Source organism: Pan troglodytes, chromosome 3, assembly GCF_028858775.2.
Source record: "Pan troglodytes isolate AG18354 chromosome 3, NHGRI_mPanTro3-v2.0_pri, whole genome shotgun sequence".
Classification (NCBI taxonomy): Eukaryota; Metazoa; Chordata; class Mammalia; order Primates; family Hominidae; genus Pan; species Pan troglodytes.
The window spans coordinates 47,133,982-47,255,713 of NC_072401.2; the positions used below are offsets into that span (position 1 = coordinate 47,133,982).

At 39.0% G+C, this 121,732-nt stretch overlaps 2 protein-coding genes and 1 long non-coding RNA gene across 19 annotated transcripts; 2 read left to right on the top strand and 1 right to left on the bottom strand.

The window, feature by feature from the left end:
* Positions 1-322: 322 nt before the first annotated feature.
* LIN54 (lin-54 DREAM MuvB core complex component) lies at positions 323-87,527 on the top strand. 11 transcript variants are annotated; one of them, XM_016951524.4, is made up of 13 exons: positions 323-530; positions 28,369-28,421; positions 34,230-34,353; positions 42,778-42,920; positions 66,766-66,982; positions 73,264-73,337; positions 73,490-73,687; positions 74,722-74,813; positions 75,929-76,000; positions 76,845-76,947; positions 77,108-77,245; positions 82,100-82,302; positions 84,947-87,527. In XM_016951524.4, exons 2-13 carry the CDS (start codon positions 28,401-28,403, stop codon positions 85,146-85,148), a joined length of 1,587 nt encoding a protein of 528 aa, XP_016807013.1. In that variant the 5' UTR covers positions 323-530; positions 28,369-28,400; the 3' UTR covers positions 85,149-87,527. The 11 variants fall into 11 exon arrangements, with proteins under 11 accessions (XP_016807013.1, XP_009445906.1, XP_063664911.1 ...); XM_009447631.5 differs by having other exon boundaries at positions 339-530; positions 28,369-29,084; XM_009447634.5 differs by lacking the exon at positions 323-530 and adding an exon at positions 689-1,303.
* A 5,199-nt stretch (positions 87,528-92,726) lies between these two features.
* THAP9 (THAP domain containing 9) lies at positions 92,727-112,531 on the bottom strand. 6 transcript variants are annotated; one of them, XM_063808839.1, is made up of 6 exons: positions 112,349-112,471; positions 108,303-108,498; positions 107,304-107,369; positions 106,598-106,901; positions 105,297-105,447; positions 92,727-96,304 (listed from the first exon to the last, which is right to left on the bottom strand). In XM_063808839.1, the coding sequence occupies exons 4-6, from the start codon at positions 106,743-106,745 to the stop codon at positions 94,324-94,326; spliced, it is 2,280 nt and encodes a 759-aa protein (XP_063664909.1). In that variant the 5' UTR covers positions 106,746-106,901; positions 107,304-107,369; positions 108,303-108,498; positions 112,349-112,471; the 3' UTR covers positions 92,727-94,323. The 6 variants fall into 6 exon arrangements, with proteins under 6 accessions (XP_063664909.1, XP_517186.3, XP_009445910.2 ...); XM_517186.6 differs by lacking the exon at positions 107,304-107,369 and having other exon boundaries at positions 112,349-112,531; XM_009447635.4 differs by lacking the exon at positions 107,304-107,369 and having other exon boundaries at positions 108,293-108,498.
* A 41-nt stretch (positions 112,532-112,572) lies between these two features.
* On the top strand, positions 112,573-119,685 carry LOC104006051 (uncharacterized). Of its 2 annotated transcripts, XR_002943526.3 has the most exons (6): positions 112,573-112,897; positions 113,008-113,154; positions 113,494-113,518; positions 115,172-115,245; positions 117,455-117,537; positions 118,383-119,685. It is a non-coding gene; the product is annotated as an uncharacterized LOC104006051 (long non-coding RNA). The 2 variants fall into 2 exon arrangements; XR_008547502.2 differs by lacking the exon at positions 113,494-113,518.
* The last annotated feature ends 2,047 nt before the right edge of the window (positions 119,686-121,732 follow it).

Here is a 121,732-nt window from a genome sequence, read left to right on the forward strand (position 1 = left end):
TGGCATTTGTGACTACTGATCACCTCCTCACTCAAGCACATCAAACAGCGGGATATCCTGGAAGTCGCACCTACAACCCGGACTTCCTAACAAGGAAAGCTAGACGAAGGGACGGTCTCTCCCAACCGCAGCGCGATGCGAGTCCTCCCCCCATCAGCTTCAGTCCGATGGAACATTCCGTGCGATCGCTTTGACCGGGCGCCACTCGACGTCACGTGGAACTGGAGCGCCCTGGCGGAGCCCGGCGGAATGACGCGGGCTTGGGTTGCCAAGGGGAGGGACGAGGCGCCGCGGAAGAGGCGGAGCGAAGGAAGCCGGCCGCGGGGCGGGGTGCGGAGCGCAGGGGCGGGCAGAGAGGGGCGCGCGGGCGGGGAGGGCCCAGCGTATTATGGGATGCGGCGGTGGAATGGCGCTGGGCGCGTGATTTTGAACAAACCCTGGTCTGTGTCTCGGAGGCGCCGCCGCCGCCGCCGCTGCTGGGAGCCCAGGGAGCGCCGCGCGACCAGGAGGCGGCGGCGCCGCCGGCTTTGGTGAGTGTCAGCCCCCGGGATGGGGGCTCCTGGGCGGGCTGGCGGGAAGGGGGAACCGGCCCCCGCTGCGAGTGCCTGCGCGGGCGGAGAGCGCTGGACCGCTCCCTCCGGGAGCCCGGGCCGGTGGGCCTTGGCGGGGAGCGGGAACCCGCCAGCGGGGTCCGCCGCGCCCCTTCCCTGAAGCTGGGCTGCGGGGGGCGAAGGATCCTTGGGGCTCGGTCTCTTCCCGTCGGCTCCCGGGAGGGTGGCTGTCACCCGGCAGGGCCAGCGCTCGGCCAGCCGCCTGCCCGGCGGTCTGGAGGAAGGGCTCCTGCGGCTGTTGACACGCACACTGCGCGACCCAACAAGCCGGCCGTGGCGGCCCCAGGTTTCTGGGAACCGGTTTTGCTGCTGTGTCATTTTGTGCCAGTCCCTCCTCTCCCTACTGCCCGCCGCCGCGTTCTTCCTATGCCCCTTTGTACAGGCTCTTGTTCGTGCGTGTCCGTTTTCCTCGCGAAGCCCACCAGCCAAATGTCATAATGTTCCCGAGGTGCACGGGGGAAGGGAGCGGGCCGGGACTTAGCTTGGCCAGCAACGGTAAACAACCAAGCAGAGTGCGGATGGACGGGGCCGTCAGTGGGGAAATGAAGTTTAAAGATGAAGTAATTGAGAACACTTTATACTCTCAGCATCTGGTAGTCTGCATATAAAAACAGCAATTGGGTTGGGTGGTGGACAGCCCTTGTTGAAGGCTGAATCTACCGACTTTTATATGGAGTTGCCATTGAAACAAGGTAGGGAAATGAAATGACTTTTTCAACTTCAACTTCAACCTTACTCTTCCTACACTAACTTAGACAGTAGAGTGGCCCTGTTCGCAGCCTTGAAATTCAGTTTGCCCAGAGCTTATGTTGTAGTTGAATGATACAGAATTCAGCTTTTGGATGGTTAACTCTTTCTGAAATTGACAAAGGCAGCCAGTTTCCTTTTTTTTTTTTTTTTAATGCTGATCTCTTCAGAAGCCTTGCAGCTTATGTTTTGTTATTTTTTAAATGATTAAGAATTACCTCTGTTCTCTTTTGGTTACTTATTCAACTGACTGATGACAAGAGCTGGTAACTCTTACCTACCTAGTAGGTAGCTCTAGGGTCTTGTTCTGAAGCAAGCTGTTTATTTTTACTGTACAGAACAAATATATCAGCAGCAGATGGTTTTTTTTTTTAATTTGATGACTTAGATCCTAAAAAAAATTTGGCAAATAATTTTAGCTAAGAGTTATATTTTCAATATTTTAGAAATCGATCATTCATGAATGTTTCTACAATTAGTTCAATCATTTTAAATCTAGTTGCGCTTTGACGTCTTAAACCGATGACAGATTGGAAGTCGCAGTGTTCATGGACAGAAATGACCAGATAAAATTAAGTTGGAGAGGAAGATAGCTCAGAACTTTATTTTTTTAATTAGATATTTTGACCACTTCATCTGCATGAGGATTGCTGCCTGTAATTGACAAAGGTGTCAAAGGTCGAACATGCATATGGAAATAGCTCATCCTGTCAAAGTAGTTCTGCGGGTGGGGTAAAATGTCAAAGTTGGTGAATGACATTAAAGGTCTTTCACAGTGTTTTTAGTGCCTGAGATAGCCACAGTGAATGAAACGCATTCCACCATCTCTCTCAAGTTGCTGCTCTGAAAATGAAAGAGTTTGGGTTCTTTATTGTCCTTATGCCACCCTCCGCATGGCTTTTGGTCTTGCAAACAAAAATATGCCGGACTTGGGACCCCGCAGGTGGCGCGACTTCCTTTGGCGTCCCTGCGGGGGCCCGTGCTCCGCCCGGGGGTGAAAGGTCTCGGCGTAGCCCGTGTGCACTTGCACGGCCCTTGTGCGTTTGAAGGTTGGCGGGGCGGCGGGAGGCTTCCCCGGATATGTGGGTGTGCGCCTCCCGGGAGGGGCGGGCGGGGAGGGGAGGAGGAGGAAGGGGGAGGTTACTGGTGGTGGCGGCGGCGGCGGCGGCCCGGGCTCCGGCTGTCGGGGAAGCTGCTGAGCTGTGATGGTGATGACGAGGTGAAAATGGCGGATCTTTCGAAATACAATCCCGGCCCCTGACATACCAGAGGCGGCGGCGACGGCGACGTCGCCACCCCGGCTCCCTTCTCGGTCCCCGGGTACCCTGGAGCGCTCCAGTTTGGACAAACTGGGAAAGGAAGCTGCTGGCCAGAGCTATCGTGCACGGGCAAAACAAGCCCCGCCGGGGCTCGGGATTGCCCAGGACCTTCTGGAGCCCCTACCTCGGAGCCCGAGGGAGGAGAAAGCGGCAGCCGCTGGAGGTAGAGGAGGAGGGGGTACCCGAGGGCTTCTCTGTCCGGAGATCTCTTTATTTGGGGGGATGGGGGTGGGTGGGGAAAGAATTGCGCGGTGGATCAAGGAATGACTTGTCCGGAGTGCGAAGAATCAGTAGCCTCGTCATGACATCAACATTATTCTTTGAGTGTTAAGAGGGCTCCAGTTTGCTCTTATACCTAAGGCTGCTGCTGAGGCCTAGAGGAACCGCTAGCACTTATCATGATTTCCTGATATAATTTTTAAAACAGCCACTCTGGCGGGTGTTGCTTTGATGGTGTTCAGCAGTTCTTGGGGTTGTACGTTTCTTTAGGGAGGCAGAGCATTGGCATTTTATCTGTATTTAAGATCTGTGTCTTAGATCCTAGTCTGTAACTTGTTGGGTTGTGAATGTTCACATTTTATAGAATAGGGACCAGTTTTGTAAGAATTAGAAAAAAAATTTTTAATGCTCTGTTATCCTTAGAGTAACTAACCTCTTTGCCCCTGCCATTTGGCATATAACAATTGAGATACTCTCAGTTATATTTTATACTCATGCTTTTCAGGGAAGTTCTTCTCTATACTCACCCTCCTGCCCCCGCCAACCTAGTTCATGAATTCAGAGAGTAAAGTTATGAAAAATTTTGCTGTAGATTTTATAATGCAAATGAAATACAGCTCTAGGAGCTCTCTTTTGGTCCTGAGTTTTACCTTCATTGTTAAGAAGGAGAGTTGCGATGGGGTGATGCAAGCATTTGTTGTGAGTACATTAAGTTGGGAAAGATAAATTGAGACCTCTGTTATTTCTAAATGCTGGAGTGATTAGCCTAGCCCTTTGTTTAGAGAGCTGGATTGATTGACTATAACAGCCACTGTTTTATTAGGTTATCTGAAGACCCATGTTAAGTTTTAGGTTATGCTGAAAGATCCGTAAGGAGTCTGTCTCCTTGCACACAACACTAGTGTTACAGAAAAGTTACATGTGAATCAAATTTTTAGGCTGGGCAAAAAAATTTTTATACATTAATTTGGACCCTATGCTTTTCCCCCAGCTTTTTTGGGTCAATGACATTGAGTGTATAATGAACAGAAGGATTAGTATTGAGGAATGCCCATGGGTAATGTTTATGATTAGCCCTAAATTTCCGTATTCAAATTGTCTACAGAGAGTATATGTGATATTATTTCCTTATTCAAATTGTCTACAAAGAGTATATGTAACACACTGTGCCATAGTGTGTCATATATCACAAATTTTGTACTTTACTTAGAGGGGAAATATTTTGTGTGAATAGGTGTGTATAGTTTGTAGGTCTGGCTTTCACTTACTAGAAGAATAAGAGACCCAAAAAATTTTTTAGGAGAAATACCTTAGAGGTACTCAGAAGGTTTAATGATGACGATAATGATTATTTTTTAAAAATAATTTGTCTGATGCTGTATTATTCAGTAGGTATTTGGTTTTGTGTTTTTAAAATTACAGTTTTTATGTTGCAGTTATTTGACCCATGCCTTATAGCTGCTGACTCAGTAGTAAGACTAAGAATTTTAAAAATAATTAAAATAGGGAGATTAAAAACCTTTTTCATTGGCTTTCTTTTAATCACAGAGGGCTATTGTCTCTTTGTGATTCTTTGTGATTGTCTTTAAAGACCAGTTTTCAGATTGTCCTGGTTAGAACAATTGTGTATTAATAATTAAAAGTGTGTTAGAAATGAAGCAAGAATTATACCACCAGAGATAGTCCAGTGTTCATTTTTTGGGGGAAGAGTATTATAGATTTTCACTACTTTTTCTTTTTTTTTTTCCAAGGCAGAGTTTCACTCTGTCGCCCAGGCTAGAGTGCAGTGGCGCAGGCTAGAGTGCAGTGGCGCGATCTTGGCTCCCTGCAAGCTCCGCGTCCTGGGTTCACGCCATTCTCCTGCCTCAGCCCCCTGAGTAGCTGGGACTACAGGCGCCCGCCACCACGCCGGGCTAATTTTATTTGTATTTTTAGTAGAGACGGGGTTTCACCATGTTAGCCAGGAAGGTCTCGATCTCCTGACCTTGTGATCCACCCACCTCGGCCTCCCAAAGTGCTGGGATTACAGGCGTGAGCCACTGCGCCCGGCCGATTTTCACTACTTTTTCAAACATTATTATTGGGTGTCTATTAGGTGTCATATAGTATGCTAGGGATAGTGGATAAAATAACCTCAATATCATTACTTCAGGGAACTTTCAATTTAAGAATCACTGGAGGTGAAGTTGGAAGGATCAATTCAGTGGGGTCTTGCTGCAGAAGGCCTTAAGAGTTACAGAAAATGTAACTTAGTGTAGGATAATGACAATCTCAGAGATATACTTCAGAAGATAAATCCTGTACATGTAGCTTTTATGTAGAATGCATCATAGGTGAGGGGAGATGGAGGTAAAAACACCATAGTAGGCTTCAGGAGTTGGAGATTTAGACACAATTGGTTACAGGAGGATAGAGTCATGGTGAAGGTGTAATCTGCATGATATATGACAGATTAATATTTCTATGGAAAGAGAGATGTCAACGATAATACAATTGTAAGCCCTGGTGTTTGATAGAATTTTTTTTTTTTTAAATGAGATGGGTTCTCACTCTGTCACCCAGGTTAGGGTGCAGTGGATCTCAGCTCACTGCAACCTCCGCCTCCCAGGCTCAAGTGATAATCCCACCTTAGCCTGGTGAGTAGCTGGGACCACAGGCTTGGGCCCCCACGCTCGGTTAATTTTTTGTATTTTTGGTAGAGACAGGGTTTCACCATGTTGGCCAGGCTGGTCTCAAACTCCTGAGCTCAGGCAATCTACCTGCCTCACCCTCCCAAAGTGTTGAGGTTACAGGCGTTAGCCACCACGCCTGGCCATTTAGTAGACTATCGAATGCCGTAAAACCACAGAGAAATCAGGAGGAGAAGCTAATTTAGATAAACAGGAAAATAACTTTGAGTTACAGCATACCTCATAACTATCTTCACAGTAACCCTATAAGTAAATGAAGCTCAGAGATGTTATTATTGACTTGGATTACATGATAAGCAACTAGGAGAGCCATGATTTGGAAACAGGTCTTTTCTGATTTGAATCTCCATGTTTTTTCCATCATGTTAATCATAAGCATGAATAATATAAAGTTCCCTTTTTTATTTTTGTATATTTGTTCAGTTTTATAGGCTGGTTTATTCTCATTCTCGGGTACAATGCCTATCCCTTGGTACATAACCCTATTCATTGAGTATGTGAATAAATGAATAGCATTTATTTGTTATTTCACTCAGTTATATAATTTCTTTTTATTTATTTATTTATTTTTATGTATTTATTTGTTTTTTGAGACGGAGTTTCACTCTGTTGCCCAGGCTGGAGTGTAGTGGTGTGATCTCCGCTCACTGCAGCCTCCACCTCCCGGGTTCAAGCGATTCTCTTGCCTCGGCCTCTCGAGTAGCTGGGATTACAGGTGCCCGCCACCATGCCTGGCTACTTTTTGTATTTTTAGTAGAGACGGGGTTTGACCATGTTGGCCAGGCTGGTCTCGAACTCCTGACCTCAGGTTATCCACCAACCTCAGCCTCCCAAAGTGCTAGGATTACCGATGTGAGCCATCACGCCTGGCCCATTTCTTTTTATTATGTTGTTAATTCACACCCTTTGAAATACATTGTGAAATTCATGTAATTATCATGTAGCAAAGACTTTATGGAAAGTAAGTTACAAAGTTAAGGAAGCTCACCTAAATAGAATGGGAGTAGTGCAGCAGATCTTCATAATACATTTAAATATAAGTGGTAGAAGCTCAAATTTAAATACTATATACTTGAACATAGACTTTAAAGGTATGTGACTAATTTGGAATTCACCTTTTTTTTTTTCAGCTTTTATTTTAGATTCAAGGCGTACATGTGCAGGTTTGTTACCTGGGTATTATTGCATGATGCTGAGGTTTGGAGTATGAATGGTCCTGTCACCCAGGCACCGAGCATAGTATCCAATAGTTTTTCTTTTTTTTTTCTTTTTTTCTTTTTTTTTTTTGAGACGGAGTCTCGCTCTGTCGCTCAGGCTGAAGTGCAGTGGTGCAATCTTGGCTCACTGCAACTTCTGCCTGCCAGGTCCAAGCGATTCTCCTGCCTCAGCCTCCCGAGTAGCTGGGACTACAGGCGCATGCCACCATGTCCGGCTAATTTTTTGTATTTTTAGTTCAGATGGAGTTTCACCGTGTTAGCCAGGATGATACTGCTCTCCTGACCTCATGGTCCGCCCGCCTCAGCCTCCCAAAGTCCTGGGATTACAGGCGTGAGCCACTGCACCCAGCCAATAGTTTTTCAACCATTGATCCCCTCCCTACGTCCCCAGTAGTCCCCAGTTTCCATTGTTGCCATCTTTATGTTCATAAGTACCCAGTGTTTAGCTCCCACTTATAAGTGAGAATATGCGGTATTTAGTTTTCTGTTTCTGTGTTAATTTGCTTAGGATAATGGCCTCCAGCTGCATCCATGTTGCTTCAAAGGACACGGTTTCTTTCTTTTTTATCGCTACGTAGTATTTCATAGTGTATATGTACCACATTTTCCTTATCCAATCACCATTGATGGGCACCCAGCTTGTTTCCATGTCTTTGCTCTTGTGAGTAGTGCTGCGATGACCATGTGGGTGCATGTGTCTTTCTGGCATAAACATTTGTTTTCTTTTAGATATGTACCCAGTAATGTGATTGCTGGGTCAAATGGTCAAATTCTTTTAGAAATCACTAAGATGCTTTCTACAGCTGAACTAATTTACATTTTCACCAACAGTGTATAAGTGTTTCCACGGCCTCGCCAGCATCTATTTTTTGACTTTTTTTTTTTTTTTTTTTTGTCTGAGATGGAGTCTTGCTCTGTCGCCGAGGCTGGAGTGCAGTGGCATGATCTTGGCTCACTGCAACCTCTGCCTCCCGTGTTCAAGTGATTCTCATAGCTAAGCCTCCGAACTGGGACTACATGTGCACTCCACCATGCCCAGCTAATTTTTGTAGAGATGGGCTTTCCCCATGTTGGCCAGGCTGTTCTGGAACTCCTGGCCTCAAGTGATCCGCCTGCCTTAGTTCTCCAAAGTGTTGGGATTACAGGTGTGAGCCACCGTGCCCGGCCCCTGTTTTTTGATTTTTTAATAATAGCAATTTACAGTTCCCTTTTAAAGGAAAAAAAAATTGTGAATCTCCAGTATTGTCCTAACTTATTTTATTAAGATATTTACTTTCTAAGATAGATATAAATATAAAACCAAGTATAAATCAAAAGTAAATTTATAGGCCAGGTGCGGTGGCTCATGCCTGTAATCCTAGCACTTCAGGAGGCCGAGGTGGGTGGATCACCTGAGGTCAGGAGTTGGAGACCAGCCTGCCCAACATGGCAAAACCTCGTCTCTACTAAAAAATACAAACATGAACCGGGCATGGTGGTGGGTGCCTGTAATGCCAGCTACTTGGGAGGCTGAGGCAGGAGAATCGTTTGAACCTGGGAGGCAGAGGTTGCAGAGAGCTGAGATCGCGCCACTGCACTCCAGCCTGGGCGACAGAGCCAGACTCTGTCTCAAAAACAAACAAAAAGTAAATTTATAAATCTAATGTAAACAAAACTGTAAAACCAATGTAAAAAAATTAAACTTAGGGTGATGGATGATGTTGTTTTGCTTAAACAATCTTTGGGTCAGGCACAGTGGCTCACACCTGTAATCCCAGCACCTTGGGAGGCCAAGGTGGCAGGATAGCTTGAGTCCACGAGTGCAAGACCAGCCTGGGCAACGTAGCAAGACCTTGTCTCTACAACAAATACAAAGAAAATTGGCCAGAGTGTGATGGCTTGTGCTCGTTCTGTAGTCCCCGCTACTCGGGAGGCTGAGGTGGGAGGATCACTTGAGCCCAGGTGTCCAAGGCTGCAGTGAGCCATGATCTTGGCATTGCACTCTAGCCTGACGACAGAGCAAGACACTATCTCAAAACAAAACAAAAATGTATTTCTTTCCATAGTGAATATACTAGGGTCTGTCCTAGCGCAGATGTGCAGTTTTCTTTTTCTTTCTTTCTTTCTTTTTTTGCAATGGAGTCTCACTCTGTCACCCAGGCTGGAGTACAGTGGCGCGATCTTGGCTCACTGCAACCTCCGCCTCCTAGGTTCAAGCGATTTTCCTGCCTCAGCCTCCCAGGTAGCTGGGACTACAGGTGCCCACCACCACTCCCAGCTAATTTTTTTGGTATTTTTAGTAGAGACGGGGTGTCACTGTATTGGCCAGGCTGGTCTCAAACTCCTGACCTCGCAATCTGTCCACCTCAGCCTCTGAAAATGCTGGGATTACAGGCATGAGCCACCGCACCCAGCCTGTTTTCTACATACTCTATATCCTATGATGACTCAATTTCTCCACCACTCTTCTGTGTTTGAATGCTGCAAGTCTGTCTTTCTTAAATCTCAGGTTAAGTGGTTTGGCTTTTATTTGGCATAAATATGTCATTTATTTTATAAGTCCATTTTGTGCCTTTTTCTTTAGCTCATCTGAATTCTTGTACATTGATTTTGGATGTGATGTGGTTATTCAGATGATCCAGAATGTACTTTATAAAAATACTATTGAAATGAAAATACAAACCTTTCTTTTTTTAAAAAAAATTAGGTCAGGTGCAGTAGCTCATGCCTGTAATTCCAGCACTCTGTGAGGCCGAGGTGGGTGGATGGCTTGAGCTCAGGTGTTTGAGACTAGCCTGGGCAACATGGTGAGACCCCGTCTCTAGAAAAACTAGACAAATTAGCTAGTCATGGTGGTGCACACCTGTAGTCCCAGCTACTTCAGAGGCTGAGGTGAGAGGATCACTTGAGCCCCCAGGTGGAGGTTGCTATGAACCAAGATTGCACCACTGCATTCCAGCCTGGGCAACAGAGTGAGACTCTGTCTCAAAAAAAATTTATTGTTTTAATTTGTTTTTTTCATGGAACACTTCACAAATCTGCATGTCGTCCTTGTGCAGGGGCCATACCAGTCTTCTCTGGGAAATACAAACCTTTCAAAACTTCATCAGAACTCATGGCTTATAGTCTACTGCTCCCAGTTTAGTTTGAGAAATATAGTTCTATAACTGGTTTTTTAGTTGTTGATGTTTTATTTTAGAAATAAAAGCTAAAATCTGGCCAGGCGAGGTGGCTTACACCTGTAATCCCAGCACTTTGGGAGACCGAGCTGGGCGGATCAATTGAGGTCAGGAGTTCAAGGCCAGCCTGGCCAACATGGTGAAACCCTGTGTCTACTAAAAATACAAAAAATAAGCCAAGCGTGGTGGCACACGTCTGTAATCCCAGCTACTCAGGAGGCTGAGGCGGGAGAATCACTTGAACTTGGGAGGCGGAGGTTGCAGTGAGTGGAGATCACGCCACTGCACTCCAACCTGGGTGACAGAGCAAGACTCCATCTCACACTCACAAAAAAAAGCTAAAATCTAAGTGGTATAGTTAACCAGTTAATGCTGGTAGTAAGCTCTAGGTACAAAAAATACAGTTGACCCTTGAACAATGTGGGGATTAGGGACATCAACCCCAAGCAGTCATATCCACATATGCATATAATGTTTGAATCCCCAAAAACTTAACTACTAATAGCCTATTGTTGACCAGAAGCCTTACGGATAACATACATAGTTGATTAACACATATTTTGTATATTTATTACATATCATATTCTTACAATAAAGTATGCTAGAGAAAAAATGTTATTACGAAAACCGTAAGGAAGAGAAAATATAGTTACTGTTCATGAACTGAAGTGGATCATCATAAAGGTCCTCATCCTTGTCTTCATGTTGAGTAGGCTGAGGAAGAGCAGCGGTAGGTCTTGCTGTCTGGAGTGGCAGAGGCAGAAGAGGTGGAGGAGGTAGATGAGGAGACAGGAGAGGTGGGCACACTTGATGTAACTTTATGGAAATACATTGTAATTTCTGTCTAACTTTTTTCCCCTCCCTCCCTCCCTCCTTCCCTCCTCCCTCCTTCCTCCTTCCCTCCCCTCCTCCCTCCCTCCCTCCTTTCTATCCCTCCTTCCTTCCCTCCTTCCTTCCTTCCTCCCTCACCCTCGCTTTTTTTTTAGAGGTGAGGTCTCGCTATGTTGCTGGTCTTGAACTCCACCTGGGCTTAGGCGATCCTCATGCCTCAGTCTCCCAAGTAGCTGGGATTAAAGGCATGCACCACTATGCTTGATTTCTCTAAAAATATTTCTCTGTGGTAGCAAGCTTTTTTTCACTGTTTGCTTTAGCTTCATTGTGTGTATCGTAGAAGGGTCCATGTCATAAAAAATTTCAAAAGCAGTCTTGAATAATGCCGATTGTCTACTGTCAATTCGTTTTCTGTGCTTCTTCTACATCTTCTTTCTCATTGTCTGGCACTAGTTCGGAAGCACTCATCTCCATCAAGTTGTCCCCTGTTAATTCCTCTGGTATGGTATCTGTTAGCTCTTGAATTTCTCCAAGATCCTTTTCTTTCTTTCTTTCTTTCTTTTTTTTTTTTTGAGACAGAGTCTTGCTCTGTCGCCCAGGCTGGAGTGCAGTGGTGCGATCTTCGCTCACTGCAAGCTCTGCCTCCCGGGTTCATGCCATTCTCCTGCCTCAGCCTCCCTGGTAGCTGGGACAACAGGCGCCCGCCACCACGCCCAGCTAATTTTTTTTGTATTTTTAGTAGAGACGGGGTTTCACCATGTTTGCCAGGATGCTCTTGATCTCCTGACCTCGTGATCCGCCTGCCTCGGCCTCCCAAGGTGCTGGGATTACAGGCGTGAGCCACTGTGCCCGGCTTCTTTTTCTTTTCTTTTTGACAGGATTTCACTCCTGCTCAGGCTGGAGTGCGGTGGTGTGATCATAGCTCACCGCATCCTTGACCTCCTGGGCTCAAGTGATCCTTCCACCTGAGCCTCCTGAGTAGCTGGGACTACAGGTGCACACCACCACACCTGGCTAACTTTTAAATTTTTTGTAGAGATGGGATCTCACTAGGTTGCCCAGGTTACTCTCAAACTGCGGGGCTCAAGTGATCCCCTCACCTTGGCCTCCCAAAGTGTTGGGATTACAGTCATGAGCCAGTGTGCCTTACCCAAGATGCATATCTTGAAACCCTTCACCTCCCACCATTTTTGTCATATCCACAATTTATTTCATGATTTTCTTCATTGGTTATGTCATAAATCCTATGAAATCATGCACAATGTCTAGACACAGTTTTCTCTGTAAGAATTTATTGCTTTTGGGCTGGGCTTGGTGGCTCATGCCTGTAATCCCAGCACTTTGGGTGGCCAAGGTGGGCAGATCACCTGAGGTTAGGAGTTTGAGACCAGCCTGGCCAACATGGCAGAACCCCATCTCTACTAAAAATACAAAAATTAGCTGGGCGTGGTGGCGCGTGCCTTTGATCCCAGCTATTTGGGAGGCTGAGGCAGGAGAATTGCTTGAACCTGGGAGGCAGAGGTTGCAGTGAGCCGAGATCAAGATTGCGCCACTGCACTTCACCCTGGGGGACAAAGTGAGACTCTATCTCCAAAAAAAAAAAAAAAAAAAAAAAAAGAATTTATTGCTTTGGGCTTGATGGCTTTCATGGCTTTGTCTATAACAATGATGGCATCTTCAGTGGTGTAATCCTTTCTGATTTTCATGATGTTCTCTCAACGGGGTTCTCTTCCATAGACTTGATGTTCATTCCATAGAGTACCATGTATAATGAGCCTTAAAGGGCTTTTAAAGGCCAAATTAAAGATGCTGTATTTGGGGGCAAGTAGACCATGTTGATGCCTTCAGTGTTGAAAACATGGGGTTCTGAGTGGCTGGGAGCATTGTCCAATATCAAAGGAATTTTAAAAGGCAGTTCCTTACTGTCAAGGTACTTCATGTCTTCAAGGACAAAACACTGATGGACCCAATCCAGAAAAAGAGTTCTCATTGTCCAGGCCTTCTTGTTATACGTTTGGAAGAGTGGCAGCTGGTGTTTATCCTTTCCCTTCAAGGCTCAGGGTTTAGCAGCTTTATAGATAAGGGCAGTTCTGATCATAAACCCAACTACATTTGCACAAAACAATAGAGTTGGCCTATCCCTTCATGCCTTAAAAATTCTGGTGCTCCCTTTTGTGCCTCACTAATAAATGTCTTTTATGGCATTCTTTTCCAGAATAAGGCACTTTCATCTGCATTGAAAGCCTGTTTGGGCTGGGCATGGTGGCTCATACCTGTAATCCCAGCACTTTGGAGAGCTGAGGCAGGAGGATCACTTGAGCCCAGGAGTTCGAGACCAGCCTGGGCAACGTAATGAGACCCTATCTCTATAAAAATTTTAAAAATTTAGCCAGGTGTGGTGGCATGCTCCTGTGGTCCCAGCTATTCAGGAGGCTAAGGTGTGAGGATCACTTGAGCCCAGGAGGTCGAGGCTGCAGTGAGCTCTGATTATGCTACTGTACTCCAGTCTGGGTGACAGAGTGAGACCCTGTCTCAAGAAACAACAAAACAAAAAACCTGTTTGGGCAGATATCCATTCTCCTCAATGATTTTCTTAATGGCACCTGGGAATTCCTGGTCACTGGAAGCTGCTTCTCCTGTTTTCTTGACTTTTTTTTTTTTTTTTTTTTTGAGACAGAGTCTCGCCCTGTCACCTAGGCTGGAGTGCAGTGGTGCAATCTCAGCTCACTGTAGCCTCTGCCTCCCGGGTTCAAGCTATTGTCCCACCTCTGCCTCCCAAGTAGCTGGGACCACAGGCGTGTACCACCGTGCACAGCTAATTTTTGTATTTTTTGGTGGAGACAGGGTTTCACCATATTGGCCAGGCTGGTCTTAAACTCCTGACCTCAAGTGATCTGCCTGCCTCAGCCTCCCAAAGTGCTGGGATTATAGGCATGAGCCACATCCCAGCACTTTGGCCACACCTGGCCAAAGGCTGCATTTTCAATATTAGACAAAAAAATATTTTGCTAAAAGTGCAAGGTTTTCGTATCTGCTGGTGTAACTGCAGTGATGGCTTAACAAATTTCTTTTTTTATAATGGTCTTTACGCTGGATTCATTTATCTTGAAATGTTGGGCAACTGCAGCTGTAGACCTCAATCTACAGTACTTATCAAGCTGTTAAACTTTTACTTGTAATGTCATACTTTTCTCTGCTTCTTGGGAGCACTTCTAGCATCACTAGTGGCACTTCATATAGGTCTCCTAGTGTTATTCAAGTTTTACAGTATTGCATTAAACATAATGAAAAATATGGGAGATCAGCTTTTACTGCAATACATAATTTACTGGAAGGAGGAACTGCTCATGTGGAAACAGACAATTAGTGGCAACACTTGAGCTCACAGCAGTAGCAACAGGAGGTGGCTACAATATTATTACAATAGTATAGTATGTACTACAGTTACTTTTTTGTGGTTTTGATTTAATAGTGCATCTTTGTTTACATTTCTCTCCACTGCAAATGATATAATTTGTTTGTGTGGATAAGTTTTTATACATTGTAACTTTTTATAATTTATATATTTTATGGTAGTAAATTATAAAACACAATGTTTACATATGTTTCATACATTCATGACATATCAAACTTTTTCTTAAATTTTTTTGATATTTCTAGGTTGTGACATGGTTCATCAGTGAGTTTTTTCAAATTGCCACAAATTTCCAAAAAATATTTAATATATTTATGGAAAAAAAATGCGTGTAAGTGGACCCTGTTCAAAGGTCAACTAAACACTCAGATTCTTTCTTTCTTTCTATTTCTTTTTCTTTCTCTGTTTCTTTCTCTTCTTTCTCTCTTCTCTTTCTCTCTTTTCTTTCTGTCTTTTCTTTCCCTCCCTCCCTTCCTTCCTTTCTTTCTTTCTTTTCTTTCTGTGACGGAGTCTCGCACTGTCGCCCGAGTTGGAGTGCAATGCTGCTATCTCGGCTTACTGCAACCTCCACCTCCTGGGTTCAAGCAATTCTTCTGCCTCAGCCTCCTGAGTAGCCAGGACTACAGGCATGTAGCACCATGCCCGGCTAATTTTTGTAGTTTTAGTAGAGACGGGGTTTCACTATGTTGACCAGGCCGTTCTTGAACTCCTGACCTCGTGATCTGTCCGCCTCAGCCTCCCAAAGTGCTGGGATTACAGGCATGAGCCACTGCACCTGTCCCAGATTATTTATTTTTAAATATCTCAAAAATTACTTGCTCATCTGTAATGTGGTGGTATGTCAGTACTTTATGTACAAGAATGAAAACAGCTGTTCACCTAGATTTTTCTCCTTCTGTAACTAGAAAAGAACAGTGTTTCTGCAATAGTAGTGTATAAAATGTAAAAGCAGAGTATTTGTCATTTAGTATATATATACGTGTATATATATACGTGTGTGTGTGTGTATATATATATATATATATATATATTTTTTTTTTTTTGAGATGGAGTTTCACTCTTCTTGCCCAGGCTGGAGTGCAGTGGCGCAATCTTGGTTCACTGCAACCTCTGCCTCCTGAGTTCAAGTGATTCTCCTGCCTCAGCCTCTCAAGTATCTGGGATTATAGGAGCGCACCACCATGCCCGGCTAATTTTTTTGTATTTTTGCAGAGACAGGGTTTCACCATGTTGGCCAGGCTGGTCTCAAACTCCTGACCTCAGGTGATCCGCCCTCCTTGGCCTCCCAAAGTGCTGGGATTACATTATTTTTTATTTTGTATTGAATTCACTTCTTTTTTATTGTCACCATCCTAAATCATATCTAGCATTTATCTGTATCTTGAACTAATTACTACAATAGCCTTCCAACTGGTCTCCCTGCCTCCAAAATCCTCAGATGAGGTTAATCCTCCCAAAATATAACTGTGATCATGTTAGTCATCTATTTATTTCTAGGCTCTTTGAGGGCAAGGTCTTTGATTAATTTCCCATAATCCCCTCCTCAAAGTTAGGAAGCAAGAAGTATTTTATTAATTAAATGACTGATAAAAAGTATAAGCTAGTTAGAAACTAATAGAACCTTGTAGATTTAAAGATGGAATGTAATTGCAGAGGATATTGGTTAAAAGTAAATTTGAGTATTAAAAACTTATTTGAAAGGAGTTTCTCAGCTTGTTAGTGTACCTTATGACGATATGGGTTTATTTTATTTAAAGTGTTGTGAAGTCCCAGAGCATTATATAAACCTATCCTACTCAACTTGACAAAAGTTATTTTCAAAGTCCAATGTAAATAATTCTACAGTTTAGGTGACAGTCCTTCTCTATGATTACTTTATTCATTGTTCAGATTTATACACAGTAAATATTATTTGCCAGCTCTGTTATAGGCACAGGGGATGGGGGTTCAGTAGTGATGAAGACAAATATGTTCCTGTCTTTGTGTGGCTTTGCATTCTAAAGAAGTTGAGGAGGGACAATAAAAGTATAAACAAATAAACAAGGTACTTCTGATTGTGATAGATGCTGTGATGGAAATGCCAGGGTAATGGGATAGAGTACCTGGGCCAGTGGAGATGAGGATGGCGGTCCTATTTTAGATACTTTTTTTTTTCCCCTAATACATTAAGACAAATGTACAAATCAGACTTTTCTAAATGGGTGACTGTTTAACTCTCACCGGACTTAAACCATTTAACCATTCAACTGTGTTGGGAGAAAGCTCATTTTATTGGCTTCTAGAACATACTTTGCCTTTAGAACTTTTATTTTATGAACCAAAAATATTGGAAGAGGCTGGGTGTGGTGGCTCAAGCCTGTAATTCCAGCACTTTGGGAGGCTGAGATGGGTGGATCATGAGGTCAAGAGTTCGAGACCAGCCTGGCCAACATGGTGAGACCCCATCTCCACTAAAAATACAAAAATTAGCCAGGCATGGTGGCACATGCTCGTAGTCCCAGATACTTGGGAGGCTGAGACAGGAGAATCTCTTGAACCCGGGAGGCAGAGGTTGCAGTGAGCTGAGATCATGCCACTGCATTCCAGCCTGGGCGACAGAGTGAGACTCTGTCTCAAAAAATAAATAAATAAATATTGGAAGCATAGGGGAATGCATTGTATGTTCTGGATTCTTTCTCTACCATACCTTCACAGGTAACGCCTTCTACAGGTGAGGTGAACTAAAGCTTCTCAACTCTTTTAGCCTATGAAGAGCCTCTCTTTTCTTGGAGTGGCCTTCAACATAGTGACGATGAGGTTGCATGTGCTAGTACATGGCTTCCATTCCTAAGAGATAAAATAGCATGATGGATCATGTAACTGTGTGGACAAACCCTTTCCTGCCATGCCCAGTCCTTCTGAAACTTACTTTCTTTTTTTTTTTTTGAGATGGAGTTTTGCTCATGATTTCGGCTCACCGCAACCTCTGCCTCCTGGGTTCAAGCGATTCTCCTGCCTCAGCCTCCCGAGTAGCTGGGATTACAGGCATGAGCCACCACGCCCAGCTAATTTTGTATTTTTAGTAGAGACGGGGTTTCTCCATGTTGCTCAGGCTGGTCTTGAACTCCTGACCTCAGGTGATCCACCCACCTGGCCTCCCAAAGTGCTGGGATTACAGGCGTGAGCCACCGTGCCTGGTCCTGAAACTTTCTTTTAGCATAGGCCACCATGCCCTGCATGTGACCCTGATTGAAACAAACAGGGAGGCCAGGAGTAGAGGCTGACGCCTGTAATCCCAGCACTTTGGGAGACCGAGGCGGGTGGGTGGATCACGAGGTCAGGACATGTAGACCAGCCTGGCTAACATGGTAAAACCCTGTATTTACTAAAAATACAAAAAATTAGCCAGGTGTGGTGGCACGCACCTGTAGTCCCAGCTACTTGGGAGGCAGAGGCAGGAGAATTGCTTGAACCCTGGAGGCAGAGGTTGCAGTGTACTGAGATTGTGCCACTACACTCCAGCCTGGGTGACAGAGCGAGACTCCGTCCCAAAAAAAAAAAAAAAAAAAGAGATAAGGATGTGTAATCATAAGACAGTCATCTATATTCTGTTCTGTGGTTTATGAGCTGTCCTGGCTCTGGAATAGTCTCTGTCTATTACATAGACTCTGGCCAAACCAATCAGACCTTTTAAAAAAAATTAAATTTAAATTAAAAATAAATTAAAATTAAATTAAATTAATTTTTTTCCCCCCAGAGACAGGATCTTACCCAGTCACCCAGGCCAGAATGCAGTGGCACTATCATACCTCACTGCAGCTTCAAACTTCTGAGATTACACTTTCCTCCTGTCTCAGCCTCCCGAGTAGCTAGGACTTTAGACATGCCCCACCACGCCTGGCTAATTTGTAAAAATTATTTTTTTATAGAGAAGAAGGTCTTACCATGTTGTGCCCAGGCTGGTCTCCAACTCCTGGACTTAAGCAGTCCTCTTGCCTTGGCCTCCCAGAGTGTTGGGATTACAGGTGTAAGCCACTGAACCTGGCCCAGACCTTTTCTTGTTAGAAGTTTGGACTTTGCTCCTAGTTCAAAGGGAGAGTCCCACTCCTATAATTCTCAGTCTCTTTTAACAGGACAGGTAAAAATGTATGTTCTTCTGGCAACAGAACTTCAAAATATATGAAGCAAAAATGTGCAGAAGGGGAGACGTAGACAAATCCACCACCATATTTGGGGATTTTAACACCCTAAAAATTTATTAAGGATATCAAAGATCTGAATAACTCTATCAACCAGCTTTTGCTAACTGACATAAATAGAATACTACCCTCAGCAACTATTTAAAAAAATGTTCTTGGCTGGGCAAGGTGGCTCATGCCTGTAATCCCAGCACTTCGGGAGGCCAAGGAGGGCGGATTGCCTAAGGTCAGGAGTTCGAGACCAGTCTGGCCAACATGGTGAAACCCTGTCTCTACTAAAAATACAAAAAAATTAACTGGGCATGGTGCCATGCACCTGTAATCCCAGCTACTTGGGAGGCTGAGGCAGGGGAATTGCTTGAACCGGGGAGGTGGAGGTTGCAGTGAGCCCAGATTGCGCCACTGCACTCCAGCATGGGTGACAGGGCAAGACTCTGTCTCAAAAAAAAAAAAATTCTTTTAAAATGCACAAGGAGGATTCACCAAGAGAGACCGTATACTGAGTCAAAAAATAAGTCTTTAATTTCAAATGATGAGAATGTTAGAGTATTATGTTCTCTGACAATACTATAATTAAATTAGTAATCAATAATAATAGCATAGCTAGAAAATCTCCAAGTGCTTGGGAATTAAATGGCACACTTCTTTATTATCCATGTGTCAGGTAAAATCACAAGCAATATTAGAAAACATTTGAAGTGAATGATAATAAAAACGTATTGAAATTAATGGAATACATCTAAAGAGCTTTGGGGAAAAGTTTTCATATTAAAGGCTTACTGTAAAAAAGAAGAAAGTTTTAAAATCAATCAATCATTTAAACCAGGAGTTGACAGATTTTTGTGTAAAGCTCCAGGTAGCAAATATTGGAGGCTTTGTAAGTCATGTAAGTCTGTCATATTCCCCCTTGCCCCAACCATTTAAAAATGTAAATATCAGGCCAGGCGCAGTGGCTCATGCCTGTAATCCCAGCACTTTGGGATGCTGAGGCAGGTGGATCAGTTGAGATCAGAAGTTCAAGACCAGCCTGACCAACATGGTGCAATCCCATCTCTGCTAAAAATACAAAAGTAGCCGGCATGGTGGCATGCGCCTCTAATCCCAGCTACTTGGGAGGCTGAGGCAGGAGAGTTGCTTGAACCCGGGAAGCAGAGGTTGAAGTGAGCCAAGATCACACCACTGCACTCCAGCCTGGGTGACAGAGTGAGGCTCTGTCTCAAAAACAAACAAAGAAACAAACAAAAAACCATTTTTAGGTAGGAAGCAATAATAAAGACCATGGGCATCATTTAGTATTTTGGTGAACCCTGATCTGTGTTTCCATCTTAAGATTCTAGCCGGGCGCGGTGGCTCACCGCTGTGATCCCAGCACTTTGGGAGGCCGAGGCAGGCGGATTACCTGAGGTCTGGAGTTTGAGACCAGCTTGACCAACATGGAGAAACCCTGTCTCTACTAAAAATACAAAAAATTAGCCAGGGGTGGTGGCGCATGCCTATAATCCCAGCTACTTGGGAGGCTGAGGCAGGAGAATCGCTTGAACCCAGGTGGCGGAGGTTGCGGTGAGCCAAGATTGCACCATTGCACTTCAGCCTGGGCATCATGAGTGTAACTCCATCTCAGAAAAAAAAAAAAGATTCTAGAAAAGAACAAATCAAACAGAAGCAAAGAGGTAAAGATAATAGTTAATTTAAATAAAAAATGGGCCAGGCACAGTGGTGCATGCTGAGAGGCCAAGCTGGGCAGATCACTTGAGCTCAGGAGTTTGAGACCAGCCTAGGCAACGTGGTAAAACCTCATTTCTTTTTTTTTTTTTTTTTTCCTGAGACAGAGTCTCGCTTTGTCACCCAGGCTGGAGTGCAGTGGCGTGATCTCAGCTCACTGCAAGCTCCGCCTCCTGGGTTCACGCCATTCTCCTGCCTCAGCCTCCCGAGTAGCTGGGACTACAGGCACCTGCTACCATGCCCGGCTAATTTTTTGTATTTTTAGTAGAGACGGGGTTTCACCGTGTTAACCAGGATGGTCTCAATCTCCTGACCTCGTGATCCACCCGCCTTGGCCTCCCAAAGTGCTGGGATTACAGGTGTGAGCCACCACGCCCGGCTGGGGACACCTCATTTTTACAAAACAAAAGCCAGGCATCGTGGTGCATGCCTCTAGTCCCAGCTACTTGCGGGGCTGAGGCAGGAGGATTGCTTGAGCCTGGGAATTCAACGCTTCAGTGAGTCGTGTTCACGCCACTGTGTCGTGGTTTGCTTGCTACAGCCTCCAAGTCAAGGGAGTGTGAGCTAGGACTACAAGCAGGCCCTACCACACCCAGCTAATTTTTATCTTTATTTTGTTGAGATGGGGTCTTGATATGTTGTCCAGACTGGTCTCAAACCCGTGGCCACAAGTGAGCCATCTTGACCTCTCAAAGTTCTGAGATTACAGGTGTGAGCCACCATGCCCGGTCCAAAAATGGTTCTTTGTAAAGGTCAATAAAATGGATAATCTCTAGCTAATCAAGAATAAAAGGAGAGAAGACAGTTTACCACTACGAGGAATGAAGAGAGGACATTTCTACAGATCCTGCAGATATTAAAAAGAATATTACATGTAACTTTGTGCTACTACATTTGGCAGCTTAGAGGAAATAGACAAATTCCTTCAAAGACACAAACTATCAAATATCCCAGGTTACTCGGGAAGAAAGATAATCTGAATAGCCCTACATCTGCTAAAGGAAATGAATTTATAGTTAAAAACCTTCCCACAAGGAAGCTTTATATCTAGATGGCTTTACTGGTGAATTTTAGCAAATATTTAAGGAGGAAATAGAGACGATTCTGTGCAAACTTTTCCTGAAAAATAAGAACACACTCCAATTCATTTTATTAGGCTAGCATTATCTCCAGGCAGACACTATAAAATGAAAAGAAAACTACAGATCAATATCCCTCATTAACATAACAAAAATGTTTAACAAAATATTAGCAAAATATAATTTAGCAATATATACAAATTATAAGACATGATCAAGTGGGGTTCATATCAGGAATGCAAAATTAATTTAATCAAATATTAATATAATTCACAGATTAAAAAAAGAAAAGCCATACGATTTTCTCACTAGTTGCAGAAAAAGCATATGATAGAATTAAACATCCTTTTATGATTTTTTAAAAAACCTCATCAAATTGGGAAAGACTAAACTTTCTCAACCTGGTAAAGAAAATCTATGGAAACCTATAACTAACAGATAAGATTAGGAACAGGGCAAGTATGTCTGCTGTCACCACTTTTAGTCAACATTTTCCTGGAGGTCCTAGCAAGTGTAGTAAGGGAAAAGAAATATAAAACATGCAGATTGGAAAGGAGGAAATACAGATGTTACAGACAACATGGACTGTATTTATAGAAAATCTTAAGTCATCTATACTGAAAAGCTATCAGAATTAATAAGTGAGTTTAGCTAGGTTGTAGGATACGTGGACAATATACAAAAATCAGTTTTTTTTGTACATACTCATAAACATACTCATAAACAATTGGAAAATGGAAAAAAGTGCCATTTATAACAGCATCAAAAAACATGAAATACTTAAGGATAAATTTAACAAAATATGTATAAGACCTATATACTTAAAGTGCACAACATTGCTAACATAAATAAGATATAGTTATTTGGGAGACAATTTTCCATGGGTCTTTTTTTTTTTTTTTCTTAAGAGACAGGCTGTCACTGTGTTGCCCAGGCTGGAGTACAGTGGTGCACTGCAGCCTTGAACTTCTGGCCTCAAGCGATCCTCCCATCTCATCCTCCTGAATAGCTGGGACTACAGGTGCACGCCATTGCACCTGACTTCTCCATGGGTCCTTGCATTTCTGTACCTCTTACCAGTGAGGCAGTGACAGCCCTTTTGTTTTAAATGCTCTTTTCAAGGATATCTGTATAGCAAACAGCCTGGGATGATACAGCATCTCCCTCTGTAGCAAAGGGCAGATTTGCTTATTGTCCAGTATAATAAAGATAATATCTCCCTCTGGGCAAAGAGCAGGTTTGCTTTGGCCCGTTATAAAAGATTTGGGTTCCCTGGCTGGGCGCGGTGGCTCACGCCTGTAATCCTAGCACTTTGGGAGGCCGAGGCGGGCGGATCACGAGGTCAGGAGGTCGAGACCATCCTGGCTAACATGGTGAAACCCTGTCTCTACTAAAAATACAAAAAATTAGTCGGGCGTGGTGGCGGGCGCCCGTAGTCCCAGCTACTCAGGAGGCTGAGGCAGGAGAATGGCATGAACCTGGGAGGCGGAGCTTGCAATGAGCCGAGATCGCGCCACTGCACTCCAACCTGGGCGACCGAGTGAGACTCTGTCTCAGAAAAAAAAAAAGATTTGTGTTCCCTAAGCTCAGGGTTCCTAAGTTATGATACAAACCTACTGCATATGTGGCATCTACCTGGACCCCCCTGTGTCTTCCCTGCGGGACTTGGGGGATATGGGGGAACTGATACACACATAATGCTCATGTTCCTTGCTGTACTGTGGGTCAAAAGTCCTTTTGTCTCTGACACATGACTACTGTGTCTTCTGCCGGTATCCATGGAAGGTTACTAGGCTACTTTGTTAGCTTTCAAAGAGAGTTGAAAGTCTCAGACCCTCACAGTTCTTGATAGTTTTGGCCATGAGGATGGGATGCTGACAGGCATGGCATTCTGAAGGAGGAAGGATGAGGGCCTCTTGGGCTAGGTTAGGAGATATGAAAATTCTCTCTGGCATCTGTTAGTGAATGGTCTCACCCAGGTGGTGGGCAAGGGCAGTGGGGATGGGGAGAATGAAAGTCCTCCACTGTTCTACCTGTTAATGAATAATTTAGAGGCTTAGTTGAGAGGTAGGATTGAAACATACCACCTGAGTGGTGCTTTGGTTGTTGTACACTCAACTTCATGGCCCCTGCTCTGCTGAAAGGCAATGTGGCTATAGCTGCTGAGTTAAGGAGCCCTCAAAGCAGAACATATGGTGTCCACAATAAGGATATAGAGCTTTAGGTGGATTCAAAACCTTAGAAGTTTGGTTGAGCTGCAGGGGTTAATGCTTGAAAATGAAAGTAAATGCAAGCTTTGCTTACTGCTCTAAAGCCACAGTCTCCCTCTGTGGCCTGACCTCTCCCTCCTCCTACTCTTTAATTTCAGGTGCTTTAAAGAGAAAGATTAATAGGGGTTGGGCTGATGTCTGTGTGTCCTTATGGGGACCAAAGGCCATACCCATATGTATAAATATGCTGGAAGAACTTCAGGGAGAGGAAGGAGTCAAACTTTTATGGTTCTGTTGGATATAGGAACTAAATCATCATTCGTTGGGGGTAGTATCCAGATTCAACTCTCGGGGTTTGGGGAAGAAAGCTAGTGTGACATTGTGAGTGGAGCCCTTTGTTGTATATTGTTGTTGTGATTGTCATTGCTGATGTATATTTGATGTTGATACTTTTACATTCTTGTGCTGTGAATTCCCATAAGTGCCAGAGGGGATTCTTTGATCAGGAAGAGCGACATAAAGAAGTGCTAGTACTTTGGTGTCCCAAAACCCTAGTGAGTCCTTTAAGATGTTATAAGTGACTGATAACTTCACAGTATACGTAATGAATTCATCCAATTCAATAAGACTGTAAACCTGGTATATTTTTTTTTTTTTCTTGAGACAGAGTCTGGCTCTGTTGCCCAGGCTGGAGTGCAGTGACGTGATCTTGGCTCACTGCAAGCTCCGCCTCCCGGGTTCACGCCATTTTCCTGCCTCAGCCTCCTGAGTAGCTGGGACTACAGGCACCCACCACTGCGCCTGGCTAATTTTTTGTATTTTTAATAGAGATGGGGTTTCACCATGTTAGACAGGATGGTCTCGATCTCCTGACCTTGTGGTCTGCCTGCTTCGGCCTCCCAAAGTGCTGGGATTACAGGCATAAGACACCGCGCCCGGCCAAACCCAGTATTTTTAAAAGAAAAAAAAATTTAACAGGAACTTGTCAAAGGAAGATATACAGACAGACAATATGCACATGAAAAGAGGCTAGAGTCATTAATCATCTGGGAATTGCAAATTAAAAACACAATGAGATATCACTTCACATAGGCTAGAATGGCTGGAGTTGAAAAGACCAACAGAAGACTGACAATACCAATTGTTGGTGAGGCTGTGGAGCAGCTGGAACTCTCATACATTGCTGGAGGGTATATAAAATGGTACAGCTAAGTTGGGAAATAGTTTAGCAGTTTCATGCAAAATTAAAAATAAACTTACCATGTGATTCACCTAGAAGGAATTGCCAGATCTCCTTCTAGATATTTACTCAAAAGAAATGAAAAACGTATTTTCTGAAAAAACTTGAACCTAAATATTTATAGCAGTTTATAGCAGAATTATTCATCATAGTTCCAAACTGGAAACAGTCCAAATGTCCATTAACAGATGAATGTGTATACAAATTGTGGTCAATTTGTACAATGGAATATTACTCAGCAGTAAAAAGGAATAGAACTACTAATAAGTAAAACGATAAAGATAAATCTCAAAAGCATGCTGAGAGAAAAAACTCATACCATATGATTGCTTTATGTCATAAGTACATAATATATTATTCAACTTAAATGAAGTTCTGGAATGAGCAAAAAGACAAATAATCTTTAGTGATAGAACAGACCCACTTCTCAAAAGAAACATGTGGCCAAAAAAACATGAAAAAAAGCTCAACATCATTGATCATCAGAGAAATGTAAATGAAAATCACAATGAGATACCATCTCATGCCAGTCAGAGTGGCGATTATTAAAAAGTCAGGAAACAATAGATGCTGGTAAGGCTGTGGAGAAATAGGAATGCTTTTACATTGTTCATGACAATGTGAATTAGTTCAACCACGGTGGAAGACAGTATGGTGATTCCTCAAGGATATAGAACCAGAAATACCATTTGGCCCATCAGTCCCATTACTGGGTATGTACCCAAAGGAATATAAATCATTCTACTATAAAGACACATGCACACATATGTTTATTGCAGCACTATTTACAATAGCAAAGACATGTAACCAACCCAAATGCCCATCAGTGATAGACTGGATAAATAAAATTTGGCACTTATACACCATGGAATACTATGCAGCCATAAAAAGGAATGAGATCATGTCCTCTGCAGAGACATGGATGAAACTGGAAGCCATCATTCTCAGCAAACTAACACAGGAACAGAAAACCAAACACTGTATGTTCTCACTCATAAGTGGGAGTTGAAGAATTGAGAACACATGGACACAGAGAGGGGAACAACACACATTATGTTCTGGTGGGGGGCTGGGGTCAAGGGGAGGGAACTTAGAGGTGGGGTCAACAGGTGTAGCAAACCACCATGGCACACGTATACCTGTGTAACAAACCTGCATGTTCTGCACATGTATCCCGTTTGTTTTTTGTTTTTTGTTTTTTTCTTAGAAAAGTAGACTTATTTTTTCCCTGTTTTAAAACACCAATGGCAAAATTTAAGGGAGTATAATTTTGGGATTAAGATTATTAACTGTGGCATCTTTTTAAAAAAATTTTTGAGACAAAGTCTCACTCTGTTGCCCAGGCTGGAGTGCAGTGGCACGATCTTGGCTCACTGCAACCTCCGCCTCCCGGCTTCAAGCGATTATTGTGCTTCAGCCTTCTGAGTAGCTGGAATTACAAGCACCCACCACCATGCCTAGCTAATTTTTATATTTTTAGTAGAGATGGGGTTTTGCCATGTTGGCCAGGCTGGTCTCGAACACCTGACCTCAGGTGATCTGCCCACCTCGGCCTCCCAAAGTGCTGGGATTACAGGTAAGAGCCAGTGTGCCCAGCCAAGATAATTAACTGTGGCATATTAAAAACCTGAGCTGGAGTCCTGGCTCTACCATTTACTAGCTATGTGACCTTAGGCAAATTAACCTTTCTAAATGGCCTCATCTATAAAACAGGGATAATGATGATTCCCATTTCTGAGTTGTTGTGAGGATAAATTAAATTACGTCATCAGTGTTGTATTGTAAGCACTCAATAATGATGGTTTATTTTGGTGGTAGTAGTATTTGCCAATGCTAATAGTTGTAATTTGCTACTTGTGTGTTAATTTTGGATGGGTGTTGTATTTTTTTTTTTTTTTTTTTTGAGATGGGGTCTCGCTCTGTCGCCCGGCTCAAGTGCAGTGGCACGATCTCGGCTCATTGCAACCTCTGCCTCCCAGGTTCAAGTGATTCTTCTGCCTCAGCCTCCTGAGTAGCTGGGACTATAGGTGCATGCCACCATGCCCAGCTAATTTTTGTATTTTTAGTTGAGACGGGGTTTCACCATGTTGGCCAGGATCGTCTCCATCTCTTGACCTTGTGATCTGCCTACCTCGTGATCTGCCAGAATGCCCAGCCGGCGTGGTGTATTTTTATATTTAAAAAAAGGGGGCCGGGCATGGTGGCTCACACCTATAATCCCAGCACTTTGGGAGGCCAGCGTGGGCAGATCACCTGAGGTTAGGAGTTTGAGACCAGCCTGACCAACATGGAGAAACCTCGTCTCTACTAAAAATACAAAAAAGTAGCTGGGCGTGGTGGCACATGCCTGTAATCCCAGCTACTTGGGAGGCTGAGGCAGGAGAATCGCTTGAACCTGGGAGGTGGAGGTTGCGGTGAGCCGAGATTGCGCCACTGCACTCCAGCCTGGGTAACAAGAGCGAGACTCTGTCTCAAAAACGAAAAGGAAGAGAAGAAAGTTGCTGATTTGGTTCCTATGGATCTTTGATGTTCTCTGGGCAAATAACTCACTGCTATTTAGTCTGTCATAAACATGATGTGCTGTCTTTTATACATGAAGATAATAAAATTGATTCCTTTATTGGAAGTTCTACAGACCTTTGGCTAAAAGTACCACAGCTCAAAGTTTTTCATAATCTGCTTTATGATTATTACTTTTTTTCTTCATGGGGATTGGCTGTACATCTCTTAAATGGTTCTTTTTGACACTTTAAATGGCTGAGGATGGCCAGGCACGGTGGCTCACGCCTGTAATCCCAGTACTTTGGGAGGCCGAGGCAGGTGGATCACCCGAGGTTAGGAGTTCGAGACCAGCCTGGCCAACATGGCAAAACCCTGTCTCTACTAAAAGTACAAAAATTAGCCCGGCATGGTGGCAGGCGCCTGTAATTCCAGCTACTCAGGAGGCTGAGGCAGGAGAATTGCTTGAACCCAGGAAGCGGAGGTTGCAGTGAGCTGAGATTGTGCCACTGCACTTCAGCCTTGGCAACAGAGTGAGACTCCGTCTCAATAATTAATTAATTAAGTAAGTAAGTAAGTAAATGGCCAAGGAGGGTTTGAGAATCTTCTTTCCAAATAAAAATTTCCCTGGTATAAAGCTAGTTGGTCAAAGTTGTACCACAAATGCTATTTGATCTGCAATTGCTGAGATGTATTACTCTAGAAACTCCTTTAACTTTAATTTGGGTATTTAATGGATTTTTAAAATGGGATAGTACACTCATATTAGGACCTAGCTCATTGGAGATTTGAATGTATTTTACAATATGTTAATATTTAAATCTTTATTTCCTTGTGTGAATCAGCAGTTTTCAAGTCTGTCAATGAGAGGAAAAAAATCTGGGTAGAAATAAGATCAGATACATCAAAGATTACAAATTTTATTAGAGGGCGTTGGAAAGGAGTTTCATGTGATTATGTGACTTAGTGTTGCCTGAGTGCAAGATACTTGTGGATTGAGACGAGAGTAAGAATGTTTGCTTCTAGTTTTGTGTTCCCATATGACTTATATTATAGATTCTTGCAGGTTGAGGATGTGTTAACATGATTTAACCCAGATAAGCTTCAGGAATATTCTTCATTCAATTATATATCAATTTAAAAATTGTCATTTTGCCGTTTGCATTTTTTTGAATTTTTTTCTTACATCTTTTGAAACCTAGTAACTTGTTCATTTTTCAACTTTTATTACAGTGCCTGATCAACTTTCTAGCGGGAGAACGATCATGGAGGTGGTGCCAGCTGAGGTGAATAGTTTGCTTCCAGAGGAAATAATGGACACTGGTATAACTTTAGTGGATGATGATAGTATTGAGGCTGTTATTGTTTCATCCCCAATTCCCATGGAGACAGAACTGGAAGAAATTGTCAACATAAATTCTACTGGTGACTCTACAGCCACGCCCATTTCCACGGAACCAATCACAGTGTACAGTAACCACACTAACCAAGTTGCAGTGAATACCACAATTACTAAAGCAGATTCTAATACCACAGTGAAACCAGCTTTTCCAAGTGGCCTTCAAAAACTTGGTGCTCAGACTCCTGTGACTATATCAGCCAATCAGATTATTTTAAACAAAGTATCACAGACATCTGATCTTAAACTTGGCAATCAGACCCTTAAACCAGATGGACAGAAGTTAATTTTAACAACTTTGGGCAAGTCTGGTTCACCAATTGTTTTAGCACTACCCCATAGCCAACTACCCCAGGCTCAGAAAGTTACAACTCAGGCCCAGTCAGGAGATGCTAAGTTACCACCGCAGCAAATTAAAGTAGTTACCATTGGAGGGAGGCCAGAGGTGAAACCTGTCATTGGTGTCTCAGCATTGACCCCAGGAAGTCAACTGATTAATACTACAACTCAGCCCTCTGTGTTACAGACCCAACAGTTAAAAACAGTACAGGTAAAAGAAAAAAGGGGGCTTACTAATTAAAATGCATGTTAAAAAAATTTAACTGATTCATAGTTGTGTTTATAGGGTTACTAAATACATAGTTGTTACTGAATTCTTTTGAATGTTGTTTTATGTAATTGTGTGTGTGTGTTTTTAAGTTTGATATGTCTAATGCTCATGAAAATTTTTACCAGATAACTTAGAAAGCAAACTTAATTTTGGTTAAATTCCAAATTAGTATATTTATAGCCTTTTACTAATTTTAAAATGCATTTTATTCTTAGTGGTAGTTTGATTACAAGGATGTTTTGCTGGTATAAACATGCCAGACTTGCTGCTGGGCTATCAAAAAAATCATGTAGACAACATTTTTTTTTTTCAGTTCACAGATGGCCAAAGGCTAGGAGAACTTTGTTGCTCTGAGAAACCCTCAGAGCCAGTATTAGTGCGTGTCAGCCAGTGTGTGCCTTTTATTTGGAGTTTACTGTTCATTGCCATTATTCATGTTTGTACTATGGAAAAGACAGTGACATGTGATGGAAGATAACATACAGGCTTTAGAGTTGTACCAACTGGGTTTGAGTTGCCTCTATCTTATTCTACCAGTTATGGAAAACTTTCGTAGGTTACTTATCTTCTCTGAGTTTTTGACTTTATCTTAAGAATACTTTTTGATCAAGATGAAATGTGTAGTATAATTCTCAAAATATTGAGGATGTTTCATAATGGTACCTATTATTAGTATGAATAGGACCCTAAGAAAGAAGGTTACTGGAATATATATTAAGTGATTTCCAGTTTATCATGCCCAAATAGGCTTTCTTAGGCCACCACTACTCTTGGAAATGCAGTGATTGGCGGGGCGTGGTGGTTCAAGCCTGTAATCCCACCCAGCACTTTGGCAGGCTGAGGTGGGCGGATCACCTGAGGTCAGGAGTTTGAGACTAGCCTGCCCAACATGGTGAAACCTCATCTCTACTAAAAATACAAAAAATTAGCCAGGCATGGTGGCGAGTGCCTATAATCCCAGCTACTCAGGAGGCTGAGACAGGAGAATCGGTTGAACCCGGGAGGCAGAGGTTGCAGTGAGCCGAGATCGCGCCATTGCACTCCAGCCTGGGTGACAAGAGCGAAACTCTATCTCAAAAAAAAAAAAAAAACAAGAAATGCAGTGATATACTTATGACCAGGAAACAAAAATGTATCCTCTGTTTGAAAGAGTTGTTTTTGAATGCATAGAAATAATAGGAAATGCATAAGAAGGAAGTAGGAAGGTTTTGGGAGACTACACTCAGCTGATATTAGAGTAATGTTTTGGTTACTGTTTTGACAGTAGAATTAGAAACCACTTTTCATGGGCTTTGCATTTAAGAACTTTGTAGAATTTCTTAAATCTTATAATTTGCCTCTGTCCCCTTTGCCATTATTAAACATTTAGTGCTCTTTCTTGTTCATTATTACTTCTCACTTATCTATGACTTCGTTTTACTTCTTATTTTTGCCAAGAATCTCTTGGATGAGATATCTTATCACCATCAAGCATCTTGTCCTCAGTTTTGAAGCTTGTTTTTATTGGTTTACCAAAGTTTATTTGGCTTTGGCAATATGGATCATAATTATGTTCAAAAGAAACTGATGCCAGGTGTGGTGGCTCACGAACCTGTAAGCCCAACACTTTGGGAGGCCAAGGTGGGCAGATTCTGTGAGGCCAGGAGTTCGAGACCAGTCTGGGCAACATAGTGAAACCCTGTTTCTACCAAAAATACAAAAAATTAGCCCAGCATGGTGGCGCACACTTGCGGTCCCAGGTACTCAGGAGGCTGAGGTGAGAGGGTCGCTTGAGCCGGGGAGGTCTAGGCTGCTGTGAGCTGTGGTCGCATCACTGCACCTCAGCCTGGGCTACAGGAAGACCCTGTCTCAAAAAAATAAAAATAAACTAAAAAAGGAAAAGATATCATAAATTAGAATGTCATTTTTTTCATTTATGAGAGCAAGGTATATGTGACATTTCAATGACCAGTGTTGCTTATATCTATTATTTCTCTACTTTAACTCCCTAAGTAATGACAATAAAAAAAAGACTGGGGTCTAATTCTTATAACTTGTTTTATTGTTACTTTTCTGTTTTGTTTTGTTTTGTTTTTGAGACAGGTCTCGCTGTCACCCAGTCTGGAGTGCAGGGGGTGCTCCACTGCAGCCTTGACCTCCCAAGCTCAAATGCTCCTCCCACGTCAGCCTCCCAAGTAGCTGGGACTACAGATGCACACCACCACACCTGGCCAATTTTTGTATTTTTTTTCTAGAGATGGGGCTTTGCCATGTAGCCCAGGCTGGTCTCAAACTCCTGGACACAAGCAATCCACCTGCCTTGGCCTCTCAAAAGTGCTGGGATTACAAGCATAAGCCACTGCACCTGGGCTATTGTTAGTTTTCTAAAGCCTGTTTCTATCTAATAAAAAAGAATTCTATTAAAAAAACAATAAAAAGGAATTAGATTTAGAATTTTTTTTACTTGTACAATCCATTATTTTTAGGCGACTTAAGTCTTTCCAACTCAGAAGTAACCTCAAAGCTCTGAAGCACAAAAGACAAATTAAAAACTATGCATCTATATTTTTTCCTTTTTTGACACCAGAATATTTGGTTTAGTATTACAAAGAGTATATGATTTTCTGGTTTTTTTCTCCCTAGGTAGTTGTCAGTGTTAAGTTTAGTCAGAGTATTGAGACTGTTAGGGTATAGATAGCAGGCAACGGTGGAAGATGGAGGCCATCTTGAAAAATGAAGAAAAGAGGTGACCTTTGAAGCCAGAGGCAGTAACAGAGGTATAATTATATGTAATAACAGATATATAAACACTTTCCCATGTTTCCTGTGCATAGTATATAAGAGTAGTACATAACTAGCAGTCTGGGACAATATAACTCCTTACTAGCTCCTGAATCTATCCAACACAGTGCCAAAAATTACTTGTATATATTATTTGATGACATATTTTACTACCTTATTTGTAAGTTTTTTTTCATGTTTATCTTAAGCTGCTGATTCTATAAACTTGTTAAAGTAATCTTTGATGCTTTGTTTTACTTAATAATTTTGTTCCAGGATACTTTAGAATTCATAGTGCAAAAAAATCATAGTTCCTTAATGGAACCAAAAGTTATTATTTTCAGCACCACTAAAGAAACATAACCACAAGGGCAAGATGAGATTGTTTATTTGAATAATTAATGTGCTTCTGGTTGTACTGTTTATATTTTTTCTTACTGATAAGTATTCATATACTCATGATTGTGAAAAATCAGTTTAAAATGGGGAAATACTTTAAGCCCATAATTGTTATAGCTAAGGTTATTTATTGCTAATATGGCTTTCTAAGAATATCAATACTTCTACCTCTAGAGATTGTTAATATTATAGATACAATAGATACAATTTTGACTGACTTTAGGGTTTTAAGTCTGTAAACATACTTGAGAAATTTGTATTTCTCTAAATTTCATTAGCTTTCTAGAGTATAATTATAGATTTATTTGAGTATGTTATAGTTTTGCAAGTCGGCCGTTTTTAAATACAACAATGGGTATGTTTTTTTTAAGTGATTTGTATTTTATATACAGTTGGTTTTTGTCAGTAATGTGCTCTGAGTATAAAAAAGTAATATATTGTAGGTGTAAGATGTGTTATTTAGTTTAATTTATAATTTGAGCACAAAGAGCTAATATTTGTCTAGTTCTGTGATCTATCATAGCTTCCGGTGTATTTCTATTATTCATGTTGGTCATATTTTTTCATTTGAGTCACTATTTCCTATAATAAATAGTTCTTTTACAGTCTCAATTTTCATTGCCAAAAGATATAATTGATATTTAATGTTCTTCACACTCTAAAATTCTTTGATTTTTATCCCAGGTAAATTTCTTCTTTTAACTTTTAGAAGAAGCTGTGTCTTTGTATATGGTGATAATTGCAATATAAAAAATTGGTAACTCTACACTCCTTGACTTGCGGAGAATTATAATTCAGGTCAACAGTGTGCCAATATGTAACTTCAAATTGGAGATGAATTAAATATAGATTCTCTCTTCAAGGAATTTAAAATATAATAAACAGTTGCTGTAGCCCAGGAGTTTGAGGCTGCAGTGAACTATGATTGCACCACTGCACTCCAGTCTGGGTGACGAGATGAGACCCAGTATTTTTTTTTTTTTTTTTTTTTTTGAGACAGAGTCTCACTCACCCTGTCACCCAGGCTGGAGTGCAGTGGTGCAATCTCGACTCCCTGCAACCTCTGCTCCCGGGTTCAAGCAATTCTCCTGCCTCAGCCTCCCGAGTAGCTAAGATTATAGGTGTGCGCCACCACACCCTGCTTATTTTTGTATTTTTGTAGAGACAGGGTTTCACCATGTTGGCCAGGCTGGTCTTGAACTCCTGACCTCAAGTGTCTGCCTGCCTCAGCCTCCCAGAGTGCTGGGATTACAGGCGTGAGCCACTGTGCCTGGCCAGGACCCCATCTTTAAAAGAAGAAAAGTGTAGTACATAATAGTTTAGTAAATAATATTTCAGAGCTGTTGCCCTTATAATAGTTTCTGTTCTACCAAATTTTTCTCTTTTGTACCCTAGGGCTTTAACTTATTTAGTTCTCCCTTAATCTACTCCTGATATTTAGATCTAAAGTTGAAAATCTAGTCATAAGCCTACCTTTAATGTGTATTTATTTATATTTTGCATCCAAGGGCCAATTACATTGTGTATATAGGTGGCTTTGTCATTCGCACTATACTTTCTTTACTTACTCTTTTTATTATTGAGTAATTTGTTATTTTGAACAAGAATATTACTGTGCCACAGTTTTATTTTTTCATTAAGCATTATTATTAATTTTGTTTTCATCATATGCATATATCCAAGACATGAAAATAAGGAATTGTAATAAAATGCAAAGGTATTATTATATATGGGATTAAGGATATAATCATATTAATATTTTGATGAATGTCTGCATTTTAAATGTTCTTAACATTAACACACAGATATATTCTGTTAAGTGAGCCGGTTTTACATGTGCTACTGTGTGTGAATCTTTGGTATAATTTTGATTTAATAGGCATTTTATAGAAACAGATGGTCTTCATAGATATTTATATGTTTCAGATTGCTAAGAAGCCTCGAACGCCAACCTCTGGTCCAGTAATCACGAAGCTGATCTTTGCAAAACCAATTAATAGTAAAGCAGTTACAGGACAGACAACTCAAGTTTCACCACCAGTCATTGCAGGTTATATTTCTTTATAGTTTATTAAGCTAAATATTTATCTTCCTTTTAGATTTAAAAAGGCTGTTCTGCCAACTTAAAATGTTTTAGTGTAACAAATATAGCTTATTATTATAAACCAGACTAGTTAATAAGAAGTGTTTGCTTCAAGCAAAATGCCTCATCTGAAAATCAGTTCATTACTTTAGTCTCCTTAGTTTTTGGTAGAAATTTACCATGATACTAGCAAAGTCTCAAACTCCAGTAATAGTAGCTAATATTTATACAGTGTTCACTGTGTGCTAGGCACCATTCTTAGCCCTTTACATATAGTGACTATATCATTCCCCAGCAATCCTATGAGGTAGGTACTAATAACATTCCCGTTTTGCCAGTGTGGAAGTGGAGGCATTCAGCTAGTAAATGGCTGAGCTGGAATTTGAACCCAGGCAATTTGTTTCTGGAGCACGTGCTAACTTTAATAAATTTAAATTAATATTCATAAGAGTATAGTATTTCATGGTTTCTGTTTGAATTTTTGGTTTCAGTATTTTAATATACTCTATATGGAGTTCTCTGTAAACAGAAAATTGTCACAATAATAGTAATTACTTAAGTGGTAACAGAATTTTAGCTGAATTACTTTTACTAGAATACTCCTTAGTGTGGCCCAGTTCTCTTTTATACTTTAAAATTTGTCATCACCAATTACTATATCACCTCAGAAATCTTGACTTCAAGTGTTCGTTCTCTGTATTCCTTTAGTTTACTTGCCTTTCTACTCCCAATCCAGCAATTGACTTTGAAATTTCTGGTCCATTGATTCTTCCACTTTCTCAGTAATCATTCCTTTCCTGTCCTCAAATTCTTCCTTCCTCAAGATGAAGTCCATGACCCATCCTATTGCTCTCTTGTAAACACCATTGATTGTCTTTTTCCAGTCTCTTTCTCTAATGGCTTGGCTAAGTCCAACCGTCCTATTCCTTGTTTGGCTAGCAGCTCAAGTTTTTTAGAGAAAAGCACACAGCCATAGTGATTGGTCTTTAATCCAGAGCCATACTAAATGACTCTTTCACTAGTTATAGGATCATTTCTAATTTCTACTGTGCTAAAGGCTTATATGAAAGCACCTCTGGATGGTAAACTTTTGACTAGAGACTTTCAAATCCTAATTACCCATCCCTAGACTGTGTATTCTTGATGAGGGTACTCAAATATTAACTGATCATTCCTAGCATGTATATTAAAACCATCTGTCTTTAATAAATTTACAACATAGCGGTAGGCAACTTGGAAATCAGTGGCAGTGACTTGTCATTTTCCTGAGGCTTTGATTTGTATGTAGGCTTGATTTGTATTTGTATGTAGAGAGGCTTCTCATTTTAGCTAATGAGAAGAGACGGAAAAATTTAATGTGAAAGCAGTGTTAGGTGAGTGACTATTCTCTTTCTCTGGTGCTCGGTAGAGATTTGTGACAGTATAGGAAGCTGATGTCTTGAGAGATGTCATGGGAGGCAGGGGGGCCCCAAAGAAAATACTGGAAAGGGTTTGGGTTTGGAGCTGATTTAGGAAGTGGGCTGCAGTTGGCTATAAGTAAACAAGGCTTGGAAGTATTTATGAAAAAGAAAACACCAGTCCCCTTGGAGATTTTTGTATAGGTAGAGGGGCTTAACCAGGAGTGTTTTAATGGGATGTTCTTTACTGTTTTGAGTCTCTGAAGAGACTCTGAGAGAGTCCCTGAAAAGTTTTAGTTAATGGGAAGGAGAAGGTATGGGTTGTATGGTAAACAATTGTGGTGTTTGCGGAAGTGTCTGAATGAATTTTTGGTTACTGTCAAGAGTTCACCGTGACTATCATAGACTTTGGTAAATGTCATTGCTTGGTCTTTGGGTTGTTTATGTGTTGCAGACCGATTGTAACTTTATTTTTTAATTGCTCATGGACTTAATAGCCCTACCAGAATACATAGAGATATACTTCTGTTAAATTTTACTAGCATTGTTGGCATTAAGTTCAGTTTGGAGGGATAATTTCTACTTTTAACTAGTTCTTTATAACCTTTAAAAATTCACATATGCTAAATTTTAAACCACCAAAGTGCCTTTCTGTTGAATTGTATCACAAGGAGATTCCATCATCTTTATGTATACATTGCAGCTAAGACTGCAGTCTTTTACCATGCAGCTAGTCTTTTTTTTTTTTTTTTTTAAGACGGAGTCTCGCCCTGTCACTGAGGCTGGAGTGCAGTGGTGCTATCTTGGCTCACTGCAACCTCCGCCTCCCGGGTTCAAGCGATTCTCCTGCTTCAGCCTCCCGAGTAGCTGGGATTACAGGCGCCCACGACCACAACCAGCTAATTTTTGTATTTTTAGTAGAGACGGGGTTTCACCATGTTGGCCAGGCTGGTCTCGAACTCCTGACCTTGTGATCCACCTGTCTTGGCCTCCCAAAGTGCTGGGACTACAGGCATGAGCCACTGCGCCCTGCTAGCTAATGCTCTTTCAAAGTACCTTGAGATTTTTTTTTTTGATGATTTTTGGGCTTCTCATTGAAGATGACTATCTTTTTCTATGTTTCAGTCAAGATGATTTTATATTTGTGTATAAGCGATTTTTCTAAAATGCAAATCTGAACTTGTCATACCCTTGCTTAAAATTTTCTTGGCCTTGTTCATTTCTTCACCTGGACCCATCAGGATTAAGTTCAAATGCCAGTGCTTTCTTAGCATTAAAGGCATTTAGGATCTAATGCATGCCTTTTGATTTTCACCTTCAAAATAGTAGCTCCAAACCTACCTGATTTAACTTATCGTAAGAGATCACCATATGGATCTAAACTAAGTTGTAGGACTAAGGGTCTTGGCAAGGTTCCTTTTACATGGAATGCCTTTCTTTGCCGTTCCTCGCGGCTGACTCATCCATTTTATCTCTTAGATTACCCATCTTGGAAGTTTTTGACTTCTAGGTTTAATCAGATACTCTTTCTCTGATCATTTCCTATTTATTTCCATAAAACTTGGTTATACTTACCAAGTACTTATCTTAAACTTCTGTTAAATTTCACACTGGCTTTGAGTTATCCATTAGTCATACTGTATTATAAATCTTGGTTTTCTTGTCTGTCTCCCCATACCCCTTATGATTTTTCATGATGGTAGTTTTTTTTGTTTTTTTGTTCATCTAGCTCTCTTTTTTTTTTTTAGACGGAGTTTTCGCTCTTTTTGCCCAGGCTGGAGTGCAATGGCGCAATCTCAGCTCACTGCAACATCCGCCTCCTGGGTTCAAGTGATTCTCCTGTCTCAGCCTCCTGAATAGCTGGGATTACAGATGCCTGCCACTATGCCCGGCTAATTTTTTGTATTTTTAGTGGAGACGGGGTTTCACCATGTTGGCCAGGCTGGTCTCGAACTCCTGACCTCAGGTAATCCGCCCACCTCAGCCTCCCAAAGTGCTAGGATTACAGGCATGAGCCACCGTGCCTGGCCTCATCATGTAGTTCTTTTAAAAAACTTATTTTTAAAAAATTGTGGTAAGATATACATAACACAAAATTTACCATCTTAACTTTTTTTTTTTTTTGAGATGCAGTTTCACTCTGTCACCCAGGCTGGAGTGCAGTGGTGTGATCTCAACTCACTAAGTGATTCTCCTGCCTCAGCTTCCCAAGGAGCTGAGACTACAGGCACACTCCACCACATCCGGCTAATTTTTGTATTTTTAGTAGAGAAGGGGTTTCACCATTTTGGCCAGGCTGGTCTTGAACTTATGACCTCAAGTGATCCACCTGCCTCAGCCTTCCAAAGTGCTGGGATTGCAGATGTGAGCCACTGCACCCAGCCTCATCTTAACTGTTTTAAGTGTATAGTTCATTGGCATTAAGTACATTCACATTGTTATACAACCATCACCACCATCCCATCTCTAAAACTTTTTCTTTTTGCAAAACTGAAATCTTGTGCCCATTAAACAAAAACTCCTTATTCTTCCTTCCCCAATCCAGCATCCGGCAACCACCATCCCACTTTTGTATCTACGTTTTTGCTTTTTTTTTTTTTTTTTTTGAGGCAGTCTGTCACTCTGTCACTCAGGCTGGAGTGCAGTGGTATGATCTTGGCTCACTGCAACCTGTGCCTCCCGGGTTCAAGTGATCCTCCTGCCTCAACCTCCCAAGTAGCTGGGATTTAAGATGGAGTCTCAGTCTGTCGCCCAGGTTGGAATGCAGTGGTGCGATCGTGGCTCACTGCAACCTCTGCCTTCTGGGTTCAAGTGATTCTCTTGCTTCAGCCTCCCAAGTAGCTGGGATTACAGGTGTGTGCCATCACGCCCAGCTAATTTTTGTATTTTTAGTAGAGATGGTGTTTCACCATGTTGGCCAGGCTGGTCTCGGACTCCTGACCTCAGGTGATCTGCCCACCTCGGCCTCCCAAAGTGCTGGGATTACAGGTGTGAGCCACCATGCCCAGCCATTGCCCTTTTTTTTTTTGATTGGCTTATTTCACTTAGCATAATGTCCTTAAGGTGCATTTGTGTTGTAGTATATATCAGAATTTTCTTTTTAAGGCAGAATTATGTTCCAATATATTTATGTATGTACTGTATTGATGGTTCTTTTATCTTGTTTCTCTCGCTCTTTCTCTTTCTCCTCTGTCCCCACCTTCCCAGAACCTAGCACAATTTTTGGCACCTTTTTTTTTTTGGTTTGTTTGTTTTTTTGAGAGGGGGTCTTGCTCTGTCACCCAGGCTGGAGTGCAGTGGTGCGATCTCGGCTCACTGCAAGCTCCGCCTCCTGGGTTCATGCCATTCTGTTGCCTCAGCCTCCCAAGTAGCTGGGACTACAGGTGCCTGCCACCACACCCAGCTAATTTTTTGTATTTTTAGTAGAGATGGGGTTTCACCGTGTTAGCCAGGATGGTCCCAATCTCCTGACCTCGTGATCCACCCTCCTTGTCCTCCCAAAGTGCTGGGATTACAGGCATGAGCCACTGTGCCCCGCTCCTATTTTTGGCACTTTGATGTAGTTCTGTGAATGCATATTGTTGCATGAATATGTATATCATGGAGGCACTATAGTGATACAGTAGGAGCTATTGGGAAACTTGGGTTTTCAGTCATGGGTCTTCTGTTGATTTTCTCTATGATCTTGGGTAAATACATTATTTTGTTCATCTTAGTTTAGTAAAATGTAGATACCAGCCACCTGACAAGACTTGAAGTGGTTACATGAGATAATAGAGGTTCTCATTATCACACCTCTCAAGGTAGAAGGTTGCTTCATGGGAGCAAGCTTCATCACAATGTAAAATTAATCTCTTAAAGAATTTGGCCTTACTCAAATATTCTAGCTTCCTGCCCCAGCCTATTCAATATGTGGCTTTATGGAGTGTGTCTCTTTTGATTCTTGGAGAATACCTGACAACAGAAATTAATTTCAAGGTCAAATTATGTAACTTGCATGCTTGCTTGAATCAGTGGAACTAAGGATAAATAGGGATTTGGAGGTTAGATTAGATAATCAGAAATGCTACCAGGATGAAAACCAAGCAGACCCTCAAAAAGAATAACTTGAATTTCAAAGGATATCAAGGTTCTTGGGAAAATTGATGAAATCTAGAAATATTTTGGTAGAAATGACCTGCTTTATGAGTATGTTGTGCCCATTTATCATTATCGACATAATTTATCATTTTGCTGTCGTCCAAATTTTCAGAAGCAATCTCTCTCCCCAAAACTCAACAGCTGATTTTTTTCTTTGTTCATCCTAAGAGTTAGTATAGTTGCAATTATAAACTGAATTTTTAAAAAACATAGGCCACAGAAAGATAGTAAAAGTTTTATTACTTTTAGTTTTGTAATTTATAATGAAACTTTTGTTCCTGTTTTAAGTGAATTAACATCAAGTTGCCTTTTTCTGATACCAGTTATCCTCAGGAATTGCGGATTTTCTGTATGAATTTTTTTTTTTTTTTTTTTTTTTAAGAGGGATTCTTGCTCTTGTTGCCCAGGCTGGAGTGCAATGGCGCAATCTCAGCTCACTGCAACCTCTGCCTCCCGAGTAGCTGGAATTACAGACGCATGCTACCACGCCTGGCTAATTTTTGTAGTTTTAGTAGAGACGGGGTTTCACCATGTTGGCCAGGCTGGTCTCGAATTCCTGACCTCGTGATCCACCTGCCTCAGCCTCCCAAAGTGCTGGGATTACAGGCGTGAGCCACTGTGTCCAGCTCTATATGAATATTATTTGAAAGATATGTAATTCCTAACAAATATGAAATTATAGCAGTGGCTATAAATAATGAACATTTTATGAAACTGTGTCTTTACTGGTAATTTCTTTTCTTAACAGAATGGTTGTTGGGGCTTCACACTTATCTCACAGGTATTAGCTTTGGAAACCAGAATAGACAAACATGTTACTTTAGGCAGGCTGAATACTTCAGGGCGGCTCTCTAAACCTATTTGATGTAGATTCGTTTGGTTTATTTAGAATTGACTTTATGTAGTTATGATGTATTCAGGTTTTTAAAAAACCTGGCAGAATGTCATTAAAATTAATCTATGTACTACAAAGAAATTTTGAAAATTGTATTGAAAATACTTAAAAAATTCATAGATGGGGATAAAACTTGATTCACTTTTTAAAAAAGAAACTGTGCCAGCCTGGGCAACATGACAAAACTCCATGTCTTAAAAAAATTAAAAAAAAATAGCTGAGCATGGTGGCACGTGCCTGTGGTCCCAGCTACTCAGGAGGCTGAGATGGGAGGATCATTTGAGCCCAGAAGTTCAAGGCTGCAGTGAGCTATGATCACGCCACTGCATTCTAGCCTGGGTGACTGAGGGAGACCCCTGTCTCAAAACAAAACAAAACAAAAGGCATACTTTGGCATTGTTATCAGGAAAAATGGCCCAGAAGCTGCTAAGCATTAGTTCTTTATTTTTGTCTAAAGTGAAAGTCCCTTCTTTCTCTCTTTCCCTTTCTCCTCACTGTCATGCTCTCTCCTTCATCTCTAGCTGGATCTATGAGTTTAATCATAGTATCTAAAGGTTAGAGCAGATTCTAGAGATAAGTTAGTTATCAATCTTCTCTACTTCTTAGATGCTTGACTTTCCTCTTTAGCCAGTATATTTGATTATCCAGCATCTGCCTGGGACACCTTTAGTGACTAGAAACTCACTTGTGTTGAAATAGTCATTTCAGTTGGAAATTTTTGTTAGAAGTTCTTTCTTAGTGCTGAGCTGAAATATTTTCTGTTTCTCTGCATTTGATGTGATACAGATTGGTTCTAATCCTTTAACCCGACAGCCTGGATTAGTTAGGATAATCTTGGTTTTTCTGCCAAAATAATCTCCAAACCTCAGAAGGGTAAAAAACCTGTTTTTTTTTTAATTCAATTTAAAGAAAATTTAAAAATTGATTATCTATATGACCATTGTGGGTTCAAAAAGGTATCTTCTCTTCATAGTAACTCAGGGACACAGGCTAACCAAGGAGCCGCCATCTCAGATGGCAGAGGAAAATAAACTTTGGAAGGTCTTGCATAGGCAGTAATAAATGCTGTGGCCCAAGAATGACACACGTCACTTCTACTCATAACTCGTCTGCCAGGAGTAGTGACATGACTCTAACTTAACTACAAGATGGGGTGGGAGTGGTAGGAAGTGCAAGTGTAGTTCTACCATGTGTCCAGAATGGAAGAAAGCTAGAATACTTGGTGAATGGGAATAATGGCTATCACACAGTCTTCAAGAATTTGAAGATCTGTTATGTCTTTGTAGTCTTTTCTTACCTAGGATAAAAATTCCTGATATTTCAACTCAATGTAATATGATTTTCAGTTCCCCAAGCATCCAGACACTAGAGTTTTTCATGGTTGTTCCTGAAGGGTCTTGTCCAGAAGGGAACACAATATGGAATCTGGCCGGGGTGGGTAGAAAAAACATTTTTTTATCCCCTTTGGCAGTCTAAAATCAGGTAGTATTAAACCTTTCAGTGTTTAAGTTAGTCCAATAACTATCTGTTTTATAAGTGTGGATTTCAATTGTACCTTCATGGTTTAAGTTCATATGGGAAGACAGCTATAGATAGTAGAATACAGAGATTGAAGTTTTAAGACTTGGGTTCATGTTCTGACTTTCAGGAGCTGTGTTACACAGGGCACATTACTTAGTTGCCCTGAGCTTTCTCTCTGATGGATATAACAACAGTATTGATGAACACATGAACTAAACTGTTTTTGTAGAGTTTAATGTAAGCTGATATTAAGTATTACTAAGAAGTAGTGTTTTGTTTAGTTCTGCCTAGGTTTACCATAGTTCATTAGTGCATTAAGTGTTGACATGAAATAACAAACATACATTCTGCAGTCCTTGTGAGTGTAGAGCATCATCACATAAATTTTTATACTATTATTGAAAAAAGTCAAACTGATGTGCTGCCTCTCATTTGCAGGTAGGGTTCTTTCACAGTCTACTCCCGGAACTCCATCAAAGACCATAACAATATCTGAAAGTGGTGTTATTGGATCAACTTTAAATTCTACAACACAGACACCAAATAAAATAGCCATCTCACCTTTGAAATCGCCAAATAAGGTAAAAAAATAAATTAGCCACAAATACCAAATATTGTGGTTGATGCCTTTATTTTCTTACTAGTCACTTCAGATACTTCAGTTTTAGTACATTCCCAAGCAAGTAATAGACATTCAATGAATACTGGATTAATTTAGTAATCAAGGATGTCTGACAGATTAAAAAGCTTACTTTAAACACATAGTAACATAGTAATCATTTTGCATGTGAATATGATTTCCATAGCCCATATGAATGTGGGTACAACAAAATCTTGAATAAATTCGATAATGTAGGTGTTTAGTTCTTTAGTTAATATTTTAGCAAAATTATTGTATTTGTGGAAGGTACATATAGACTTATGATATAAAATATTAAATGTAACTTTAAAAAAATGGAGATCTGAACTTTTGCTTGGTAACAGGACCCAGAGTAGTAGAAATTGCCATCAGATGCTGGTAGCCATATTATCAGTGTTGTTTAAGCTTGAATACATTTTATTGGAAGCATTCAAATGCTTTCTCATTTTATTGTGAGGCAAAGTAAGTCATCTAACTCACTTTCCTAAAACATACAGTTGTTATTATACCAGCATAACATTTTGAAAAAGATATGTTTTAAAGGACATATTATTCAGATAGAAAGCCAAGCATTATTATTCTGTCAGGTTTCACGCTTGTGACTCTGGAAACAATACTGCCCTTTGCACCTGCTTTCTTTGATTTGTTACTGTTCATAAATAGAACAAACGTTAAACATTTGCCTTACATTTTTTAAAGTCCAGGTGTTGGTTTCTTTAATGAGCCTTGACTATAATGTACAAATATGTTATCTCATACAGTTTATTAAGGTCAAATTCTACCTGCATAACTTTTTCCCTAAATTGAATGAATTTGACAGAAATTTGAGGGTAACTGTGCCATGCATAGTGATAGGCACTGAGGATAAAACATGAATAAGATAAGGTATTTCATTTCAAGGAATTCAATAAGGTAGTTAGACTGAAACATTAAAAATTGTCCTACAGAATTACAATGGTCATAGATGGATTAATGACTGCTGTGTATTTGGCAGGGAAGGTTTATACAAAGGAGCTTATTCTTGAAAGGTCTTAACCTTAAACATGGGTTGGACTTAGCTCCAGATGAGCAGAAGGGGCTTTCTGGATTGAGGTGATACTTTACATAAAGGTGTAAAAGTGTGGTCTTTCAGGAAGCCTCACTGATTTTTGCAGTGTGAGAGCCGAGGGTGCTAAGGTTAGATGGACGGTTTCATTATCTTCAGGGGAGTTTGGACTTCTGTGGCTTCTCATTGCTTCTAGGACAGTGATTCTCGCCCTTATCTGCTTATTGGGATCACCTGGAGAGTTTTAATAAATACCGACGCCTAGTTCTCATCCCCAGAGATTCTGTTTTCATCTCTCCAGACTTGACCTGGTATCAGGATTTTACAAAGCTCTTTAAGTGATTCTAGTGGGTAGCCTAGATTGGGAACCACTGCTATAAATAATATGAAATTTGCATTTTTAAAAATACGAATCTTGTGGCATTATGAGAGATAGTTTGGGGGAAGGTGAGCCTGTATTGTGGGAGAGACCAGTTAGGTTAGTGATTCTCAACCTTGGCTGCAGTTAATACTGGGGACCTCTTGAGAAAACTAATGGCAGGCCCCTACCTGACCCCATTTAAATCAGAATCTCTAGGCTGTGGCCTGTGTGTTAAATTTAATCTTTTAAAAGTGTAGGCCAGGGTAGAGAATCACTAAGAGATTATTGCAGTACTTCATGTTTGAACTACACTAGTAGCTCAGGGGCTAAAGAGGAAGAGAGATGTGTTGAAAGAGGTTCAGTATCTTAGGGGGAGAATCTAGGATGACTCCTGTATTTCTGACTTAGATAACGGGGTAGATGGTAGCCCTATGGACTAATTTGACTGGTATATGGTTTATACCTGATGACATACGAATAGGAACTGGCTTTATTTTTTTCCCATCCTTGACTTTAGCCCTGCCATATTGGATCTTCCTTTCTTGACTCTTGGCAAGATTTTACACTTAACTATAAGAACAAGCTTGTTTTAGTCTGAGACCAGCCTGACCAACATGGAGAAACCCTGTCTCTACAAAAAAAATACAAAATTAGCTGGGCGTGGTGGCGCATGCCTGTAATCCCAGCTACTCGGGAGGCTGAGGCAGGAGAATTGCTTGAACCCAGGAGGTAGAGGTCGCGGTGAGCTGAGATCCCGCCATTGCATTCCAGCCTGGGCAACAAAAGCGAAACTCTGTCTCCAGAAAAACAAGCTTGTTTTGGTGATTAAAATTCACAGGTGTGAAATGTACAGTCAAAAGCTTACATCTGGTTGAAAGCTTATCTATCGTTCAGGTGAGATCTAACCATGGCTCAGGGATCCGTGGTGGAGAAGAGGAGCATGATCTGTTTCTTCACTCTTCAACCTCCTCTCCCTTTCTGATTTTGTCTTCTGATCAGAAGGAAGATTAGAGGAGAAAGGACAAGGTTTTGTTTGACTGAGACTATTGTAATCCAGCTTCTGGTGCCCTCTGTGTGACAGGTGTCCAAATGTGGACTTATGGAGATATTCACTCAGGATGGTTTTTTTGGAGCCCTTCCTGTGGGTTATTGCCACATTGCCAAGTTCCCTGTCAGGGATATGGTGTACTCTCCAGCTGCCTTTTGCAGCCTCCCTTTAGCTCTTCATTCCTGTAGTCTACGTCTGGCACTCCTGAGTGCCTTTACTCCAGAAGGTACATGGCTTTGGCAGGGTCCCATCAAGATGTCTTAGCCCTTCTGCAGCATCTACATGGCCAGTGGGAAACTTCTAGAACCCAGTGGTAAAAGTGCAGCTTGCCTAACTGCTGTCCTCTAAATCTTTGCCCTACCATTGTGACAGCTGCAGCCATCTTCTTTCTTGCAGAATTTTCCAGGCTGGGACCAGTTTCTGTGTTCACATATTCTCTGAATAAACTCTTGAGGATATCTGTCAGGTTATCCCAGGAACTCTCGCTGCATTTAGTTCTGGTGGTTAAACCAAGATACAGCTAAGTTTCTTTTTTCCTTTTTTTTCTTTTTTCTTTTTTTTTTTTTTGAGATGGAGTCTTGCTCTGTCACCAGGCTGGAGTGCAGTGGCGCCATCTCAGCTCACTGCAACCTCCGCCTCCTGGGTTCAAACAATTCTCCTGCCTCAGCGTCCCGAGTAGCTGGGATTACAGGCATGCGCCACCACCCAGCTAATTTTTCTATTTTTAGTAGAGATGGGTTTTCACCATGTCGTCCAGGAGGGTCTCGATCTCCTGACCTCATGATCTGCCTGCCTCGGCCTCCCAAAGTGCTGGGATTACAGACGTAACGGCTAAGCTTATTTATCTTAATAAGTTGATAGCCAAAAAAGATTCAGTTGTCGGGGCTGGGTGTGGTGGCTCATGCCTGTAATCCCAGCACTTTGGTAGGTTGAGGTGGGCAGATCACCTGAGATAGGAGTTCGAGACCAGCCTGGCTAACATGGTGAAACCCTGTCTCTACTAAAAATACAAAAACTAGCTGGGCATGGTGGCACATCCTAGCCACTTGGAAGACTGAGGCAGGAAAATTGCTTGAACCGGGGAGGCGGAGGTTGCAATGAGCTGAGATTGTGCCACTGCACTCCAGCTTGGTTGACAGAATGAGACTCTGTCTCAAAAAGTAAACGAAACCAAAAAAACCTAAAGATTCAGATGTCAGTTTCTCCTTGCAGTTGTCACCTACTCTGTCTCAGAGGTGTTTTTTTTTTTGTTGGTTTTTTTTCCCCCCTCACTGAGATGTAAAGCCCTGGCATTCTCCATGTTTGCAAATTCTCTTCTATTTCTGTCTTTTTTTTTTTTTTTTTTTTTTAATAGGAGGTAGATGATAGGGATACCATCTTTTAGTAAGTCTGGCATGGATGTCCTTTTTAGAGTGTGCGGGAGTTTGTCATTTTTTGTTTAGCTTTGGGGCCTCACTTCAGCCAGATTCTGAGATAGCAAAAAATATCCCATCCTATCTCATACTAGAATATAGCAGTACTATAGGCTTGGGCAGAGAGATGTTTAGTTTTTGGACATTTTTGTCATTGAAGTACCCACAGATTATCTAGACAAGGATGTCCATTGTGAAACTGAATGTAGGCAGTCACTGAAACTATGGATATAGATGAAATCACCCAAGGAGCATCAGATTGTATGTAGAGTGAAAAGAAAAGCAGGACTGAACCATAAAATACTAAGTGTTAGTAGAAGAAAAGGAGCCAGTGGGAGAGAGTAAATGATAAGGGAGTTATTAGTAGAAACTAAACAAAATGTGAAGGGAAGATAGTTTCAAAAAGGATACTAGGCCACAATTTAAAATGTCATAGAAAAGTCAATTACGAAAATGACTAAAAAGTGAGGATTTGCTGAAGATCTCCTTGTTTCTATTGATAGAGGCCAAAAGGAAAGCTGAAGCACTCACCCTTCCCTACCCACCAGCACTCAGCAGTCTCACTGCTATCTGCCTTGAGTCTGCTGAGACTCCTCTCATTATTTATCTTTGTTGATACTGGGTAGCCTCAACCACCCCGACTCAGATCATCTTTCATCTCCCGCATCTAATCTCCTTAAAGCTCTTGCTATCTTCTGACCCCTTTTCCACCCATGCCTCTCTTGAAGTCCTTCCACTGTGCCTTCTCTGGAGTTCATAATCAAAATAATAATTCCCTAAATTCACAACCTTTTCATTGAATGTTCCTTTTATCTCCTTGCTGTAATGGATACCTGGGTCTCCCTGAGGACCCTGCTTCTCCTGCAGACCTATTAAGTGATAGCTCTTTTTCTCCTTCAGCTCTTATGCCTCCAGGCCTGGAAGCCTAGGTGTTTCCCGTGATTATTCTGATTACAATTTCAGACTGTTTTCACTCCCTCCTCCAGCTTTGAATCTAATGTTACTAGGTTTGTTGTTGGGAAATCAAGCATGGCTAGTGTTTTCTCAATTTACTTTATATTGTAATTGTCTCTTATTACAGGACAGATTTATTCTGTTTTATTTATTTTCTAAAGTAATCCTCGGTTTTCTTCAATATTTATTAGATATGCAACTAAGCATTAAACTAATAAAAATGTGATTCTGCTTGTTTTACTTTATTCTTGATTAGATTTTAGCAATGCTGTTATCTTTTACTTTAATGTGACTTTTGTAATCTTATTCTTAGACTCTTAGTATTATTTTTTACATGGCCCTTTTCAATTTCTCTCAGAAATACAAGAAATACAGCTTTCTTCAAAATTTTTCTTTAAAAAAAAAATTTATTTTTTCTTGAAGACGGAGTGTTTTTTCTTGAAGACGGACTCTCACCTCTGTTGCCCATGCTGGAGTGCAGTGGCGCGATCTTGGCTCACTGCAACCTCTGCCTCCTGGGTTCAAGTGATTCTCCTGCCTCAGCTTCCCCAGTAGCTATGCCACCATGCCTGGCTAATTTATATATTTTTAGTAGACATGTAGTTTCGCCATGTTGGCTAGGCTGACCTCAAGTGATCCACCCAACTCAGCCTCCCAAAGTGCTGGGATGACAGGCATGAGCCACTGCACCGGCCTTTTAAATTTTTTTCTTTTTTTTCTTTTTTTTTTTTGAGCAATAAAGCTTTTTAATCACCTGGGTTAAATTTTTTTCATTCACTTAACAGCAAGCTCATCCTTAACAAAGTAGCTTAATAGCCAAAAATCTATCCATCTAATTTACAATAATAGAAAAAGAATTTTATGACAGTCTTAATACCTGCAGAAGAATCCTGATATCCAATCTCCATTTTGGTTGAAATACTTGAACCCACAAAAATAGAAGGACACTTTCATAATTTGAAAAGGGAGAAAAATATATCAAACTTTATGTAATGGTACAGTGTTGAACAAGGATTCCCACTTTCAATACTTGTTTAATTCTACTGCAGGTCTGAGTTAATGCAATAAGGCAAGAAAAAAGAGTAAGTGGCTGGGGGGCGTGGTGGCTTACACCTGTAATCCCAACATTTTGGGTGGCCGAGGCAGGAAGATCATTTGAGGTTAGGAGTTTGAGACCAGCCTGGCCAACATGGTGAAACCCCATCTCTACTAAAAATACAAAAATTACCCAGGTGTGGTGGCACGCGCCTGTAGTCCCAGCTACTTGGGAGGCTGAGGCAGGAGAATTTCTTGAATCTGGGAGGTGGAGGTTGCAGTGAGCCAAGATTGTACCGCTGCACTTCAGCCTGGGCAACAGAGTGAGACTCCGTCTCAAAAAAAAAAAAAAAAAAAAAAGGGAGGGAGGAATAAGTGTATAGAGGTTCAAAAGAAAGTTAAAAAATGTCATAATTCACATATTACATTATTATATACATAAAAAATTAAGGCATTTACTATGGAACTATTAGAATTAATGTATAAATTATAAATTTAGCAAAGTGATTATATAACATGGTCAATATAAAAATATTTTAAACCCTTTATATTTAATGTAATTGTTGATATGATTGGATTTAAATCTTCCACCTTACTAGTTTTCTCTTTGTCTCATCTTTATGTTCTTTAACTGTTTTCCTGCCCTTTTTTGGTTAATTGAAGTTTTTCATGATTCTATTTTATCTCCACGATTGGCTTGTTATAAGTACAAAGATTTTTTTTTTTTAGTGGTTGCTCTACAATCAAATATACATTTTGACTTATCACAGTCTACTTTCCAATTTATATTACTTAATGTAGGGTAAGAAACTTACAATAGAGTGTTTCCAATTTCTCCCTCCTGTTCTGTATGCTATTGTTGTTAAACATTTTATGTTTACATGTTATAAATTCCATAACCCATTTTACTGTTTTAGCTTTAGACAAAATTACCTTGTGAAGCAATTGAAAATAAGAAAAACAAGTCCTTTATTTGCTTTCATTTTAACCATATCCTATATACTTCCTTGCTTTGGGTAGGTCCAAATCTCAGGCTGGTGTCGAATTCATCTCTAAAGAACTTTGTAAAATGTTTCTTTTAATGAAAGACTACTGACAATAGATTCTCTCAGCTTTTGCTTGTTTGAAAAATTTATATCTTGCCATTATTTTTAAAAGATATTTTCATTGGGTAAAGAATTGAGAGTTTTTCTGCGAGTACTTTAAAGATGTCATTTATTGCCTTCTGGATTGCGTTGTTTCTGGCAAGAAGTATACTGTAATTTTTAATACTTTTTTCTGTGTATATAATGTCTTTTTTTTTCCTGTTTTCAAGATTTTCTCTTTATATTTGGATTTCTGCGTTTGGACTATTGTGTGTCTAAATGTGCATTGTGTGTTTTGTTGTTGCTCATTTCTTTTTTAAATATATGTTCTGATTTGAAATCTTCTTGGATCTATGATTTGATATCTTTTACTTTCAGAAAACTTGGGTCACTTTTCTTCAAATAGTTCTTAAACTTAACTTTGATCTTCTCATTTTAAGACTTCAGTTTTAAAGATTTTAGTATATTTAATAGAGTTCCACAGCTCTTGGATGCTCAATTGTTTTTCTCCCTAGTTTTTTTTTTCTTTGTGTTTCAATTAAGATAATTTTGATTGACATATCTTTAAATTTATTGATTATTTTCTCAGTTGTTTGGAGTCTACAAATATGCTTATTAAAGACTTCTTCATTTGTGATTTTTTTTTAACTTCTAGCATTTTCATTTGGCCCTTTTTTTATTTATGCTATCTACTCATCTGTCAAGCTACCATTTGACTCTTAGAGTTCCCATCTCTCTGCTGAAATTCCTTTTATATTCATTATCTGTTGTCCGTCTTTTCTACTAGCTTGATTAATTAATCATAAAGTTCTTATATGATGGTTGTAACATCTGGATCATCTCTGAGTCTGGCTCTCATTTTATTACTAGAATGTCCGTCTGGATTTTAAGTTTAAAAATAAATTTTTTTAAGTTTATACCACTGCAGTAGAGAAACCATATTCTATTAAAAGTAGGTAACTTAGTGGAAAGAGTGAATCCAGGTCAGTGATTCATACCAAAACTGATTAGAAAAAGTTGAACTTTTAGAGCTGAAATTCAAGGGAATATAAAGGTCTGCTTTGGTTCTGTGGGATTGGGTCAAATAAATGAGGGTTAAGCCAGATGTAATGGCACACACTTGTAGTTCCAGCTACTTGGAAGGCTGGGGTGGGAAGATTGCTTGAGTCCAGGAGTTCAAGGCCAGCCTGGGCAACATAGCAAGACTCTATATCCAAAAAAGAAATGAGGGTTAGGTTCCTAGAGAGCTCTTTCTTTCCCATTCATAAAGGTCTTATGGTGGGTAAATACTCCTAAAATGTAAGGCCTGGTCATACTTTGTGTAATGTTGGATGAATAAATGTATTTTTTCTTTTTTTTTTTTTGAGACAGAGTCTCACTCTGTTGCCCAGACTGGAGTGCAGTGGTGCCATCTTGGCTCACTGCAACCTCCGCCTCCGGGGTTCAAGCGATCCTCCTGCCTCAGCCTCCCAAGTAGCAGGGACTACAGGAATGTGCCACTACAGCCTGGCTAATTTTTTTGTATTTTTAGTAGAGACGGGGTATCACCATGTTGACCAGGCTGGTCTCGAACTCCTGACCTCAGGTGATCCGCCCGCTTCAGCCTGTCAGTGCTGGGATTACAGGCGTGAGCCACCACGCCCAGCCTTCTTAATGTTTTCATGGTGAACAGAAATGCATCTTTAGAAAATCCTTCTTTTTACTTTTGAGAGTCTATGCAAATTATCCTGGACATCCTTACATATGCTTCATATTAGTTTTGCTCTCCTACCCAGTGGAGAACTCTTTTTTTTCAGCCTTTATTTTTGCAACAAATCTTTCCTGTTTGTCTGGCCTGTGGTAGGTAATGAACCGTCACATAGCCATTTTGAATGAAGAATGTACTTGACTGCCATGTGAAGAATTTCAGGGCATAAGCTGTGTACAGAAGGTTAAGTAAAAATTTTTTACTTCTCTGATTTCTGTGACCAATATATCTTCTTGAACTCCTCCTACTTCTAGGTCTTGTAGCTTGAGTAGAATTCTTTGAAGCTTCTGTAATTCTAGATTCAACATTGGGCTGTAGTTGCATTATCATATATGTCTATCCATACTTCCATCTATTAATCATCTTTTGTTAAAATGCACTTCAAAGTAAGTTGCACATATTTAATACACTTCTCTCCAAATAGCCCATCAAGTGTATCAACTAGACTTTACTATGTGTTTAAAGGGATTTTTTTTTTTTTTACGTTCAAAAGAAAATTTTTTAAAAAATTTATTTGAAACAGGATCTCACTCTGTCACCCAGGCTGGAGTGCAGTGGCGTGATCGTGGCTCACTGCAACCTTGACTTCCTGGTCTGAAGTGATCCTTCTGCCTCAGCCTCCTGAGTAGCTGGGAATACACGCGCATGCCTCACACCCAGCTAATATTTGTATTTTTTGTAGAGATGGGTTTTTACCATGTTCCCCACGCTGGTCTTAAACTCCTGGGTTCAAGCGACCTACCTGCCTCGGCCTCCCAAAAGTGCTGGGATTACATGTATGAGCTACCACGCCTGGCTGGTAAAATTTACTTATACTGAAATACACTAATCTTAAAGGTACCATGGGATGAATTCAGATAAAATGCATACATCTGTGTAAACCAAAACTTTATTAAGACATAGACTGGGCACCAGGAGTTTGAGACCAGCCTGGGAACATGACAAGACCCCACCCCTGTACAAAAATAAAAACTTAGCCAGGTGTGGTGGTGTGGGCCTATAGTCCTAGCTACTCGGGAGGCTGAAGCAGGAGGATGGTTTGAGCCCAGGAGGTTGAGGCTGCATTGAGCCACAATTGTACCACTTCACTCCAACCTGGGTGATGGAGTGAAACCTTGTCTCAAAAAAAAAAAGGACAATTGAGATGCAATGGCTCATACCTGTAGTCCCAACACTTTGGGAGGCTGAGGTGGCAGGATTGTGAGAGGCCGAGACCATCTTAAGCAACATAGTGAGATCCCAACTCTACAAAAAATTTAAAAATTAACCGCTGGTGTGTGTGCCAGTAGTGTCCTAGCTACTCGTGAGTTTGAGGCAGGAGGATGGCTTGATCCCAGCAGTTTGAGGTTACAGTGAGCTCTGATCATGCCACTGTACTCTAGTCTGGATGACAGAGCAAGACTGTCTCAAAAAAAAGAAAGTGATTTCACCCAGGTAGTGAACAATTAAAAAACATTTTTCCTAACCATTTATGAATGTATCAGGATAAAAAAGGCACCTATCATTTGATATGTTTTGGTAAAAAAGCTTTTTTGATAAATTTCCTAGAAATTGAGAAAATGAATGACTGCAGATTATTATAGTTCAGATAGGTTTCAATCTTTATCTTCTGCCAAGTTGAAGGAAGACTTAAGTGAGTTCTCACATAATTAAAAATAATGTTTTTCAACTTCTTAAAAATAATTTGTGATGGTAGAACATAATGTAATTTTTGGTATAAGACTCAGAAGGAATTAAAAATATTAATATATTATTACAATAAAAATCCTGTTCATACATACTTATCTGTGAGAACAATGTTTTTCAATGTTTATAATTGTGAAAAATAGGAATATAATTGTTGCTGAGTTCTTACTCTAGCTACATGTAATATCTATGGACACAAGAAGTAATTTTTGTGTCATCATCTATCTAGTAAGAGATGCGTTTCAATAAAATTTTTAATGTTGTAGTATATTTGTACAAATTGTTATTTCCATTGCTTTGGTTAATTGCATACAGTAATTGTATTGTTAACTCCATCAGATGAAATAATTTTGAGCAATGTTTTGTTTTTTGGTTTTGGGTTTTTTTTTGTTTTTGTTTTTATTTTTTTCCAAGATTGGGTCTTGCTTTGTCACCCAGGCTGGAGTGCAGTGGTGTGATCATAGCTAATTATAGCCTCAGACTCCTGGATTGAAGCAATCCTCTTGCCTCAGCCTCCTGAATAGCTAGGACTACAGGTGTGCACCACCATGCCCAGCTAATTTAAAAAAATTTTTTTGGAATCTCGGTCTTGTGATGTTGCCCAGGCTGGTCTCAAACTCTTGGCCTCTAGTATCCCTCCTCAACCTCCTGAGTTGCTGGGATTACAGACATGAGCCACCACCATCAGCTCTACAGCAATGTTTTAATGTTTTTAAATTTTCAATTTACGTCCTTTTTTTTGTTTCAGGGAAGTATGATAAAGGAATTTCAAGCATAAGAATGTTACATTAAGATAAAATTTTTAGATGAAATAGAATTCAAAGACAAGTTCACAGAAAAGGAAAAATACAAATTTCTTACTATTAGAGAATGGTTTATTTTATTTTTAAAAACATATTAAATAGGCTGGGCACAGTGGCTTACGCCTGTAATTCCAGCACTTTGGGAGGCTGAGGCAGAAGGATCACCTGAGGTCGGGAGTTTGCGACCAGCCTGCCCAACACGGTGAAACCCCGTCTCTACTAAAAATACAAAATTAGCCAGGTGTAGTGGCACACACTTGTTATCCCAGCTACTTGGGAGGCTGAGGCAGGAGAATCACTTGAACCCAGGAGGCGGAGTTTGCAGTGAGCCGAGATTGCGCCGCTGCCTTCCAGCACGGGCAGTGGAGCCAGAGCAAGACTCCATCTCAAAAATAATAGTAATAAAAAATAAATCAAAAATAAATTAAAAAAAATTAAAACCTAGTAAATAATAGTGGGCATCAAATCACTTATGTTGATTTGATTCTGTTGACTGCACTTTAAAAAGTAACGTAGCAGTTTTATTTTTAAATGCTAATATTTACAATAGGCCAGAAGTGACAATAGGCTGGAAATTACAGTTGGATAAGTGATATTTCCAGTCTCCCTGATGGTTATCGCCATTCCAGTGAGCTGGAAGGGGAAAAGACATGGAAAAGGAACAAACAGGAAGCTTTTATGAACCAGACCTGGAAGTATGCATATTGCATCCATTCATTTCACTAGCTAAAACTCAGTTGCATGGCCCTCCTTACTGTAAGGGAGACTAAGAAATATAATCTGGCTGTAACCCTAGGAAGCAGAAGAGAATATGGATTTTGGTTAGCAGCAAGCAGTCTGTAGAATAATCATCTGTATATATACATAATAATGCTACGTAAACACAGGTAAATTGGCATTAGTTGTACAGTGAACTGGAAGTCTGAACAATGATGAAGGCTTCTTGTTACAAAGAGACACTCTTCCATTTCGTAATTATCAGTGGCTATCAAGTATTTATTGAGGTCTCTGTGTGCCCTGTGCTTACGTTGAACAGCTTGCAATGGTTCAGCAGACAAAATAGAATGCAAGTAAAACAATGAGTGATGAGATAGGTGCTAAGTTGTGTAGTATAGACTAGGTGATATAAAAGTGCAGAGGAAAGAGGAAGAAAGAAGTCCTGGTATTCCTTCTTTAACCATACAACAAGTATTTACTGAGTGCTTACTATGTGGTAGGGGCATTTTCTGTGCTCTTTTTGGGGAATCAGTAGAGAGCAAAAATAGATACACAGAACCTAAAGTTTATAGGGGTGGGGGAAGGGAGTATGACAAATGAATCAAATAATTACACAAACATATAAACTTACAAAACCAAGAAAAGAAAGATAAATTATGTCATGAGATCCTACCTAAGGGGATTCAACTACAGTTGGGATGGTTAGAGAGGGCATCCTAAGCTAAGGTTTTCTATGGGTATGGTTTAGAATGATGTCAGCCACAAGAGTGAAGGACTGGAGCTGAAACAGATAAGTACACATGGGACAGGAAGATCACTACTCTGATTGGAAATATGAATCGGAAATATTGGAAATGCTTTGGAGGGAATGGAGAGAAAATAAACATAGGGTCAGATTAGGGCTAATCTTCAAAACGAAGAAAATTTAGGCTTAATTTTGTCATTAAATGGAGACTCTTGGGATGTTTCTGAGACAAGAGATTTAATAAAAACATGAAAGTAAATTTCGCAAAATATTAGTTAGGCAATGTCTGTGTGGTGGATTCAAGCTTTATGAATCAATGTCTGTCAGAAATTGTGTGGTGGGCAGGTAGAGACTGGAATCATAAAGCTTACTTTCAGTGTGTTTTGCAAATATCTCGGCAGGAAGTGATGTGACCAGTGACAGTATTGCCAAGTTGAAAATGAGAACAGACTTGGGGAAATGGTTTCAGAAGTTGATTGCTTTTGCTTTTATCTGTGAAGCTCTTACATAATTGAATTGTGGTGGTAATGAATACAATTTGAAAAGAATGGGATCCATTTTCCCAATATATTGACCAATTATTGTAAGATTAGTAAGTGTTGTGGAATTGAGGTGACTACAAGTCATAGGTTCTATTGATTGTGTTACCCAAATTTTTATCTTATATATAGATCTTTATACCAGTACCCATTAGCCAGGATAAAGAAGTAGAAATGGCTGGGCATGGTGGCTCACACCTGTAATCTCAGCACTTTTTGGGAGACTGAGGTGGGAGAATCACTTGAGCTCAAGAGTTCGAGACCAGCCTGGGCAACATAGTGAGACCCTGTCTCTATGTTTTTTTAAGAAAAAGAAGAAAGACTCCTCCCACCCCTCCACCCCAAAGAAAAAAGAGGCAGAAAGAATAAATGAATGAGAAATTCTTTTTACTGTGTTATATAGATTGGTTTTGTTTTATGCATTTATATATTATGTTGATTGAATACCTGTGGGGTCCTGTTGCCTTTTTAAAAATTGTTATTTAAATGAAACGGTCTTATTCTGTCACCCAGGCAGGAGTGCAGTGGTGCGATCACGGCTCACTGCAGCCTTAACTTCCCAGGCTCAGGTGATTCTCCCACCTCAGCCTCCCAGGTAGTTTTACTGTGTTGCCCCAGGCTGGTCTTGAACTCCTGGGCTCAAATGATTTGTCTGCCTTGGACTTCCAGAGTGCTGGGATTACAGACATGAACCACCATGGCCAGCCCTTATTGCCATATTTTAAAAAACAGTCTTTTTTTTTTTTTTAGTTGAGACGGGATTTCACCATGTTGGCCATGTTGGCCAGGCGAGACTAAGTCTCAAAAAATAAAAAATAAAAAACACTCTTACTATAGAAATTTAAAATATAGGTCGGGCATGGTGGCTTACGCCTGTAATCCCAGCACTTTGGGAGGCCAAGGCAGGTGGATCTCCTGAGATCAGGAGTTCAAGACCAGCCTGGCCAACATGGCAAAAACCCATTTCTACTAAAAATACTAAAAAATTTAGCCGCGCGTGGTAGCAGGTGCTACTTGGGAGGCAAGGCAGGAGAATCACTTGAACCCAGGAGGTGGAGGTTGCAGTGAGCTGAGATTGTGCCACTGCACTTCAGCCTGGGTGACGGAGCAAGACTCCGTCTCAAAAAAATTTCAAATATATTAAAAGGTTGAAATAGCAATTAACCCCCATGTACCTTTCATCCAACTTTGGAATTATCAACTTGCCTATTTTTTGTCACCCTGCTTCTCATTTTTTAGGTTAATCATGTCATTTCATCTGTAGATGTGTCTTTATGTATAGAAAAGATAGGGACACTTTTGGGAAAAAAACTTACCCACAGTCTTTTAATTTTTTTTTTTTTTTTTGTAATGAGATAGGGGTCTTGCTGTGTTGCCTAGGCTGGTCTTGAACTCCTGAGTTCAAGCGATCCTCCCACCTTGGCCTCCCAAAGTGCTGAGATTACAGGCATGAGCCACCATGCCTAGCCCCTTTAATGTTATTAAATACCTAGTTAGTGTTCACATTTCCCCAGTCATCATATTTTTTTCACTACGTTTGAATTGAGATCCAGTTCTATATGTCTGTCTTTATAAGTTTGGAAATGATTGATATTTCTCTTAGTTTTATGATCTCCTTTTTCTTGTTGCCTTTTACCATGTGTTTTGCAGATATTTTCTCTCAATCTATGGCTTGTCTGTTCGTGTTATGTTATGTTATGTTATGTTATGTTATGTTATGTTATGTTATGTTATGTTATTTTTTTGAGATGGAGTCTCGCTCTGTTGCCCAGGCTGGAGTGCAGTGGTGCAATCTCGACTCACTGCAACCTCCACCTCCCAGGTTCAAGTGATTCTCTTGCGTCAGCTTCCTGAGCTGCTGGGATTACAAGTGGATGCCACCAAGCCTGGTTAATTTTTGTATTTTTAGTACAGACGAGGTTTCAACATGTTGGCCAGGCTGGTCCTGACCTCAAGTGATCCGCCTCCTTCGGCCTCTCTAAGTGCTAGGATTACAGGCGTGAGCCACCGTACCCGGCCTATTCATTCTTTTAACAGTGTATTTTTAAAAAATCATGTTCTTGAATCATATTAATAGTGGTTTTTGCAGAGCAGTTTTTAACTTTAATGAAGTTTAACTTACCAGTTTTTTCTTTCATGGATTGTCCTTTTGGTAGTGTATCTAAAAAGATAGAGCTAAACTCAAGGTTACCAAATGTTATCTTCTAGGAGTTGTATAGTTTTGCACTTTATGTTTAGGTCTGTGAGCCCTATGTGAAAGGTGTAAGGTCTGTGTCTAGATTCCTTTTTTTGCATGTGGACCTTCTGTTATACCAGCACCATTTGTTGAAAAAGACTATCCATTCTTCATTAAATTGCTTCTGGTGCTTTGTTAGAGGTCAGTTGATTGTGTTGGGTGTGGTCTGTTTTTATGTTCTCCTGTTAATTAGTCATTTTCAGTCTTTGCCAATTTAACTGATTAAAAAATGTCATATACCAGCCTGGCCAACATGGTGAAACCCCGTCTCTGTTAAAAATACAAAAATTAGCCGGGCATGGTGGTACGCGCCTGTACTTCCTACTACTTGGCAGGCTGAAGTGGGAGAGTCACCTGAACTGGGGAGGCAGAGGTTGCAGTGAGCCAAGATCACACCACTGAACTCCAGCCTGGGAGACCCAGTGAGACTCCGTCTTAAAAATAAATAAATAAATAAATAAATAAATAATCTCATATAAATTTGTATTTTTAAAAATTATTCATATCTGTCTTCTGGACTTATTTTCTGTGAACTCCATGCCTATTGCATTGTCTTTTTTCCCTTGTGGTCTTAAAAATGTCTGTGGTACATTAAGGAACTTATTTCTTTATTATTAATGTGGTTACAAATATTTTTCTCTGTGGTTTGTTCTATATAATGTTTTTCCTTGCAGAAATTTCACATTAAATAAGTCAAAATTTAGTCTCTTCATGTGTGAATTTTTAGTTTTTGAGTCACACTTGGATAAGTCTTCCTTACTCCAATATTTATCTATTTTGAAAATCATTTAGTTTTATGTTATTTTTTTACATGTAACATTCCTTTAGTACAAATTAAGTACAGGAACAGATAGTTTTTTTTAACTTTATGAAATGGTTAAATTGGTATTTGATTCTATATCATTTTGATCCTGATTTTTTTGTTTTTGAGACGGGGTCTTGCTCTGTCACCCAGGCTGGAGTGCAGTGGTGCGATCGTGGCTCACTGCAGCCTTCACCTCCCAGGCTGAGACAATCCTCCCACCTCAGGGCTAGGACTGTAGGCACATGCCACCATGCCTGCATAATTTTTTCAGTTTTTGTAGAGATGGGGTTTTGCCATGTTGCCCATGCTGGTCTTGAACTGCCTGGCTCAAGTGATCTGCTCACCTCGGCCTCTCACATTGCTGGGATTACAGATGTGAGCCATTGCATGCCAGGGCGATACTGACTGATTTTCGTAACTTAGCTTGCAAAGTGGATATCTATTTTTCTTTATTTTTATTTTTTTAAAGACAGAGTCTTGCTATGTTGCCCAGGCTGGTCTTAAACACCTGGCCTTAAATGATCCTCCCATCTCAGCCTCCCAAGTAGCTGTGATTACAGGTGTGAGTCACTGTACCCAGCTATTTTTTCAATTTTTAAAAATTGTGGCAAAATATACGTAATATAGGATGTACCATCTTTTTAAATTATACAGTTCAGTGATATTAAGTACATTCATATTGTTCTGTAAGTATCACCACCATCCATCTCCAGAACTGTTTTCTTCTTGTGAAACTGAATTTCTATATCCTTTAAACAGTAATTCCCCGTTCCAGTCTTGCATGCTGGCACAAGCCTGTAATCCCCAGCACTTTGGGAAGCTGAGTTGGGAGGGTTGCTTGAGCCCAGGAGTTCAAGATCAGCCTGGGCAACATGGTGAGACCCCCATCTCTATAAAAATTAAAAAATTAGCTGGGCGTAGTGATGCATGCCTGTAGGCCCACCTACAGGAGGCTGAGATGGGAGGATCCCTTGAGCCCAGAAAGTTGAGGCAGCAATCGCTGCCTCGCGAGTGCCTAAGCTATTGCACCACTGCTGTCCAGGCTGGGCCACAAAGCGACATCTTGTCTCTAAAGAAATTAAAAATAACCCTTCATCTTTTCTCTCCTTAGTCCCTGGAAGTCACTATTCTACTAATGTCTCCATAATTTTGACTATAGTACTTCATATAAGTGTAAACATACAATATTTGTCTTTTTGTGATGGGCGTATTTTACTTAGCATAAGGTCCTGAAGGTCCATTGGTGTTATAGCATATACATCAGAATGCCCTTCCTTTTTAGGGCTGAATAATATTCCATTGGATATATATGCACTGTATTTTGATTAGGCATTCATCTGTCTGTGGACACTTAAGTTGTTTCCACCTTTTGGCTATTGTGAATAGTGCTGCTATGAATGTGAGTTTACAAATATCTCTTCAAGACCCTACTTTTAATTCTTTTGAATACAGTATGTACCCAAAAGTAGAATTGCTGGATCATATGGTAATTCTGTTTTTACTTTTTTGAGGACCTGTCATACTGTTTCCACAGTGTACTATTTTATATTCTCATCAACAGTGCATAAAGATTCCAGTTTCTCTACATCCTTACCAACAGTTGTTTTTGACAGTAGCCATCCTTATGGATGTGAGGTAGTATCTTATTGTAGTTTTGACTTGTATTTCCCTAATAATTAGTAATGCTGAGCACCATTTTATGTGCTTATTGGCCATTTCTATATCTTATTTGGAGAAAATTCTATCCAAGTTCTTTGGTCATTTTAAAATTGGATTGCTTATTTTTGTTATTACGTTTAGGAGTTCTCTGTATATTCTAAATGTTAATCACTTATCAATATACGATTTGCTAATGTTCTCTCCCATTCTATGGGTTGCCTTTTTACTCTGTTGATAGTGTTTTCTGATGCACAAAATTTAAAAATTTTTATGATATCCATTTATCTATTTTTCTTTGATTGTCTGCCCCTTTGGTGTTGTATCCAAGAAATCATTGCCAGACCCAGTGTTGTGAAGCTTTGCCCTGTGTTTTCTTCTAAGAGTTTTTTTTAGTTTTAGCTTTTACATTTTGGTCATGGATCTCTTTTGAGTTCATTTGTGTGTAATTTGTTAGGTAGGTGAGGGTCCAACTTCACTGTTTTGCACATGGATATTCAGTTTTCCCAGCACCATTTGTTGAAAAGTATGTATTTTCCCTGTTGAACTATCTCAGCACCCTTGTTGAAAATCGTTTGATCATAAATGGGATTTTTTTTCCCTTAGGGCTCTCTATTCTGTTCTATTGGTCTATATATTTTAATACCAGCTGTGGTTTTACTTTTTAGGTTAAATCTTAAATCCATTTGTAATTTGTTAAAAGGAATGAGGTATAGGGATCAGCTTTTTTCTTCAGATCATGTAGCTAATCCACATTATTATCATTCTCCATTGATTTGAGATGCCCACTTTTATAAACTTTTTTATATATGGATTTTAAAAAATGTATTCCTTTGATCTTTAGCACTCTGTTCCTAGGCTAATCCCATACTATTTTATTTTCTCTATCTTGATAAATATGTTTTAATCCTTAGTAGGGCTGGTTTCTGGTCCTGATACCTTATAGTTTGTCTAATTTTGCTTCATATCATCATTGGACTCCTTCTGTGGCTGCTACCATGGATACTAATACACCACATATAAATTACTCATCCATGTCGCTATAACTCATAGCTATGAATAAAACATAAGTTGGATTAATATCCATGGAAAAATAGCAAATGAATGGCTTATACCTCTTTTGTAATATTTCACCAGTCAATACATCAGTGCTGAATGTTCTCGTGCATCTCAAGATTCACTGTCATTGGTCATGTAATACATTTAATATTTATCTTTTCTTATCATTTGTCTCTTTTAGCTTGAAAGTATTTTAAAGCTTGCAAATTTGTTTCCTGCTAGGTTTATTTATTTTAATAACCTACAATTTGGGGATCAGGGTAACATAATCATAGCTTTTCCATGATGATAAGCTCTATAACCATTGTCACAAATTTTTAAAAACTATATTAGTATGTATTTATACAAATTCAGTGCTTTTGGATACTGGTTAAGCTATATCTCTGTATTTTCTTATCTACATATCTACAAATACGTATCAAAATCACCAAGTAAAAGAGAATATTCATTTGTGAGGACAAAAGAAGAATGTTTTATTCCTCTTTTTCTTTTAGGTAAGTCTGCAATTTTAAGTAAGGACTTTTGGCATTTAGTAACAGGAAACTAATGATCCAAGAAATTATCTTAAATATATAATTATATTAATCTCTAAAAAGAAATGGCATAGAAAATAGTACAAATAGAAATGTCTTGCAAGTCTGTCCGCGTTTTTGAGGGCAGTCACTTATATATGTTAAACATAGCTATTTTGAATCTAAATTAAGATGTTTGCTTTTTAGCCCAACTCTTAAAGATGTTATTCAGGAAATAGAGATAACTCCAAATGAAGATTTTTACTGAATGCACGTGAACTGTTTTATATAATGGGTGTATTTTCAGAGAGACGTTCACATGTTGTTCTTTGCAGGCCACTGTAATTGAAGAAAGGGGCCAATTTGTGAATTCTCTCAAGCAATGAAATGTGTAAAATCCTTCTGTCTTTTTCAGTTTTTAAGTAGTAACTTATATGTTACTTAGTTTTTTAGATGCTAAGAAATGTGGTTTAATAAGTGGTTGCTAAGGGTTAGGGCTGGGGAGAGAGTGTTACTATAAAGCATAGTGCAAGGGAGATTGGGGTGATGGAAGAATTTTATATATCTTCATGGTGGTGTTGATTACATGAATCTCTACAAGTGATAACATTACATGGACTAACACATCAAAAAAGTGTGCATGAAAACTGGTGAAATCGGAATATGATCTGTAGTTTAGTTAATAGTTTTGTGCTGGCTGGGCGCTGTGGCTCACACCTGTAATCCCAGCACTTTGGGAGCATACTTTACAACTTGTAAAATAGTTAAAGACCAGCCTGGCCAACATGGCGAAACCTCATCTCTACTAAAAATATAAAAATTAGCCAGTTGTGGTGGCACACTCCTGTAATCCCAGCTACTTGGGAGGCTGAGGTAGGAGAATCGCTTGAACCTGGGAGGCAGAGGTTGCAGCAAGCCAAGATCATGCCACTGCACTCCAGCCTGGGTGACAGAGTGAGACTCCATCTGGAAAAGAAAAAAAAAAGCAAAAATAAATGGACTGCATTAAACAAAAAATCTCCTGCACAGCAAAGGAAATGATAAAATGAAATGGCAGCCTATGGATTGAGGAAAAAACATTTGCAAACCATATATCTGATAAGAGGTTAAAATCTACAATTTATAAAAAACTCAGGCTGGGTGCAGTGGCTAATGCCTGTAATCCCAGCACTTTAGGAAGCTGAGGGAGGCCGATCACTTGGGGTCAGGAGTTCAAGACCAGCCTGGCCAACATGGTGAAACCCCGTCTCTATTCAAAATACAAAAATTAGCTGGGCATGGTGGCGTGTGCCTGTATTCTTGGGAGGCTGAGGCAGGAGAATCACATGAACTCAGGAGACAGAGGTCGCAATGAGTGGAGATGGCACCACTGCACTCTAGCTTGGGCGACCGAGTGAAACTCCATCTCAACAACAACAACAACAAAAGAACTCATACAGCTTAATAGTAGAAAAACAACCCAATTAAAAAATACGCAAAGTACCTGAATAGACATTTCTGCAAAGGTACAAAAATGGCCAACAGACATATGAAAATGTATTCAACATCATTAATCATCAGGGAAATGGAAAATGAGAGCCACTATGAGATGCCACTTCACACCCATTAGGATGGCTATTATCAAAAGTTAACATAATAAATGTTGGTGAGGATGTGCAGAAAACGGAACCCTTGTATATTGATTGTGGGAATGTAGATTGGTGCAGCCATTATGGAAAACAGTGTGGAGGTTTCTAAAGAAATTGAAAATAGAACTACCACATGACCCAGCAATCCCTCTTCTGGGAATATGTTCAGAAGAAATGAGATCACCACCTCCTGAGGATATCTGCACTTCCATGTTTATTATAGCACTATTCACAATAACCAGGATATGAAAACAACCTGTTGACAGATGAATGAGTAAAGAAACTGTAGTATATATATAAAATAAAATATTATTCAACCTTGAAAAATAAGATCCTGCCATTTGCCACAACATGGATGAATCTGGTGGGCATTATGCCAAGAGAAACAGAAAGAAAAATATTGTGTGATCTCACTTATATGTGGAATCTGGAAAAAAAAGGTCAAATATACAGAGATAGAAAATAAAACTGGTTACTGGGTGGGGGTAGCAGAGGAACTAGGTGAGAGGATGTAAAATAATATGTAGGATGAACAAGTGTAGAAATCTAATATACAGTGTGAGGACTATAAGTAACAAAATTGTACAGTATTTGGGATTCCTGCTAAATGAGTAGATTTTAACTGCCCTTGCCACAAAAACAAACAAAATGGACAACTATGCAAGATGATGGATATATTGATTTGCTTCATTATACTAACATTTATGTATATTGGCTATATGTATCCCATACATCATGTGATATACCTTAAATATACACAATCAAATGTACTTTTAGAAGAGCAATAGAAAAATGTATACTAAACAAACTTAATTAAACCAACCCCTGTACTATGCCATGCCATAACTACCTCATAGTGTGGTTGTTAGATCAGATAATCTTCTATAGAATTTTTAGTACTGTCCTCCATGCATATTAAGTACCCAATAAATGTAACTATTATGTTTCAAGCACCTTGTTTCCTAATGTACTTAGTGTTTTTCCCCCATTTTGAGCGGATATAGTAAGGACTATCTATGTCTTTTGCACCATTGTATGTACTTGTCTCGTAGGTTGCTTGATTTTTCAGTAGCTTCCATATTTATACATTTAATCATTTTTCTTATGCTTTCTGTTTTCATTTAATTCACTGGTATGGCTGCTGTTATCTCTTATTTTGAATCTGGTTTTTGCTTATGATAATATGTGAATTATTTTATGCGGAAGTAATGTCTTTTATAATGTTTCTGAACTAAATGGCATTATTTTTGTTTTCTCCTGGACTTTTATGATAAAAGTATTTAGAATTCTTGTTTCATAAATTATTATCCATATAGTGAATACATATTTCCTCCATCATACATCAGTTGTCTTTTAGCATGAGAGCTTTTTATAGAGTAGGTGAGGATGTAATTATTTATAAAATAATACTATATATCTGGTTAGAGAATCTTTGATCCTTTGCATTGTATGACAGTGTGTTGTACATTGGTTAAACAGCAGTTAGGGACTTCTCAAAAGACTATTGTGTTCTGCTCTGCCTAAGATGTTTCATTTAGCTTTTGGGGAATTCCCATTGCCTTTTGTCGGACCAAAGAAAAGGATTAATATCAGTCTTTAATTTTAAAAATAATTAAATCATTTTAATCAATTAAAATGATTGTGGCTCCCACCTGTAATCCCTACCCTTTGGGAAGCTGAGGTAGGAGGATTGCTTGAGCCCAGGAGTTCAAGACCAGCCTGGGCAGCAAAGTGAGACCCTGTGTCTACCCCCCCCCCACCACACACACAAATTAACTGGGCGTGGTACCTGTGGTCCTACCTGCTCAGGAGGCTGAGGCAGGAGGATGGCTTGAGCCCAGGAGGTCAAGGCTGCAGTGAGCCGTTATTGCACTACTGCACTCCAGCCTGGGTGACAGAATGAGACCCTGTCTTCAAAAAAAAAAAAAAAAAAAAAAAAAAAAAAAAAAAATATATATATATATATATATATATATATATATAAATTTTTTTTTGACTCAGGGAATACAAAACTAGTTTCCCTAGACAAACAAAATTGGTAATTTTGGACTGAATTTGGCCTCCTGCCCATATGCTAGTGGGTACTTTTATACCTAGGGAGTATTATGCCTTTCAGAATTTACTAAACTTAGTAAGGGTATCAGGTAGGCTTTTCTTTTGGGAAAAAGCACTTTGGGGGGCTGAGGCAGGTGGATCACCTGAGGTCAGGAGTTCAAGACCAGTCTGACCAATATGGTGAAACCCTATATCTACTAAAAATACGAAACATACAGAACATGGGAATATAAAATTTGTTGTAGTTATTTTGGTGGGTAGCAATAATGCCAGCCATCTATATCATCTTTTCTCTATATTGAATATGGGGCTTAATTCTGGGAATTTTAAAATAATTCTTTTCTTATAAATTTTACCTGATATTAACAAAGTTGTGTAAGTACTTGCAAATTAAGTAATAATTTCTTCATAGCAAGTCATCTGAAATGGACTACCAAGGAAGTTAACTACTAGAGATGGAAGGTAGAACTCATTAATTTTGGTTTTATTTCTGTATTTATTACCATTCTTTTCATTTCTCTTTGAACAGGTTGTTCCTTTCAGCAGCTTTTGATGTAATACAGGAGCATACTTTACAACTTGAGCAATGGTTATAAATTAAAAATAGTAGGAAAGTTACATCCCAGATTAATGACAGCCATGTTGTATTGTTTAATAGGCAGTGAAATCAACTGTGCAGACCATCACTGTTGGAGGAGTGAGCACATCACAGTTTAAGACAATTATTCCTCTGGCAACTGCTCCCAATGTCCAGCAGATTCAAGTGCCTGGAAGCAAGTTTCATTATGTCCGACTTGTTACTGCCACATCAGCCAGTAGCTCAACCCAGCCAGTTAGTCAGAATCCCAGTACAAACACTCAGCCTCTTCAGCAAGGTTAGTAACCATTTTTTAAAAACAGTAATTCATGCTTTTAACATGATTAAAGAACATTTGTCCATTTCTTGCTGAAATCCTGATGAAGAGTGGCATTTCAACTGAGTTTGAGCCAGTAACTGGTGCAGAAGGCAGTGAAATAGAATGATAGTTGCGCATAACTGTAGTATTCTTTCTGCTAGATGTTGGTACACAGTGTGGTATTATACCAGATAATAGTAATTATTTGTTAATTCGTGGTTAGCCATTTTATTGCTGGTTTTAAAACCTGCCATTTATGCCAGTGGGATACATTTAGATGGAACCGTATTATGTATTTTATTTGCTAAACTATAAAGCCCCTTGATAGGGTTTTGGTCAGTTGAAATGACAAATAGGCAAGGTATAAGTAAGAAAGAACTTAATGTCACTTTCAGCTTTTACTTATTTTGAATCTATAATTGCTACTAAAAAGGTGATTAAAAGGCCAGGCACGGTGGCTCACACCTGTAATCCCAGCACTTTGGGAGGCTGAGGCAGGTGGATCACCTGAGGTCAGGAGTTCAAGACCAGCCTGACCAATATGGTGAAACCCTGTCTCAACTAAAAATACAAAAATTAGCCGGGTGTGGTGGTGTGCGCCTGTAGTCCCAGCTACTTGGGAGGCTGAGACTGGAGAATTGCTCGAACCTGGGAGATGGAGGTTGCAGTGAGCTGAGATCATGCCACTGCACACCAGCCTGGGCGACAGAGCGAGATTCCATCTCAAAAAAAAAAAGTGATTAAAATGTTTTATTTTGCTTAGTTGTATTTTCCCTAAAGGATATTCCTGTTTGTTGTCCTTCTATTTTCTATGTTTGTGTTTAACCCTTCTTACCACCTGATATACATCCATAGACACATAAATGACCTTTTTCATATATAGCTACTTTTCTAAAAATTGAGGGATATGAAAGGATCAGGATAGTTTATAGTTTAGGGCTTACGTGTTTCCTTGTTTTATATTCTGACAATGTCAAGAAGCAGTTGATGGCAATTAAGTGATATATTGTTTATCGAAAGTAAATAGAAGAATTAAAGACTAGTTGGTTACTCTTTGATTTTTATTAAGAGATCAGAGGGTAGATCAGGCGCTGTGGCTCACTCCTGTAATCCCAGCACTTTGGGAGGCCAAGGATCATCTGAGGTCAGGAGTTCGTGACCAGTCTGGCCAACATGGCGAAACCCCGTCTCTACTAAAAATACAAAAATTAGCTGGGTGTGATGGCGCGTGCCTGTGATCCCAGCTACCTAGGAGGCTGAGGCAGGAGAATCGCTTGAACCTGGGCGGCGGAGGTTGCCGTGAACCAAGATTGCGCCACTGCACTCCAGCCTGGGCGACAGAGCGAGACTCCATCTCAAAAAAAACAAAACACAACAAAAAAGAGATCAGAGGGTAGTCTGAAGGTCGTGAATTAGCTTGATTGATTGTTCACAGTTACAGTTGGAACTCCTTGTTCTACCTTTTTCCTCTTCTTACTGCTATACTTGAATAGTCTAAAATTAAAAATTAAAAAAAAAAATCAGAGATTTGGAGCTACCTGTTGCTGATAGGTGGTTCACCTGAGGGAACCTATAGAAGAATAAAACCTATTTATTTCTCTTTCAAATTACTGAAGGGAGAAAACAGTAAGCAGTATTTTAGTATATATCTTATTAAATTAGACATAGCAAGCAGTTATATTTTCTAATTCTTTTTAGAAAAGATTTTGGAATAAAATCATTATCATAATCTTAATGAGGGGAAAAATGAAAAAACCATATTGTTGACTAAGGGAGTCAAATTTTATATTCTCTCAATACTTAAACTTAGCAGGGTACTGAGAGAAGTGCTATAAGTCCAATCTACTTAGGTAGTGTGATGATGATGATAGAAAGCAGTCATTACATATAATTGGTTGTATTTTATGTGTGTGTTTGTATGCGTATAATAGTATGCTGAGAATCCATATAATGGATTAAACCTAATTAATGTTAACATTAATTTATTCATTAGCAAGAGTATGCCTTTAGTATAAGGAAGATCCAGGGAGAGTGGAGGAATGGGATGGACATTTCAAAATAGAGTATTGGCTGGGCATGGTGGTGCACACCTGTAATCCCAGCACTTTGGGAGGCTGAGGTGGGCGGATCACTTGAGGTTGGGAGTTTGAGACCAGCCCTGCCAACATGGTGAAACCCTGTCTCTACTGAAAAAATACAATAATTAGTTGGGCGTGGTGGTGCACACCTGTAATCCCAGCTACTTGGGAGGCTGAGGCAGGAGAATCACTTGAACCCGGGAGGCAGAGGTTGCAGTGAGCTGAGATCGCACCACTACACTCCAGCCTGGGCAACAGAGTGAGACTCTGTCTCAAAAAAAAAAAAAAAAAAAAAAAAAATCAGTATTGACTGGTGCCTTCTTTTCCAGCTTTATGTCTGTCTTTCTGCCTGTCTCTACTTCTCTTTTTCTCCTTGCCACCTGGCAGTCCTTCACCACTCTTCTGCTTCCCTTCTGCTTCCTTTTTTGCTTTTCACCTTGAACACTGTCTCTCTGTTCTCCACTATATCTCTCTGCCTTATTCACCTCACTCTATACCCTCTTCCCACCCAGCCACATACATATACGCCCATGTTATTTCCCTTATATCCATCTATATTTTTCTCTTTTTGTCTCTCTCTCCTGTCCCATAAAAGATCTGGATATATATAATATATATTATTTCACAGGAATAACAAGTTAAATACCATTTTTATTAGAGTTACACTAAATAGTTGCTCTAGTTCATCAAATATTAATGTCTCTTTATGAGGAATTTACTTAAATGCCAAAGGGGCTTATCTTGTACATTTTCCCCCGAAAGTTGCACAAGAACTAATGTTCAAAGGCTCCACCATGTTAATCGTTGGTACAGTGGTAGGCAGAATAGTAGAAGGACTCAGGAAAGTGCTTGGTTAGCCTTTTCAGAATACAACCTGTCATCTCGGTGAGGGAGGAAACCAATTTAAGAAGTTAAAAAGCCTCAAACACTTGCAGGTATGGTTTCTGAAGTTTGGAAGGAGGCTATTCTAAAGGATTGTTCAGAGTTCCTGCCAAAGACTAAAAACTACACAATTATGCCAGCTTCTATGAAAACTGAAGTAGTAGTTAGTAATGTGCGCTAAGGTAAGGAGGACAAGAAATGCAGATGGTTGACCTAGTTACATAACATCCCCTTCCCTAGGTATTTTATAGTATTCTGTTTTATGACCACTTGGTTTTATATTTTCTTCATTCCCCAGGCTTCAGTGAAAACTCAGTATGCAAGTGTCAAACCTATGTAAATTTGAGTTTCTAAGTTTTCTTTACCGGGCCAGGGAGGGAGGGAGGGTGTGTGTGTGTGTGTGTGTGTGTGCGCGCACACACATTTGTGCATGTGTATGAGGAGAAGGCAGGGATAGTCCCCATTTAATGTGATGAAAGGCAGGTCACTCTCCTTCCCAGTTATTTCTCAGGACCACCAGGAAGTTTTTGGATTCCACTGGTCATTGCTCTCACTTCAGAATCACTGCACTGTGCTCATGGAACAGCGACTGTCATCTCTCCCAGGAGCAGGTGGTGGAGGGAGTCCACTCTCCTGTGTCCCAAGCAGGAATTCAGGCTCTCCTTTTAATTCCTTCTAGCATTGCTGAGACCAATCTACAATGGTTATTATAACCTTGCTAATGGTTCAGTATAATTGAGGAAAATTCAAACAGAACAGGAACAACTTCAAACTGGGTATCAGATGTCACACTGCTCCGGTATTTCATACAGGAAAAGAGTCTCACACTCTTTTTGTATAACAACCTTACTGAGATGTAATTCATGTATACCATAAAGTTCACCCTTTCAAAGCATACCATTCACTGGTTTTTAGTATATTCACAAAATTGTGCAACCATCACCACTAACCATATATTCTCTCTAGACGTCTCCTGCTCTCCCTCCTTCACCCTAGTTTGTCACCTTGCTGCAGTGGGCTGCTGCCTTTTAAATCAGAGTGCCTACTTTAAGATTCTCTTCTAGGACTCTCAGCTTTTTTGTCTTTAGCCATCATCCTTCCAGTCCCCACCAAAAGCAAAAACAAAAAAAACTGCTGATATCATAGTAGCCTTTCTATCTAAGGAAATTTATTCTTTTTCGTTTTGTTCAGAATTCTCTCAACCTCTCTTTCAGACCAGGCTCCAGGTTTTACTTTTACATCAGTGAAACCTGAAGAGATGTCATTTCTATCTTCTTAAATCTGCTTTTAACAGTGGAAATGGCAGTAGGCAGTTTTTAAAATTGCACTTCTTGTTGGTCCAAATGTATATGTCTAGTGCCAATGTCTTTCCTGAATTTCATCCCAGTATTTCTCCATGTCAAGTTTCATCCTCCCTTTAAAACAGCTCATCCTTGAGTTTTTAGTTCTAATAACTGTCATTTTCCTGGTCACTTGAAAGCTCTGCAGTGACTTACATTTTCTTCACTTATACCTACAGTTCCTACCATTCAGTGGTTGGTAAGTCATGGTCCTTTCACCTACACCAGGTCTCTTGCATCTGCTCTCTCTTTTTTATTCCCACTGCTGTCACTCCAGATCACTCCAGATCAGACCCTCATTTTTTTGCACTCTTCTGACTTGTCTCTTGCAACTCCATTCTGTTTTATGCACTGCTGCCAAATACAATTAATTTTTCTTTTATTTCAATATAATTTCTGTATTTAAAAATCCCTAGAAACTTCTCATTGCGTACTGAATTAAAAATACAGATTAAATATAGAGTCCTACCCTAACATTCAAGGTCCTCCATAAATGTCTGCAATCTGCCTTTTTGCCTGTATTTGTCTGCGTTAATCCCAGGTATTAGCCAGACTGGTTTGTTCACCAACATTTGTAAATATGCTTTGCAGCTTCCCAAGATTAAGCTTCCACTTCTCATGCTTCCATCTCTGCGTGAAATGCCCTTCTCCAGTCTATGTGCCCTCCATGCGGCCAGCCTATTGATTGGGGCCCATCTCAATACTGTGTCCTCCGTGTGCTTTTTCTATATTTCCATCCTCTGCCAACGATATATATATATATATATATATATCCTCTTAACTCCCACAGCTCTTCATGTATCTTCTTTAATAATATTTATCTTATTTGGACACGTGCCTAATCTGCTGAACTAGAATATAATCTCCCTGACAGCAGAGGTCTAGTGCTTTAGTTTTCCTGAAACAATGGCTACATTGCCATTTATATAGTAGCAGCAGTTGTAACAACGATGATGGCAGCTAACATTTAGTGAGCATTTACTATTTGTAGGGCAGTGTTCTGATCAATTTTCATGAATTAACATATACTTAACCCTTATATGCCATAAGGTAGATACTCCCCATATTGCAGATGAGGATACAGGCAAAGAGAGCTTAAGTGGTTAGAAAATGGCAGAACTGGGATTTAAATGCCCTGGGTCTTATGACTTTAGAGTCCATGTTCTTATCCTTTTTGCTGTGCTGCCTTTTAGTATGTATTCTGTAAATATTGAATTACACTGGCTGGGCACAGTGGCTTACGCCTATAATCCCAGCACTTTGGGTGGCCAAGGCGGGTGGATCACCTGAGGTCGGGAGTTCGAGACATTGGGTTCAGCCTGGCCAACATGGCAGAACCCAGTGTCTACTAAAAATACAAAAATTAGCTGGGCATGGTGGCACACACCTGTAACTTCGGGTACTTGGGAGGCTGAGGCACAAGAATCGCTTGAACCTGGGAGGCGGAGGTTGCAGTGAGCTGAGATTGCACCACTACACTCCAGCCTGGGTGACAGACAGAGTGAGTCTCCGTCTCAAAAAAAAACAAAAACCCAAGAATGATATATTCTCTGGTTTGAATAGAAAGAGCAATGAGAAATAGTAGTATAGAGTGCTGTTGTTACTCAAGCTTATGAATGACAGTTCTTTTATTTATACATTTCATTTGACTGGATTTAGTACTGAATGTATAAATCATCTGAATACAGATTGAAGTATTTTCATTTGAATGTCTTGAACCTACAAATATTCCCTCACAAAGTGGATAGACTGTAGCCACCTTAGATGTAAGTTCTCTGGTAGATGGGGTAAGCAATTTTGAAAGGTAACTATCCTGATTAAAGATTGCTCAAATTAGGAATCAAATGGAATTCTTTAAGCTCTTTTATGAGAATAACTTGGGAGAGCTAAGTATTCTTAAGTGTTTTAAATACTATTTTCTGTAAATAACTTGTTCATCCTTCTTTTGTTTTTTAAAAAGCAAAGCCAGTGGTTGTTAATACAACCCCAGTGCGGATGTCAGTTCCAATTGTCTCAGCTCAGGCTGTCAAACAAGTAAGTATCACATAACTTCTTTCTCAGTCTTTCCCAAATAGACGATTTACTTTTTAAATAGAAAGTTAAGATTTAGGTGCAAGAGATTTATACTGAATTGAACAGCTGTAAAATTTATTTTGTGGTCATTGATATATGTCCCTTCTTTTTAGGTTGTTCCAAAACCAATCAATCCAACTTCACAAATAGTAACTACTAGCCAGCCACAGCAACGGCTTATCATGCCTGCCACACCACTGCCACAGATCCAGCCCAACCTCACTAACCTGCCACCAGGCACTGTCCTGGCACCAGCTCCGGGAACAGGGAATGTGGGTTATGCAGTGCTTCCAGCTCAGTATGTTACTCAGGTATGTGGAAAAAATGAAGTCATTGTATTGCAAAAGTGATAATGGGATCCAAGATGTCTAGTGCTATCACAGAAGCTACTCAAACACATCTAACTCAGTATTGAAGTGGCACTTTCCAAAATCTTAAAATGTTAACCCAAACCTTTAAGTTTATTTCTATGTACCTTTAGCATTTAGAAATATATAACACAGGTCAGATATACAAATCAGACAATTTGGAGCTGAGAGCAGCTTGGCAGGAGCGCAAACCTGTGGCGATATGATAGAAAACAGACTGAAGTTAAAATCAGCAGAGTCCAAATGAATTTAGAAAAGACTGTGGCTGTTATAAAGCTCTTCCTCACACATAAATTTGATGCCACTGACTTGGAAAATAAGCCCAAGTTTATTTATTGGAAAATAAACTGTGAGATGCATTTCCAAGTGACATATCTTCAGCGATCTATCTACTCTTATTGGTCATCTTTAGAATGAAAGACGGGGAAACAAACCCACACGTGTACTTTTTAATGAAATACACTTTGGAACATGTTATGTGGCTATTGATAAAAAGAATAATGTTCAGTATTTTTGTCATAAGCATTTCTAATGTTTAGAAGTTGGTGTAAAATAGAAACTCAACTATTGTGCATGTAACTTCTCATTCTCTGTAATTTGTAGTGTGATAAATGATCAGTATAGTACCTATTTTATTTGTAAGTAGGCACATTGCATTTTTCTAGCCCAAACAAGTTATTACAGTACTTTGAGAGCATTCATCTAGCATTTCCTATCATTCCGACATACTTAACTCTTCTGTGAAATACTTTCTTTATATTTGTACTATGTAGTACTGTAAAATGTTCACATTATTTTCACCTATAGTATTGGTTTGAGTCTTTAAAAGAACTCTGTGAAGTATGTGTTTGTGTGATATTCTCCATTGTGTTTTTCTTATCTTAATGGATGAATTTGTATTTCTTACTGATCATCATACCTGACAGTATTGTCCATTTTTGGTAATATGATCTAAAATTAATTTTCTTTACATGTAGCTACAGCAATCTTCATATGTATCAATAGCAAGCAACTCTACCTTTACTGGAACATCTGGTATCCAGACCCAGGCACGGCTTCCATTCAATGGGTGAGTATTTTGAAAATAGGTACATAAGTTGTTAGATCAGCTTAAATGCAACAGTAAATATATATATTCCAAACTACCTCCTCTTTGATTTTTTTCCCCTTAAAGCCATGTGAGCATGCCTCTAAAATACTTGTTGAAATATTTCAAACAGAAAAATTACAGAAATAGTCAATTCCCAAATACTCTATTCAGATTCACCAATTTTGCTACACTAGTTTTATTATTCTCTTTCATTCTGAGTATGTTTCCAAAATGATGATGCTAACTATTTTTTATCTTTATTTTTCAAGACAAGGTCTTGCTCTGTTGCCCAGGCTGGAGTGCAGTGCTGTGATCTCAGCTCACTGCAACCTCCCAGGCTCAAGCAATCCTCCTGCCTCAGCCTCCTGAGTAGCTGGAACTCTATGCACATGCCACCATGCTCTCCTAATTTTTAAATTTTTTTGTAGAGATGTGGTCTCACTATATTGCCCAGGCTAATCTCCACCTCCTGGGCTCAAGTGATCCTCCTGGCTCAGTCTCCCAAAGTGCTGGGATTCCAGGCTTAAGCCACTGCACCTGCCCAACTATTTTTAAAATTATGTTAGGTCCTCATTTTTTGTTGATGTTTATTTGTTTATCTATTAATTACTGGCTTTTGCAATATCAGCTTAGAAGCCGTGCTTAATTACCCGGAATCAGTCCACATCCCACTTCCATTTCCTCCTCCATACACTCCTTTTCCTCACTGCTTTTTATAATTGAATCCCAAGAGTTTTGAGGCAATCTCAACTTTTGTTTTCTTAGAAGGGACAGTGTTTGTGGAGTGTTCTTTAGCAGCTATTGATAACTTCTTTTAAAAAAATTATTCCATACTTGTCTCTACCTCTTTTCATGTTACAACTTGCCTTTGAACCTAATGTAAATAGAACAACGTAGCAAACTTTTTATTTTAGATGGACACATTTAACATTGGTTAAAGCTTTATTTCTGGAGGGATTTATAGATTGGAGACTTCTCTAATTTTAAATTAGTTTTAGGTCTGATTTTTTAAATTTTAAATTAGTTGTAGCAACTAAATTAATTTTAGTTACTATTAATTGATTAAATGTATATCTTTTTTTCTATCTGTACAGCATAATCCCATCAGAGTCGGCCAGTCGGCCCCGAAAGCCCTGTAATTGTACAAAATCACTGTGTTTGAAATTGTAAGTGTTTTTGCAACTGTTTGCTCATTTAATGTAATTAGAAATGCACTTAAAAGTAAATGGAGTTAACTAAAAATTTTTAGCAGACCAAAGCTCATAAGTCTAAGTAATTTAAATAAACATACAAATGAATGTTTGAACATACATGGCAGTGTAAAAATATTATTTCATTCATCTAGAAAGAAATATTTAGAGTCCTTACCGTACATGAATCACTGGAGTAGGGGTTAGGGACATAGCAGCATGAGACAGACATAGCTTCTGCCCTTAATAATAATGTTTGATCTTATTTATGACTTTTGTATTTGGTCTCCTAAGTGAAGTGATGATACTCTAGGTAGTTTTAAAAGTCACTGAATGGTTAATTTGCTTATTAGCATTAAAAAGACTTGACATAGTTAAATGAAAAGCATTGGTCTTATTGGGGCATAGAATCCAAAGTACTACTACTATAACTCAGATGAGCCAGTTCAACTATTAGAGTATAGCTAGTGTTTTTCCTTTTTCAGAATTTTGAAATGCCTTACTTTGGGGGCACATAAAATTATATGTGTGACATATAATTTATGTAATTTATATGTGTGACAGCTCTTGTGTGACAGCTGTTATTGGTTGGACTAAGTTTTTAGGCCACATTTCTAGGACTTGGTGATTTAAACTTTGAGCCTTAGTATGTGGTTGACAATATGTGTTGTTAACTCTTTAACTGGGTAGCTGAGTAGATTTCTGAGATGCTTTACCGCATATGTAGTACGTGTACAATATATATACAATGTATGCATAATCAGATAATTAGTTTTCCTTAATAATGACTTTTTACCTTATACTGACTTTTACCTTTCAGGTATTGTGATTGCTTTGCAAATGGTGAATTTTGCAACAACTGCAATTGTACTAATTGTTACAACAATTTGGAACATGAAAATGAAAGGCAAAAGGCAATAAAGGTGATTATTTTTTATTTCATTTAACTGACAGAAATATCCAGTTTCATCAGTTTTATAAAACTCAATTGTCTTGCAAAGAAACGTTATCAATTCCTTTTGCAGTGTTTAAATTTCATCTACTGTGATTTAACTCTAACTGATATTTGATCTGTTTTGCTAGGCATGCCTTGACAGAAATCCAGAAGCCTTTAAGCCTAAGATAGGGAAAGGAAAGGAGGGAGAATCTGATCGACGTCATAGCAAAGGGTGTAATTGCAAACGATCAGGATGTCTTAAAAACTACTGTGAATGCTATGAGGTGAGATGCTGGGTGCGGAAAATAATATCTTTTAAAAACAGTTTTAGAAAGGACCTACTACAAAAATTTACTTGAAAATTGGGAAATCACCTTGCTATTGCAATTTGAAAATATGCACAGTTGGTGCAAAGGCCCTTGTTTGAGGAAGGCCTTCAAGCCTCTGTAGCAGGGCTTCGGAGGAATACCTTGGGTTTATTATTACAGCTTGGGGTCTTACTGGGTGATTTACTATAACTTCTTGGTCATTATGCTCAGAAGTATGCAGATCAGAACACCAATATATTGATTTTCAATAAAAATAATATCAAAGTGGATTGGAAACTCTCCAGCAGTGACTCTCACCTGAGGTGCAGTTCTACTTACTGTTCTTCACAGGCTTCTTAGAAATATATGGCCGGGTGCGGTGGCTCACACCTGTAATCCCAGCACTTTGGGAGGCAGAGGCGGGCAGATCACTTGAGGTCAGGAGTTCGAGACCTGCCTAGTCAACATGGTGAAACCCCGTCTGTACTAAAATACAAAAATTAGCCGGGTGTGGTGGCGGGTGCCTGTAATCCCAGCTACTCGGGAGGCTGAGGCACGAGAATCGCTTGAACCCAGGAGGTGGAGATTGCAGTGAGCCGAGATCATGGCACTGCACTCCAGCTTGGGCAACAGAGCAAGACTCTGTCTCAAATATATAAATATATATTATAAATATATATATAAAAAATATATATATATATTTATGGATACAAAATAGCCTGCATCCCAAGGTACAGTCTGGAAATTAAAGGATTATCTTGACCAAAATGCTGGTTATGCCCACTCAAAGAGCACACTGCTCTGTGGAAAACCAAAGTATGTTAAGTTTGCTTTGTGAGCATAAAAATAGGAAAGGGGGATCTGGCATTCTGCTGGATGAGGTTACTGGTCACGGTAGGCAATTGTCTCCATTTTCACTGTTTTGTTGTTCCACTGAGCTGGTTATTTTTACTTATGGGTCAGGCGTCTTCTCTGGAAGATGTAGTTGAAACTCTGCTCTGACAAATGCCATATAAATCTTCCCCTTCTTGCTTTAGACACAGTACTATATAGTTTTATTTTAGAAGCTTATGTGTAACAATCTAGTGATTGAGATTAACCCTAGATTACCGTAATTGGTTTCTTGGTATGCCTGAAACTCTTTACTGACAGTCTTTTGGGTGGTTGAGTTATTCCTGTTCTTGGCTCTTCTCATACTCTCATATATTTTCATTCTTTCTTATTCTCAGAGAATTAATTAATTAATTAGTTTATTTATTTATTGGCAGAAAGCCCAGCTTTGCACTTGCTGAAGGTTTGCCCTGCCACAGGAGCATGTCCTCCAGTTCAGTGCCCTCTCCCATACAGCATGTGTCACATGAAAGATTTTGTGTATTGCATTCTCTGTGTAATGAATTCTTTCCTAATCTACTTATTTACAAAGTCAAATACTCCTCTCAGGAAGTAAAGTAGAATAGGGAATAGGAGAGTAACATCTTGTGAGTTCTGCAGATGATATGAATGAAAATTGCATAAAGAGACAAGTTTTTTGTTGTTGTTGTTGTTGTTATTTTGTTTTTGAGACGGAGTCTCGCCCTGTCGCCCAGGCTGGAGTGCAGTGGTGCGATCTTGGCTCACTGTAATATCTGTCTCCTGGGTTCAAGCGATTCTCCTGCCTCAGCTTCCCAAGTAGGTGGGATTACAGGCACCTGCCACCATGCCCAGGTAATTTTTGTATTTTTTGTTTTTAGTAGAGACAGGGTTTCACCACGTTGGCCCGGTTGCTCTCAAACTCAAGTGATCCGCCCACCCATCAGCCTCCCAAAATGTTGGGATTACAGGCATGAGCCACCGTCGCAAGTTGATTTTTTAAACTGTCTTAACATCTCAAAATCCAACAAGCCAGTTTTCATCCAGTGTTGGAATCTTTTTTAGTCTTTCTTCTTTTGAATACCTGATGAAATAGCCGGCTTGCGTTTAGAAGCCATATCATACAAAAATTGTCATGAATATGTAAAAATTAACACTTCTTTTCAGAACATGGAAATTTATGTAAAGTCGGATCAGAAGGGCAAAGTGACCCTTTCATGTATATGGCATTGAAAAATCAATACATGCTGGGCATATGAAATTCAGACATATAGGAACTAACCATTTAATTGAACTGGTTAACAACCTGTGAATTAATAGAAGTAGAAAAGGTACTGGACTGGTTTAAAAGTGTTAGAAGAGACAGCCCTGCCCTACCTATTCTAATGAAATTTTGTCAGGACAGACACACTGTCTAGTAACAAATTCATCATTCTAAAAGTTATGTACCAAAAAATGGAGAAACTTAGAATATACTAAACTATGAATAGCAGCGGCTAGTTGGCTGTAAATTAGCTGTGGGCTTATCTGACATTTTGTGTTGAACTGTTCTTTTGACACCTTGTTCTTCAGCTGAATTGGCTTTTTAATCCTGTTGGTTTGCATCTGGACAACACATTCATGTGTCCTTTCGATGCCTATAGGCTTGTTGATTGGATGAATGACTACCCACCTTATTTCATGGCTGTGTCTTTTCTTGTGACCATTTTCCTCCCCTCCACATCTTTTTTTTTTTTGGTACAGGGGAAGTTAAATTCGCCAAGCTAAATGTCATTGTAATTTCTCCATCTGAGCTCCGGTTAGACACTATTAATGTCTTTCCTATGGTTCTTAAAATATAAAGATAATTTTTAAAAAACAAATATATATATATATATATATATAAAATCTAAATTACCATTATTGGTATGTTTTCCCCACTCTGAGGTCAGGAATTTTCTCTCGTCATCACTAGATGCTTATTAAGTATTGCTTTAGTTAGATTCCCATTCAGGCTCACAGTAACCCAGTTAACACAAACTTACATCCATTTTTTCCTTTGGTAAGTGGAGTTTATTGGTGTCTTATAAGAAAGGAGCAGAGTAAATGTGTTTATAATGCAGCCCGTTTATCTTGCTAGGTGCTATAGAGAGAAAGGACAGTTTTATTTATTTATATAGACATGGGTTCATTGAAGAAAACACAGCTAACAAAAACATATTCAAATTCGTTAGAAATCAGGGAAATATACATTAAAGAACAGTGAAATCTCATTTTATCATCCCCACCATCAGATTATATATATATATTTTTTTTTGAGATGGCGTTTCATTCTTATTGCCTAGGCTGGAGTGCAATGGCGTGATCGCGGCTCACTGCAACCTCCGCCTCCCGGGTTCAAGCGATTCTCCTGCCTCAGCCTCCCGAGTAGCTGAGATTTACAGGCATGTGCCACCATGCCTGGCTAATTTTTTTTTTTTTTTTTTTTTAAAGAGAGACGGGGTTTCTCCATGTTGGTCAGGCTGGTCTTGAACTCCGGACCTCAGGTGATCCTCCCACCTCGGCCTCCCAAAGTGCTGGGATTTCAGGCGTGAGCCACCGCGCCTGGCATAAAATGTTAAAAGGAATTATAATATTCATTGTTGGAGGGAATGTGGGAAAGCCTTCCTTTACACATTGCTGATGAGATGTGAGGTATTACAGCCTTTTGAAAAAGCAATCTGGCTACATCTCTTAAAATTCAAATACACAGGCCAGGCGCGGTGGCTCACATCTGTAATCCCAGCACTTTGGGAGGCCGAGGCGGGTGAATCACGAGGTCAGGAGGTTGGGACCATCCTGGCTAACATGGTGAAACCCCGTCTCTACTAAAAATACAAAAAAAATTAGCCGGGAGTGGTGGCGGGTGCCTGTAGTCCCAGCTACTCGGGAGGCTGAGGCAAGAGAATGGCGTGAACCTAGGAGGCGGAGCTTGCAGTGAGCTGAGATCGCGCCACTGCACTCCAGCCTGGGAGACAGAGCGAGACTCCGTCTCAAAAAAAAAAAAAAAAAAAAATTAAAATACACAGACCTGTTAACCAGTGAGCTCAATTCTAGAAATCTAACTCAGAGAAATAAAAAGGCATAATGTATAACAAAAAAGTCTTTTTATGCATCATTTGTGGTACCCAAGAACTGGAAACAAAAATAAACACCCATCAATAGGGAAATGAATGCCCAATAAAATTGACACATCATACCAGGGATTTACACCTAGCTGTTAAATAGAATGAATTCAAGCTATGCCAGATGACTTTGGAGGGATTCCATGAGTTGTAAGAAAAGCAAGATGCAGAAAAGCAGATAATATGATTTTGAAAAACTAAAAAATGAAAGTTCTATATTTGTATATACATAAGGTCTAGGATTTTATATATACTTACATTTGACATATTTTTACATGAAAATATATATTTATATGAAATGTAAAATACACACTAGTTTCATATGGGTTATTGAAGGGTTTGGGGAATCTGAAGTCCCTCCCGAACTCCCTCTTCAGATTAAAAATAGCATAATAGAATAATAAAAATGGCATCTATGAAATCCCTTTAATGTGAAATTGTATACATATGCATAAATGGGAGGTCATCTATATGTTAATGATGATTTGATTGAGGTGGCTGGATTCTGGATGACATTTATTTTTGATATTTTAGGATATCATTCATGTTTATGAAAAACATGTGTAACTCATATCTGAAGAAAATCTATATTCATAGTGGGGGAAAACTGACATGGAAGGACACAGCCACAAACGTTGTACAGCCACTGTCAGACTTAAGAATACCTAACCTAGCTAGCCACATGTGTAGTTACTGTTTGTCAGCCAGAGATACTTCCATCTAATCTTATTATCAGTTGACCAGGTAATGCTATTAGCTGTTGACTTGATTGTGGCATCTACTTATAGTAATGTATTTTGGTTTTGATTTGGAAACTTTTCTTACGTAAATCTTTTAGGCAAAAATAATGTGTTCCTCAATATGCAAATGTATTGGCTGTAAGAATTTTGAAGAAAGCCCGGAAAGGAAGACATTGATGCATTTGGCAGATGCAGCTGAAGTAAGGGTACAGCAACAAACAGCAGCCAAGACGAAGTTATCCTCTCAAATTTCAGACTTGCTTACTAGGCCAACACCAGCTTTAAATAGTGGAGGCGGAAAGTAAGTCAGTATTTTAATCTTTTTATAGTATTTCCCAAATACTCACTTTTGGTAAAGTTTCTTTTCAGGGGGCAAAGTTGAGTTTATATTTTTGGTTGTTGCAAACCTGATTTTTGTGTTTTCTTTCCATCTTTAGTTACTTGTAAAGGAATTTAAAGGTAACAGAAACCACTGTCAGATTATTGTGCAGTTCAAAAATGCACAGTAATGATTTAGTCCACTGTGCTTAATTTCTGTCTACTAAGATGAGGTAACTATGTAATTTGAGGAACCCCAAAGAAAACCAGATGTTCATATGTCTCGCTGAACGTGTAATTATGTTTTTGCATTTTCCTACCTTCTCTTGCCTTTTCCATTTCTTGGAGCACTTTTCCCATCCTACTGGACCACCCATCACACTGTAATAGTGCAGCTCCGTATTGTTATCTCTTTCATCTGCTGAGCTCTGGAGTAGAAAAGCTTGACCTCTAAAGTCAGGTAGACTTGAGTTTATACTATCTGTGCTACTTAGTAGTTTGTGAATCTCTTTGAGCCTCAGTTTTCTTATCCTTAAAATAGCCTATACCAGGTGGCTGTGAGGAATAAGGCATGTCTATAGTATCTCCAGTGTTTGTCAAGACCTGATAAAACATAGTTTGTGATTTGGACTGGACTGGACTGGTATTATAAAGTTTGTTAGAGGTTAATCTGAGGAATTATTAAATGGAATGAGCCTTGCAAATGGCATATTATTTAAAATGCCTAAGTAGGCCAGGCACAGTGGCTCACGCCTATAATCCCAGCACTTTGGGAGGCCAAGGTGGGCAGATCACCTGAGGTCAGGAGTTTGAGACTAGCCTGGCCAACATGGTGAAACCCCATCTCTACTAAAAATACAAAAAATTAGCCGGGCATGGTGGTGTGCGCCTGTAATCCCAGCTACTTGGGAGGCTGACGCAGGAGAATCGCTTGAGCCTGGGAGGCAGAGGTTGCAGTGAGCCGAGATCACACAATTGCACTCCAGCTTGGGCAACAAGAGCAAACTCCGTCTCAAAAATAAAATGCCTAAACTGAAAATGAGATCCAGTGCTTATAAAAATAAGGCTTTTTTGTACAAAATATTTAAGATATTAGTTTTGGTTTTTTGTTTTGTTTTCTTTTTGAGATAGAGTCTCACTCTGTTGCCCAGGCTGGTGTGCAGTGTCATGATCTCAGCTCACTGCAATCTCCGCCTCCTGGGTTTAAGCAATTCTCCTGCCTCAGCCTCCTAAGTAGCTGGGATTACAGGCATACACCACCACGCCCAGCTAAATTTATGTATTTTTAGTAGAGATGAGGTCTCACTATGTTGGCCAGCCTGGTCTTGAATGCCTGACCTCAGGTGATCTGCCCATCTCAGCCTCCCAAAGTGCTGGGATTACAGGCATGAGCTACCGTGCCTGGCCTTAAGATATTAGTTCTAAAGAACTCTTGACTGGAATGTAAACAGCAAATGGTTTTTGACTGAATAAAGTGGAAGTGGTCAGGCACCTTAATGAGACTTATAACCTGGGATTCTTTCTGGTCTTTAGAGTATTGAATCTAATCTCCACATGGAGATTAAAGATATTGCTACAGTAAAATATTTATAATTAATTTTTAAAATTGGGAAGATGTTAACGATAGGAAAACAAAATTATAAAATTATAATTATAATCAAAATTACATATTTAAAAACTTGTATAAAAAAAGTTATGCTAGCATGTTAACAAGCTTGTTTCAAGTGACCAAAACCTTAAATTAATATTTTCTAGTTTAAAGTGCTTGTTTGTATGTTAAAGATTCCTATACAGCTGCATGGCAGCCTGAATTCTCAATTACCCTCTCTTGCCATAGTGAGCTTTAATTTCAGACTTCATTATTTAGTATACTTCTGTTAGTGACCGCTTACTCACAGGTTGTTGAGTTAGTGGTTTAGATTATGTTGCTTGACTTAATCTGTCACAGGCTTTAAGACTTGAGTTGGCTGCAAATATAGCAAGCCTCACGATGGGTTGCTCCAATTTAATACTCAATAGCTCAGGTCTTTATGAATGCAACTCTGTGTACAGAACAACATTTGGTTTCGCCATTTTGTTTTGTTGTGCTAGAACGATGCAGAATTTTGGAATGTTCTACAAACAGTATCAGTGACTATGGTAAAGTGTTTTATTTTTCATTTTGCCCAAGAGATAGTGCTGTCAATTCCCAGTATTATTCATTCATTCAGCAACTATTCATGTAGCGTCTCTATGTCATGCACTATTCTAGGCACTGGAGCAACAGCAGTAAATAAAAATTGAACTTACGGAGCGTACATTCATGATTTAGGAGGATTTTAGTTAAAGAAATTCTAGTCTTCGTGTAGACTATTATCTTTTAGTTAACCACATAACCTTGCCTAGGTAATAAGTAACGTGTTTTATGTTAAATTTCCTGAACAATATTCTTACAATATGTGAATAAAACAAATTTAACTTTTTAAAGCCCTTTTTAGGATGTGCTTGTGCTCACTGTGTAAATTGTGATGCTCATCCTGCTGGTGAATTGTGAAAGTGTCAGTAGAGATTTCCAGATGAAAGAATGTTATCCACTTTTGTTGTTATTTAACACCACCATCATCTTTCTCTTTCAAAAATCATTTCAGATTGCCATTTACATTTGTAACTAAGGAAGTAGCTGAAGCCACATGTAATTGCCTCCTTGCCCAGGCAGAGCAGGCAGACAAGAAGGGAAAATCAAAGGCAGCAGCGGAACGGATGATACTTGAGGAATTCGGACGATGTTTGATGAGTGTCATCAACTCTGCAGGAAAGGCAAAAAGTGACCCTTGTGCCATGAATTGCTAACTCTTGCACAAAAGACTGATAAATGGAACTGTACAGAAAATTTAAGGTGCAGGGACACTTGATTTTCTGGAAGAAAAACAATTACTGTATTTTAATTCAGTCCTTGTTTTAAAAGACCTGAAATTATAATACTGAAGGAGAAGAAATTTTAAATGAGGAAATTAGTACATTTTAAATCTTAGTTAAATCTGCTTATGCCCCTTCTAAATTGAATTTTTCTTTATTATATAGATTTTTTAATTTGCTTGGGTTTCTTAAGAATTAGATGTTCTCTTTCTGATACCTTTGACAAAAAATGTTTATAAATTCATATAATTTATAATGTATGGTGTTGTATGACTTTGTTAATAGAAAAGCCAAAGCAGCAGTGGTTAGCACCCATTCTTTGGGACTTGATCTAGAATATCTGCAGACAGAATGTTACATAAACAAATTCTTATGAAACACATTCAAATGACATTTTGTATTTAGAAAAGGACTATCTTTTAAAGAAAAAGCAGCCTTTTAGGGCAGATTCTGGAATAATATCCTGTTGTCACTTTGGGAATGTCAGAAGGGGAAACAATCCCCAGGCACACTAAAAATTTTTTAAAGTTATTTAAAAAAACATAAAATATTAAAGGACAGTAAATCTCAGAGGATGGGCAATGTGTTTCTATAATAAGGAAAGGCTAACAGATGCTCTGGGCTGTCTCCATTTTCTTTCAAAGAGGTGGTATGTATTTGAAGTAATAAATTGTCAAAGTGATTACTGGGTACTATTAAAATGATAGGTGGATATAAATGGAAGTAAACATTATGTAGTGATAATATAGAACCTCACATAGTAATCAAGTTTAAAATTTGGCATGGGTGGAGAAACAAAGAATAGGGAAGCTGCAAAAGATGAATTTAGAGAAGTTTTCATCTATACAATCAATTATTTTTACAGACTTTTTTTTTTTTTGAGACGGAGTCTCGCTGTGTAGCCCAGGCTGGAGTGCAATGGTGAGATCTCAGCTCACTGCAACGCCTCTGCCTCCCAGGTTCAAGCGATTCTCCTGCCTCAGCCTCCCGTGTAGCTGGGACTACAGGTGCATGCCACCATGCCCAGCTCATTTTTTGTATTTTTAGTAGAGACGGGGTTTCACCGTGTTAGCCAGGATGGTCTCGATCTCCTGACCTCGTGATTCGCCCGCCTCGGCCTCCCAAAGTGCTGGGATTACAGGCGTAAGCCGCCGTGCCCGGCCCTTTTTATAGACTTTTGAACTAAGAGGTTTCAAACCAAATCGCAACTCTTACTTGATTTACAGAAATGGGCCTCCTAACAAAATTTTCAAAATTGTGGTGGGATTTCTTTTTATAAGGGAAGTTTAATATGGCATTATTTTCAGCCAGTGATTTGGAAGGTCTGTTTTCCTATAATTACTAAAATAACCTAAATCATTTTCAGTATTCAAAAACTCTATGAATTTAAGAGCCTGTTGTGACAGGACTCTTGATTTTATGACAAGAAAAAACCATGTTGGAATTCAGGCATTTTGTTAGGTACCTTAATCATCAGTAATTAGTATATGATTATTTCATTTCCTACAAGGACTCTATAGTTGTATGTATTAAGTGTGTATATATGTTCATATGAACACGCAAGATATAGGCAATAGAAATTAAGTAATCCAAAAGAGGATTCCGTTATTCACTAAAGTATCTTCCTTTTAAATTTGGATTTATAAAATCATAGTGCAGTAACTTTAAATGTAGATAGTTCAAACATTCTTAGCACCTCAATCTAGTATGTTTAATTAAAATTTGTATAAATGTAAATTAGTGTAAGAGGGTAAAATAATAATCAAGTTATTTTTCAAAAGATTGCAATAAGTTTTTGGTCTAAACTTAAACTTTGTTCATTTTGTACATACTCTGTGTTAATTCTAATTGCACCTTTGTGATGTGTATTTATATACAGTGTGCAGAAAATGTTCGTGAAATTTTGATTACAATTGTAGATTATGTATGATGGCATTGCTTACGAATGTTTTGCTTGTAAAAAAATTTCAAGGTGCAATCAAATGCTACTAGTTTTTCTGATTTTCAAAAATCTATCTAAAATATTAAGCCTTTTCCTTCCTGTGTAGTACTTACTAAATAACTTTTTGTATTCAGGCATTTGCATCAAATTGCTGAACAAGATGAATAGCCACATTAATTCAATGATTTTAAAAGACTATTTGGGGAGGGTTGGGTATATAATTTTTTAGCTCTATTTACATCCCAAAGTAGAAAGATTAAATTTATATTTACTAGAGCTATTCAAAGAATACACTTTTCTATATTGTAAAAACAGGACAGCAAAGCAAATCATACAGAAAATAAACATTTATACTATTCTGTAAAAAAAAAGGTTTTGCATTTTTTCTTTAGTATAATAACACCACTTTATTAACCATTTAATATGCAAAAAACCTTTTAAATTATCTGAAGTAAATTTGACATTACTTCTGAAAACACACAACTAAAAAATTCTATCATTTTGCTCAGTTATTACTAACATAAATTGCTTTGAAATGAGAATATGTCTTCTCTTTTTTTCCCCACTGTTTCTTTTAAGAGCAGAAACTCAGCCGGGCATGGTGGCTCACGCCTGTAATTCCAGCACTTTGGGAGGTCAAGGCGGGTGAATCACTTGAGTCCAGGAGTTCTAGACCAGCCCAGGCTACATGGTGAAACCCTGTCTCTACTAAAAATATAAAAAAATTAACTGCGTGTGGTGGCGCACACCTGCAGTCCTCGCTACTTTGAAGGTTGAGGTGGGAGGATCGCCTGAGCCTGCAGAGGTTGAGGCTGTAGTGAGTCAAAATTACACCACTGCACTCCAGCCTGGCAATCAGAGTGAGACCTTGTCTCAAAAACAAAATCAAAAATACCTAGAAAATCAATCTACTCTGTCTTTTAATGTGAAATGTTCTTATGATAGCTATCTTTCTTAGTTTCCTTTTTTCTGAAGCACTAAACACAACCTGTAGGTCTTATCTCTGGGGTCTGGGAAACAGAACCTTAATGTTACAGGTACAAAAGCAAACAGAGTGATTAGTTCCCCATTTTCTGGTAGTGGACAACTGACATTTTTTCAATCTTATGTAAAATGTGAATAAAAATAATTTTAGAAAAGTTATCTATTTTTATTGTTCTGTAACACAAATAGTTAAGAAAATGAATACTTGTTATGTAAATGAAGCTTCACAGCAGGACCTCCGGCCATAACTTTGATCATGTTGTATCTCGTAAGCATTTTATATAGGAATTCTGGTGTGGCTACCCAAAGCAGAAGGGAAGGCAATCAACTAAAAATCCCTTTCTATTGGAGTTATTTTCATCATGTAAATTACTTAAGGCTTTTCTTGTTAGGGCTTCTTGAATGCACATTTTGTCATTATCTGTATACCAAAGGTGAGCTTTTTTTTTTAATCCATGTGATTTTATGAGTTGAAAGCTATAAGGTATTTTTTTAATTAAAAATTTCCTTCTAAATGGCAAATTTTGTGACAGCATTTAAGACACTCAGTTTCTATTCAAAAGCAATAAGAAAACAAGTATATTTAGGGTTATGTTTATTATAAGGTCACAGGGACTTTATAAAACTGTCATCTATCATACTGGCATATGAAATCTGGTCATAATATTATAAAAAGAATACATCATGACCAAGTAGGGTTTATCCTGGGAATAAAAGTTGACCCAATGTTTTAAAAAAAACATAGTTCACTGTATCAGCATACAAATAAGAAAAGCTAAATGATCATCTCAAAAGTTGCAGAAAATGACTGTGGATATAGGTAAAACTGCTAAATTATATATTTTCTTGTTTGTTTCTTGAGACGGAGTCTCACTCTGTTGCCCAGGCTAGAGTGCAGTGGTGCGATCTCAGCTCACTGCACCCTCTGCCTCCTGGTTCAAGCAATTCTCATGTCTCAGTCTCCCGAGTAGCTGGGATTACAGGCATGCGCCACCAAGCCTGGCTAATTTTGTATTTTTAGTAGTGATGGGGTTTCACCACATTGGTCAAGCTAGTCTCCAACTCCTGACCTCAGGTGATCCACCCGCCTTGGCCTCCCAAAGTGCTGGGATTACAGGCGTGAGCCACCGCGCCCGGCCACTATATGCTTATTTAAGAGGGTAAATATTATGGTTATGTGAATTTTATCTCAGAAATTTTTTTACCCAAAAGGTGCAGAAAAACATATCTGGTAAAATTCAGCCACATATGATTCAATAAACAAAAAAATAAAGTCTTCAGAGAACTAACACTAAACCTGATAAAGACCATTTACAAAAAAAGCCTACAGCTAACATACACATAGTGAAGAATGCTTTCCTTTAAGACTGGGAGCAAGGCATTCTTATTCAACAATGTAGCTCACTGTGCAATAAGGCAGGTGGGAAAAAGGCCCACAGATTGGAAATAAATAAATAAGACTACTTGATGATATGAATGCCTACATAGAAAAATCAAAGAATCTCAAAACTACTAGAATAAGTGAATTTAGCAAAATTAGTATGCAAAAGTTGACTGTACTTCTACGTAGTAGCAATGAATGTTTAGAAACTGAAATTTTTAAATCACCACTTACAGATTTCAGAAAACATGAAATCTAACAAAGATATGTAAGATCTGTGCTGAAAAGTAAAAATCTGATAAAAAAAAATCAAAGAACCTAAAAAAAAAGAAGATAGCCCATGTTTCATGGATTAGAAGATTCTATATTATTAAGATGTCAATTGTCTCCACATTGATCTATAGATTCAACACAACTTCAGTCAAAATCCCAGCAGGAATTTTTATAGAAATCAACAAGCTGATGATAAAACTTATATGGAAAGGGGCAACCAGAACAGCCAAAACATTTTTGAAAAAAGAACGAAGTTGGAGAACTCCCACCTAATTTCAAGACAGATAAAACTAGAGTAATTAAGACTGGTAGTGGATAGATCCTATTTATCAGTGGAAGACAATAGAGACCCCATATATATAGTTGGTTTTTTATCATTGTATGAAAGTAGTTCAATGGGGATAGTTTTTTAAACAAATGGGGCTGGCATATCCATATGTAAAAATATGAACTTCATGGCTGGGTGTGGTGGCTCATTCCTGTAATCCCAGCACTTTGGAAGGCTGAGGCGGGTGGATCACTTAAGGTCAGGAGTTCAGACCATCCTGGCCAACAAGGCAAAACCCCAACTCTACTAAAAACACAAAAATTAGTCGTGCGTGGTAGCACACACTTGTAGTCAGCTACTCAGGAGGCAAAAGAATCACTGGAACCCGGGAGGTGGAGTTGCAGTGAGCCAAGATTGTGTCACTGCACTCTCCAGCCTGGGCAAAAGAGCAAGACTCAGTCTCAAAAAAAAAAAAGGACCTCAACTCATATACCAAAGTTAACTGAGAATGAATCACAGCTTACATCCCAGAAAGAAAAAAATAGAAAAACTGGACTTATCAAAATTAATTAACATCTGCTTTTCAAAAGACACTGTTAATTAAAAAAAGCCAGACTGAGAAAAAAATAATTGCAAAACACATCTGATAATGCACTTATATCCAGAATATGTAACTAATGCTCAGTAAGAAAAGAGCCAATCTTCCAAAATATGAACAAAAGACTTGAACAGACATTTCACCTAAGAAGATACACGATGGCAAATAAGCACATGAAAAGGTGCCCCACATCATTGGTTATTAGGAAAATGCAAGTGTAAACTACAATGAAATAGCACTAGACAGCCATTAGAATGGCTACTTGAAAAAAGACCAAACTCCTGACAATACCAAGTGCTAAGAAAGAAGTACAGCAACGGGAACATTGATATATTGCTGGCCAGAATGCAAAACAATAGTCACTTTGGAAGTTTTGGCAGTTTGTTATAAGGTTAAACATACCCATCTTGTGGTTATAGCACATTTTTTTGTTTTCATTAATCAGTCAATGGACATTTAGGCTTTTTCTCCACTTTTTGGCTATTATCAATGAAGTTCATGTACACATTTTTGTGTGGACATTTTCATTTCTCTTGGGTATATGCCTAGGAGTACAATTTGCTAGGTCATAGGTAACTCTAAGCTTTTGAGGAACTGCCAGGCTATTTTCCAAAGCTGCTGCACTAGCTGGACTATTTTACATTCTCACCAACAAAAGTGTATGAGGGTTCTAATTTCTCCACATTCTTGCCAATACTATGTGTTTCCTTTTTTTTCTTTCAGAGATGGGGGGGTCTCACTGTTTATTATCCAGGCTTGTTTTGAACTCCTGGGTTCAAGCAATCCTCCTGCCTCGGCTTCCCAAAATGCTGGGAGTTGAGGCATGAACTACTGTGCCTGGCCATGTCTTATTTATTTTTTTTTTGAGACGGAATTTTGCTCCTGTTGCCCAGGCTGGAATGCAGTGGCAAGATCTCAGCTCACTGCAACCTCCGCCTCCCGGGTTCAAGCGATTTTCCTGCCTCAGCCTCCTGAGTAGCTGGATTACAGGCATGTGCAACCACACCCAGCTAATTTTTTGTATTTTTAGTAGAGACGGGGTTTCCTCATGTTGCCAGGCTGATCTCAAACTCCTGACCTCAGGTGATCCACCCGCCTCGGCCTCGCAAAGTGCAGGGATTACAGGCATGAGCCACCGCGCCCGGCCTCCATGTCTTCTTTATAATAGCTGTCCTAACAGGTGTGATGTGATGTTTCATTGTCATTGATTGGCATTTTCTGGAGAGCTGACGTGAACATATATTTATGTATTTTATGGCCTTCTGTATAACTCATTTGGAGAAAAGTCTATTCATATTCTTTACCCATTTAAAAATTTTGGTTGTCATTTTATTATTGAGTTACAGGAATTCTTTGTAGATTCTACATATAATAACTTAATTAGATAAATGATTTGCAAACATTTTTTTCCATTCAATGGGTTGTCTTTCACTTTCTTGATGGTATCCCTTCAAAGCACAAGTTAATTTTGATGAAGTCCAATTATTTTCCTTTGCTGTGCTTTAAGTGTCTTAAGAAACCACCACCTGGCCAGGCACAGTGGCTCACACCTGTAATCCCAGCACTTTGGAGGCCGAGGCGGGTGCATCATGAGGTCAGGAGTTCGAGACTGGCCTGGCCAACACAGTGAAATCCTGTCTCTACTAAAAATACAAAAATTAGCCAGGCATGGTGGTGCGTGCCTGTAGTCCCAGCTACTCGAGAGGCTGAGGCAGGAGAATCGCTTGAACCCAGGAGGTGCAGGTTGTGGTGACCCAAGATCACACCACTGCACTCTAGCCTGGGCAACAGAGCGAGACTCTGTCTCAAAAAAAAAAAGAAAAAAAGAAAAACCACCACCTAATCCAAACCTCAAAGATTAACTCTATATTTTCTAAAAGTTATATAGCCTTACCTCTTCTATTTAGGTGTTTGCTTCATTTTGAGTGAATTTTTTTGCATGTGGATATCCATCTCTCCTAGCACTAGTTGTTGGAAAGCAGGATAAATTTTTAAAGGGAATGCTTTTCTCTGAAGAAAAAAATGGCCAAGATGCAAAGTAAAAATTATAACCAAACTGCCCTAAATCAAATATGAATGAATAATTTATTTCACTGTAAAGTGTATTGTATCTGGTATAAGACTCCAAGCCCTTTCACAAGTGCAGGAGCAATTAACTGGGCTAAATGTAGTGATGAGACTATTCTTATCTTCTTATCTAAGAGAAATCTGTGACCTTCCAATTTTTGAATATTCACTGTCTCAATCGACCATCTCTTTCCAATTTACCTAGCACTTGAAAGAATAATGCACAACACTAAAATACAGACATTTGTATTTTAGTCAAATGTAACACCAAAGGGCATTAGATACTACACATATGAATCGTGCTTTACATAAAGATCAGGTACAGAGCTTGGATTTATATAAGCAATAAGTTAAAGTTGGTGATTTACAAACAGGCTTCCTTTAAATAAGATTTATCCTGGTGTATTTAAATTCAATTCTATTTACAAACAACAAAAAGCACAATATTCAGACTTCTCAGCAATAAGTTTTGTATAAAATGAAGTATAAACTGGTTACACTTCAAAACTTAAGCCTCTGTTTGAGGTAGAATAAACAAACATATCAAAATATACTTTGTAAGGGGAATTTTAATCAATATACTTTTACGTTATCATTAATCTTTTACAATTCTAAGTTTTCATATTAGGATTAACTGTACTTTGGGAACACTTATTCAGTGACAAAAAAGAGTAGATGTTTTACAACACAGGTGAATAATGTGCTTGTTTCTTCTATCTGTTAAACTATCCTCATTTGTGAAAGTAGAGTTACCTATGTTTTTCTGTTCCTCTTTTCAAATGTGGATGTGAGTGGAGAAAATTGTCCTTAGTATGCTTCCATCTTCAGATTAGGTTTCTCCCTGTTTTCTGATGAGCACTGAGCTCTTTCAAGTCAAACTAAGTGTCCAGCCTATTATTCAAAAGTAATATTTCAAAGTTCAGAGATAATGGATGGTGAAAAACACATTAGGTATGTTCTTTCCAGATTGCACTCCCCAGCGTGGCTGCAGCACAAGGAAGAATCTCATGGCTCATGTACTTTACCTTCTGCCTGACAAAGTTTAAGCACTTCTATTTTAGGGTATCCTGGGACAAGGGGATTTTTGCAGTATTTGATATTTGCTTGAGCCTAATTTTCAAACTATAATTTTCATATTTAAGTAAAAGTTATCTTCAAAGTTTTATAGGTATTGTCAATATTCTTAAGAATCGTAAACCAAAGATCTTTCAGAAATGTAGTCTAGTCATAAATGGAGTCAATATTTTGATAACTCATAGTTGTTGTTTTTCTTGTTTTTGAAGCAGATTGAACAAGTTAAAACTGTGTCCAGTAACACTGCTTAGTCTTACAGTAGTAAATTCAAAGACAGTACCTGTTGGCTAGTTTGCTCCTACTGACCTACTGCTTTCTATATTTTGGAAAACTCATAAATGCTGCAAGCCATACCAAAAGTATAAGGAGATTTTGTGATATGCAGAATTTGAAATTTTAATAAGTCAGAATTGCAAACTTGTCCACTGTGCAGAATGCGCAATTTATAAAATATGGTAAATTGAACTTCAAAAAATGTTGATCAAGTATTCTTAATTAAAATGTTAATATATTTTAGGTCTCTCATTTGAATGGATATCCATCGTTACTTAGCAAATGCCTGAATTTACTACTGGTATTAGCAAAACTTGAACATTTATAATCCTGTACAGATGACCAGTGTTTCCTTGATAAAGTTTTCGTATCAGTTCTCTCTGAATGATGTTTTAAAGGATTCTGTGCAACATTTTTAGCTCTGATATTTAAGAAACAGATTATTATATCCTTTAGCAACTTGACAAAGTGATTGATGGCACACACTTCTCCATCAAAGAGATGCTTATTCACATCTACAAAAAGATCAATATGCCCAGAAAGCTCACACAATATTTTCTGTTGAAGATACAATTCCCTTTGTTTAGAAACTAGTTCAGAAATTGCCATTCTTGAATGGGTTCTTACAACTCGCTCACAAATATTTATGACCCGACACAGACTTTCTGAAGGAAAATGCAAACCATTCTTCTTTTTAACAAATAATAGTGACCCAATTTTAGAGGCTTTGAGATCCGATGCATACAGTGCAGTGATGCAGTCCTCACAAGTTAAAAGAGCTGATAACTTGTTTGCAACATAACCAGCATAACAGATGAGATTTCGCCTATGATCTGACAGGTCTAGTAATGCCTCACTTAGTGAACAATGAGACCAGTCTTGACAAATACCCTCTTCGTGAAAGACAGTCTTTGTAACGCTGACACCATACTGACGTTGAACTGTCCAAAGCGCCAAGTCTTTCCTTCGAGCAATTGAAATGTCAAAGATGCTTACTTTGCTTAGAAAAACTTCATCTTGAAATTTGTATCTGGTCTCCAAATTATAGTAAGCTTTCTGGAATGCCATGCAGGTAGGGCTAGAACTTGTTACTAATACCTGCCTAAGCATCTTTAGAAATAATTCCAGATGATCATGACTGAATTTGTAAGTCAGAAGATAAGGAAAAGGCATGACCTTTGGGAAAACATAATTTTGGTAGAGCCATTTTAAGCTCTCAGCATTGAGCAAAAATCCCAGGAATCCTAGTTTTTGCTTACCTTTAATTATTTGATTATTGCTAGTGTCAGATAATGTAACAAAAATAGTCTTGGCTTCAATTAACACGTGGTTTATTTTACTGTAAGTTTCAGGCAACAGAGGCCCTTTAAGTCCCTTTCCATAACAGTTCCTACTATTAAAGATGTCAAACAGATTGTTAATTAAACGTAAAAAATGGATGGTACCAATACAGTTTTGAAAAGGTGGCAGGTCTAAGGATAACAAATATTCTAATGCACTGGCTACACTCTCACTAAAGAGTTGGGTGGCACTATTCACTTTCAGTACATGATTTTTCAAATTTGCAAGTGTACTTGGTATTCTTTCCATATTTGATAATTCCTGTTCCTCCAGTGCCACTAACTCCACGAGGTGCTGCCAATGTGCTATACCATTAATAAACTGAATGCTTTGAAAATTCTGAAATGCATTTCTTATTAATCTTAGCAAGTGGCAAGAGTCAAAGAAGTACGCAATCTGTTGACTAGAAGATGAAGGATGCTGAAATGTACATTTCATGTCGTCTCCATCAATATGTATCCCCAATGCTTTTGCCATCTGAACACTATGTGCTGTGGCATCAGATGTAACAGCCAGAACTGTGATTCCTATGTCACTCAGTTTACCAATAGTCAGACGAAGCAGCTGAGCCTGCAAATATCCAGATGCTCTGTTTACAAAAAAATAACCAAGAGGTGTTCTCCAATGGCCAAAAATACCCACTGCCATTAACAAAACAGTTTCTGAAGCAAGTGGCGTTTCATCAGCATCAAGTTTTCCAAGACCAAAGTCCATAAACCCCTGCAAACTGTGACTGCTAGGATCCCACTGAAGCTGTTGCTTGAGAGGTATACTTTTTATTAACAATGAACAGTATTGATAGAGCTGATCTCCATTCTCTACTCTTCGTTGAAGAAAAGAAAAAATGTTGCTGTTGAAACCTGGACTGGGTTGGCATTTGGATAACCACCTAGAATACATAAAAAGTGAAAGAACACTCAAAGAGAAATAAAAAGACAAATGGGAAAATGCCTTAAGCACTATTAAAGTAGTCTCCCATCCCTGTAGAAATAAAGCCAAGTATATAAGCAGCCAAATTCTATAGATATTTTCAATGGTAAATTCATCGTTACAATAAAATAGTAAGATAAACTTAGAAACACAAAGTAGTATTTTAAGATGCAAACATCCAACATATTTTTAATTTCTCATTTATTCTTTAAAAAGTAAGCCAACTAACCAGTTTGTTCTAACTGATCTTTTTATATTGTAAATCATAAACAAGTCTTACCTGTAAATTCACTGAAATGAGAAAACTGCTGAATGTGAAGGAATCTTTGAGAACATCTAGTACATCTACCTCATTTTACAGATTAGGAAACTGGGACAGAGGGAGAGGTTAAGCGACTTGGCCCATAATGTACTGTTAGTTATGAACGAATGTGAAACCTGGCTTTCCTGATGCCCAGGGGTTTAGTGCATTTCTCACTCTTTACAGCCTCAAAATTACGCCCTTAAAGGCATATAACAAGTGTGCATCTGCACCCCTATACAACCTACCTGTGCTACTATCTTAGGAGTTCTTTCACAGTATCCCTGCTCTTCTCAGACTGCTAATTATTTTCTTCCTATAATGGTGTCTATCTTTGGAATTCTTCTTCCTTCTAGTTAACTCTTTCTAACTTGTTATAGATCAGGAAAGAAAACAGCCACATTTAATAATTGTCTAAAACTAAAGGGATTCTGAGGGAGAGACTAGGATGTTCACCTGTAACATATACTTTTGTAACTCAAATGTCTGTTAAGTTAAATTTCTGATTTTTTGGCTATATTCTAAGGCAACCAAGGCTTCTTCCTGGACAGCTGACCTCTACTTAATTGAGAGTTTAATGTTCTTCCCTAAGTATTTTGGGATAGGGCTTTCCAAATATTTTAGGTGCTACCTAGAAGTTTCATAAACAAAATTCACCCTTAGTACATACTACGAACTTACACATATATGACACACACACACAGAGTTGACTTCTGAACTAAATGGCATGGGTACACTTATACATGACTTTTTTTTCAACCAAATGCATGGAGAGAAAATACAGTATTTATAGGATGCAAAACTTGCATATACAGACAGCCAACTTTTCATACATACAGGTTCTGCAGGACTGTCTACAGGACTTGTATATACATGGATTTTGGTATACTGGCACAAGTTGGGGGTGTCCTAGAACCAATCCCCCACATATACCAAGGGATGACTGTAATAGTTTAAATAAATATAAATATATTTATATATACTTAAATGGCAATTATGACCCACTAATTTCATGATGCATTAATAGGTTTAAAAAACACACTTATGGGCCAGGCATGGTGGCTCATGCCTATAATCCCAGCACTTTGGGAGGCTGAGGTGGGCAAATCACCTGAGGTCAGGAGTTTGAGACCAGCCTGGCCAACATGGTGAAACCTCATCTCTACTAAAAATACAAAAATTAGCTGGGCATGGTGGCACACACCTGTAATCCCAGCCACTCAGGAGGCTGAGGCAGGAGAAGTGCTTGAATGTGGGAGGCAGAGGTTGCAGTGAGCCGAGATTGTGCCACTGCACTCCAGCCTGGGCGACGAGGCAAAACTGTCTCAAAACAAAACAAAACAAAACAAAACAAAACAATAACATACTTACAGGATGGCAAAAGACATACCTTGACTATAAGTAGGTTATAATCTATTTAGAAGACAAAAGTATCTGTTGTTTGTATATTAAAATAGGGCAAACTGGAAATAAGGCCACACACCTATGACAATCTGATCTTCAACAAAGCTGACAAAACCAAGCAAAAAGGAAGACTCCCTATTCAATAAGTGGTGCTGGGGTAACTGGCTAGCCATATGCAGAAGACTGAAGCTGGACCCTTACACCACATACAAAAATTAACTCATGATGGATTAAAGACTTACATGTAAAACTCAAAACTATAAAAACCCTGGAAGGCAACCGAGGCAATACCATCCCGGACATAGGAACGGTAAAAGATTTCATGACAAAGACACCAAAGCAATCATAACAGAAGCAAAAATTGACAGGTGGGATCTAATTAAGCTAAAGAGCTTCTGCACAGCAAAAGAAAATGTCAACAGTAAACAGACATCCTACAGAATGGGAGAAAATATTTGCAAACTGTGCATCTGACAAAAGCCTAATATCCGGCATCTGTAAGGAACTTAAACAAATTTACAAGAGAAAATTGTTAAAAAGTGGGCAAAGGACATGAACAGACACTTTACAAAAGACATACATGCCACCAACAAGCATATGAAAAAAAGCTCAACATCACCAATCGTTAAGAGAAATGCAAATCAAAACCGCAATGAGATACTATCCCACACCAGTCAGAATGACTATTATTAAAAAGTCAACAAATAATAGATGCTGGCAAAATTGCGGAGAAATGGGAAAACTTACTTATACCCTGTTGGTGGGAGTGTAAATTAATTCAATTGTTGTGGAAAGTGATTCCTCAAAGGGCTAAAAGCGAACTATGATTTTATCCAGCAATCCCATTACTGGTTATATACCCAGAGGAATATAAATTATTCTACCATAAAGACACATGCATGCAAATTTTAACTGCAGCACTATTCACAATAGTAAAGACATGGAACACCCTAAATCTCCATCAATGACACACTGAATAAAGAAAATGTAGTACATACACACCATGGAATACTATGTAGCCATAAAAAAGAATGAGATCATGTCTTTTGCAGCAACATGGATAGAGCTGAAGGCTATTATCCTCAGCAAACTAACAGGAACAGAAAACCAAATACTGCATGTTCTCAATTATAAGTGGGAGCTAAATGATGAAAACCTGGCTGGGCACGGTGGCTGACGCCTGTAATCCCAGCACTTTGGGAGGCCGAGGGAGGCAGATGACCTGAGGTCAGGAGTTTGAGGCCAGCCTGGCCAATACGGTGAAACCCCATCTCTACTAAAAATACACAAATTAGCCAGGCTCGGTGGTGTGTGCCTATAATCCCAGCTACTCAGGAGGCTGAGGCAGGAGAATCACTTGAACCTGGGAGGTGAAGGTTGCAGTGAGCCAAGATTACACCACTACATTCTACACTCCAGTATGGGCAACAGAGCGAAACTCTGTCTCAAAAAAAAAAAAAAAAAGATGAGAACTTATACACAAGGAAGAAAACAACAGACACTGGGGTCTACTCGAGGGTGGAGGTTGGGATGAAATAATCTGTACAACAAACCCCCATGACAGGAGTTTACCTATGTAACAAACCTTCACATGTACCCCTGAACCTAAAATTAAAAGATTTTTAAAAAAAGGAAAAAATAGTAAGACAATGACTCAACAGTATAGCAGTGCTACAGCACACTAGAATGTTGAAAGCTCTTTCCAAGTGTGTCATCCAATTTTAATTGTTTAAAAAATTTTTTTTTACATTAGGATTCTCAAATGAGCACCAACGATGCTAACTGTGTTGCATATGTGGTACATATATAACAAAGCACTTAATGTCCCTATGTAATTTTATTTTAAATGAGGTTAAAAAAACAACCAACTTATGTTCTGCTGAGTTTGATTTTTAAATGGAAATCTCAATGGTATCTGAATATCTACAGCTACTAGAACAATGTCATGAACATGAAGCAGAATGGTATGTGGATTTGTTGATTTATTTTCTAAAGTTTTTATAAGAAAGAGTAGGCATATCCAAACCAAGTTCATGAGTTAGAACGGTAAGGAAGGAGACAATTTCTCCTTTAAATCTCTTTTTGTCTCTGAAAATACAAAAATTTTCTTATGATCATAAAAAGACACATTCTTTTTAAAAAAACAATACAAAAAGTATAAAGAAGTAAAAGTTACTGTTAATGTCTTTATGTATACATACCTAGACATAATTTTCAAAATTGTATACTGAATCTATTTTTCACTTAATGGTGATTAATGTTTCACATATTTTTACACGCCCTTAAGTATCAACCTACAGCAACATTTTAAATGTGTACACAGTATATATCACAGTATAGTTAAATGAAAACCAACTCAAATCGAAGGACATCTTGATAATTTCAAATTTTTAGATAACAGTACCACAATGTGTATATGCATGCATGTGCACCCATACACATATACATATTTATGTCATTTTGTAATTCCTAGGAATAACATGCCAAGGTAAACTTACTTATATTTTATAAGAAATTAAAGACAAATTTAGGATTTCAGCTGCACATAATTGTGCAATTCATATTTACACAATTTACAATTCATATTCCCAAATTGTCCTTGCGAAAGTTCAAAGCAATTTTCATTTATACTCTCATCAACATGATATTTTAAATTAACAAACCAATATATAATAACTTAGTTATGGAATGATTATAGGGAGTCACTTGGGTGGCCTAAAATTCTGCCTGGGAAAAATATAGTCCTAGAGATCTACAGTGCTAAATGTTTTTCTGTTAAGACTTTTAGCTACTCCCACTGTTGTTACTTTTGATTCTCTCACAGCAGGTAACCTATAGAGGGAGTTGGTTTACTAAACTGCAGTGAATAAACCAAAAATTAGAAACAGAGGAAATATAAATAAAGAGCAACTGTGCCAGCATTTTCTATGACCAAGATCACAGTAAATATATCACTATTATAACATGGAAAGTTAAGGATATTAAGACTTAATTTCAAAGGATTTGTGAAAATAAATTACCTTAAAGACCCCAAACACTGAAAATTGTAAAAAACACAGCTTTGGGAAAGTTTTGGACATAAAGAATCCAGGGAGAACTGAAAAAGGATCCAACATCAGTAAAGAGAAAATTAGAGAAATATCTGATGTAGCTAAGACTAGAGAAAGATATAGACAATTAGAAATTCATGAGGCACCCTATCTAACCAAACCAAGGGTTTAAAAAAAATTTAAGTCTAGTTTGGTCTGTCATCGTCTAATTGTTAACCATCTAATTGTTTCTCCATCATTATGGAGGGAAAGACAACAGTTTTGACCACAAATCTGGTACTGCATTTTTCTAGTTACTTACTTTTCCTGGTAGGTGACTGGTCACATTTTCTCCTTTCTTCCCAAATCTAATGCCTTCCTCCTCAACTCTCAGTTAATAACTTTGAGAAAACAGAAGCAATGCAATAAAAACTCATTTTCCTGCTGAGTGTGGTGGTGCATGTCTGTAGTTCTAGCTATTCAGGGAGGCTGACTGGATGACTGCTTGAGCCCAGAAGTTCAAGGCCAATCTGGGCAACACAGTGAGACCCGATCTTTTTTTCTGAGACGGAATCTCGCTCTGTCACCCAGGCTGGAGTGCAGTGGTGCAATCTCGGCTCACTGCAAGCTCCGCCTCCTGGGTTCACACCATTCTCCTGCCTCAGCCTCCCGAGTAGCTGGGACTACAGGTGCCTGCCACCATGCCCGGCTAATTTTTTTTTATTTTTTTTAGTAGAGATGGGGTTTCACCGTGTTAGCCAGGGTGGTCTCAATCTCCTGACCTCATGGTCCGTCCTCCTCAGCCTCCCAAAGTGCTGGGATTACAGGCATGAGTCACCGTGCCCAGCCGAGACCCCATCTTTTTAAAAGACAAAACTCATTTTCCTACTACCAAATCTGTTAACCTATTTTATCTGTACTTCTGCCTTTCTTCCTGTTTCAATGGATGAACTGTCCCAATACCTTAAGGTCATACTTCCTTCCACAGTGGTGTTGGATGTCATCCTCCTGCAATGATCATTTCTCTTATACATCGCCAATTTTCTTTTCTCTCTTGGATCACTGCCATAAACATGCGAACACGCTGGGACATCTGCCATCTCAACAAACACCCTCCCCTCAATGCATGTTCCTTTCTACCTACAGACCCATCTCTGCTCTACTTCATAGCAAAACTCCATGGAAGAGCCCACAATCATTTTCTCTGCTTCTTCACCTTTAGTCTCTCTTAATCCCACTCCAGCCAGGTTTACCTCTCCACCACTCTACTATAACTGCTTTTGTCATGGTCATCAATGACCTTCATCTTGCAAAATCCAATGGTCAATTCTCTGTCCTCATCTTACCTGATCTCCCAGCAGCATTTGACATAGTGGACTACTCCCTCCTTGAAATACTTTCTACACTTGGCTTCCAGGCCATCACAATCTCCTGGTTTTCCTCCTGACTCACTGGCCGCTCCTGATCAATAAATATTTATTGAATAAATATTAAATATAATGATTATAAAGATCTAATACTTAAGATAACTGTGTTAAAAACATCACTTTTTATATGGGAAAATAAATGGAAATGTATATACCATTAATATAAGAATCTTATATTAATATAATATAATCTTACATTAATATAAGAAAATAAACGGAAGCTCTATATACCATTAATAGAACACTAAAACAAAATTTTATTGGTAGGTAAATAGGTTTTTTTTTTTATTTAACTTGGAGGATATACACAAAACTGCTAATTGTAGTTATTTTGTGGGATTAGGGGAAGCGAAGTACTGTGTTTTTCACTTTCTGGTATTTATGTACTTATATACTGTTTGAATGTTTTATAACAAACATATATTACTATCATACTAAACAATATACCTTACTTATAGGCAAAGTACCTAAAGAAATGAGCAACTGTTTGAGTACTGGAATTATAAATCTAAATATATAATGTTACAGCAAAGGTCACAAAATGCAAAATGACATGAAGAGAGAAAAGATAAATGTGCGTTGGAATTACCAGGAAGATTTAATCTAGGAGTTGACGCAGAACTATGGGAAATGAAGAAAACCATGAAAAAGAAAAGATAAGAAGTTACGTGAAATCTCTTATATAAACCATAGTGAAATACCATTAAGTAACGCTTTAAAACCAGTGAAGAGATTAAAAAGGTATATGCTTCTCAACACAAAGAAAAGATAAATGTTTGGATTTATAAATGATGGATATTTTAATTACCCTGATTTGATCATTAAAAATTATATATATGCATCAAAATATCACATGTACCCCCAGAATATGTACAACCATCAGAAAACAAAAAACCAAAAAGGTATAGGAGGAGAAATTATCAACACAGTACCTATAAAATTCTCTTGCTTAGCAAAAAGTGAATATAAATAAGTATAATATCTAGCTTGAATGGTAAAATCACATTATGAAAGAGTAAGCCTTATATACAAATGTTCATCAAAATATATGAAAAAACAATTATAACCCCAAAATGTAAACAATAGAAATGTCCAATAGCTGGAGAATGTCAGAGTTAAGTAGGGTAGGACTACCTGATATCATGCAGCTATTAAAACTTGTCTATAAAGAGTTCAAAATAACGTTACAGATAAAAGGCATACATAATAAAGTAATAAAAGGCTGGTTGGAAATTTATTTACAAAAGATCATAACTATGTAAACACTAATAAATCTAAGTGCGCACACACACACACACACACACAGGAAGGAAATACTCTAAATGTTAACAGTAATTATTTATATATAATGTATGGGAATAATAAATTTTTCCTCTTTAAATTTTTTTAGAAGAGCAGCCCTCTGAAGGTCAATTAGAAGAGCAGCCCACTCTGAAGGTCAATTATTTTTAAATCTTTTTTGGTAGTATTATTGTAATAGTGTGTATAGAGGAAAATCTACAATTTTTTATAAAGGAATCTGGGCTGGGCACAGTGGCTCATGTCTGTAATCCCAGCACTTTGGGAGGCCGAGGTGGGTGGATCACGAGATCAGGAGTTTGAGATTAGCCTGGCCAACATGGTGAAATCCCACCTCTACTAAAAATATAAAAATTAGCTGGGTGTGGTGGTGGACACCTGTAATCCCAGCTACTTGGGGGGCTGAGGCAGGAGAATGGGTCGAACCTGGGAGGCGGAGGTTGCAGTGAGCCAAGATCTCGCACCACTGCACTCTAGCCTGAGCGACAGAGCAAGACCCCATCTCAAAAAAAAAAGGAATCTGTAAAACTAGGCTGGGCATGGTGGCTCATGCCTGTAATCCCAGCACTTTGGGAGGCCAAGGCGGGTAGATCACTTGAGGCCAGGGGTTCGAGATCAGCCTGGCCAACAAAGCAAAATCCCGTCTCTACTAAAAATACAAAATAGTAGCTGGGTGTGGTAGCACATGCCTGTAATCCCAGCTACTCAGTAGGAGGCTGAGGCATGAGAATTGCTTGAACCTGGAAGGCAAGGTTGCAGTGAGCCGAGATTGTGCCACTGTGCTGCATGCAGCCTGGGTGACAAAGCAAGACTCAGTCTCCAAAACAAAAAAAGGAATCTGTAAAACTAGTGGTAAAAACAGTAAAAATTAAGAATTCAGTATTAAATTTATAAGACATTACTAGAAAATCATTGTTATTTGCTCCACACTAAGAGAATTATATCTATCCATTTTAATCACAAATCCTAAAAAATTATTTATCAAAATCTGTTTCCTGGACAACCTAATTAGTATCAACTGCTGTGCTTATGAAAAACGCAGATTTTTTTGTGCTTTGCCTAAGACCAATGGCGATCAATCCAGAACTGTTCTAGATTTTCCAGGATCGTCAGATATTAAACTACTGAAGTATACTAGAAATTCCAATATTTCAGGATTCAAATTTTATCCACCCAGAGTGTCTGGGAGATGCAAAAAACTTGTCATACTATGTGTCTTCATTTTGTTGGTGAAAATATTGCTGTTGTGATAATTGGCAAATACTACCTAGAAGTTTTTGAAGAACAAAAATGGGCTAATAATGGGAGTCCGTTTTTACATTAGTCCATTTTTTCTTTTTTTAAATGGGAGTATGAGTACTAATAGCCTTAATAAGTAAAATGCAACAAAAGAATAATATGGTTTAACATCTAAAGAGTAATTAACATGCAATCAACAAGATGTCCTGACAAGAAAGTCACTTTTAAAAAATAAAAAAATAATTCACTTACGTTCTGAGGATGGAAGAATGAGGCAGCTTAAGAATCTTTCTTACATAATCATAGACTTTGCTACTGCACAAGTAGAGTGTACATGCAAATTGTTTCATTTCTGTGGAGTACTCATCTGTTTCTCTCCAATTATATAACTCCCACTTAAAATCTGTTAAAATAAATTTTTTTATTCTTTGTGATGAATAGTAAAATTTTCAGGTACAGATTATAGCATTTGGATATAAAATGCACTGGGCATCAGAATTCAAATACAAATATAGTTGCATTTTAATTAAGTCTATTCAGAGGTTAATATCCACTTAGGGCCCCTTGACCAATTTATTCGGTTCATCTGGAATCATTTCACTAGAGGGAAGAAAAAATTTTCAACTTGAATTATGTTTTACTGTTCAGTGGCAGCCTGAGAGGAGAGATTTTTAGAGGAACTGAAAAGAAAATAAAATGAGGACATTTATTTTATTTTGTTCCCTGCTTACTATTTATCTGAGGGTGAAAATCAGATATGCAAAACATTTCTGGGGATAGGGTACTATTCAGACTGAACAGACCATCTTGCCTAATATCGAGAGAAAAAAAAAAAATTCTGTTCCTGGTGGGGATTCCTATTTATGACCTCTAGTCCCCTCTTGGAAAAACAAAATATTCATCTCCTTTGGAGATAGCTACTCTTTTCTAAAAAGAGGACACATTTCTCTTTTCCTAGAATGTAAATCCAAATCTCTGCTGCTTTCATCAAAGAACAAGTTGGCAATTTTTATTTTGCCCTTCTTCAAAGATCTTAGTTCACAAAGAGGACTAGGTAGCCTTTCCATGGGTTTATAGTCTACTCTATAGAATATTTTAGAAAAAAATGTGGAGATACACAATTTCCAAGCTCAAAGAAATTTTGCAAACTAGTACAACTCTACTGCAAAAAGACTTTGGTAAAATTATGTAGCAGTTAAAACTGTTTATAATGAATTTGCAGTAGCAAATGGGTAAGCTACTACAAAAAGTGATAAGTGCAGAACAGAAAATGGTATAAACCATATGGTTTCATCTCTGGGTAGTGGGATTAACATTATTTTAATTACTTAAATATTTCTTTGCTTTTCCTATAATAAATGTTACTTTTATAACTGGAAAACCATAAGATATAAAAGAATTTTGGTGATTAATTTTCATTCTTCTTAAGCTACTGAGACTTTCACTTCCCAACTGAAAGCATGTTTTCATAGGCAAGAACAAAATAAATACTTAATGGTACCTCAGAAAAATAGCTATTTTTGTAAATACTACAGGTTACTAGGGGGAAGTACCTGAAAATTGAGCTCGTAGCAGACACTCTGTTTCTTCAGAAAGTAGTTTCTCTTCTACAAGTGCATCAATTAATCGTAAACCCTTTCTCTTCTTGATCATCCTGTAGTTCTTTACGGAGATAAGTCTTTTTTTGGACACTTGTAACATTTGTTGCACCTCAGCCAGTTTCTCTGCACCTATCGTCAAAGGTGTCTTTAAACTATAGTTATGGTCCTCAGTAGCAACTTCTTGAGAATTGTCTGGAAGAGGCTGTTTTAGGATTTTTTGTCTTGCTTTACCTTTAAGATGTACACCTTGAGGAATCTATGACAGATATATAAAATTAAAGTTATTTTAGAAATAATCACATAGAAGAGCATCTGTAAAAATATCCTAAATACAAAGCACTAATCTGGTTGCTGTGGAGAGTTAGTTAGGAAAGAAAAGGTCATAATCTCTGAATGTTTTAATGTATAGTTTATAGGGTAATATAAACAGGCTTTTTTTTTTTTTTTTGCACTACACAGAAATATTAATATGATGTTGAAAGTTTCTGAAATAAAGTAACTAGAGAAAGGTGGTAGTAAACTGGGATGGCTTCATGGAAGTGAGTTTTAAGCAGTTTTTAGAAGGTACAATAACATGGTTAATGAAGGTGACAGAGAAGTTATTTGTGCAAAAAAGAAGGCATAGTGGACAGTGCATGGCTTTGGAATTAAGACTGACCTGGGTTTGAATCTTAGCTCCCTCAATTAGCTGTCACATAAGCTCTACAATCCCTTGTGTCCTCATCTGTAAAATGTGGATAATAATACAGGATTCTTTTGAAGATACAATATAAGAATTTATGTAAATCTCCTAGTACAATGCCTGGACCATTGTAGCTCTCAACACATGGCAGCCATTATTGATTTTACACAAAAGTATGAAAGCAAGCAAATTTATCACATATATAGTAAGTATATATGGTTTGAAAAGATAATTCAGGGCAGTTAAAAATGTACAAATCAGTTAATAGGAAGCTCTTGGGACTTGGTGAGTTTGAATTTGACACCAACTAAATACTTCCGAATAGGGGAATGAGATAAACCAATACTGGAAGAAGGAGACTCTGACGATTAAGAGGAAAGTAAGGCTAGTGTCAGAATAGAACAGTTAGGTGACTATCACAGACTGTGCAGAAAGTGAAAGCCCATGTGTCAGAGTTGTGGTTAAGGGGTAAAAGGATAAAATAAAAACAGTCATAGGAAACAGAAGAATATCATACCAATACTGGTGACTCACTCATAGAAAGTTTCATTATTTCCCACATACTTCCTGTATCAATGTTAATAATTAGGTATATTTTTGATCAAGATAAATAACATTATTAGGAGGAACCAAAAAACATAGATAATTTCAAAGTACTATGAAAGCTGTCTCATACTTAACAAAAGCCTGTATTCTAAGGCTATTTATATCTACCAGTTGATTTTTGCAATTGGTTAGTAACCTTTATATATATCTAGACAAATGATTTGCATTTATATAGTTTTTCAAAAGCTCCAGAACAAATGCTAATATATATAATTTTTTTTTTTTAATTTTCAAAGCATTTAAAATCTATTACTGGATTTAAGACTTGGGTTTTTTTTGTCTGCAAATTCTAGCTATAATGGGGGCTATCTTGATTTTTAAAGGCTCTGTAAATTTTCATTTTGTTGACTTACACCTACATTTAAATACCTTGTATAGAGAAACAGAAGGCACAGCTCCTTTTTTCAGCTTTCTTCTTATGCCATATGACTCAAAGTCACTTTCTTGAAAATGTTTGGAACACAGTATAGCACCTGGTCCTGGAATCCAAATCTTTTTGCTTCTGGGGTCCACACGATTAACAGCCCTGATCCATTTTGAGCGCTGTATGGTATCAGTTGGAAATCTATGGCAATCACATTAAAGTTCCATTAACATGAAAACATTATAGTACTATTACAGTAGTATTTATTATATAAACCCATCTATTATTTTACTGCTTTATAGAAACATAAAGCCAAGTGAATTAAAAGTTTAATTTACTTAGTTCATTTTTCAAAGTTCTTCGATTTTTTTTAATCCAAAGGTTCAATATCTGATTTTTCTTTGTCAATCATAGAGGGGCAATTCTCATATTAAAAATCCTACTATATTTTGTCTTCACTTCCTACACTTAACAGAATTTGCTCAAATTTAAATGGTTGAAGAATATATGCATCTTTTCCTTTCCTGTAGTGATTTTAAACTATTTGGTACTCTTCCTTTTAAGAAGTGAAGCCTGGCTGGGTGCAGTGGCTCATGCCTGTAATCCCAGCACTTTGGGAGGCTGAGGCAGGAGGATCAGCAGTCAGGAGTTCAAGACCAGCCTGGACAACATGGTGAAACCCTGTCTCTACTAAATATATAAAAAATTAGCCGGGCGTGGTGGCGGGTGTCTGTAATCCCAGCTACTGGGGAGGCTGAGGCAGGAGAATCTCTTGAATCCGGAGGTGGAGGCTGCAGTGAGCCGAGATCGCACCATTACACTCCAGCCTGGGCAACAAGAGTCAAACTCCGTAACAAAAAAAAAGTGGAGCCTAATTCCCCTCCCCTTGAGTATGGGCTAGAGTTAGTGATTTGCTAAGGAATGGAAAAAGAACATGTGACAGTAAGTGACCACAGACTACGTCATAAAGGAACAAGCTTTCCTCCTTGCTCTCTGTAGAGAATGGTTTGCTCTGGGGTAAGGTATCTGGCATGTTATAAAGCAGTCCTGTGGAGAAAACTAGTTGGTGAGGAACTGAGGCCTCCAGTCAAAGGCCATGTTGAGTTAGTCTTTTTGAAAGCAGGTGACTTCAGCCTTCAGATGACTGCAATCTTATGAGATACTGTAACATCCAGCTACACTCCTGAATTCCTGACCCTCAGAAATGTGTGAGATAAAAATGTTTATACTGAATTTTGAGGTAACTTGTTATGCAGCAGTAGAAAACAAGACAAGTATATTTACTATATTGTTTTTTCATGTTTAAAGGCACTACTTTTTCCTAGCCTTGATTATAAAAATTACCTTGCATTTATTTATTTTTCATTCCAAGCCAAATTATGTTTAGAAACTTGTCGGCCAGGCGTGGTGGCTCACGCCTGTAATCCCAACACTTTGGGAGGCCGAGGCGGGCGGATCACTTGAGGTCAGGAGTTCAAGACCAGCCTGGACACCATGGTGAAACCCTGTCTCTAATAAAAACACAAAAATTAGCCGGGCATGGTGGCTCCCACCTGTAATCCCAGCTACTAGGGAGGCTGAGGCAGGAGAATCGCTTGAACCTGGGAGGCAAAGTTGCAGTGAGCCAAGATAGTGCCACTGCCCTCCAGCCTGGGCGACAGCAAGATTCCATCTCAAAAAAAAAAAAAAAAAAAGAAAAGAAAAAGAAACTTGTGAAATTAACACAATAAAAAGCACAAAACTACTCTTTCTGCCCCTTCTTCTTTGACGTTATCTTAGAGACAGACTTATAGGTAACTATGCTTTTTGTGTATTTTAATTTAGACTTTAAAACACATAGTTACTAGAACTGAGATTGGTATAAATTTTATTTCTCAGCTAAATGCTACAAAAATATAGCAGCATGGTAAAACATAATTCTGATATGCTCTCTAAATCACCTTGAGAAAGAACTCTGAATTGGAAAACCTGTATTTAAGCTTCAGTGACCTTCTACCAGCTATATGGTATTAGACACATCTCTCAATCTTAGAACTTCCTCACAGGGCTGTAGTAAGAGTGTATGAGGCTACAAATGTATTCAAAATCACTTTGTAAACTGTAAAGTACTATCCAAAGTTTGATCTTTCCTAAGAACAACTAATTCCATTTCTGGGATTATAATTTTATTGTTCTAAGAAGATGATGATACTTGATCAAGGGCAAATGAACAGGGAATTCTTTTTCCAATAAAGTTGGGGCAAATCTATCTTTTTTCACTGAGTTCTTTTCTAACTCATGGAACATATTTTGCAAGGGATCTTTTCCACAGATTGGGTATAGTCTCTAAACGTGCAAGGAACCCTCAAAAGTTGCCTGGTCCAACAACTTCTATTACTAGCGTGGTCCTCTGATGCAAAGCTTCCCAACAGGTATGCCTAGTGAGTACAGCTGTTGATATTCTTAGCCCATGGGGTGGGCTGGGACACCTGAGTAGTTACTTGAAGGCAGCCCCAAACAGTGCTGTAGGTTTGCCCCAAAGTATTGAACAATTATTTCCTATGCGTAAAATGCTATGAAAAAGGCTGGGGCCGGGCAGGGTGGCTCATGCCTGTAATCCCAGCCAAGAAGTTGGAGACCAACCTGGGCAACACACTGAGACCTCATCTCTACCAAAAAAAAAAAAAAAAAAGCCTGGGTGGTGGTCTGTGCCTGTAGTCTCATGAGGCTGAGGTGGGAGGATCACTTGAGCCTGGGAGATAGAGGCTGCGCTGTGCTGTGATAGTGCCACTGCTCTCCAGCCTGGGCGACAAAGTGAGACCCCGTCTCCAAAAAAAAAAAAAAAAAAAAAAAAGAAGGAAAATGTTGGGAAATATTGTAATCTAACTAGCATAACTAGTTTTGAGTTCTGGAAAAAATTAATTTGGTAATAATACCATTTTTAAAGCATTTACCTTGTGTGCTACATATGCTATAAAGTCTTACGTTTTAGTTTTACAAAATTCTACAAGGCAGGTTTTTATTCCTCTTACAGAAGAAGAAACCAAGACCCAGAGCCAAGTACAGACATCAGTAAATACTCAATTAAAATTGGAATTCATGTCTCCCTAGTTTAAAACTACCTCTATCACAAGAAAAATCCCAAATCAATTATGGTCTCACATACACAATGAGTTGGTTCACACTGCTAACAATTTAGGTGGAGGAATCAGCCCTATTTAAAAAATAGAAAACAAAAAAAATCAATGAATTTTATACATAGCCTACCATACATACTCCAAACTCCTTAACCTGGCATTTAAATTTTTAAAATGGTTTCTCAGGTACTTTTCCACTCTATATTTGCACTTTCTATCCTTTACATTTTCCCATGCCATTCCTAACTACCCTCTTCCTACCCCCCCTTTCCAACCATAAAGTTCTTTTTGATCTTTCCATAAATCTGCTCCTTTTGTCTGTGAGGATCTATTTTACCCACTTTTCAACTTGCTAGTGTACCCTGAATACTGATTTGAATGACCTATACCAGTCTGAACCATGGATATGAGTTCAGATAAGACTGATCTGAAATTCTTCCCCACTGTCGAGCCAAATGAAACTTCCCTGCCATGATCAAATCCAGCCAGAATCGGACCGGCCTTGCAGAGCTCGGCTAACAGCACTTAAGAACTTGCAATGTCAGGCAGTACAGGAGAAAACTGATCTGTACTCGTGCTCAGGAAGACGCCACACACACACTTCAACCGTTGTCCTAAACTGCCTTCCCTTTCGGCCTCCTCACTTCAAATAATAAGACCATCCAATTAATGGAGGACTCCTTTCGCGTAACTCTCCCTAAAGCGGTAGGCGGTGCGAGAACCGGCTACTCAGAGGTAAACACTGGGCGGGAAGAGAGAGAATCTCAATTCTCACAGTGCCCCAATTCCGCTCCCACGCCCCGACGCTGCGCACGTCACGTCGCGTCACACACGCGGCGCGACCCACAGTGCGGCCCGGCCCCGCCCCACGCCGCGCCACGGCCCGCCGGCCCCCGCAGGGAGTTCGAAGGCTTCGAGGCTGCTCCCATACGCACTGGTGGAAGGAGAGGCCGCGCTCCCGGCTGAGCACGGTGTCACGGGTGCTGCAGCCCACTGCGGAGCAACTTCGGGTCATCTTCTTGTTACGTGGGGCCCCACCTTCGGGGTTCCCGCGACAGCATGAATCACGACCACTTTAGCTCCGCCCGTTGACTCTGCGGCTACGACCTTTATTTGTCACGAAAGGCGGGCTTTAGAGGCGCGGGACTTCCACACTTCCTCTCCGAAGGCCCTGCGCCGGTGCCGTAGCCAATGACAGGCCACGTTGTGTCCCAGCAGCCAATCGGAAGGGCCTGAGCCTGAAGACGTGCATTTGACCGCTCCTCCCTCCGCGTTGGAGGCGGAATAGTGGGTTTTGCTGCAACCGGTTTATTTTCCTTCTGTTTTCACCCATTCGGGCACAATCTGGCGCCATCGTCCTTCTTGTGAGGCCAAGCCTGAAAATGCGAAGCAGAGAGGCAGGACCAAAATTGAGGCGAATCCGGGAACCTGCCAATGGGTCTCCGGGTGCGGTCTCTGAAACTGGAGGATATCGGGAGGAAAGGGTATGGAAGAGGGATAAAACACGGTGCCCTAGGTGTGTAGAAGACAGAGTCGGGCCAAAAATATATGATTTACTGAGATGCGTGTCGTGTTCTTGCGCTTTATCTTGTAGCTCTCCGATGCGGAGATAATGGGGAAGCTCTTGGCATGGTTGGCTGTAGGTATGTGATACCGGAGGAGCAGGAGTCAAATAGGATACGCCGACTTTTAATTCAAGGAACCCTTTTCTGAAACACTTTGCCACAATGAAGGAAATAAGGTAAGGTTCTTGGGGCTCCTCAGTAGTAATAGGGGCAGGGGACAAGGGGCAATTAAGTGGTTTTGGTTGGGAATGAGGCATTATGAATAGCTTTCAGGAGATAGAGCTTAGAACAATGTCTTAGTTATAAGTTCTTATGTTTGAGGAGGAGATTTCAATTTGCTTAAAGAAGGAAACGGGCCAGTGGGTTTTTGTCTCTGAGAAGGAGATCCTTAGCATACAGAAAACAGAGAAGGGTTTGCAACTTTTCCGTTTCTTTGTATAGCACACAAAAATAATTCCAAATATCCAGGCCTAACCAGATTGCTTCTTTTTCCCCTTTGTGTTTACTTTGTCCAGATTACAGCCGAAGATACATATTAAGGTATTACTTATTCACACCAGTTTTCCATTATAATATGCTTGTATCTTCTCTGAATGGAATTAATAGCTTTTGGTTATGGTTCCTTAAAAGTCACATGGCCTAAGGATAGATGGTCAAGGAACTTTGGAAAAATTGGTCCCTGGGGGATGTGCAGGGCAAATACTTTTTGGCTGTAAGGTGTGTGCAGAGAGTAAGAACTGGATTTAAATACTGTAAGTTGGTTGGGCTGTTAGAGCCTTTTCCTGCTCAACCAATTAAGACCCGAGTGAGGCTGAATAAAAATAACATTGTTTTTAGCTATCTTTAAGGAAAAAATTAGTTGCCTTATATTTTTGTAACAGTTTTACTCAGATATAATTCTCATACCACACAACTAATTGGTTTAAAGTGTACAATTCAGTGGGTTTTAGTATATGCACAGAATTGTGGAACAGTCACAATCAATATTAGAACATTTTCATCACTCCAAAAAGAAACCTCATTCTTATTAGCAGCACCTCCAAATATTCCCCCACCCCGCTTCAGCAAACACTAATTTAGTTTCCGTGTGCCTCTGCCTGCTCTGTACACTTCATGTAAGTGGAATTATGAACTAATATATGGTCTTTGTGACTGGCTTCTTTCACTTGGAATGTTTTCAGAGTTCATCCATCTTATAGCACGTATCAGTACTTTATTTTTTATTGCTGAATCGTATTCCATTTTATGGATGTAGCAGATTTTGTTTATCCGTTCAACAGTTGGTGGACATTTGGGTTGTTTCCAATTTTTTTTTTTACTATTATGAACATTTGTGTACAAGTTTTTGTGTGGACAAATGTTTTCATTTTCCTGATTACACACCTAAGAGTGGAATTGGTGAGTCATAAGATAACTGTGTTTAACTTCTTGAGGAAGTGCCAGATTATTTTCCCTAGTGGCTGCACCATTTTACATTCCCACCAGCAGTGGATGAGGCTGCCAGTTTCTCCACATTTTTGTGCATGTGAAGTGGCTGTCTCATCGTGGTGTTTGCCTTTTCTTAAGGACTCAAAAGTTTGCAGATACAGGCATTCACTTGCCATTTTCTTAAGGTAGAGTTGAAAGTACTGCTGCCAGTTCATCATCTGAAATGAGGGCTGTTTTCTTTCCTGTTTAATTGGATTGCAACTATTTGCCTTTCCTAAAGATGAAATAGTGTGCTTCCCACATTATTCTGACAACATTCCTTTAATTGTTAATTTCAGATGAATTTCTGAAAACTGCTTTTATCAGAACAGATTTACTTAAATGAAGGCAATAGCCGCAAGGGGTCACTGCTCTAGATATTTACTTCTGCATAGGAAATAAGTAATCCTTTATAGATGGAATTTTTTTTTCTTAGTTGTATTTTTGTATCTTTACATTTGTTTATAACTTATCTATGCTTTTTTTGTTGTTGTGATTATTTTACTGTTGACATGGAAGTTCTCAATTTGATCATTTGGTTATATCATTGCTTCTTCTAGTAACTTCATATCCAGTGATTAAACCTTTTCACTGCTGTTCACATAATGAACCGTTGTGATTATTGAATACTTAAATGAGGATATGTAAGCTGTATTAAAGATAGTGTTATTTGCAAAGGCATTGACTATTGCACAAAAAATTTTAAAAGAAAATATCTCTTTTCAGGAATTGTACTCTCAGAGATGTTGAGAAAAGATACATGGGTCTTGGAAGATAATTACTCAAAATATGCAGGGAAGGTAGTATATCTTTCTATTTTAAATGTATTAAGTATTCCTGGAACTATAGCAGTGAGTTGGAAATGGAGGATTGTCCAAGTAAAAAACATTTTTTAAGGCTTTAATGAAATCTACCTATTTTATGGTATAGAATCTCATTAATTGTCCACTTGGAAAGAATAATAACAGATATTTATTTATTGGCCAGTTACTATGGGCCACAAATTATGCTGAGCTTTTTAAAATTTAATTTAATTTTATTTTATTTTTTGAGATGGGGTCTCACTCTGTCACCCAGGCTGGAGTGCAGTGGCGCAATCTCAGCTTATTGCAACCTCTGTCTTCCAGGCCCAAGCAATCTTCCCACCTCAGCTTCCTAAGTAGCTGGGACCACATGCATGTACCACTACACCTGGCTAATTTTTTTTTGTATTTTTGGTAGAGACAGGGTTTTACCATGTTGCCCAGGCTGCTAAGCTTTTTATATACAGTATATAGAAAGAGTTGGTTTTCTTAAACAATATTTATTTCTCATAATAACTCTATGAAAGCAGGTATAGACTTCTTGCTTTCTAGGGTTGGTATCTTGCTTGTTGAGCACCTACCCTTTTGTGTTGCCGAATTTTTCATTGTTTGAGTTCTGTCTTTTGTTTCAGAAAGCCATGGAGTTTTGAAATTATTGTTATATCATTATTTGTTACATAATTATTTCTACTTCTAGAATCTCATGCTAACTTGGAAGTGTCTTCTCAGCATCAAGCCTGATATGGAGGGGCAGCTACACCCTAATACACTCCAAAACTAGTTATGCTTTGTTTTATACGTAATGCTTCTGTTATTAGACAAGTGGTTTCCAACTATCAGAAGCAGTGCTAGGACTTAAAGGAAAAGGGGGAGTGTTTTTTCTTCTAATAGAACTTTTGAGCAGTGATGAAAGGAAAAGAAGAAGACTCAAAAGATTATAAATCTCAGGCACGAATTAGTGTTCTGCCAATTAGGAACATTCTGATTGCTTGACAAGGTCTATATTTTGCTGATGAGGAGTAGAAGCCTGTGGGAGGTGGGGGTGGAAGCAGCAGAAGGAAAAGAGTAGCAAGTATTTAGTAAAATGTATTCATCGTAGTGGATAAAAATCAAGCTTTGGGGAAAAAGGTCAAACTCCTTCAATGATGCTGTACATCTGTACCTTTACTCCATCCTATGGCAAATATTTGTATAACTGCACAGAAGAAATTGGACAATATTCCTTGAAAAATTCTTAGAAAGTTCAACTTTCCAAGTTAGTATCACGCCAAGGAAAATTATATGAGTAGGAATACCTAATTTCTAGCCATACTCTAGTTCCAATTAGCTTCTCTAAGTAGCTGGAACTGCAGGCGTGTGCCACCACACCTGGCTAATTTTTTGTATTTTTGGTAGAGAAGGGGTTTTGCCGTGTTGCCCAGGCTGCTAAGATTTTTATATATGGTATATAGAAAGAGTTGGTTTTCTTGGCCAGGCATGGTGGCTCGCACCTGTAATCCCAGCACTTTGAAAGGCTAAGGCAGGTGAATCACCTGAGCTCAGGAGTTCAAGACCAGCCTGGCCAACATGGTGAAACTCCATCTCTACTAAAAATACAAAAATTAGCCGGGCATGGTGGCACGCACCTGTAACCCCAGCTACTTGGGAGGCCAAGGCAGGAGAACCACTTGAACCAGGAGGTGGAGGTTGCAGTGGGCCAAGATTGGCCACTGCACTCCAGCCTGGGTGACAGAGCAAGACTCTGTCTCAAAAAAGAAAGAGTTGGTTCTGTTAAACAATATTTATTTCTCATAATAACCCTATGAAAGCAGATACAGACTTCTGGCTTTTTAGGATTGGTATTTCACTTGTTGAACACCTACCCTTGTGTCAGATGTATAGCAGGTTAACAAAGTCAATACAGTGATACACTTGACATAATCTTTGTTCTGAGTTTTTTTCCCAATTATAGTAAAATTGGAGGTCTTAACTGTTCTACATTAGATAAATATATGCATTTGTTTTAAAGAGCTAAGCAATGAGAATCTTACAACTAGAGCTGAAGTTCAAGAAATAAATGTCCAATGATTAAACTTTTTCCACTGCTGTTCACATCATGATTTGTTGTGATTAATGTATGTGGATGAGGACATAATAAAGAAAATGATGAGGCTTGTATATATTGTGTTTCTGCACAATGAGTTCCTTTGAATGTTTTTCGTTTTAGGAATAAAATTGAAGGGTGTTTTTCTTAGAGAACATCATTTGTCATATTTATTTGATCAAGAAGTTGAAGATTTATGTAATAAGGTATGGGACTTACACATTTATCTTGATAAAAGAACACAGAAAAGGTCAGGTATGAGCAGAAAATTGACATTTATTTCAGCCTAATGTGGATACTGTACTCTGAATTAAAAATTTCTTTTCCTTACTCTCCCAGCTTTTAAAGATAAGTATTATTTCAAAATAGTATTTTTTTTAATTAATAGATTCAATTCAGGAAAGGCATTGGAGGGGGTGGAGCTTTTAACTTTGACAGTCTCACTCTGTTGCCCAGGCTGGAGTGCAGCGGCGCAATCTCTGCTCACTGCAATCTCTGCCTCCTGGGTTCAAATAGTTATTGTGGCCCAGCTTCCCAAGTGGCTGGGATTAGAGGCGCATGCCACCACACCCAGCTAATTTTTTTTATTAAGTAGAGACCATGTTTTGCCATGTTGGCCAGACTGGTCTCAAACTTCCAGCCACCAACCTCAGCCTCCCAAAGTGCTGGGATTATAGTCATAAGCCACCACACCTGGCTGTTGGTTATCTTTTCTTAGAAATAATGATATAATCTTTTCAGCACCTGATATTCTTAAAGATCCAGGGTTTACAAATGACTGTTAGATATGCCAAGGATGACTAGCCTATAACTTAAGGAACTGTTCAGGAACAGTAGAAAAGAAGGTGATAGGAAACTGGGAATCTTAAATCTAATACTAGTTCTGTCATGAATTAGGCTTGTTATTGTAGTTGTTTCTCAAATTTAAGAAAATATGAGGGGTCTTGAAAAAGTGCATGGAAAATGCATATCATGAAATAACTATGCATGGATTTCAAAATTTTTGGACCAAAATAAACTCCTACTAACTTGTTATAACATGTCTGAACAGGATCTAGTTTGAAGCACTAAGAAGAATAAGACATCAGTTTGAAAAGAGGCTCTATCAGAATAACACGAATTCTGCTAAAATTGAAGCAAGAACAAACATCAAATATATGTTGACACTTGGGTGGAAGAATGGTGAACTAATTGATGCTTTATGAAAAGTCGATAGGGACAATGCTCCAAAGAAATCAGTTTACAAATGGATAACTCGTTTTAAGAAGGCATAAGGTAATGTTGAAGAAGAAGCCCACAGTGGCAGATCATCCACATCAGTTTGTGAGAAAAAAGTTAGTTCATGGCGTAATTGAAGAAAACCAACAATTAACAGCAGAAACAACAGCCAACACCATAGACATCTCAGTTGGTTCACCTTACACAATTTTGACTGGAAAAGTTCAGCAAACTTTATACCTGATAGGTACCAAAACCATTGCACCCAGATCAGCTACAGACAAGAATAGAGCTTTCAATGGAAATTTTAAATAAGTGGGATCAGGATCTTGAAGCCTTTCATTGAAAAATTGTAACAGGAGATGAAACATGGCTTTACCAGCGCAATCCTGAAGACAAAACACAAAGCAGTGGTTACCAAGATAAGTAGTTCAGTTAAAGCACAAGAGGACTGGTTGAGAGCAAAGGTCATGACAACAGCTTTTGAATGCTCAAGGCATTTTGCTTGTTGACTTTCTGTAGGGCCAAAGAATGGTAACGTGCTTATCATGGGAGTGTTTTGAGAAACTTAGTCAAAGCTTCAGCAGAAAAATCCCCGAGAAAGACCAGAGAGTTCTTCACCACAACAATGTTCCTGCTAATCCCTCTCATCAAACAAGGGCATTTTGCAAGAGTTTTGATGGGAAATCACTAGGCATCCACCCTACAGTCCTGGTTTGGCACCTTCTGACTTTTTGTTTCCTAATCTTAAAAAAATTTTTAAGGGCAGTACATTTTTCTCAAGTTAATGTATAAAGAAACTGCATTGATGTAGATAAATTCCCAGAACTCTCAGTTCTTTAGGGATGGACTAAATAGCTGGTATCATCACTTACAAAAGTGTCTTGAATGCTATAGAGCTAATGTTCAGAAATATAGTTTATATTTTTTATCTTTTAACCATTTTTCCACAAACTTTTTGAAGTCTCCTTGAATATGTACCATTTATAAAGGGGAAAAATTCTGTGACTACTCATGTTGACTTAATGCTGACTTAATTTTCTGTTTTGTAAATATATACAAACAAGTTGATACAAATTTTGTTTATAGCCCTTAAACAAATTTGTGAAATAAATGCATTCAGAAACAAACTAAAACAATGAAATGGATGCTACTGTTTTACTGAGGTGTAAACATAGTACTGGCTGCTATGGAAAAAGTTACATAAACATTCATGTATCTTGTGATGATTGTTTTGTCTACAACTTCACTCTTTGCAGACATCAAGACTGTTGAAATGAGGGGAAGGGATCTGAATTCCCAAAAGAATGTCAAGTGGGCATGGAGGCTCATGCCTATAATCCTTGCACTTTGGGTGGCTAAAGCAGAAGGATCCCTGGAGGCCAGGAGTTCCAGACCAGTATGGGCAACAAAATGAATCCCTGTGTCTACAGAAAATAAAATAATTAACCAGGCATGGTGGTGTGTGCCTGTAGTCCTAGCTACTTGGGAGGCTGAGGTGGGAGGATCACTTGCGCCCTGGATGTTGAAGCTGCAGCGCGCTGTGATCATTGCCACCACACTCCAGCCTGGGCAACACAGCAAAAACCTGTCTCTAAAAAAACCTAGAATATCTTTGTGCTATGCAAATCCTAATTTGAAAAATTTGTCATTAAATTCTCTCCAAACATTCTTCTAGTGAGCAATTCAGTTTTTATTTGATTCAGGATTAGGCTTGGATAGTAGTTAACTAAATTGGATTTAGTTTTGTGAACTAAAGAGTTTTTCTTTTTTTAGATACAGGCAGTCTTTGCACAGTTCCAATATGCATAAATATCAGTGACCACAGTTAAATAAAACCAGTCCAACAATGTGGTTAATAATTCCATTACCACAGTACTGAGAAAACTTGCATAAATTTTGCTGCTAGCTCTTTAGTCCACAAATCATTGTGCCCCCCCACCAAAAAAAGATGTGCATCATGATCAGTCGCCAGTTACATTACTTTGCTTTCAAAGTTTGTTGGTGATTTGTTACTGATCATCTGTTTAGTTCATGCACAGATAGCAGAGCACAAAGTGCATAGTACTGTTGCCTCCTTGACCCCAGAGATTAAACTTGTGACCATTTATAAAAATGGATAATCAAAAGAGGTAATTGGTCAACAAAGGACAGAGCAGCAAAGAAAAGTGATAATGCTGGAAGTGAAATTGGATGTGATTAGATTTGAAAGTGGTGACAGCAAAGCAAAGATAGGTTGAGACCCAGACCTGCATGAAGCTGTAATACAAGCCTATTGAAAAAGTCTGATAAATGTAAAAAGGTAAAGTTGCTTCAATGTCTTTCAGTTTTAATTGCACTAGGAACAGAAAGCTGCTTGCGGTTGAAATGGAGCATTTACTTGTTTGAATTGAAGACTACTCAAAAACAAATCCCAATCAGTTTGACTAGCATTCAGGCCAAAGTGATAACCTTAGTTACTGCGTTGAAAGAAAATGGTAATTAGAAGACTGAAAGAGAATATATTACTACCAGTAAAAGCTGGGTTCATTATTTCAGAAGTTGGCGTGAATTGATGTTAAGCTATCTTATGAAGCTGCAAGCTTCAGATGGAATGTTACAGAAGATGTAGCTGACTGTGGGAATGTTAACACTGCTGCTGTTCAAGGGGCAGGATCCTTCTGCTTTAGCTACCCAAAGTGCAAGAGTTGGCTTTGAATGCTAGATGTAATGAGAAAAGAACTTGTCTAGAAGTTAGGAGATCTGGGTTGAATCCAATTTCTGGTAATTTAGCAAGTGATTTTCCTTTGGCTTTACCTTGCTGTAAAATAATTCCTCCCTAAACTAAAAGTACACTTAGGCAACGCATCTAATTAGATTTGAGGTTGTGGAGAAACAGTGGCAGAAGGTGAGTGCTACCGGGTCTCAATATCATGGGATAGTAACAAGTATGAAACGGTACTAATTGGAATTAATATAACACCCCATCTATACCTCTTTGTCCACAATAGCCTTTGGGAATGCCCAGATTGTTTCACTTTGTATAAGTTCTCAAAAGGCCAGAATGTGCAATCAAGTGGGTAATTTTAAGAACTCAGTCACAAATTACAATAAAGCCCTTGCAGCCCGATTTTCCACCTGGTTTGGCGCGGGCAGTGTCGCCAGGGGCTGCCGACGCCTCACAGGACTAGTGCTACGTGGCGT

Excerpts from the sequence above, each read along its gene's own strand:
- THAP9 (XM_054682926.2), bottom strand. The coding sequence starts at position 109,969 with ATGGAATCTTGCTGTCGCCCAGGCTGGAGGGCAGTGGCACTATCTTGG. Across the intron at positions 105,448-106,597 it reads GCTACGAGCTCAATTTTCAG|ATTTTAAGTGGGAGTTATAT; the intron begins GTACTTCCCCCT and ends TTATTTTAACAG. Across the intron at positions 96,305-105,296 it reads CATTCTTCCATCCTCAGAAC|GTGGTTATCCAAATGCCAAC; the intron begins GTAAGTGAATTA and ends TATGTATTCTAG.
- LIN54 (XM_009447630.5), top strand. The coding sequence starts at position 1,282 with ATGGAGTTGCCATTGAAACAAG. Across the intron at positions 73,338-73,489 it reads CAGCTCAGGCTGTCAAACAA|GTTGTTCCAAAACCAATCAA; the intron begins GTAAGTATCACA and ends CCTTCTTTTTAG. Across the intron at positions 74,814-75,928 it reads GCACGGCTTCCATTCAATGG|CATAATCCCATCAGAGTCGG; the intron begins GTGAGTATTTTG and ends CTATCTGTACAG.